This window comes from Bos indicus, chromosome 6 (genome assembly GCF_029378745.1).
Source record: "Bos indicus isolate NIAB-ARS_2022 breed Sahiwal x Tharparkar chromosome 6, NIAB-ARS_B.indTharparkar_mat_pri_1.0, whole genome shotgun sequence".
Lineage (NCBI taxonomy): Eukaryota > Metazoa > Chordata > Mammalia > Artiodactyla > Bovidae > Bos > Bos indicus.
The window spans coordinates 21,636,061-21,780,239 of record NC_091765.1 but is presented as its reverse complement, the minus strand read 5'-3'; positions in this window follow the sequence as shown (position 1 = coordinate 21,780,239).

Sequence of the window (144,179 nt, the reverse complement as noted above, 5' to 3'; positions counted from 1 at the left end):
ACACCTTCAGACGCAGAAGTGCATGCAGAACACCAGCTGGGAACGGACAGGAGTACCTGACCAGAGGAAAAGAATATATGCTACTGCTAAGTCTCTTCAGTCGTGTCTGACTCTGTGTGACCCCATAGACGGCAGCCCACCAGGCTCCACCATCCCTGGGATTCTCCAGGCAAGAACACTGGAGTGGGTTGCCATTTCCTTCTCCAATGAATGAAAGTGAAAAGTGAAAGGAAGTTGCTCAGTAAGTGTCCGACTCTTCGTGACCCCATGGACTGCAGCCTACCAGGCTCCTCTGTCCATGGGATTTTCCAGGCAAGAGTACTGGAGTGGGTTGCCATCGCCTTCTCCAAAAGAATATATAGAACTATGTAAAACTCAGTAAGATGAAGGAACTAGGGGGGAAAACAGGAGTGTTAGTAGGAATGGACCTGCCCTCTGTGGGTGGGGGAACTGAAGCAGGGATCCAATCCCCACATCAGGGCAACTGTCTAAGTCAAAGGAGAAACATTTAAGGCTTGGAGTGAAACAGCTGATCTGTGGCAGCCTAAATGGAACAAGAATCAGACAGTCCTTGCCGCAGCCATACATACCCCAGACAGAGACAGGGTCCCCTGGAAGGCACAGTGGCTGGGAGCTGGAGTCTGGGGAGTGTGGAGTGATCCCAAGGCAAGGGCTGCTGTTGATTGTGGAGAGATGGGTCAAGGGGAGGTGAGGGAGGAGACTGAGTGGCAAATACCTGTGGAGGAAAGCTGGCAGCCATGGAAGCAAGGTGATATTGCTGAGTCATGCTTAGGGGCTGGAGCCATCATCACCATAGCCTGTCTCTCTCCACAGGCCAGCATTGGGAACTGAATAATAGAGAGGCTGGCCCATCAAACACACCTGAGGCACTGAACTACACAGCAGGACCCCACCCAGGGTGCCCCTGTAAGTGCCTGATGCACCAATCTACAGAGTAGGACACCAGCCAGGGGGCCCCTCTATGTGCCTGATGCTCCAAACAACAGAGAAGGACCCCAGGCAAGGAAGCCCTCTAAGTGTCTGAAGGGGTGGAGCTACAGAGAAAGGCTGGCCAAAGAGGCCTTCTGATCGCCAGCTACAAGAGGCTCGTAAAAAGACTCTGATGGGGCCATAATTCCTGCGGTAGAGGCAGACCGTGTTCCTGCACACTTGGTGCCACCAGGGTACCTGCAAGCCTGGCAGCTGTGCCACCTTCATATTCAACTCTCACTGGGGTAGAGCTGCCACAGGCAAAAAAATCTTGTGTCTATGCATGCAGGGTCACTTTGGTCGTGTCTGACTTTTTGCGACCCTGTGGACTGTGGCCTGCCAGGTTTCTCTGTCAGGGAGGGGGGTTCTCCAGGCAAGAATACTGGAGTGTATTGGCCAATACTGGTTGCTATATCCTTCTAGAGCACTGTATTTCCTGCTGCCCTCGCTGCCAACTGAGTACCTGCTGTTGTCAGAACCCCTGCGACCCAAGCAGCTGCACCACCTCCACACCTGGCCCTCACAAGGGCAAACCCAAGCCCTCCAGGGCAGCCTCAGGAGCAAACCCCAGTGGACAAACCACATGCAGAGGTGGAAATAAAACCACAATAGAAACCCAGGGGCAGTGTGGCTAAGGAAGAAGACCCAAAACCTTCCCACCAGCTGTACAAGCTGCAGATTAAATCCACACAATCAACTAGGCAGACTCTGTGTCTGTGGAATATATTAAAGAGCTCCCACAAAAGAAAAAACACTAGTTCTGATAGCTGTGGACATTGAAGGCAAAGACACACAGGAGTAGGACCAGATGAGAATCTGAGCTGCCCCCACAGCAGGTCCAGAGATCAGCACAATGTTGGAGGGCATCCTAGGGAGGTGAGCTGGACTGTGACTCCCAGTGAGGGAAAGGACTCTGACGGCAGAGACTCAAGAAAAACTTTTATTGTTCTTATATTTTGAATTGCTCTGTAGATTCTTTTAGATTTTTAAAATCTTTTTCCCCTTCCCTCCCCCCTCTATTGTAGTTGTCGATTTTATTGGCACTATGACATCTAATTAAGCTTTTGAGCTATTTTTTTTCTTAGTCGCATTTTTAATTGCATTTATAAACCTCTGCCTCTATGTGGGGATTTGCAGTTCTATGGAGATTTCCTTTTTTGTTTTTCCTTTCCTCTTACAGTTAATCTTTAATGTATATAAATCTTCTTTATCTACCTCTATTTAACTTTGCATAACTATTCTTTCTTAATTTTCTTTCTTTCCTTTCCTCTCAACATATTCGCTAGTTATATTTTCATTGCTCTATTCCCCAATTGGCATCTTGCTCCAGTTTTGTTTTCCAGTTTGTGCTTTAGTTAGTTTTGTCCTAGTAGATATAATTTTTGGTTTCCTTTGTTCGTTGGGTCACTCTACTGTACATAATTTTTATTGGACTGTTTTGATATTGCTTATGGGTGTATATGTATATGAGTGTATTCAGTCACACTTTTTATTGCTTTTATAAACCTCTGCCTGTACCTTGTGTTTTTACAGTTCTATAGAGTTTTTCTTTTCTCCCCCTTTTTTTCCTTCTTCTGTTTTTTTTTCTTTTTTTTTAAATAATTTTGAGTTTTAATTTTTTTAAGCCTAGTATATTTTATCTGCATTTATTCCTTTGTTTGCCTTTCCTACTGTTTTTTCCCCTTGCAGTTAATCCCTAATGTATATATATATCTTCACTGTCTACCTCTATTTAACTTTGCATATCCAGTCTTTATTAATTTTCTTTCTTTCCTTTCCTCTCAACAATTTGTTAGTTTCATTTTCATTGCTTTATTCCCCAATTGGCACCTTGCTTAAAGTTTTGTTTTCTGCTGCTAAACTGCTAAGTCGTTTCAGTCGTGTCTGACTCTGTGCGACCCCATAGACAGCAACCCACCAGGCTCCCCTGTCCCTGGGATTCTCCCGGCATGAACACTGGAGTGGGTTGCCATTTCCTTCTCCAATGCATGAAAGTAAAAAGTGAAAGTGAAGTCACTCAGTCGTGTCCAACTCTTCACGATCCCGTGGAATGCAGCCTACCAGGCTCCTCCGCCCATGGATTTTCCAGGCAAGAGTACTGGAGTGGGGTGCCTTTGCCTTCTCATGGGTGTATATGTGTATATTCCATTATTTTAATTATTACTTGCCTGATTTTTTAACTGCCATTTGTCTGGGGTTTATCTTTGCTTTCTCATTTCTGGATATTTGTTTTAATGCCATAACAAACCATTTAACACCATAACAAACCCCTTAATACCATAAGAAACCATATGTGGAATCTTTGTTCCAGACCAGAGATCAAGCCCTGAGCCTTTGGAACGGGAGCACTGGCTCCAAGACCCGAGAGTACCAAAGAACTAACCCTAGGGAGTATCAAATAGTGAGAACTCACACAAAGGAAACCACTTGAATACAAAACCCGGCATCACCCGACCACCAGTGGCACCCTGTGCAGGACACCTTATCAAATCAACAAACAAAACAAAAATAAAATCCCAATCATCATCAGACAGGATGACCACCTCACTCAGCCTTGTCCATCAGAGGAAAAGCAAACAAACAAAAACTCAGCACAAATCTCACCCTATATGAAGCTTACACAAACCACTGGACTAACCTTAGGAGGGCAGAAACCAAAAGGAGGAAAGAACTCAACCTTGAAGCCTGGGAAAAGGAGCCCTCAAACACAATAAGCTAAAAAAAAAAATAATGAAAAGGCTGAGAAATACTACACAAATGAAGGAACAAATTATAAACACAGAGTCCAAATAAATGAAGAGAAAATAGGCAAACTACCAGAAAAAGAATTCAGAATAATAATAGTAAATATGACCCAAAACCTTGAAAACAAAGTGGAGAAAATGCAAGAATCATTTAACAAAGACCTAGAAGAATTAAAGAATAAACATACAGAGACAATCAACACAGTTACTGAAATTAAAAATACTCTAGAAGGAATCAATAGCAGAATATCTGAAGCAGAAGAACAAATTAGTGAGCTGGAAGATAAATTGGTGGAAATAACTACTGAAGAGCAGAATCAAGTAAAAAGAATGAAAAGAACTGAGGATAGTCCCAGAGACCTCTGTGACAATATCAAATGCATTGAATTATAGTGGTCCCAGAAGAAGAGAAAAAGAAAAGGTATAAGACAATTTTTGAAGAGATTATAGTTGAAAATTTCCCCAACATGAAAAAGGAAATAGTCAATCAAGTCCAAGAGGAGCAAAGAGTCCCACATAGGATAAACCCAAGGGAAAACACACCAAGACACACACTAATCAAACTAACAAAGATTAAAGACAAGAAAAAAATATTAAAAGCAGCAATGGAGAAGCAACAAGTAGCATACAAGGGAAACCCCATGTGTTTCACAGCTGATCTTTCAGCAGAAACTCTTCAGGCCAGAAGGGAATGGCAGGATATATTTAAAGTATTGAAAGGGAAAAATCTACAACCAAGATTACAGTATCCAGCAAGGATCTCATTCAAAATTGATGGAGAAATAAAAAGCTTTTCAGACAAGCAAAAGTTAAGAGAATTCAGTAAGCCAGCCAGCTTTACAACAAATGTTAAAGGGAATTATACAGTCATGAAATACAACAGAAGAAAAAAGATCTACAAAATCAACCCCAAACAATTAAGGAAATGGCAATAGGAACATATATATCAATAATTACTTTAAATGTAAATGGATTAAATGCTCCAACCAAAAGACACAAATTGGCTGAATGGATACAAAAACAAGACCCATATATATTCTGTCTACAAGAAACCCACTTCAGACCTAAAGACACATATAGACTGAAGTGAGAGGATGGAAAAATAGATTCCATGCCAGTGGGAAGCAAAAGAAAGCTGGAGTAGCAATCTTCATATCAGACAAAATAGACCTTAAAATAAAGAAGATTACAAGAGATAAGGAAGGACACTACATAATGATCAAGGATCAATCCAAGACGTAACAATTGTAAATATCTATGCACCCAACCTAGGAGCAAGTCAATACATAAGACAAACACAAAAGACATAAAAGGAGAAATTGACAGTAACACAATAATAGTAGGAGACTTTAACACCCCAGTTACACCAATGGACAGATCATCAAAACAGAAAATAAGGAAACACAAGTCTTAAATAATACATTAGATGAGATGTATCTCATTGATATATTCAGGACATTCCATTCAAATAATACACCTTCTTCAGTGCACATGGAACATTCTCCAGGATAGACCACATCTTGGGTCACAAATCAAACCTCAGTAAATTTAAGAAAATTGAAATCATATCAAGTATCTTCTCTGACCACAATGCTCTGAGACTAGGTATCAACAAGAAAAAAACTGTAAGAAACACAAACACATGGAGATTAAACCACACACTTCTAAATAATCAACAGGTTATGTTGAAATCAAAAGGGAAATTGAAAAAATTTGTAGAAACAAATGACAGTGAAAACATAACTCAAAACCTATGGGATGCAGCAAAAGCAGTTCTAAGATGGAAGTTTATAGCAATACAATCCTACCTCAAGAAACAAGAAAAATATCAAACAGACAACCTAACTTTACACCTAAAACAACTGGAAAAAGAAGAAACCCCCCCCCCAAAAAAAACACCCAAAATTAGTAGAAGGAAAGAAATCATAAAAATCTGAGCAGAAATAAATGAAAAAAAAAATGAAAGAAACAATGGTAAAGATTAATAAAATTAAAAGCTGATTCTTTGAGAAGATAAAATTGACAAACCTTTGGCCAGGTTCATCAAGAAAAAAAGAGAGTAGAATAAAATCAACAAAATTAGAAATGAAAAAGGAGAGGTTACAACAGACAATGCAGAAGTACAAAAGATTATAACAACTATATGGCAATAAAATGGATAACCTGGAAGAAATGGACAGATTCTTAGAAAAGTTCAAATTCCAAGACTGAACCAGGAAGAGATATAAATTATGAACAACCCAATAACAAGCACTGAAATTGTAGGTGTAATCAAAATTCTCCCCAAAAACAAAAACCCAGGACCAGATGGCTTCACAAGAGAATTCTATCAAACATTTAGAGAAGAGCTAATACCTATCCTTCTAAAACTCTTTCAAAAAATTGCAAAGGAAGGAACACTTCCAAACTCATTCTGAGGCCACCATCACCCTGATACCCAAACCAGACAAAGACCATACAAAAAAAGAAAACTACAGGCAAATTTCACTGATGAACATAGATAAAAAAAAAATCCTCAACAAAATTTTAGCAAACAGAATTCAACAACACATCAAAAATCTCATTCACTATGATCAAGTTGGATTTATTCCAGGGATGCAAGGATTCTTCAATATATGCAAATCAATCAATGTGATACACCACATTAACAAATTGAAAGATAAAAAGCACATGATAATCTCAATAGATGCAAAAAAAAAAGCCTTTGACAAAATTCAGCATCCATTTATGATTAAAATGCTTCAAAAATTGGGCAAAGACGGAACCTACCTCAACATAGTAAAAGCCATATATGATAAGCCTATAGCAAACATTATTCTCAATGGTGAAAAACCGAAAGCATTCTCCTGAAGATCAGGAACAAGACTAGGGTGTCCTCTTTCATCACTATTATTTAACATAGTTCTGAAAGTCCTAGCTACAGCAATCAGGGAAGAAAAAGAAATAAAAGGAATCCAGATCAGAAAAGAAGTAAAGCTCTCACTGTTTGCAGATGACATGACACTGTACATAGAAAACCCTAAAGATTGTATCAGAAAATTACGACAGATAATCAGTGAATTTAGCAAAGTTGCAGGATACAAAATCAATACACAGAAATCACTTGCATTTCTACATACTAAAAATGAAAAATCAGAAAAAGAAATTAAGGAATCAATCTCATTCACCATTGCAACAAAAAGAATTAAAGATATAAATATCTAGGAATAAACTTAGCTAAGGAGACAAAAGAACTGTACACAGAAAAGTATAAGACACTGATGAAAGAAATCAAAGATGACATAAACAGATGGAGAGAGATTTCATGTTCCTGCATAGGAAGAACAATATTGTGAAAATGACTATATTATCAAATGCAATATACAGATTCAATGTGATCACTATCAAATTACCAATGGCATTTTTCACAGAACTAGAACAAAAAATTTCACAATTCATATGGAAACACAAAAGACCCCGAATAGCCAAAGCAGTCCCAAGATAGAAGAAAGGAGCTGTAGAAATCAACCTTCCTGACTTCAGATTATACTACAAAGATACAGTCATCAAGACAGTATGGTACTGACACAAAAACAGAAATATAGACCAATGCAACAAGATAGAAGGCTCAGAAATAAACCCATACACCTATGGGTCCCTTATTTTTGACAAAGGAGGCAAGAATATACAGTGGGGCAAAGACAGCCTCTTCAATAAATGGTTCTGGGAAAACTGGACAGCTACATGTAAAAGAATGAAATTAGAACACTTCCTAACACCATACACAAAGGTAAACTCAAAATGGATTAAAGACCTAAATGTAAGACCAGAAACTATAAAACTCTTAGAGGAAAACATAGGCAGAACACTCAATGACATAAATCAAAGCAAGATCCTCTCGGACCCACCTACTAGAGTAATGGAAATAAAAACAAAAGTAAACAAGTGGGACCCGATTAAACTTAAAAGCTTTTGCACAGCAGAGGAAACTATAAACAAGGTGAAAAGACAACCCTCAGAATGGGAGAAAATAATAGCAAATGAAACAAGTGACAAAGGATTAATTTCCAGAATATACAAGCGGCTCATAGAACTCAATGCCAGAAAAACAAACAACCCAATCAAAAAGTGAGAAACAAGCTTAAACAGACATTTCTTCAAAGAAGCCATACAGATGGCTAACAAACACGTGAAAAGATGCTCAACATCACTCATTATTGGAGAAATGCAAATTGAAACCTCAATTAGATATTACCTCACATGGGTCAGAATGGCCATCATCAAATAGTCTACAAACAATAAATGCTGGAGAGGGTGTGGAGAAAAGGGAACACTCTTGTACTTTTGGTGGGAATGTAAATTGATACAGCCTCTATGGAGGCTGTATGGAGATCCCTTTAAAAACTAGGAATAAAAGCACCGCATGACCCAGCAATCCCACTCCTAGGCATGTACCCTGAGGAAACCAAAATTGAAAAAGACACATGTATCACATTGTTCACTGCAGCACTATTTACAATAGCTAGCACATGGAAGCAACCTGGATGTCCATCAACAGATGAATGGATAAAGAAGTTGTGGTACATATACACAATGGACTATTGCTGCTGCTGCTGCTAAGTCACTTCAGTCGTGTCCGACTCTGTGCGACCCCATAGATGGCAGCCCATCAGGCTCCCCCATCCCTGGGATTCTCCAGGCAAGAATACGGGAGTGGGTTGCCATTTCCTTCTCCAATGCATGAAAGTGAAAAGTGAAAGTGAAGTCGTTCAGTCGTGTCTGACTCTTTGCGACCCCATGGACGGCAGCCTACCAGGCTTCTCCATCCATGGGATTTTCCAGGCAAGAGTACTGCAGTGGGGTGCCATTGCCTTCTCCAGAAACTTTCATTACCATATGTAAACTAGATAGCCAATGGGAATTTGCTGTAAGGCTCAGAAAACTCAAACAGGGGCTCTGTATCAACCTAGAGGGGTGGGATGGGGATGGAGATAGGAGGGAGGTTCAAAAGGGAGGGGATATATGTATACCTGTGATGATTCATGTTGAGGTTTAACAGAAAAGAACAAAATTCTGTAAAGCAATTATCCTCAAATAAAATAAATAAAAGGAAGTCCTCTTTATCCCCTTCATAAAATCTGTGACATCTGCAGATATACTTATTTGATGAGGAAGTCACCCCCTCAAGGTCTTCTAAGCTTGTTTTTAAAAAGATAAAACAGACAACCTTTACCTAGACTTTAATAAATAAAATCAGAAATGAAAAGAGGACAATTGATACCACAGAAATAAAAAGGATCATAAGACACTATTATGAAAAATCATAATCCAGCAAATCAGATAACTTAGAACGGATAAATTCCTAGAAACATACAATCAACCAATAATGAATCATGAAGAAACAGAAAATCAGAATAGGCCAATAATAAATAAGGAGATTGAATCAATAATTGACAATCTCTCGACAAAGAAAATCCCAGGAGCAGATGGTTTTACTGATGAGTTCTACCAAACATTTAAAGAAGCATTAATGTCAATCATTCTCAAACCATTCTAAAATTTCAAAAGTCTGGAACACTACTAAACTAATTTATTGAGGCCAATATTACACAGATAGCAAAGCTAGATAAGTCACTAAAAGAAAATAAAGCCATAGATCAATATCCCTGCTAAATATAGATGCAAAAATTCTCACAAATATCAGCAAACCGGTTCAACAGCACAGTAAAAGAATCATACACCATAATCATATGGGATTCACTCCTGGAATGCAAAGTTCGCACAATATATGCAAAGTAATAAATGTGATACATCACATTAACAGAAGGAAAGACAAAATCATATGACCATTTTGATAGTTGTGGATAAAGTTTTTGATTTAATACAATTTCATTCACCAAGTTTCATAGAAACTCACCAATTTAGGTATACAAAGTACACACCTCAACATAATTAAAGACCACAAATGAGAAGATCATAGCAAATATCATACTGAATGGGGAAATATTGAAAGCTTTTCTTTTAAAATCAGGAATAAGACAAGGGTGACCATTTCACCACACCTCTCTCTAACATAATACTGGAAATTCTAGCCAGATAAATCAGGAAGGAAGAGAGAGGGAGAGCGACCATCCAAATTGGAGAGAAAAAAGCAAAATTGTCATTGTTTGCAGAAGGCGTGATATTACATATGGAAAAGGTTAAAGATTCTACTAAAAAAACTGAAAGAACTAATGAAAATTTAACAATGTTGCAGGATATAAGAACAACATACAGAAATCAGTTGTGTTTTTATACACTAGTAACAAATCATCTGAAAATGAAATAAAGAAAACAATTCCATTTACTATTTCAACAAAAACAGTAATATACCTAGGAATAAATTTAACCAAGGAAGTGAAAGAGCAGAACACTGAAAACTATAAAACACTGATAAAGGAAATGAAAGAGGAAATAAATAATAGAAAGATTCCCTGTGTTCATGGACTGAAAGAATTAACATTTTCCCAAACTCTATATTTCTGAGATTCAAGGCAATATCTACCAAGAGTCTAATGATACCTTTCACAGAAACAGAAAAAAACGACCCTAAAATTGGTATGAAACCACAAAAGACCCAAATAGCCCAAGCTTTCCTGAGAAAGAAAAAGAAAGCTGGAGGCATCATACTTCCTGATGTTAAACTGTTACAAAACTATAAGACTCAAAACAATATGGTCAGTCAGTCAGTCAGTTCAGTCGCTCAGTCGTGTCCGACTCTTTGCGACCCCATGAATTGCAGCACGCCAGGCCTCCCTGTCCATCACCAACTCCCAGAGTTCACTCAAACTCACGTCCATTGAGTCAGTGATGCTATCCAGCCATCTCATTCTCTGTTGTCCCCTTCTCCTCCTGCCCCCAATCCCTCCCAGCATCAGAGTCTTTTCCAATGAGTCAACTCTTCACATGAGGTGGCCAAAGTACTGGAGTTTCAGCTTTAGCATCATTCCTTCCAAAGAATACCCAGGACTGATCTCCTTTAGAATGGACTGGTTGGATCTCCTTGCAGTCCAAGGGACTCTCAAGAGTCTTTTCCAACACCACAGTTCAAAAGCATCAATTCTTCGGCACTCAGCTTTCTTCACAGTCCAACTCTCACATCCATACATTACTACTGGAAAAACCATAGCCTTGAATAGATGGACCTTTGTTGGCAAAGTAATGTCTCTGCTTTTGAATATGCTATCTAGGTTGGTGATAACTTTCCTTCCAAGGAGTAAGTGTCTTTTAATTTCATGGCTGCAATCACCATCTGCAGTGATTTTGGAGCCCCAAAGTATAAAGTCTGGCATTGTTTCCTACTGTTCCCCCATCTATTTGCCATGAAGTGATGGGACCAGATGCCATCATCTTAGTTTTCTGAATGTTGAGCTTTAAGCCAACTTTTTCACTCTCCTCTTTCACTTTCATCAAGAGGCTTTTGAGTTCCTCTTCACTTTCTGCCATAAGGGTGGTGTCATCTGCATTTCTGAGGCTATTGATATTTCTCCTGGCAATCCTGAATCCAGCTTGTGCTTCTTCCAGCCCATTACTGGCCTAAAAAGAAACATATAGAACTGAGAGCTCATGAATATAAATTATATCATGGCTATAAATCCATTATAAAGGGGTCAACCAATATTTGACAAGGGTGCCAAGAATACTCAATGGAGAAAATACAGTCTCATTTATAAATAGTATTGGGAGATAAGATATTAATATGCAAAATGACGAAACTCTATCTTATACCAATCACAAAAATTAACTTACAATGATTTACAGACCTAAATGTAAGATCTGAAACTATAAAACTCCTAAAAGTAAGCATAATGAAAAAGCTGTTTAACATTAGTCTTAGCAATGATTTTATGAATATGTCACCAAAAGCACAAGCAACAAAAACAAAAATAGACAAGTGAGATTACATCAAACCAAGAACCTTCTGCAAGACAAGAGAAATGGTCAACAAAATGAAAAGGCTACGAACATAATGGGAGAAAATATTTCCAAACCACATAATAATAGGAGTTTATATAAAAGAAATATATCTATAAAAAATGCATATAACTCAATAGCAAAAAAAAAAAAAAAAAGATTAAGAAATAGTCAAAGGAACAGAATAGACTTTTTTTCCAAAATGGCAAGCAGGTACATAAAGAGGTACTTAATCATTAGGGAGATGTAAATCAAAATCACAATGAGATATTGTCTCACATCTGTTAGAATGGCTGTCATCAAAAGGACAAGACATAACAAATGCTGGCAAGGATGTGGGGAAAAGAGAACCCTTGTGTATTGCTGATGGGAATGTAAATTGTTACAGCTATTACAGAAAGCAGTATGGAAAATTTTTAAAATTAAAAATAGAACTACCATATGATCCAGTAATCCCACTCCTAGTTATACATCCAAAGAAAACAAAATCAGGTTTTTTCCTTGGAAGTGATATCTACACTCCCATGTTCGCTGTAGCCAAGACATGGAAACAACCTGTGTCCGTTGATGAATGAATAGATAAAGAGTGTATATACATACAATGATATATATAATTCAGCCATAAAAAAGAAATCCTGTCATTTGCAACAGCATGCACAAACCTTGAGGGCCCCATGCTAAGTGAAATAAGTCAAACAGAGAAAGACAAAACTTAGAGGTCATTTACATATGAAATCTGAAAAAACAAATTCGTAGAAAGAGAGAGTGGGGGCTAGGGAAGTGTGGGGGAAATGGTTGAAGGTAGTCTGACAGAAGATGAGCAAGACCAGTACATTGAAAACCCCAACATTGCTGAAAGAAATTTTTAATGAATTTTTTAAAATAACAAAATCTGGGTACTTCTGTTACTTAATTTTAAGACTCTGTGTAACTGTTGCAAATGTACATATACATGTATTGGGGAAAAAATATAAATAGACACAAATATTTATGGTTAACTGATTTTTGACAAAATTACCAAGAAAATTCAATGATAATTTCTATTCAAATAAACTGCCCAGACGATGGTGCTGGAACAACCTATCAGCCTTTTCCAAAGATAGCTCTTTGGAAAAATCAAGAACTGAAAATCCTTTCTAATACACAAAAATTAACTGAAATATTATAGACTAAAATATAAAAAAAAAATAAAATACAGATGAAAAAATCATGTATTTGAAGGAGGCAATTTTTCTTAGGAAATAAAAGTACAACTCATAAAACAATAATATAAGTGAATTTTAAAAATTCACTTCTTCAAAAGCCATATTGAGAACATGAAAAATCAAGACATAGTCTGGGATGAGATATTAATATATTATCAAAGTATGTCCAAAATATATAATGACAAGACAAGTAACCAAATTTGAAAAGAAACAAAAGGCAAACAATTTGAAGAAAGGCTTCATAAAATAAGATATATAAATGGCACACAAAAAGTTTTTCTCAACATCACTAGTCATTAGGGAAATAAAAATTAATAACAGAATATGATACTATTTCACATTCACTGACTAAAATTTTAAAACTCCAAGTTTTGGAGGGAATGGTAAGAAAGTTGAACTCTTACACATTGCTAGCTAGAATTTAAACCTGTACAACCACCTTCAAAAAGAGTTGAGCAGTTTCTTAGAAAATTAATTACCTAACTCCCACACAAAAACAAATTCTAGATATTTATAAATATCTATTATTATAAACATCTAGATATTTATAAATATGCTTCTAGATATTTATAAAAGAAGTGAAAGCATGTTGACACAAAGCCACACATGATTGTTCATAGTTGCTTTAATTTTAATAGTTAAAAACTGGAAGCAGCCTGATGTCTATCAACAGATGAATAAATAACCAAATTGTGGTATATCTATATTGTGGAATGTTATTCAGAAATTAAAAGAATCAAAATACTTTTTGTTCTTTTTAAGTTGATATGTATTTGACATATCTCTGTCCATGGAATTTTTCAGGCAAGAATATTGGAGCAGGTTGCCATTTCCTTCTCCAGGGGATCTTCCTGACCCAGGGATAGCATCCTGGTCGCCAGCACTGCAGCAGATTCTTTACTGAATAAGCCACCAGGGAAGACCCTATTTGATATGTAACATTCTGTAAATTTGAAAGGTACCAATGCTGGGAATAACCTTGGTGGATCTGAAAAGATTATACTGAGTGAAAGAAACCAGATATAAAATAAGTTCTAGGAGAAGCTGATCTACTCTTCAGTGATCGAAAGCAGAGCAGGAGTTGGAGGTACCTAGGTTTGCATTTGTAGAGGGTGTAAACCAAGAAGTGGTATAAAGGAATTTGGGGGGAGTGATGAAATTCTTTTATAGTTTGATTGCAATGATGCTTTTACTGGTGTATGCTCTTCTCAAATACAATAGATGGGCACATTCTTTGTTAATTATTTTTCAGTTAATGATACAAGGTTGGTAGTAACAATTTTATCTCAATTTAATTCAAAAGCTTTACCCCTGCAAAAGCCAGAGCATCCTGAAGAATGAAAATATTGCAAACTTAACCAAGCATTAGCTCCAGCTGCAGTCATTACACCACTCCTAGAGCAGACAATTAAGTTTCAGGTACATGTTATATGATCATTTGTTTGGTGAATGCACCTTTTCTATTCCTATATAATCTAAAAAGGATTAGAAACAGCTCACATATGGAATGAACAATAGTATATACTCACAATAGCCCTCTCACCAAGTCTACGTTAATACTCCTACTATCTGTCATAATATAGCATGAGTGATCTGAGCCATTTGGATCACTTGCATACATCATATTGATATAAATGAGCTAATCAGATTAAAGAACAATAAATGGTTAGTATGTTAGCAGCTTTGGTAAGCCATAGGTGCTTCAGAGGGGTGGAATAAACTCTTCAAAGTTTCAGGAGGGTGGCATGTCAGTAAACTCTTTAAAGGTCTAGTTATCTAGGGCATGCTGGGATATCACATCTGAAATAAAAAGACAAACTATTGCATCTTCATCTTTCATCACAAAATAGGAAACAACACCTCATCGGCTTCAAGTTTTTGAAACAGCAAATTGTATACCTGACGATATGACTCCAAGCCATATACTGGTAACATGAAAATTTCCAGCTTTGAATGGGACTTGAAGTATGAGAACACTCGGAAGTATACTCTGGCTGTAGGGCAAGTAATACTAAGCAAATGCTAAGGTACTGGAGATAGTAGTGAGAAAAAATACCCTGTGAAATTTATGACTGCTGGGGGAATCACAGCATCCAGGAATTTGGGTGCTGTGTGGCATGCCATCTGTGGTTCATCATTAGAAACCATTTAAAGGCAACTCCTGACTTGCTACTGGGAACTGGTAGAAATGGAGTGCCTTACATGGGGCAAGTGAGAAGCATAAGCTGAGCTAGAAGCGTAAGCTAAGCTAGAAGCGTAAGCTAAGCTAGAAGCATAAGCTACGTTCTGTCAAATACACCAGGTTAGAAGGTCAGAGGGCTCAGCAACAATGTATTTTGGATGAAATGGCTCCAAGGGGAGGCGAGGACAAATAGAACTAGAGGCCATATGCAAACCCCCAGAACAGGAAGCTGAAGCTGCTATAATTACATCAGTGACTAACCTTTAACCAACATGTTGGTGATATTGGGGATAATTTACAACCAGCTAACAGAAGAAGTTCTCACTTGCTCCATTGAGCATCCCTTGAGGATAACAGCGGGTCGCTTGGTCACACATCACATTGTGCTTCTTCCTCTCTGGAAGGACTGGCAATTTATTCAGATAAGAATAGGCTCTATTCCATGAATAAGTTTCTTTCTATTCCAGGAATGGTCTTTCTTTTGTCTTTCTTTCTTCTTCACTTGCAAGGTCTCAACCAGCCTATTGTATCAGGGCTTACAAAATTTTTGATCTCTTAGCATGTGATCTTATATAATCAGGGTCACCACTATTCAACAAAGAATTTACACAATTGGAACCATGATTGCAAGATCTACAGGTTGTATCAATGCTAAAATAATCAGAAATTTCACTTTGTGGAGTGTTGAGATGCCTCAATAATGGTGCAACTGAAATACCAGTTCAGATGCAATACTGGGCAAGAAAGAGAAAACCATCTCCCAGAATGCAGTTTACGTTTACAATCAAAGCTCTGTGTCTATGCTGGGTCCCCAGTAAGAAGACACCATAGTCTGAGAATCTAGTAGCAGAATAAAGAGCATCTTTGCTAACCTTCACTCTCAGACACCCACACAGGGCTTCCTGTGCCTTATCCCTGAGTTCTGCATGTTTGAAGATCCTGGTTCCAAAAGAGTAATCTTCCACTAAGAGAGGATCAGAGAAAAGGGCATTGAATTATAAGTTAAAATTGCCATCTGGGAACTCTGGGTTTATTGGACCAAGAGATGAGCAGGCAGAGAGAAAAGTCACCATCTTTGTAGAAGCAGTTGACTGTGCTCATCAGAATGATTTAGGCTTGATGCTCCATCATGGGAGCAAGGAAGAATATGTTTGGCTTCTAGACAACCCACTTGGACACTTTTTACTCATTTGTTCAATTACAGAGTCAAGAGACAAGTATAGCAACTGACTTGGAAAAGGCAGTGACCAGGGGCTCAGACTCCCCAAGGATGAAGGTCAGGAAAAACACTCAGGCTAACAGAGGGATGAAGGTTAAGGGCACTTAGAAAAGGACAGTGAAAAGAGAACATGATCAAAGCTCTTGAGTACTACTTTAGAGCTGCAGCAGTCATGGCTCTGGTTCATCTCATTAACCTTGCTATTTTAAATTTCCCTCAAAACTATTTCAAAAAATAGTTTTAAGATACAAATGAAGAAATGAATCCAAGTAGCACAAGGTGGCTGTGGTAGGGCTGGTTGATGTGAAACCTAGGTTCTCCTTCAAAGAAGGACATAAACATTTACGTGAGTTTTTTTTTCACTCAGCAGATAGTGGTTGAGCACTTTTATGCAATAGGTACTGATCTATGAGCTGGGGATATAATTATGACAAAGCAAGATTCCCTTTACTTGTTAAGTTTACCCTGCAATTGATTTCAAATCCTAAGGATATGTCCCATATACAAATTAATACAAGTTACAACATTAAGTAAAGGCTGTAGAAGTGAGGAAAAATTCCATTTAAACTGTTTCACAGGGAATTTAAATTGTTTACAAAGAAACCAAATTAAACCTTGTTTTCTACTATTATTTCCATTTCAAACTGAATGTTTATTTAATGTCTATCTACCCAATAATTCAACATCTATGAAAGAATAAACAGTAATTTTTCTACTTTACTGCTATAACCCCAGGACTCCTCATAACCTGAGGACTCATTGAAGTGCTCAACACCAAGTAGTCACTCAATAAATAATGTATTAATTGAGTGAATGAATGAACGCCATTCTTACTTAGATTCCAATAAAGGAAATATTCATAAAATTCATAGTACCAAAATATCTACCAATACCTTCACAGAAGCACCCAGAATAATTTTAGATTGAATGATTGGGGAAGATGCATATATATATATATGGATATATATATAGCTATATATGCTATATATGGTATATAGCATATATAGCTATATATATATGTATATATATAGCTTTAAAATGGCAACTGCTTCCTGTGTGGCCCACTATAACCTGAAATATGTGTAGGCCACCCTGACCTGAAAAGGGGATTTGGGGAGAGTGTAGTTCAGCTCAGACAAGTTGACATATCACAAATCCAATACATTCATACATAATTGGAATGAGTTCATTGATTTATATTCTGGAAATCCAATAGAAAAATCCTGGGAACATCAAATGGCAACATTTATGCTTTTAACCAATATTCTAATTACTCATTTCCACCCTAGTTGTCCTCTACAAACTTTAATGAAATTGGATTATGGGATTATATTTTGTAATCTATGCTAAATTATTTTCTTCAGGTCAGAATTTCTCCAGCTGAAGGTTCTTGCTAAGGGGATTTGTACTTTATTTAGCATGTCTGATTCCAAAATTGGCACTCCAAGCTACAATGCTGCTTCTTTCTTTTCTTTTTTCTTTTTCAGGAGCTGAGTATCCAATTATAAAGGCTAATTATATTCTCTGAGCAATTTTATTCAAGTTCCAAGTGGACAGGATCTCACAGGTGGTTCTGGGGCCTTAATATGATGATACCACATTCCCTGGAGGTTTGTCTCCATCATACCAGTGACCTTTAGTTATTTTCTGTTCCCCAATTCCCTTACTTACATTTGGACTGACCATTAGATCTATACTGTATTTATATTGCTATTTTTTAAAAAGAGAGAGCTCTTTTTTATAGCCCATAGCTTACTTTATTTATGAGGCCACATTTCTTAGTTGTGAATTTGAGCAGAGACCAGAAGAAAGAAAGAAACAAGCCACTGGACAGATTGGGTGGTGGTTCTCAGGAGAAATCTGCCTCTCGGGGCTGTTTTTGTTTGTAGCACTAGTGGAATCCAGCACACAGAGGCCTGGCATTGTGGTCACTCTGCCATGTGTGGGCAGCTTGTGCAATGAGGAATTGTGTCGCATTCCTTATGTCCTTTAAATCGCCCCACAGGACATACCTGTAAATAAAATACCTGCTCATAATTATCTGAGCCTAGAAGTAAACATGAGCCAAGTACTTAATATTTTACAAATGAGCTAAAAATATCTTTGGTATGGATTTAACATTTATGAAAATTTTACAGAAATGACACTGCCTTATAAATCAAGACGGTGAAGGCAATGGCACCCCACTCCAGTACTATTGCCTGGAAAATCCCATGGATCGAGGAGCCTGGTAGGCTGCAGTCCATGGGGTCGCTAAGAGTTGGACATGACTGAACGACTTCACTTTTACTTTTCACTTTCATGCATTGGAGAAGGAAATGGCAACCCACTCCAGTGTTCTTGCCTGGAGAATCCCAGGGACGGGGGAGCCTGGTGGGCTGCCGTCTGTGGGGTTGCACAGAGTTGGACACGACTGAAGCGACTTAGCAGTATAAATCAAGAAAAGTTTTTTTTTTCTTTTTGAGGAATATCACTAGCAACTATTTTGAAAAAGCACATCACTGTTAAGAAAGTCCTGGGACTTCCCTGGTGGTCCAGTGGTTAAGACTATTCATTCCCAAGTCAGGGGATGGGGAATTCAATCCCTGATCAGGGAACTAACATCCTGCATGCTGCTTGGTGTGGCCTAAAAAAAGAAAAAAAAAAAAAATCCTAATAAACTGCTTCCAAATTCTGTTAAAAAAGAAAGGTCTTTCTTTGCTTTGTCAGTGGTTTGCATACTGTTAGACTCAATACTACCTTTTCATAATCTGCGGTTTTTAACAATTTCATTATGAAATAAAATTCACAGGTAATACAACATGCACATATCTAATTTAGTATCACACCTACACAGAAAGGCTTTGAGTTTGGAACAAATTTGGTGTGTTTGAAATTAACAACAACAAAAAGCCAGTGTGACTGAACAGTAGTACAAAGAGAGAGAGAGGTGTATGAGTGTGTGTTTGGGGGTGGGGGAGAGAGAGGGAGAATAATTTTGGAAAAAAGAAGCAGGTATTAGATTATTTAGAACATTCTGCACCATGATTTTAATTTTGAAAATGATATGAAACTGTTGGAAGGTTATAAGCAGGAAAGTATCAATATTCATTTATTAAAAATAGTAAGCAACAACCATGTACCATATTTAGATCTGTGTGTGCATGCTGTATGCTCAGTCATGTCCAACTCTCTGTGACCATTTGAACTGTAGCCCACCAGGCTCCTCTGTCCATAGGATTCTCCAGGCAAGAATACTGGAGTGGGTTGCCATTTCCTCCTCCAGGGGGTCTTCCTGACCCAGGGATGGAACCTGTATCTCCTGTGGCTCCTGCATGGCAGGCAGATTCTTTACACGCTGAGCCATTGGGGAAGCCCATGCTTAGATCTAGTAGAAAAAAAAAAAGTCTTCTTTGTGAATCTTACATATTCAGATGAAGATAAACAGTCAATAATAATTATGCCTTTCTCTGCTAGAATGTACATTTTAGGAGGGAAGACATTTCCTTCTTTTTAAGATAACATGTATTTGTTAGGGAACTTCATGCACTACTCAGATCAACTCATGCTGGACCTAAAAACCACTTTAATATTGACACTTCAAGTGAAGGCTAGTTGAGTTATCTGAGAAAAGAGAAAGACTTATGACAGGAAGGTTGTTAGGTAAGTTATACTTTTTATTATGGCAACGGGTCTTAGGCCATAATTGACATTTATCACACCTGCATCTCTCTGCTCCACCACCAACTCATAACCATGCAATCAGATTTCCTAAACACTTGGCCAGCTCTTCAGCTGGTCTACGTTGCTTTCATGGCTGAAAGAATCAGATTTCATTCATGAAAGTGTGAGCTTTTGATTGTCTTGACCTTCTCAGGCCACACTTGCTTTAACTGGCCTTCTTATGTTAATCACTAAGCATGGAAGCAGAAAGAGGCTCCTGTGAATTCCCACAGTCCAAGACATACTCCTCTCTATCATCATTCTCTAGCAGCAATCCTAGATTCATATGAAGTGAGATTCAAACACTTTTTCTGAGTAGTCCAAGTCAGGTTCAGTTCAGTCGCTCAGTCGTGTCCAACTCCTTGTGACTCAATGAATCGCAGCATGCCAGGCCTGTCTGTCCATCACCAACTGGACAGAGTAAACCCGGAGTTCACTCAAACTCATGTGCATTGAGTCGGTGATGCCATCCAGCCATCTCATCCTCTGGCGTCCCCTTCTCCTCCTGCTCCCAATCCCTCCCAGCATCAGAGTCTTTTACAAGGAGTCAACTCTTCGCATGAGGTGGCCAAAGTACTGGAGTTTCAGCTTTAGCATCATTCTTTCCAAAGAAATCCCAGGGCTGATCTCCTTCAGAATGGACAGGTTGGATCTCCTTGCAGTCCAAGGGACTCTCAAGAGTCTTCTCCAACACCACAGTTCAAAAGTATCAATTCTTCAGTGCTCAGCCTTCTTCACAGTCCAACTCTCACATCCATACATGACCACTGGAAAAACCATAGCCTTGACTAGATGGACCTTTCTTGGCAAAGTAGAGTAGTCCAAAGACCAGGAAATATGTGGAATCTTACATTCAGTGGAACTCTATTATGACTTCCAGGATTACTGACCTGGTGAGTACATCCTTTCTATTCCCATCAAAGTGAGAGGTCACACTCGTATGGAATGGACAAAAGTACACCTTCACCATCCCCTCTAACAAAGTCTATGTTAATATCCCATTTTCTTCAAAAACCAGTGGAGACTTGAAGGAAAATCATCCTAATTACCAAATCAATTATTATAAAATATGCCTTGATCTTGACCTCTAAGTCTCTTCTGTGAAATAATTTTAATTTTCATGAAAAATAAGCTCTGTAGGATTGTCCAAATTATAATATATGATTGCACTAGTATTTTATTGCATCCTGTGTTAAGTATTTCTTGAATAATATAAGGTGTTAACTATAGCTCTACTAAAATACTCTTTTTATTAGCATATATTATATCATTTTTATGTTCTTCAAAGATATTAATATATAAAGGTCTATTATTATCCATTTACAAGGGTAGTTTTAGAGCTTACCAACACTAATCTAAACTTCTAATCGTTTTGTTTTTAATAGTGTCATTTTTTTTGTTTTTTTTCTTTTTTAAAATTTTATTTTATTTTATTTTTTAACTTTACAATATTGTATTGGTTTTGCCATATATCAAAATGAATCCACCACAGGTATACATGTGTTCCCCATCCTGAACCCTCCTCCCTCCTCCCTCCCCATACCATCCCTCTGTCCTTAGATATTTAAAAATATTAATCCATTTTTACATTGATTAGAATAATATTGTACATATCAAAATCATAATCATTCATTCATTTTTTTCCAAAATAGGTACATTCATCACACATTGTATCTGTTATAAATTAGGCATTGGTAATATAAACACAAATTAAACATAATTAAGATATGATGAAGGTCAGTCAGGTCAGTCACTCAGTCGTGTCCGACTCTTTGCGACCCCATGAATCGCAGCACACCAGGCCTCCCTGTCCATCACCAACTCCCAGAGTTCACTCAGACTCATGTCCATCAGGTCAGTGATGCCATCCAGCCATCTCATCCTCTGTCGTCCCCTTCTCCTCCTGCCCCCAATCCCTCCCAGCATCAGAGTCTTTTCCAATGAGTCAACTCTTCACATGAGGTGGCCAAAGTACTGGAGTTTCAGCTTTAGCATCATTCCTTCCAAAGAAATCCCAGGGCTGATCTTCAGAATGGACTGGTTGGATGATGAAGGTATTCGTTTCTGAATTTCCCATGGAAGAATATATAAAATTTAGAGGACTTAAATATGTTTTTTAAATGAGAAGATGCCAAGGTATGTCAGAATAGACATTTTTCAGCATAAATGAGTAATGATTGAAGCTATACAAAATTTTGGTAATGATTGCTAAGAACTGGCTCCTTTCCATTTTATTAGGAATCCGAATTTAGCTTCTGTTCACTTAGAAGTTCATTACCTTTTCAGACAAATCTAATCTACATTTTTAGGTCATTCTCTATCTTTTCCATTCACTCTCATGAAGATCTAATGGAATATCAGCTCTGGAAAATGCCATTTTCCTATTCTTATGCAATTAACATCATTGATTGAGCACACAGGTTATAGGCTTAAAGGTTTTAAGATAGAAGAATGTATTGAGCATGCACTTTCAGTTTCCACTGTTGTGAGGGTAAGAAGTTTAAAGTTTGGGAAAATATGTGTATTTAATACTTATAACTTTGTCAACAAAAAATGAGGAAACAATAATATCTTGTTATTCCCCTTTGTTAATCCCTTCTCTTAAGGGATTCTTTTAAGGAGTTTACTCTCTAGAGTTTGCAACAAGATATTGCACATAATTTCTATTTTTTATACTTTGAAAATGTTGGGAAATGCTGCTGCTGCTGCTGCTAAGTCTCTTCAGTTGTGTCCCACTCTGTGCAACCCCATAGATGGCAGCCCACCAGGCTCCCCCGTCCCTGGGATTCTCTAGGCAAGAACAATGGAGTGGGTTGTCATTTTCTTCTCCAATGGGAAATTCTAGTCAACAGTTATCAACTTGAAAACCCTTCTCACTGTCCCTAACAGCACTTCAGGTTCAATGTAGTGCCCATGGCTCCTCTCTGAATAATTCTAGCACCTTAATAGAATAAGAACCTATAGACATCTGTTCCTGCACTGCCTATTACCTATGTGAAAAAAATTCCTGCTTAATCTACACTTTAAGGCCAATTTCAATTTTCATCTCCTCCAAGCAGAAAATTATTCTAAATTTTGATGTAAGGTAAACTTTCTTCAAATCACTTTGATGTAAAAAGGAAATCTGCTACTAAAATCCTTATGAAGTCTTTAGTGTACAGGGTACTCTCATTTTTTCTTTATTTTAAAAATAAAATCTTACTTATTGACAACAGCTTCACTTGAAAATTGTTCAATCAAAAACAGTGTTGGATGGTTACAGAGTCTCCATTATGGAAATTTGAATAAAGAGAAAGGGAGAGAGAAGAAAAGACATTTAATGTGAATTTAGTTACTATTCATTTTATTCTTGAGATATGGCTTGAAATCATGATACTTTGATACATTTTTTTAAAAAGGTGAAATAAATGATACACTGAATGATCAAGTTTCAGGAATCACAAATATACACCTACAGGATAAATGCTCAAAAACTATGAGAATGGATACCTGTGACTTGACATCATCATGCAAAATGCTGGGCTGGATGAAGCACAATGCGGAAGCAAGATTGCTGGGAGAAATATTAATAACCTCAGATATGCAGATAACACCATCTTTATGGCAGAAAGCAAAGAGAAACTAAAGAGCCTCTTGATGAAGGTGAAAGGGGAGAGTGAAGAAGCTGGCTTAAAACTCAATATTCAAAAAACTAAGATCTCAGCATCAGGTCCCACCACTTAATGGCAAATAGATTGGGAAACAATGAAAAAAGTGACAGACTTTATTTTCTTGGGCTCCAAAATCACTGTGGACAGTGATTGCAGCCATGAAATTAAAAGACACTTGCTCCTTAGAAGAAAAGCAATGACAAGCACAGACGGTGTATTAAAAAGCAGAGACATTACTTTGCCAATAAAGGTCTGTATTGTCAAAGCTATGGTTTTTATGGTTGTCATGTACGGATGTCAGAGCTGGACAATAAAAAAGGCTGAGCACTGAAGAACTGATGCCTTTGACCTGTGGTGCTGGAAAAGACTCTTGAGAGTCCTTGGATTGCAATGAGATCAAGCCATTCAATACTAAAGGAAATCCACCCTGAATATTAGCTGGAAGAACTGATGCCGAAGCTGAAGCTCCAATACTTTGGCCACCTGATGTGAAGAGCCGATTCATTGGAAAAGACCCTGATGCTGGGAAAGACTGAAGGCAGGAGGAGAAGGGGATGATAGAGGAGGAGATGGTTGGATATTATCACTGACTCAATGGACATGAGTTTGAGCAAACTCCGGGAAATAGTGACAGACAGAAAATCCTGGCATGCTTCAGTGTATGGGGTCACAAAGAGTAGGACACGAATGAATGACTGAACAACAACAAAAGAGTAGTTTCCAGCAACCAAAGTACAAACAAATTCAAAGAGCATCCAAGCAAATAGAAGCAAGGCAAAGTGTTGCAGATAATATATCACTAACATGGCTTTGGTAATTAAAAATACATTAATGTCAAAGATAACTTGTAAAGAGGTAAATAAACTTGTTTTGTAAATATAAAAGAGGAAAAAAGTAACACTGTATTTGTCAGTAAAGATATAATTTTTGTAATTTGTGAGTCTTAAAGTCTCCCTCCATGTGAATAGCCCTAAAAAGCTGATAAACTTAAATTGTCTCTTAAAAAATCGTGTTTGGATTTTCTCAGTGGAACATAAAGGTAAACTGCCTTCTTGAGATTCAAAATTTATTGTTCTATTATAAATCCATAACTGTTTTTACTTTTGATGGGTATTCAGAGAATTATAGTTGAGTATATAGTCACAGATCTCTTGCTTTCTCCTACCTACCCCACCAAGATTATGAATTTCTTGAAATCAGAGGCCATTATGACATATCAGTATATAACAGTGCCTGAGGAAAAAGAAATGTTCCCTGAATGATAGAATAGTAATATTCAAGCTACTTCAAAAGATACATAATTCAAATAAATCAAGTCCCATTAAAAATATATCATTAAATGACATAGAATCTGGGGCAATGAATGTTAGACTTTGAAAAAGAAAAATAGTCTTTAATAAAATTTGACCATGGCATTTTCTTCTAAATAAATAAAGCCCTAGATCAATAGTACACTAAAGTCTAGAACCTGTGGTCCATTTTAAAATGGCATCTTTAGGATCTCCAGGTCCAGAAAGTAGATCTTTACTCATGCCTGGTTACTGGCTTCCCTGGTGGCTCAGATAGTAAAGAATCTGCCTGCAATGTGGGAGACCTGGGTTTGATCCCTGCATTGGGAATATCCTCTGGAGAAGGGAACAGCTACCCACTCCAGTATTCTTGCCTGAAGAATTCCATGGACAGAGGAGCCTGGCAGGCTACAGTCCATGGGGTTGCAAAGAGTTGGACAAGACTGAGCCACTTTAATTTTCCAATAACCAGCAATCATCTTACTGCTCAAAGTTCTGATTAAAGATGATACAATGCTTGACCTGTCAAATTAGAGAAGATTCATAGTGATATTATATAATCCTGGCAAGGGTACTCTTCATGATTGGCATTTTCTTTCCTACTAGTAGCTGTATAAATTTGCACAGAGATTTTGGAAAGCAATTTGGCAGTATATGTTAACTTTTAAAATCTTCATCTATTTTGACTCACAAATTCCAATTTTAGGAAAAATTTACTAAATTAGTATTTAGAGATATAGTACAAATTGGCTTTACATTTGTGTTATACCTATAGTTGCAAAACTTGATTTCATGTCCAAATATAGTAGAATATGTAAACACATTCCAGTAAATCCATTTGAATATTGTACAGATATTAAAAATATATTTTTAGAGAATATTTAAACACGTAAAATTTTCATTGCATAATGTGAAGTGAAAATATCCAGGGTATAAGCCTAAGAATGGCGTGAATGCTCAAAATTTCTACTACAAACACTAGTTCAGGAAAGAGTGAAGAAACAATTTAAGTAGTTTTGTGATGTCATCTTTGCTAGATACAACTCCAATTTTTAAAGATAGAATTCATACTTTTTATTCAATTTATCCCTTAAATGCAATAGCAGCAAGCCACAAATTTAACTCACACAGTTACTCAGATGTTCACAGAAAATATAACAATTTTATTTTTTGTCAATAACTAATCTGGCCTTCCTTCCAATCTCCCATCTCACTGGTTAGCAGGGGAGATAATTAAGTGTCTCATCTGTAGCCAATGATTTAAACAAGTCTTTATTATTGTTTTTGACTTTTAAAAATAAATATTTCCTACTTTATTTTCTTCTTTTATTTAAGTATAGCTGATTTATAATGTATGTTAGTTTCAGGTGTGCAGCATTAGTGATTCAGATATATGTGTGTGTGTGCTTGAGTATGGTTTTATATACATATATGTATTCTTTTTTAGAGTCTTTTCCATTATAAATTATTTTAAAGTATTGAGAATATTTCCTTATGCTATACAGTAAGCCCTTGTTGGTTATCTATTTTATACAGAGTAGTGTGTATCTGTTAATTCCAACCTCCTAATTTATCCCTCTCACCATCCTCCTTACCGCTTTGGGGACCATACATTTGTCTTTGTTATGTTAGCCTTGCTGGCTAGTAGGATCTTGCTGTCTTGAAGGTCAGTCCCCTGACCAGGGATTAAACCCAGGCCATGGAAGTCAAAGTCCAGAATCCTAACCACTAGACCACCCGGAAATTCCCCATAAGTTTGTTTTCTGTTAAACAAGCCTTTAGACAGTGTCTCAGATGAGTATCGTTTTGTCTATTTCTTCCCTGAAATGACACTTGGGTGATCAGAAGGAGAGAAATACTTAGGTGGGTTTGAAGCACGAAGTAGGAGCATCCACTTCCCAGTCCCCACGCTCTTCTCTGGTGTGTGTTGGCTACAGTATCTGCTCTTCTCAAGGACAAATGGCTCCTGCTCACAGGGGCCAGTCTGCTCTAATGCCACTTGTTGTTGAACTCTGTGACTCTACAACTGTGTTTTTGTTTTCTTGGCTTGAATGTCTTCCCTAGTGCTCCTTAGCTCTTCAGGCTTCACGTTGGCTCCAGGTAGCACAATAGATCCCCTTAGGTCAAGTATCATTCCCATTTTTATCCTGGCTTTGGCAATCCTTGTACCCATTTGTATAGACATACTCTACTCCATTATCTTATATTTAACAAGCCACCCAAATGGAGCTATTTCTGGATCCTGTATATAACATGTAGTCATATATTACAGTAGATTAGGAGGATAATTTCAGTGCTTTCATCTTTTTGGCTTCAGTCATGCACAACATTTCTTTCAATGTGCTACATCTCAGGTTGATATTGCCCCTGGACCATTAACAGTAGAAGGGCTTTTCTTTTACTTGTTTACAGTTTATCTCTTTCCCTTCTGATTCAACATTGCTGTAACAATCCTCAAATCCAGCTTGTTGCTGATATGCTAATAAGGATGCTTAAAGGAAATTTAAAGCAACTGTGATAACAGCAGTGGCTTCTGATGATGGTGGTGTTTGGAAAATTTCAGAAAGGAAATTTTTAATAGAAATTTTTAATATGTATATTACATAGTTTGTCCAGGTGATTGTTACAGAGTCTATATGTTTGTCAAAACTCAGCAAGCTGTAACCATAATAAAAAATACATAGAAGAAAAAGAGAATTAAAAATTATATGAAAGGGACTTTCTTCACCGTCCAGTGGTGAAGAATCTGTGCTTCTACTGCAGGGGGCATGGGTTTGATCCCTGGTTATACCAGACCATCTGACCTGCCTCTTGAGAAATCTATGTGCAGGTCAGGAAGCAACAGTTAGAACTGGACATGGGACAACAGACTGGCTCCAAATAGGAAAAGGAGTACATCAAGGCTGTATATTGTCACCCTGCTTATTTAACTTCTATGCAGAGTACATCATGAGAAATGCTGGACTGGAAGAAGCACAAGCTAGAATCAAGATTGCCGGGAGAAATATCAATAACATCAGATATGCAGATGACACCACCCTTATGGCAGAAAGTGAAGAGGAACTCAAAAGCCTCTTGATGAAAATGAAAGAGGAGAGTGAAAAAGTTGGCTTAAAACTCAACATTCAGACCCACCCTGAAGATGGCGGAGGAGTAGGACGAGGAGAACACTTTCTCCCCCACAAATTCATCAAAAGAACATTTAAACGCCGAGTAAATTCCACAAAACAACTTCTGAATGCCGGCAGAGGACATCAGGCACCCAGAAAAGCAATCCAAGTCTTCGAAAGGAGGTAGGAAAAAATATAAAAGACAAAAAAAGGGACAAAAGAGGGAGGGACGGAGTTCCGTCCCGGGAAGGGAGTCTTAAAAAGAGAGAAGTTTCCAAACACCAGGAAACCTCACTGCCGAATCTGTGCCGAGCCTTGGAAGCACAGAGGGCAACATAACAGGGAGGAAAAATAAATAAACAATTAAAACCCCCACATTGCGAGCCCTACTGTAACTCCCCCAGCAGAGAAGCAGCGCAGATGCCTGCATCCGCCATTAGCAAGCGGGGGCTGGGCAGGGAGGCGCGGCGCGGGCTGCATCACAAGGATCTGGCCTGAATACCCCGAGCACTATCTGAGCGAAATAATTTGGGCTAGCAAACCAGACTGTGGGCTATCTACCACGCGAAAAGCCAGCCCTAACCTAAGACACCACCAGGCCCGCACACAGAACAAAGGACTGAACAGAGATAGCCAGCGGCAGACCATCCCCCTCCGGTGATAGGCAGTCAGAGCCAGAAGGCGACAATTGCAGCCCCAGAGAGACATTATCTATAAAACTGTAAGCAGGCTTCTTTGCTAACTAAAACTTCTTGGGGGTCTGGATGGTCAACATCTGCCTGAAAAGGTGTGCCAGTGCACACCTAGAAAACCGAGTGGCAGGGAGGCGATAAGTGGCAGCAATCGCACGTGCCAAACACCTCATCACCTGAGCTGCTCGGATCTGGGAAGGGCACAAAACGCAGGCCCAACCGAGAGTCTGCACCTCTGAGGACCACCTGAGTGCCTGAACCTGAGCGGCTTGGACCTGGGAAGTACAGGCAGCCCAGGGCCGGCCATGGATGGTTCCTGGCGGAGCAACCTAGAGCCTGAGCAGCGTGGACAGAGAGGCTACACGCGCCGTGAACGGGGGGCAGACCCAGTGTGGCTGAGGCACTGCGAGCACATGCCAGTGCTATTTGTTTGCAGCATCTCTCCCTACCTCCCCTCAGCAGGACTGAACAAGTGAGCCTAAAAAAAAAAAATAAAAAAAGTGTCCTCCACCGTCCCCTTTGTGTCAGGGTGGAAACCAGACACTGAAGAGACCAGCAAACAGAAGAAGCTATAACAGAGGGAACCGCCTTGGAAGCTACAGGCAATAGATTAAAACCCTGTGATTAGTACCAACTACATAGGAAGGGGCCTATAGATCTTGAGAAATATAAGTCGGACCAAGGAACTAGCCAAAAATGAACTGAACCCACAATACTCACAACAAAACTGGACAAAGTCCTAGATATATTTTTACTATTTGTACGATCATTCTTTCTTTTTTTTAATTAAAAAAATTTTTTTAAGTCCTCTATTATTCCTTTAATTTCCACTTTTATAACCGATTACTTTGCAAAAAAAAAAAAAAAAAAAAGACCCTATTTTTTTTAAAGCAAACTTCATATATATATATTTTTTTTTTTTATAATTTTTGACCTTTTTTTTCCTTCTTTTCTTTAACATTGTATTTTTGAAATTCCAAACTCTACTCTAGATTTTTAATTTTAGCTTTTTGATATTTGTTACCAATTTTGTACCTATAGTTTTAATTTTTTTAATATAATTTCTGTGACCCTTTTTTCTTTTTTCTTTTTCTCTGTTTCTTTCTCTTCTCCTTTTAAATTACATTGTATATCTGAAATTCCAAACTCTACTCTAGATTTTTAATTTTTGCTTTTATGTATTTGTTACCAATTTTGTACCTTTAAGAACCCAATCTTCAGTACCCATTTTTCAATAGGGAGCGAGATTACTGGCTTAACTGCTCTCTCTCCCTTTGGACTCTCCTTTTTCTCCGCCAGGTCGCCTGTGTTTCCTCCCTAACCCCTCTCTACTCTACCCAACTCTGTGAATTTCTGTGTGTTCCAGACAGTGGAGAACACTTAGGGAACTGGTTACTGGCCGGATCTGTCTCCCTCCTTTTCATTCCCCCCATTTATCCTCCTGGCCACCTCTGCCACCCTTCTCCTTCTTCTCTTCTCTGTATAACTCTGTGAACAACTCTGAGTGGTCCAGTTGTGGAGTGCACATAAGGAAGAGATTACTGAATAGCCCACTCTCTCCTCTATTGACTCCACCTCATCTCATTCGGGTCACCTCTAACTCCCTCTTCACTCTTCTCTTCTCCATATAACGCTGTAAACCTCTCTGGGTGAAACAAGTTTCAGGGCAAGACATACCAAGCAAATTCTCCAGCAGCAACGAACACAGCCCTGAGCTCCAAGATACAGGCAGCCCAAACTCACCCCAAAACCATAGACATCCCATAACTCATTACTGGACATTTCATTGCACTCCAGAAAGAAGAAATACAGCTCCACCCACCAGAACACCGACACAAGCTTCCGTAACCAAGAAACCTTGACAAGCCACCTGTACAAACCCACACAGAGCGAGGAAATGCCACAATAAAGAGAACTCCACAAACTGCCAGAATACGGAAAGGACACCACAAACTCAGCAATTTAAACAAGATGAAGAGACAGAGGAATACCCAGCAGATAAAGGAACAGGATAAATGCCCACCAAACCAAGCAAAAGAGGAAGAGATAGGGAATCTACCTGATAAAGAATTCCGAATAATGATAGTGAAATTGATCCAAAATCTTGAAATCAAAATGGAATCACAGATAAATAGCTTGGAGACAAAGATTGAGAAGATGCAAGAAAGGTTTAACAGGGACCTAGAAGAAATAAAAGAGAGTCAATATATAATGAATAATGCAATAAATGAAATTAAAAGCACTCTGGAGGCAACAAATAGTAGAATAACAGAGGCAGAAGATAGGATTAGTGAATTAGAAGATAGAGTGGTAGAAATAAATGAATCAGAGAGGATAAAAGAAAAACGAATTAAAAGAAATGAGGACAATCTCAGAGACCTCCAGGACAATATTAAACGCTACAACATTCGAATCATAGGGGTCCCAGAAGAAGAAGACAGAAAGAAAGACCATGAGAAAATACTTGAAGAGATAATAGTTGAAAACTTCCCTAAAATGGAGTAGGAAATAATCACCCAAGTCCAAGAAACCCAGAGAGTCCCAAACAGGATAAACCCAAGGAGAAACACCCCAAGACACATATTAATCAAATTAACAAAGATCAAACACAAAGAACAAATATTAAAAGCAGCAAGGGAAAAACAACAAATAACACACAAGGGAATTCCCATAAGGATAACAGCTGACCTTTCAATAGAAACTTTTCAAGCCAGGAGGGAATGGCAAGACATACTTAAAGTGATTAAAGAAAATAACCTACAGCCCAGATTATTGTACCCAGCAAGGATTTCATTCAAATATGAAGGAGAAATCAAAAGCTTCTCAGACAAGCAAAAGCTGAAAGAATTCAGCACCACCAAACCAGCTCTCCAACAAATACTAAAGGATATTCTGTAGACAGGAAACACAAAAACGGTGTATAAACTCAAACCCAAAACAATAAAGTAAATGGCAACAGGATCATACTTATCAGTAATTACCTTAACCATAAATGGGTTGAATGCCCCAACCAAAAGACAAAGACTGGCTGAATGGATACAAAAACAAGACCCCTACATATGTTGTCTACAAGAGACCCACCTCAAAACAGGGGATACATACAGACTGAAAGTGAAGGGCTGGAAAAAGATTTTCCATGCAAATAGGGACCAAAAGAAAGCAGGAGTAGCAATACTTATATCAGATAAAATAGACTTTAAAACAAAGGCTGTGAAAAGAGACAAAGATGGTCACTACCTAATGATCAAAGGATCAATCCAAAAAGAAAATATAACAATTATAAATATATATGCACCCAACACGGGAGCGCCGCAATATGTAAGACAAATGCTAACAAGTATGAAAGGAGAAATTAACAATAACACAATAATAGTGGGAGACTTTAATACCTCACTCACACCTATGGATAGATCAACTAAACAGAAAATTAACAAGGAAACACAAATGTTAAACGATACAATAGACCAGTTAGACCTAATTGATATCTATAGGACATTTCATCCCAAAACAATGAATTTCACCTTTTTCTCAAGCGCACATGGAACCTTCTCCAGGATAGATCACAGCCTGGGCCATAAATCTAGCCTTGGTAAATTCAAAAAAATAGAAATCATTCCAAGCATCTTTTCTGACCACAATGCAGTAAGATTAGATCTCAATTACAGGAGAAAAACTATTAAAAATTCCAACATATGGAGGCTGAACAACACGCTGCTGAATAACCAACAAATCACAGAAGAAATCAAAACAGAAATCAAAATTTGCATAGAAACTAATGAAAATGAAAACACAACAACCCAAAACCTGTGGGACACTTTAAAAGCAGTCCTAAGGGGAAAGTTCATAGCAATACAGGCATACCTCAAGAAACAAGAACAAAGTCAAATAAATAACCTAACCCTACACCTAAAGCAACTAGAAAAGGAAGAAATGAAGAACCCCAGGGTTAGTAGAAGGAAAGAATCTTAAAAATTAGGGCAGAAATAAATGCAAAAGAAACAAAAGAGACCATAGCAAAAATTACCAAAGCCAAAAGCTGGTTCTTTGAAAGGATAAATAAAATTGACAAACCATTGACCAGAGTCATCAAGAAACAAAGGGAGAAAAATCAAATCAATAAAATTAGAAATGAAAATGGAGAGATCACAACAGACAACACAGAAATACAAAGGATCATAAGAGACTACTATCAACAATTATATGCCAATAAAATGGACAACGTGGAAGAAATGGACAAATTCTTAGAAAAGTACAACTTTCCAAAACTGGACCAGGAAGAAATAGAAAATCTTAACAGACCCATCACAAGCACAGAAATTGAAACTGTAATCAAAAATCTCCCAGCAAACAAAAGCCCCGGTCCAGACGGCTTCACAGCTGAATTCTACCAAAAATTTAGAGAAGAGCTAACACCTATCCTGCTCAAACTCTTCCAGAAAATTGCAGAGGAAGGTAAACTTCCAAACTCATTCTATGAGGCCACCATCACCCTAATACCAAAACCTGACAAAGATCCCACAAAAAAAGAAAACTACAGGCCAATATCCCTGATGAACATAGATGGAAAAATCCTTAACAAAATTCTAGCAATCAGAATCCAACAACACATTAAAAAGATCATACACCACGACCAAGTGGGCTTTATCCCAGGGATGAAAGGATTCTTCAATATCTGCAAATCAATCAATGTAATACACCACATTAACACATTGAAAAATAAAAACCATATGATTATCTCAATAGATGCAGAGAAAGCCTTTGACAAAATTCAACATCCATTTATGATAAGAACTCTCGAGAAAGCAGGAATAGAAGGAACATACCTCAACATAATAAAAGCTATATATGACAAACCCACAGCAAACATTATCCTCAATGGTGAAAAATTGAAAGCATTTCCTCTAAAGTCAGGAACAAGACAAGGGTGCCCACTTTCACCATTACTATTCAACATAGTTTGGAAGTTTTGGCCACAGCAATCAGAGCAGAAAAAGAAATAAAAGGAATCCAAATTGGAAAAGAAGAAGTAGAACTCTCACTATTTGCAGATGACATGATCCTCTACATAGAAAACCCTAAAGACTCCACCAGAAAATTACTAGAACTAATCAATGATTATAGTAAAGTTGCAGGATATAAAATCAACACACAGAAATCCCTTGCATTCCTATACACTAATAATGAGAAAACTGAAAGAGAAATTAAGGATACAATTCCATTCACCATTGCAATGGAAAGAATAAAATACTTAGGAATATACCTACCAAAAGAAACTAAAGACCTATATATAGAAAACTATAAAACACTGGTGAAAGAAATCAAAGAGGACACTAATAGATGGAGAAATATACCATGTTCATGGATTGGAAGAATCAATATAGTGAAAATGAGTATACTACCCAAAGCAATTTATAGATTCAATGCAAACCCTATCAAGCTACCAACGGTATTCTTCACAGAGCTAGAACAAATAATTTCACAATTTGTATGGAAATACAAAAAACCTCAAATAGCCAAAGCTATCTTGAGAAAGAAGAATGGAACTGGAGGAATCAACCTACCTGACTTCAGGCTCTATTACAAAGCCACAGTCATCAAGACAGTATGGTACTGGCACAAAGACAGAAATATAGATCAATGGAACAAAATAGAAAGCCCAGAGATAAATCCACGCACATATGGGCACCTTATCTTTGACAAAGGAGGCAAGAATATACAATGGATTAAAGACAATCTCTTTAACAAGTGGTGCTGGGAAAACTGGTCAACCACTTGTAAAAGAATGAAACTAGAACACTTTCTAACACCATACACAAAAATAAACTCAAAATGGATTAAAGATCTCAATGTAAGACCAGAAACTATAAAACTCCTAGAGGAGAACATAGGCAAAACACTCTCCGACATACCTCACAGCAGGATCCTCTATGACCCACCTCCCAGAATATTGGAAATAAAAGCAAAAATAAACAAATGGGACCTAATTAAACTTAAAAGCTTCTGCACAACAAAGGAAACTATTAGCAAGGTGAAAAGGCAGCCTTCAGAATGGGAGAAAATAATAGCAAATGAAGCAACGGACAAACAACTAATCTCAAAAACATACAAGCAACTCCTACAGCTCAACTCCAGAAAAATAAATGACCCAATCAAAAAATGGGCCAAAGAACTAAATAGACATTTCTCCAAAGAAGACATACAGATGGCTAACAAACACATGAAAAGATGCTCAACATCACTCATTATCAGAGAAATGCAAATCAAAACCACTATGAGGTACCATTTCATGCCAGTCAGAATGGCTGCTTTCCAAAAGTCTACAAGCAATAAATGCTGGAGAGGGAGTGGAGAAAAGGGAACCCTCTTACACTGTTGGTGGGAATGCAAACTAGTACAGCCACTGTGGAGAACAGTGTGGAGATTCCTTAAAAAACTGGAAATAGAACTGCCTTATGATCCAGCAATCCCACTGCTGGGCATACACACTGAGGAAACCAGAAGGGAAAGAGACACGTGTACCCCAATGTTCATCACAGCCCTGTTTATAATAGCCAGGACATGGAAGCAACCTAGATGCCCATCAGCAGATGAATGGATAAGAAAGCAGTGGTACATATACACAATGGAGTATTACTCAGCCATTAAAAAGAATACATTGGAATCAGTTCTAATGAGGTGGATGAAACTGGAACCTATTATACAGAGTGAAGTAAGCCAGAAAGAAAAACACCAATACAGTATACTAACGCATATATATGGAATTTAGAAAGATGGTAACAATAACCCTGTGTATGAGACAGCAAAAGAGACACTGATGTATAGATCAGTCTTATGGACTCTGTGGGAGAGGGAGAGGGTGGGGAGATTTGGGAGAATGGCATTGAAACATGTATAATATCATGTATGAAATAATTCATCAGTCCAGGTTCGATGCAGGATACAGGATGCTTGGGGCTGGTGCACTGGGACGACCCAGAGGGAGGGTATGGGGAGGGAGGAGGGAAGAGGGTTCAGGATGGGGAACGCGGGTATACCTGTGGCGGATTCATTTCGATATTTGGCAAAGTAATACAATATTGTAAAGTTTAAAAATAAAATTAAAAAAAAAAAAACCCTCAACATTCAGAAAATAAAGATCATGGCATCTGGTCCCATCACTTTATGGCAAATAGATGGGGAAACAGTGGAAACAGTGTCAGACTTTATTTTGAGGGGCTCCAAAATCACTGCAGATGGTGACTGCAGCCATGAAATTAAAAGATGCTTACTCCTTGGAAGGAAAGTTATGACCAACCTAGATAGCATATTGAAAAGCAGAGACATTACTTTGCCAACAAAGGTTCATCTAGTCAAGGTTATGGTTTTTCCAGTGGTCATGTATGGATGTGAGAGTTGGACAGTGAAGAAAGCTGAGTGCTCGGAACAGATGTGGACACAGTGGGGAAGGAGAGGGTGGGACAAAAAAGAAAAAAAAAAAAAAAAAGAAAGCTGAGTGCTGAAGAATTGATGCTTTTGAAGTTGGTGTTGGAGAAGACTCTCGAGAGTCCCTTGGACTGAAAGGAGATCCAACCAGTCCATTTTAAAAGAGATCAGCCCTGGGATTTCTTTGGAAGGAATGATACTAAAGCTGAAACTCCAGTACTTTTGCCACCTCATGAGAAGAGTTGACTCATTGTAAAAGACTCTCATGCTGGAAGGGTTTGGGGGCAGGAGGAGAAGGGGATGACAGAGGGTGAGATTGCTCTATGGCATCACCGACTCGATGGACGTGAGTTTGAGTGAACTCCGGGAGTTGGTGATGAACAGAGAGGCCTGGCGTGCTGCGATTCATGGGGTCGCAAAGAGTCGGACACGACTGAGTGACTGAACTTGTTAGGAGCTAAGATCCTGCATGCTGAATGGTGTGGCCAAAAAAAAAAAAAAATCCTAAGGAGAACATTATCTTTCCTTATACTCAGTTCGGTTCAGTTCAGTTGCTCAGTCGTGTCCGACTCTGTGACCTCATGGGCTGCTTATATTACTATCTTGCCAAATACTAATAGATATGCATGTTGGAGGCTGAGCTGTACCTATCGTGGACTTTTTAAACAACTTAAAACATTTTTCTTTTGGTTAAATGTACATAACACAAAACTTGCTATTTTAACCATTTTTAAGTATACAGTATAGTGGCATTAGTTATATTCATGATGTTGTATGACCATCATCATTGTCTATTTTCAAAATTTTCCATCACTGCAAACAGAATCTCTGTATACCTTAAATGATAACTTTCCATTCCTTTCTCTCCTCAGTCCCTGGTAAACTCTAATCTACTTTCTGTCACTATGAATTTGTTTATTCTATATATTTTATGCAAGCAGAATCATATAATATTTGTCCTCTTGTCTGTTTTTATTCCCTCACTATAGTGTTTTCAGGTTTCATTCATGCTGTAGCAGATAGCATATTTTCTTCTCTTTTCAACAGACCTTACTTTTTTAGAGCAGGTTTAGGTTTGCAACAAAATTGAATGGAAAGTACAGAGATTTTCCATACACCCACTGCCCTGACACATGCACAGCCTCCCCCATTATCACCATCCCACAACACAGTGATAAATTTGTTATAATTGATGAACCCACATTAACATGTCATTATCACCCAAAGCCCATAGTTCGTGTTATGGTTCACTCTTGGTGGTATACATTCTTTGGGTTTGGACAAATGTGAAATAACATATATTCACAATTATAATAATGTTGACTTAAATAACAAAGATGGGCTTATTGGGGATCAGCAGAGAATTGCAATTCAGGGTCTGCAACCAGGTGGCAAGTTCCCCCACTGCAAGAGAATAACAACTTTTAGAGACACAAAGAAGTGGGGATAGAACTAGTAAACAGAGCCCATGGCTTTCTTTGGCCAAGCCCTTGCAAGGAAAGTACAGGAGTATTTATTCTTCCTGTTGGGATCTGCTGTACTTGCAGGGCATGCCATCTATTCTTCTGGCCTCTCAACTCTATTTAATTGAAGTTCCTGTTTATTAAATTTTTTACAGTATCATACAGAATAGTTTCACTGTTATAAAAATCTTCTGTCCAACTATCCATCTCCCCCTCCTCTCTAACCCATTACAAACACTGCATTCTTTACTGTCTCTATTGTTTTTGTCTTTCCCGGAGTGTTGTATGGTTGGAAGCACATAGTTAGTAGCCTTTTCAGATTGACTTATTCCACTGAGTAATACTCATCTGTGTTTTCTCCATGTGCTTTCATGGCTTAACAGTTCATTTCTTTTAAGCTTTAGTAATATTCCACTGTCAGGATTACCATAGATATATATAAAATAAATACACAATAGGTATATGCAGTAAACACATCCACTCACCTATGGAAAGACATCTTGGATGTTTCCAAATATTGACAATTATGAATAAAACCACTCTAAACATCCATTTGATAGTTTTTCTTTGAACATACATTCTCAATTTACTTGGGTAATACTGATGCTGAAAGTTCAATCACTGTGTGTGCATATTCAGTTGTTCAGCTGTGTCTGATTCTTTGCAATTCTATGAACTGTAGCCCACCAGTCTCCTCTGTCCTTGGGATTCTCCAGGCAAGAATACTGGAGTGGGTTGTCATGTCCACCTCCAGGGCATCTTCTCAACCCAGGAATCAAACCCACACGTCTTTTGCATCTTCTCCATTGGCAGGTGGGTTATTTTACCACTACCACCACCTAGGAAGCCCCACTGTGCACTGGTGCTGAGTTGAATCTCAGAAACAGAGTTTTAGGTGATGTAGGAAAGAATAGTTTTATTGCTTTACCAGGAAAGGGGAGACAGATTGGACTCCTGCCCTTGAAACCTGTGTCTCAGCTGGGAGGATTTGATGAGGAATTTTATAGCAAAGACTTAAAGGTGGGGTTGCAAAAGATTAGGGTGTGTGCAGGGCCTGCAGTCCTTTAATCTGGTCTCAGGTAATCTCTTGATGAGCTTCTCTGGTTCCTTTAATATAGCCGCAGGTGGTCTTTCTCTGGTGTGAAGAATGCTGACATCCTAAAGAGTTTAAAGAAGGCTGAGTATTGAAGAATTGATGCTTTTGAACTGTGGTGTTGGAGAAGACTCTCGAGAGTCCCTTGGCTTTAAGGAGATCAAACCAGTCAATCCTAAAGGAACTCAACCCTGAATATTTATTAAAAGGACTGATGCTGAAGTTGAAGCTCCAATGCTTTGGCCACCTGATGAGAAGAGCCAACTCATTAGAAAAGACCTTGATGCTAATGCTGGGAAAAATTGCAGGCAGGAGGAGAAGGGGACAACAGAGGATGAGATGATTGGATGGCATTACTGATTCAATTGACATGAGTTTGAGCCAACTCCAGGAGACAGTGAAGGATAGGGAAGCCTGACGTGCTGCAGGCCATGGAGTCACAGAGTCGGACACGACTGAGTGACTGAAGAACAACAAAGAGTTTAAAGACATTGTTATGTGCGTACGTTGAGATGGAACCCAAGGCTGCATTATTGTTTCTGGTTGTCCCTTCCTTGTCTTTGCACCCCTTCCCTTCTCAAAATAATAACTGTTAGAATCTGTCCTTTGGAACTCAAAGAAAATCATGGAAGCTAGAATCAGGAAATGGGGAACAGAAAGGCTTCCATGTTCAGGAGCCCCACAGGGTTCTGTTCAGTTTCATTACCAAGGAGTGTGATGCCTGGATTGCATTGTAAGAAAAAGTTTAGTTTTGCAAGAAAATGCTAAGCTATCTTCTAAAATGGTTGTACTATTGTGCACTCCTACCAGTAATTAATGAGAGTTCCTGTTGTTCCACATCCTTGCCTGCATACATCATTGTCAGTGCTTTGGATTTTGGTCATTCTAATAAGTATGAAGTTGTATCTCATTATTAGTTTAATTTGTAATTCTCTAATGCAAGGAGATCCAACAAGTCCATTCTAAAGGAGATCAACCCTGGGTGTTCTTTGGAAGGAGTGATACTAAAGCTGAAGCTCCAGTACTTTGGCCACCTCATGTGAAGAGTTGACTCATTGGAAAAGACTCTGATGCTGGGAGGGTTTGGGGGCAGGAGGAGAAGGGGACGACAGAGGATGAGATGGCTGGATGGCATCGATGACTCAATGGACGTGAGTTTGAGTGAACTCCAGGAGATGGTGATGGACAGGGAGGCCTGGCGTGCTGCGATTCATTGGGCTGCAAAGAGTCAGACACAACTGAGCGACTGAACTGAACTGAACTGAACTGAATGACAAATGATGTTGAGTGTCTTTTCACATTCACTTATAGTTTGTATAGTTTGTACTATACAGTCCACGGAATTCTCCAGGCCAGAATACTGGAGTGGGTTCCTTCCCCTTTTCCAGGGGACCTTCCCAACCCAGGGATCGAACCTAGGTTTCCCACATTGCAGGCGGATTCTTTACCAGCTGAGCCACAAGGGAAGCCCAAGAATACTGGAGTGGGTAGCCTATCCCTTCTCCAGGGAATCTTCCTGACCCAGGAATCAAACTGGGGTCTCCAGCATTGCAGGTGGATTCTTTACCAACTGAGCTATCAGGGAAGACCTTTATTTACTTAATTCCTAAAATTTCTACGGTGAGCCTATAATACTTATATAATGAGGAAAATAAAAACAATAACAATTGTTTGGCAAATGCAATTTCACCTAACTTTCACTCAAAATAGAATGATAGGAAAATTAAAAAAAAAAAAAAAAAAAAACCCTGAAAACTAAAGCCCATTTATTTTCAGAATATTGGAGAAATTTCCTTTTGATTTATGATAGATATAAGGAGAAAGGGATTAGAATGAAATTGGCTCTCCCCAGTTCATAGTACTGAAATCAAAGAAAACTGCAATTCAAATTTGTTCTGGCCTCACAAGGAGTTATATTATGAGTAATAACTCAAAATAATGCTCAAAATTCTCCAAGCCAGGCTTCAACAGTATGTGAACCGTGAACTACCAGATGTTCAAGCTGGATTTAGAAAAGGCAGAGGAACAAGAGATCAAATTGCCAACATCCATTGGATCATCGAAAGCAAGAGAGTTCCAGAGAAACATCTACTTCTGCTTTATTGACTACACCAAAGCCTTTGACTGTGTGGATCACAACAAACTGTGGGAAATTCTGAAAGCGATGGGAATACCAGACCACCTTACCTGCCTCCTAAGAAATCTGTATGCAGGTCAAGAAGCAACAGTCTGAACTGGACATGGAACAACAGACTGGTTCCAAATCGGGAAAGGAATACGTCAAAGCTGTATATTGTCACCCTGCTTATTTAACTTATATGCAGAGTACATTGTGCGAAATGCCAGGCTGGTTGAAGCACAAACTAGAATCAAGATTGCCAGGAGAAATATCAATAACCTCAGATATGCAGATGACACCACACTTATTGCAGAAAGCAAAGAACTAAAGAGCCTCTTGATGAAGGTGAAGGAGGAGAGTGAAAAAGTTGGCTTAAAACTCAGCATTCAGAAAACTAAAATCATGGCTTCTGGTCCCATCACTCCATGGCAAATAGATGGGGGAAACAGTGGAAATAGTGAGAAACTTTATTTTCTTGGGCTCTATAATCACTGCAGATGGTGACTGCAGCCAAGAAATTAAAAGACACTTGCTCCTTGGAAGAAAAACTATGATCAACCTACACAGCATATTAAAAGCAGAGACATTACTTTGCCAACAAAGGTCTGTCAAGTCAAAGCAATGGTTTTTCCAGTAGTCATGTATGGATGTGAGAGTTGGACTCTAAAGAAACCCGAGCACTGAAGAATTGACACTTTTTTTTTTTTTAGTATTCTTTTTTGTTGTTGTTTTTTTTTTAATTTTATTTTATTTTTAAACTTTACATAATTGTATTAGTTTTGCCAAATATCAAAATGAATCTGCCACAGGTATACATGTGCTCCCCATCCACTTTTGAACTGTGGTGTTGGAGAAGACTTTTAAGAGTACGTTGGACTGCAAGGAGATCCAACCAGTCCATCCTAAAGGAAATCAGTCCTGAATATTCACTGGAAGGACTGATGCTGAAGTTGAAACTCCAATACTTTGGCCACCTAGTTCGAAGAACTGACTCATTGAAAAAGACCCTGATGCTGTGAAATATTGAAGGCAGGAGTAGAAGGGGACGACAGAGGATGAGATGGTTTGATGGCATCACCGACTTGATGGACATGAGTTTGAGTAAGCTCTGGGAGTTGGTGATGGACAGGGAGGCCTGGCATACTCAGTCCTTGGGGTGGCAAAGAGTGAGACATGACTGAGCAATTGAACCAAGTAACTAATGATTCAAGCAAAGTTTGTTTTCTTCTATGTACTCAGTTATTCCAATTCTTTCAAATTACTTTCGAATTATGAAGTGAGTGTTTTGAAAGCATCACACATCTGCTCAGGATTAAGTCCATGTACCATGTCAAATCTACTTTCCACATAGACTAGGGTGGCCTGTGCACAATACTGCCCCTACTTTCTGGGTCTCTACAGTCACTTTATCTCCCCATTGCCTGGAATTGCAGCTGCAGATACTAAGTCTGCCTTAGAGTTTGCCATCCAGTTGCCACAGCACTTTGGAATAGCCTTGGGGTTTGATGTTGCTCAATACCACTGATCCAGCAAAAATGACCCTTAGAGTGTTGAAGCTGTGAGGGAGTCTGTGATAAAGAAGAAGAATTGTCATGTTTGTGTATTGAATTTATTAGTTTTTAATATTTATTTATAATAAATATTTATTCACTAGTTTTGACTAAGCTCCTGAGGTGAACAATTAAGGTAATATTTATGTGAACATCTTAATTCCAGTTTATGCCTCTGTGAAATTTATGTATTTTAGAAGAGAGATAAGTCGACTGGGGAAGCTTACAGCAGTAAATACCCTAAGCTGTGAGGCTGGAGAAGGGTTTCCTGTAAGCAAAGAGGAGTAATCAAACCTCTACCCAAAGAGGAGGTTGTGGGTACCTCTCATCTACAGCCAGTTGGTCACAAGGGTAGGTAACAACCTTCACTTGTGATTGGTATCTGAATTCCAAGATGAGGGGATGGGGCAAATTGTTGCAACCTTCAGTCTATAGTCAGTTGGTCAGAAGCACAGGTGATAGTCTGGGTTAGTGACTATTCTCTGAAGTTGGAGGGAGGGTAGTCTTATAGGAATGAATCCCTAATCAGTGGAATCTGAAGAAAAGGCAGAGGAAGGGGGGCAAATATACTTTAGTAAGGTTTTTACTTTGGCCACCTGATGCAAAGAGCTGACTAACTCATTGGAAAAGACCCTGATGCTGGGAAAGATTGAGGGCAGGAGGAGAAGGGGACGACAGAGGATGAGATGGTTGGGTGGCATCACCGACCCAATGGACATGAATTTGAGCAAACTCTAGGAGATAGTGAAGGATGTAGAAGCCTGTTGTGCTGCAGTCCATGGGGTCACAAGGACTCAGACACGACTTAGTGACTGAACAACAACAAGGCTTTTACTATCAGTTTGCTGCTAGACGTACACGGCAATGGTTAAAATCAGTTGGCGTGTAGTATCAATCCGTGGTTCAGAATAAATGTCCATTACCTACATTTTTATTAAAATAATTATAAAAACATTTAGTTCCTCATGATATATTCTTAATTCAGGTAGAATTGTAACTAACACAAATTATGGCCATGTTTCCTTTACTGCTTGAGGGCTGAGATACTAAGGGACTCACTGTGGTAATCCTTTCTCTTTCCCATTCTCACCCTTGCATTAGATGTATTTTGACATGTAATCAGGTGTTTATATTCATAGAAACAAATGGGGAGATAGTAAAGGGATGCTGGTAGGGAGGTGGTTTCTGTGTGTGTGAGAGAGAGAGAGAGAGAGAGAAAGGAGAAGAAGAAAGAGAGGGAGAGAGAGACATCTATTGGCCCCATTTGATTCTGGAAAATAGTGTTCTGTATATAATATATCAAGGATAAGTGTATGAGCAGCTGCTTACTTGCATGTATTACTCCTTCTGGTAAAAGCACCTGGTTTCCCTTGGGACCCAAAGTAATTCATTCTCAGTCCAAGAATTTTGATGTATCTTATCTTAAGTACATACTTTTCCAGCCAATTGAAGCACTACCTCTCTTTGCCATAGTAATTGTTTCAGAGATGGGTACAAAACTTAAACCAGAGCAATCAGAGCCTGAGACTTAATTCTAAGATATTTGTTGGAGTTAACAGGAGGAAGCATTCTTTTTATTTTACTGAACATGCTGAGAAGTACAATATAAAGCTAGAGCTGATGGCAACTATTTTGTCACCATGAGAAAGAGGCTGCTTGAGAATAGAGCCACCGCATAAGAAAGTGAAGTTGAGACAGTGCTAGGGAGCAGACTTGATGATGAAATTTAAACCTTTGGATCTCTGTATGTAGGCTTATGGAAACAAATTCTTCAGTGTTTTCAATATATTCCCTAAATGTTGACTTTTATTTCATGACTAGAAAAAATATACATTACAGAAAATATACATTCCTGAATTCTGTCATATGTCAGTGGTGAAACATGCCTTATTTCATCTTGACAATGATTAGGAGCTCATTTTATGGAAAAGTAACAAAGAAAATAATTCATGGATATATTACTTTATACCATGGCTTTATGCATCTAAAGAGTCTCCAGAAACCAATATTTTCTACAGGTAGTGATCTAAAGATTTAAGAATAAAAGTAAAACTTCTACTACCATTTTTCTCGGCACATTTTTATCATTAATGAACTATCTCAGTATAGGACTTGCTGTGTGATTAGAGATAGGAAAAATACAAGTCAGTGAGAAATTACCCTAAGCTGTCTTATAGCACGTGATAATCCTATTCACACATGACTCGCTCTCCCTTTTTCTTTAGGTCTCCATTCAAACCTTAGCTGAAATAAGGTTTTTCCTCACACATTTCCATCTACATTCATCCATCTACCTCTGTTTTGATTTATTCCTTGGTGTGTATTATCATCTAGAATAATATGTAATTATATTTAATTGTTTTTCTTCCTAATAGTAAGTTTCATAAAATCAGAAGATTTTGTTTTATTTTGTTTCTCTATTCACAATGCCTTAATAATGCCAGGCATATAATAGATGAAAAATAACTATGTGTTGAGTGAATGAGTAAACAAATATTGGAGTTAGTAAAGAAACTTCCCAGGACTCTTCAACTGTGCCTACTTTATTTTTTATTATCCCCTGGCCTATAGTTGTCATAAAGTATGTATTTATTGAATAATAGATACAGTATTTGCTAAAACATCTTCCCAGTCTCCTCTTTGAGTCTTCTTTGGGAATAAGAGTCCATGCAGTCCAAAAAGTTCAAGGACACTACTTGAAACTGATCTGTAGCTCTTGAGTCATTTTCCACTAGATTTCATCTTCATCTTAGTCACTTTGTTAGAGTGATGAATACATACATGACTATGCTGTCCTTTGTGAGCTCTGTCTCCTGAAGACACTACTACTAGAGAATCAACCATTTGACTATCTATGAGGTCATGTGTTAGGTTTGAGTCAAACTTTTCTAGCCATCTTCAATACCCACATCTGGCTGGTTACATTGCCCTCTTCAGTGTTCCTCCAACCCTAACAATGAACTGTCCAAGTACTGAACTTCTCATAATATAGCTTATGCCAAATATAAGCTCGTCTCTTTGGTCTAGGGAAGTAGTTCACATGCGTCCTTACCAATATGCTAATAAAATGTGTGCTTGCAAGCGTACAGCTCTTTGAGTCTCACATTATCATCTGGGTCATCATGTGTCCATATCATTTGTTCTGCCCTTCGTTTGTAACGTCTTGTAGTTGTGAAAGGAGAATTGTGAGAGACCAAGCTGATGCCCATTCCAATGACCATCTTCACTAAAGATGGTTATTGTAACAACTGTGCACAATTGTCTTCTTCTGAAAAAGGAAATTTTGAGTAAGTAGAAGAAAGGACAACCTTTTCTGGACTGCATGGACTCTTATTCCCAAAGAAGACTCAAAGAGGAGACTGGGAAGATGTTTTAGCAAATACTGTAATTATTATTAAAGAAATACATATTTTATGACAACTATAGGCCAGGGAATAATAAAAAATGAAAACACTCAATAGTAGATAACAGCTGTCTATGAATTTATATTCTAGAATGACTCACAAGATGGTGGTGAGAGAGTTAAAATGAAGAATAAAGAGATTACAAAAAAAAAAAAAAAAAAAGGCAACTGAAGATAGTAAGAGGACAGAGCGTGATGGGATTGGGATAGAAGTCTCTTTTAGATAGTATGGTCCAGGACAACCTCTCTGATAATCTGATGACAATTTGGTAGAAATATGAAGGTAGTGAGGAGGGGTAACCAAACAACTGAGTACTGAAAGGAAGACAGTATAGATCTAGGAACTCAAATGTTTAGAGGTCTGATAGATATGGGGAAGCAATGAAAGAGACCAAAAAAGAGTGGCCATTAAGGTAAGAAGTAAACCAAGAAAGAGGTAAGACAAACAAAAGCCAAACACAGAAAGTATTTCAAGAAAGTGAGATTGTGTCATGTTAAATATAGCTTACACAAAATGAGGGTTGAAATTTGACCATTGAATTTGCTATTGTGGAGGTCATTGACTCTGATAAGAACATTTTTCATGAAGCTATAAAGTTAGAAACTTGAATTGGGACAGTTTCAAGACAGAATGAAAAAAGGGGAATTGAAGACTGACTGATGACTACTATTAACAATTCTCTTAACAATTTGCTGCAAAGGACCTGAGTACCTGAAATGGCATGTGGGGTTCAGGGACTTAGTTTTAGGATGGGAAATACACACACACACACACACAAAGAAACATCTGTTCACTAAAGGGGCGCACTTAACACGAAGGAAAGAAAAATGTATTCTGTTCTGTTGTGCTTAAGAAGCTTTAAAAAAAATCCTGACAACACCAAGTGTTGGCAAGAATGTGGAGCAACAGGAACTCTCATTCATTACTGATGGGAGTGTAAAGTGGTATGACACTTTGAAAGATAGTTTGGCAGTTTCTTGCAAGACTAAACATAGTCTTACCATATGATCCAGAAGTCATGCTCTGTGGTATTTACCCAAATGAGTTGAAAACTTATGTTCACACAAAAACCTGCACACAGATATTTATAACAGTTTCACTTATAATTGACAAAACTTTGTAGTCCGTCTATTCAAGGCCATGGCTTTTCCCGTGGTCATGTATGGATGTGAGAGTTGGACTGTGAAGAAAGCTGAGTTATGAAGAATTGATGCTTTTGAACTGTGGTGTTGGAGAAGACTCTTGAGAGTCCCTTGGACTGCAAGGAGATCCAACCAGTCCATTCTAAAGGAGATCAGTCCTGGGTGTTCATAGGAAGGACTGATGCTAAAGCTGAAATTCCAATACTTTGGTCACCTGACGTGAAGAGTTGACTCATTGGAAAAGACTCTGTTGCTGGGAGGGATTGGGGGCAGGAGGAGAAGGGGACGACAGAGGATGAGAGGGTTGGATGGCATCACCGACTTGATGGACACGAGTTTGAGTGAACTCCAGGAGTTTGTGATGGACAGGGAGGCCTGGTGTGCTGTGATTCATGGGGTCGCAAAGAGTCAGACACGACTGAGCGACTGAACTGAACTGCACTGAAGCAATCAAGATGTCTCTAGGTAGGTGAATGGATGAGTAAACTGGTACATCCAGACAATAGAATTCAGTTCTAAAATGAAATAAGCTAACAAGTCACAAAAAGACATAGAGGAATCTTAAATACATATTGCTAAGTAAAAGCAACATGTCTGAAAAGGCTACTGATTGTACAATTCCAACTATAAGATGTTCTGGAAAAAAAGGCAAAATAATGGATTCAGTAAAAAAGTTCAATGGTTGCCAGAGTTTAGGGATGAGGGAGTGAAGAAAAGGCCAAGCACAGAAGAGTTTTAGGGCAGTGAAATTATGCTCTAGGATACTGTAATGATGGATAGATGTCATGAAATATTTGTTCAAACACAGAATGTACGATGCCAACAGTGAACCACAATGGAACTCAGACTATACGTAATAATGATGTGGTAATGTAGGTTTAACAGTTACAAAAAGTGTACCACTCTAGGTGGGGGGTGTTGATAGTGGGGAAGTTGTGCATGTGGGGAACAGGAGTGTGTGGGGATTGTGTGTGTGTGTGTGTGTGTGTATGTGTGTGTGTGTGTGCACGTGTGTGCTTAGTCACTCAGTTGTGTCTGACCCTTTGCACCACCATGGACTGTAGCCTGCCAAGCTCCTCTGTTCATGGAATTCTTCAGACAAGAATACTGGAGTGGGTTGCCATGCCCTCCTCCAGGGGATCTTACAACCCAGGGATCAAACACAGGTCTCCCACATTGCAGGCAGATTCTTTACCATCTGAGTCACCAGGGAACTTTCCTTCAAACATGCTGTTAACCTAAAACTACTCTAAAAATTAATATCCATTAAAGACACGTATGGGGTCTCACAGAGTCAGACACGACTGAAGCGACTTAGCAGCAGCAGCAGCAAAGACACATATATCCCTTCCATGAAAGTATCTTCCTACTTGGCCTTCTATGTTATGTGCAAATTATTAAATATTATTTATCTAAGTTAAAGCATAGCTATTTCAGAAGCTCTCAAATGAAAGTAAGTGACCATAGAGAGGTAAAAGTATGGTATATAATATAATCACAAGCAGACAATTTTATGTGGATAAGATTACATACATAGTCAGTTACATAGGTCAAGTCTCAATACCACCCCTCCTGTTTTTAGTCTATGGAAGTTGCTTGGATTCTTCCAGTTCCTTACACTGTTACTTATGTTTTGTTCACTGTGGCTAGATAACAGGATGCTCTTTTAATTCCAGCCTCTTCCAGGTTCATTTTTTTTAGCCCTTTTTCCATTCCTCCAAAAGATTGGAAGGGCTCAGAAGGCATTTTGAGAGGGAATCCAAACTTCACACTGTACTAACCTACAAGTGGTTCAAAAAACCTGTTTTTCCCCCATGGCTTTATTATTATTATTTTCACTCAAAACAAAATTATCTTTCCCCTGACCACTGTATGAATATTTTCTATCGATGTTTTAAGTCACAAGAATGGTACAGGATATGAAATGAGAAAAGTTCATCTTGCTGACTTGAAAGGCAATGCGTAGCAAAGGTAACCTACCCTTTCAAGGAAACCAAATAGACTTACTTTTTTTTTTTAACCCAAGAAACAAAGAAGAAAGAAATTTACCTCAGAAAATGTCTTATTTTTATTCTTTTTTAGATTTCCTCTCTACTTAAAGAGCAGAGAAAAAAAAAAAAGAAAGAGTAAAAGAAGAAAGGCAATCATCTGGTGAGAATAAATGTGAGTTTAAAAAAAATGATGATCAGAAAAAAAAATTAGTAAGGGCATCCAGGGGACATATAAAACAGCAAAGCTATAACAGTTTACCATTAGCAAAGGATATAAAGGGAAGCACACTGAGAGATTAGAAGTGATTACGAAGTCAAAGCACATGGTTGGAAGAGTGGGCTCATACTTTTCAGGGACGGGAGAAAAAGCAGAATGTGTCAAGGTGAGGGCTGAGTTTCTTAATAGCTACTTTACCTCACTCATCGACAACAATTACAGGAGGAACAGGATGCTCAGGGCAATAAGAGTTAATGAGAAAAACATGTAACTGGGCAAAATTTGAATCCTACTTAGTTGAAAAAATATCTCAGTAACTTGGAAAGTATTCAAATTCGCAGAGTATAGGATATCCACGATAGAATACTAATTTTTGAAGAAGGTAAACCTAACAATTAGAATCATTAAAACACCTACTAGAACATTACAGTTAATTTTTACAAACTTTTTTTCCTTTTAAATTATAAAGCCCTTACAGGAGCCTTTTTAAAGTCTAGTAAAAAATTAAAAAATTTCTTCATTTTTCAACTTTGTTCAGATCTTTTCATTCCCTGAACAATTCCATGGTCTAATCCTCCAGTAACCATTACTGAAAATTTAGAATACTTCTAGACTTTTTTTCCTTTTGAAGTCTTAGACACAGACTAAAAATACACACACATATCAGATATAAATCTTCATTCATAAATTTAGGTGTAAAAGAAAAATAACTTATTTTCTAAAATTGGATAAAATTATATAAGGTGCCCCAGTTAGGAACCTAATTTCTATTGGTTTTAAATTCCTCATCCCTTCATCTGGGGCTATGTCATAGGTCTAGGGAATCTGTGTACTATCAAGGTATCAAGAGTGGACCTGAGTGCTGTCATCTGAGCCAGCCTGTGTCCACAAAGAAGCCTTCATTTCACTGAGATCTTTCCCAGACAATCCCTCATTTTCATTTTCAAGTTCTCTCCACTTCTACCTGTTTTCTATGTCATATCCCTTCTGGTTTGGGGTACATATCTCACCTAAATAAATGCAATGATCTCAGCCATTCTCCTTCTAACTTCCTTTTCCCTACAGTCTGTTTTACTCAATATTGAGGGTAATTGTTAAAGTAGGAGCCAAATCATGTGAATTCTCTGGTTAAATCCTTCCAAAAGATTCCTCCCCTCATCCTGAAAAGTGAAAGAAAGTGAAAGTGAAGTCGCTCAGTTGTATTCAACTCTTTGCGACCCCATGGACTGTAACCCACCAGGCTCCTCCATCCAGCCAGGCAAGAGTACTGGAGTGGGTTGCCATTTCATTCTGCAGGGAATCTTCCTGACCCAGGGATTGAACCTGGGTCTTCCACATTGTAGGCAGATGCTTTACTGTCTGAGCCACCAGGGAAATCCCCATACCCTGATTTCAGCTTAATCTCTTGTGTGATCCACAAAGCCCTTGTGATCTGGTCTCTCTACCCACTTGGCTCACCCTCTTCCACTCTCCACTCGATCACACTGCTCCAGACACACTAGTCTCTTTCTGGTTCAGTGAACCCACCAGGTGAGCCTCCACCTTAAGGCCTTTCTATAATCTCTTAATTTTTTCTGCTCACAATGCTCCTCACACAGATATCCTTAAAGCATTCATTCAAGGGTCACCTTTTCCACGGAGGTGCTCCATAGCTGCTAGACCTAAAAATGTGTTCTTCTACAGCTAATTCTTCATACATCCCTTAGAAGTTCTTACTAATATAATGCTTTTTATTTTCTACTGTGCTTATTATATGTTTCCAACTCTACAATGTAAAATGTGAGGCAAGTAATCTCATTCATTACTATATTCTAAGGCTTTAGTAATGTGCCTGAAATATGGAGGGCTTCCCAGGTTCAATTCAGTTCAGTTCAGTCGCTCAGTTGTCTGACTCTCTGCGACCCCATGGACTGCAGCACTCCAGGCCTCCCTGTCCATTGCTCCCAGAGTTTACTCAAACTCATGCCCATTGAGTTGGTGATGCCATCCAACCATCTCATCCTCTGTCATCCCCTTCTCCTCCTGCCTTCAATCTTTCCCAGCATCAGGGTCTTTTCAAATCAATCAGTTCTTCCCATCAGGTGGCCAAAGTATTGGAGTTTCACTTCAGCATTAGTCCTTCCAATGAATATTCAGGACTGATTTCTTTTAGGATGGACTGGTTGGATCTCCTTGCAGTCCAAGGGACTCTCAAGAGTCTTCTCCAACACCACAGTTCAAAAGCACCAATTCTTCGGCACTCAGCTTTCTTTAGAGTCCAACTCTCACATCCATACATGACTACTGGAAAAACCATAGCCTAGACCAGACGGACCTTTGTTGGCAAAATAATATCTCTGCTTTTCAATATGCTATCTAGGTTGGTCATAACTTTCCTTCCAAGGAGAAAGTGTCTTTTAATTTCATGGCTGCAATCACCATCTGCAGTGATTTTGGAGCCCAGAAAAATAAAGTCTGACACTGTTTCCACTGTTTCCCCATCTATTTCCCATAAAGTGATAGAACCAGATGCCATGATCTTAGTTTTCTGAATGTTGAGTTTTAAGCCAACTTTTCACTCTCCTCCTTCACTTTCATCAAGAGGCTCTTTAGTTCTTTGCTTTCTGTCATAAGGATGGTGTCATCTGCATATCTGAGGTTATTGATATTTCTCCCAGCAATCTTGATTCCAGCTTGTGCTTCATCTAGCCCAGTGCTTCTCATGATGTACTCTGCATATAAGTTAAATAAGCAGGGTGACAGTATACAGCTTTGAAGTACTCCTTTCCCCATTTGGAACCACTCTGTTGTTCCATGTCTGGTTCTAACTGTGGCTTCCTGACCTGCATACAGATTTCTCAGGAGGTAGGTCAGGTGGTCTGGTATTCCCATCTCTAAGAATTTTCCACAGTTTACTGTGATCCACACAGTCAAAGGTTTTGATATAGTCAATAAAACGGCAGTAGATGTTTTTCTGGTACTCTCTTGCTTTTTCAATGATCCAACAATGTTGGCAATTTGATCTCTGGTTCCTCTCCCTTTTCTAAATCCAGCTTGAACATATGGAATTTAATGGTTCATGAACTGTTGAAGCTTGGCTTGGAGAATTTTGATCATTACTTTACTAGTGTGTGAAATGAGTACAATTGTGCGGTAGTTTGAGCATTATTTGGTATTACCTTTCTTTGGGATGGGAATGAAAACTGACCTTTTCCAGTCCTGTGGCCACTGTTGAGTTTTCCAGGTTTACTTTCCATGTGGCTCAGTGCTAAAGAATCTGCCAGCCTATGCAGGAGATGTAAGAGACTCAGATTGGGAAGATGCCCTGGAGGAGGAAATGGCAACCCACTCCAGTATTCTTGCCTGGAAAATTACCATGGACAGAGAAGCCTGGTGGGCTACAATCCATGGGGTTGCAAAGAGTTGGACATGACTGAGCAACTGAGCATGCACTGGCATATGGAATGACTTCAGTAATGCCTTTGAAATAACAAATGAATGATGGGAAACTTATTACTGCTCTTACCCTATGCAGTGGTTCTAGAAAATGCTCCAAAGTTGTCTCAGATTTGTTTTGTTTGTTTTACTACATAATTATTTTCATTACTGTAATATTTACACTTACTATGTAAGTATTTTCATTACTTTCATACTATATTGAGTAGAAGTCAGTTAAGATCTTGTTTTTAGTGGGAACTTCCCTGGAAATGACTAAACATCACTTTTATCCTAAGACTCACTAAACATGTCTGATAGTTACATCATTTTGAAAAAGATGAAACCATAGAGCTCTATTTCAGGAGACTTTTACTGTTCAAATTCTCCTAACTTTCAATGCTTTCCCAACTCCTAGAATATTTTCAGAGATGGGGGATGGTGAAAGTCTGAGTTCTTTTGGTCATGAGAGTGTAGGACTCAGGCTTTTCAAATTCAAAAGCCAAGATTGACTCATTTACTCAGAAAAACTCTGTTATGTGGAGCATTTTGAGTGAATGAAGAAGCACAAGTTCCTGGCCACCATTAAGGGAAGAATTAAACAAGACTGATTGATATGGCACAAAATGACAGAAACAACAAAACCTACCAGGTAATATATCAAAGCATTATTATATTTTCTAGTTAGGTCTGATATATAGTATTTTAATATAACTGAAATTAAACCAATCCTCACTTGCTTTTTTTCCTCACCAACAATGTACCTTGAAAAGTGTTCTTTAACAGAATCAAAGAACTTTGCTTACTCTTTTGAACAACACCATGGTACTTAGTCCTGGAGAAGGGCATGGCAACCCACTCCAGTGTTCTTGCCTGGAGAATCCCATGAACAGAAGAACCTGGTGGGCTGCAGTCAATGGGGTTACAGAGAGTCGGACACAACTGAAGTGACTTGGCATGCATGCATGGTACTTAGTATAATTGTACTAAATTCTCATTATAGCTGCAACATGAAAAAAAATGACACAAATGAATGATGATAATTTGAGAAGGGCTTAATAAAGGGTCTATTTACAAGTCTAGCTGAAGTGTAAGGAAACCAGAAAAGCAACACAGAAATCTGAAGGGGAGAGGTGGCAGTTCCTGAAACTCAGGGAACCTGAGCTGAGGAATAACCCTGGGAACACAGAATTTGAATTCACTCTCCTTCATTTCTTAGATCCCCAACCAGGATCCCCTTTGATCAAATTCAATAAAAAGCCAAAGGGCAAGGAAGCTCATTGATTTAATCTATTCTGACCAGCCTCCTAGGGGAGAGAGAAAAATAAAGAAGAGGAGAAAAAGCAGATTATGATATATCCTTCCAGAAAAATAGCAATGAAACATACCATACACATATACACCTTCACACTTATATCTACACCATGATATTTTTGTATCTAGAAATCTTTCTATATCAGGATAAATAGACTTTCCCTTCCAATATCAACCTAAATGCAGCTGTACCATGAAATAGTCAACGTAATTCATTCTTTGTAGATGTTTTAGATTGTTTCCAATCATTTTTTATTAACAAAAATGCTGCAATGCTTGTATATACATTTTCCACTCTTGTGAAAATCTATAGACTAAATTACCAGACCCAGGAATTGAACACATGTCTCTTACATCACCTGCACTGGCAGATGGATTCTTTACCACTAGTGCCACCTGGGAAGCCCATGTACAACTCTAAGCTGACATTTATTTAATCAATACTCATATCAATAAAGAGAAAACTGCTAGGACTCAAGAAGCATTCCTTGACCCTTCTGCAATCCCCATAAAGGCTAACTGCTGTCTCCATTTTTGTGATAGCTATTTTTTACAGTTACTGATAATTGTATTTATATATGTTTTAACTTCATATAAATGTAATCATAGTTTTGTTGTCTTTTTAAATGTTCCCTTTTACTCAACTTGTGGGTGAGAATCTTCCATGTTGTACATTTAGTTATGACTCAGTCATTTTTGTTGTATAGCATTTTCTGTGCCATAATTGATGTAGTCATCCTACTGTTGGTGAATATGTGGGCTTTTTACAGTTTTCTTTTTTCTGTTCTAAAACATGCTAATGTGAATAACATTGCATATGTAAACAAAAGAACAGGGACCAGATTTTTTCCGAGTCATTTCTCTGGGAGAAGTATGCAGATTTTCAATTGATTATGTGATGACAAGCCATTTTTCTAAGACTTCTATAATTTATGTTCTTCCATCAATGTTGACGTATTTCTATTTTTCTGTTCTTACTGGTACCTGATGATGTTAGATGTTGGCTTGTTCAGAGTTTAGCTAATTTTACTCCATAATATCGCTGGTCTGAAATCCTTTTTGTGTGGAAGTTAGCTTCCTCCCTAAATGAAAGATACTCATGGAAGTGGGCCAGGGGTTGTTCTGTGTTGCACAGGTCCAACATGCCAAGGCACTAATTCCATGCTCTCAGGGTCCAGGAGCCAGCCTTAATGATCCTGCCATCATCATACTAGTGGAGGCTGTTCCCAATCCCAGTGAGGCCAACTGGGACACCCTGGATAGGGAAATGGCCACTTACAAGTCCAGCCACTGGGGACATCCACTGCAGAGCTTTCCACTGACAATTCTTAAAGTCAAATAAGTGGGGGATAACAGACAATTAGAAACTGATCCAAGGGTGGGGGGGGGGCGGGGAGAAAGAAACTGAAACTTAAAACCTTGTGAGTTTCAAGAGTTGAGATATTTCTAAAGATTTTATGGAGCAGAAGGGAGAAAAAGGTGTTGACTGGCTGTTGAGAGTGTTTAATACTGGCTCTGAGCTACTGCTGACTGCCACAGGAATAAGATAAGTTGCCAGCACGTCCAAGGACCCCCAAATGGATAACCTGTTAAAAGACCCCCAGAGCATTACCCCAGGGATTGACAGCTTCCTAGAGCTTATACCACCTTCCAAGGACAATTACACATTTACCACCCTGGAGGTTCAGTGAGTCAAAAGTAATAACCAGATATTTCTGGCTCTTTTGGACAAAAGAGGCCAAGTCATGGTACTTTCAGATAACTCCACTGAGTTCCCCCAGAGGAACCTCATACCGCTGACAAGGTAAAGCAGGTAAAAATTTAAAGGAAGTACAAATGAAGCCACAATATGTCTATTGGTACCATATTTCTAAAGCATATCTGATATGGGCCAGTAAAATCTATATAATGCTGCTTGCTAAGCTGTTTGATAAGGGTTTGTCCCCTTGCACCCTCTATTATTGCACAACCTGCTCTCAGGTTGCAACTGCGTGGAAGATGGTGAGACCATCAAAAAATCAAGATGGTAGAGGGATCATTTATCTGGTGAGCAGATGTGAATGGTGTTCTCTAATATCAAAGGAGCGGGGATTCACAGGATTAACGGGAGAATCTTTGGAGAAGACCACTAGTCAGTGTGTGGGGGTTGGAGAACTGGGGACCAGTGAATTAAGCAGTCTTACAGCCTGGGGTAAAACTTCTGCTCATTTAGGGGACCTTCTACTGCTTCAAAGCTTGAGGAATGTGTCTTTGCATAAGCCATTGTGCCTCTCTATAAATCCAACTGCTTGGGGCAAGTAAACCAGACAGAAATTCCACAAGATCTCATGTTCTAGAGCCCAAGATTGAATAGTTTGGGAGGTGAAATTGGTACTTTGATTTGAATCTATAATGGCTGGTAGGCCAAAGGGGAGGAGGACATACCTGGTTAAGAGAAGGATTACATGATGGCCAACAGCATTACTGGAAGGAGCTACCAGCAGGAAGCAGGAAAAGCATGATGGTGGTTGTATATACCTATCAGCTCCAGCAGAGGATGGCAGTGGCCACGTGAAACCATCGCTAATGCTTTCATGCTTGCCATCGCTGATATGGTCTGTCTCCCTGGGACACATGTCCTATATCCCCACAGGGAGCCTTCCAGAATTTTGTTGAGGCACAAAGGAGGCAGTTATTTAGTAAAGCTGGGATGAGGGGATGCTGCATCTCTATGCCCAGTCAGGGAGTGCCATCACTTCCCCCAGGACCTGATGTAACATGGGCCAACTCTGCTAGTGGGTACTGCAGATACCCAGACTGCCATCTCCCCTCCTCCCCACAGCGTACTTATAATCCCTACTGTACATCATAACCCTGCCTCACACTCTGCAGTCCTTGATTTGTTCCCATGGCTCTTACCATCTGCCAGGGAGAAATGACTGAGAGGTATTCAAACAGTAGAGTCTTTTCATCAGAGGCATTATCCTTATTGCTTTGATTAAATGTGCTTTAAACTGGTTTTGAAAAACAATACCTGTGTCCTTTAACATACTCGCTACACAAGTGATTGCTATTTTTGACAATAAGTCATCACAGGATGAACTGTTAAGAGTTTAGCTAAACTATTCCCCTTTGTGTGGCCAGGAAGCTGACAGGGTTCTTGAGTTTACAGTAGCCCCTGCCCTGAGCACATACCCTAGAAAACAGCCTGCAGAATCATAAATAAATATAAATTCCTGATATGACACCATCGCCCGCCCCAACCATCCTTGTGGTAAGCTCTCTCCCCTACCTCCCAGGGTTTTTCTTTGTGTGCCCCTTAGGTAGGACCCCTGTGAAGCTTATCAAAATCTCACTCTATCTGGCTTGAATTCACCAGATTGGCCTTAGCCAGGAGCCCCAAAGTGCTGTCACAGACCCTAATGAAGGCCTGTGCCCCAGGTCCTGTCTTTCTCTTTACACTCTGCCTTGACCTCACCACATGGCCCCTCGAGTTGTGTGGCTATATATGCCATCTTCATAAATGTGAAATAAATTCTACTATGACTTTAATAGGCATTGCCTGGATTTCTGATAAGATTGAGTACTTACCTTTTCACATGTTTATGAAGCATTTGAATTTCTTCTATATATATCTTCTGGAATATTTTGCTGAATTTTTCAATGAGTTGTCTTTTTCCACAGATTTGTAGGTGCTAGTCTTGTATGTGTCTCAAATATTTTCTAATTGTAGCTTGCCTTTTATCTCTCAATATGCATATAAAAAATCTTAATTTGGGACTTTTGCATGTTCACTTTTTTAATTAAATATACAAATGCAGTGGTCATTAAGATATTATTCCATATTATTTTCTAAAAGTTAACTAGTTTTGACTTTCATATTAGGACTATAATTTACCTGGTCTTGGTTTTTTTATGTATGGTAGATGCAAGATTTCAATCTCATTATTTTGCATACAGGTATTCATTTTTGTCAGCAGTATTAATTGAAGAGTCCCCTCTTTCTGACTGATCTTGCAATTCATTGTCATAAATGAAGTTTCCATACATGTATAAGAGAGTTTTATAGTTGATATTTAATTTCATGGACCTAGTTCCAAATATTATACTGTTTTCATAACTAGTTCATATTATGCCCTGTCTTGATACATGCTAAGATCTTTTCCTATTTCATCAATAGTATCTTACCTTTTGAACATCTACATATATTTTAGAAATGCAAATATGAATTTGGGGAAAGCTGATATCTTTACAGTATTTAATGTTTCAGTCTATGGTTATGGTATACATATTAATTCATTTAGCTTTTCTTAAATTTCATTCAATAAAATTTTATGATTTTATAACATTCTAAGAATGATGTAGTAACTTGAGAAGTCCAATGTCCTCACTGAGAACAATTTAAAAAGTGGTTGAAATAAGTTAAAAATATTTTGAAGACATCGGAGTGCTACCAAGAAACCAAGGATTAAGGGAACAAATTTTAAAAAAGAAGAACTGTGAGTTTGAGTTGAGCCAACATTTTATGAGAAATCCAGGAAGACAGCTAATAAAAAATAACAAAGAAATGAGCAGTAGACAGTAAGTCTCGTGAAACCAGAATGGTGGGAAATTCAGACACAAAACATGAGAAGTTCTGGGAACTTGATTCCAGTTATTGAGAAAGTTTACCTTAATTCATTTATTATATTCTGAAGCTTAGCACACAAGGTGTATAAAATGCTAAGCCAAACACCTCTGACACTCACAGCGGTATAGTGAGGGCTTTTTTGCACTCTTACAGGTAATGACCTGGAGAGCACAAAGGGCTTCGTTTTGGAGGCTGATCTTCAAGCTGGGAGTGGGGGAGTGGGGTGGGGGAGGGGAATCATCCAGAAATAGGAAAGACACCAGACCGAGAAGGCAAGAGAGATTCTTTACAAAAGTGAATCGGATGCTTTTCTGTCCATGTGTTCCATAATCAGACTATCATGGAAATCCAGCCAGCCAGCCAGCCAGCCACCATTGTTTCGCTCCTTTTCTGTTCTCTACATTTTTAACGGCGACGTTCAGAGTTATCCCTAACTCCCCCTGCCAAGTGAGGCCTGTATGTCGCTGTGTGCTGGAGGACACCGTGCTATCCACATCTTGATCTTGGACTGAACAAAACTGGGAGTGTGTTCGTTGCTTGGCTTCATTACCGGTGCACTAAGCACGGCCGAGAGGAGCTACCCCACGTCCGAGGTCAAGGGCAGCGGCCAAGAGTGCCAGGCTGCAACAGCGCAGGAACGGCAGAGAAGAGCTACCGAAGTCTGAGGTCAGGGGCGGCGGCTGGGAGGAGGTACCCCACGCCCCCACGCTGGAGGCCAGGGGCAGCAGCCGGGAGGAGCTACCCAACACCGGAGGCCAGGGGCGGCTGCCGGGAGGACCAACCCCACGTCCAAGGGGTGGTGGCTGCGCAGGCGCAGGAGGGCCTAGAGCAGCTACCCAACGTTGAAGGTCAGGAAGGGCGCTGGTGAGGAGATACCCCTCATCCAAGGTAAGGAGCAGCGGCTGCTGCGCTTTGCTGGAGCAGCTGTGAAGAAATACCCCACGTCCAAGGTAAGAGAAACCCAAGTAAGATGGTAGGTGTTGCAATAGGGCATTAGAGGGCAGACACACTGAAACCATAGTCAGAGAAAACTAGTCAATCTAATCACACTAGGACACGGCCTTGTCTAACTCAATGAAACTAAGCCATGCCCGTGGGCAACCCAAGACGGGTGGGTCATGGTGGAGAGATCTGACAGAATGTGGTCCACTGGAGAGGGGAATGGCAAACCACTTCAGTATTCTTGCCTTGAGAACTCCATGAACAGTATGAAAAGGCAAAATGATAGGATACTGAAAGAGGAACTCCCCAAGTCAGTAGGTGCCCAATATGCTACTGGAGATCACTGGAGAAATAACTCCAGAAACAATGAAGGGATGGAGCCAAAGCAAAAAGAATACCCAGCTGCGGATGTGACTGGTGATAGAAGCAAGGTCCGATGCTGTAAAGAGCAATATTGCATAGGAACCTGGAATGTTAGGTCCATGAATCAAGGCAAATTGGAAGTGGTCAAACAAGAGATGGCAAGAGTGAATGTCGATATTCTAGGAATCAGTGAACTGAAATGGACTGGAATGGGTGAATTTAACTCAGATGACCATTATATCTACTACTGCGGGCAGGAATCCCTCAGAAGAAATGGAGTAGCCATCATGGTCAACAAAAGAGTCTGAAATGCAATACTTGGATGCAATCTCAAAAACGACAGAATGATCTCTGTTTGTTTCCAAGGCAAACCATTCAATATCACAGTAATCCAAGTCTATGCCCCAACCAGTAACACTGAAGAAGCTGAAGTTGAATGGTTCTGTGAAGACCTACAAGACCTTTTAGAACTAACACCCAAGAAAGATGTCCTTTTCATTATAGGGGACTGGAATGTAAAAGTAGGAAGTCAAGAAACACCTGGAGCAACAGGCAAATTTGGCCTTGGAATACGGAACGAAGCAGGGCAAAGACTAATAGAGTTTTGCCAAGAAAGTGCACTGGTCATAGCAAACACCCTCTTTCAACAACACAAGAGAAAACTCTACACATGGACATCACCAGATGGTCAACACCGAAATCAGATTGATTATGTTCTTTGTAGCCAAAGATGGAGAAGCTCTATACCGTCAACAAAAACAAGACCGGGAGCTAACTGTGGCTCAGATCATAAACTCCTTATTACCAAATTCAGACTTAAATTGAAGAAAGTAGGGAAAATCACTAGACCGTTCAGGTATGACCTAAATCAAATCCCTTATGATTATACAGTGGAAGTGAGAAATAGATTTAAGGGCTTAGATTTGATAGATAGAGTGCCTGATGAACTATGGAATGAGGTTCGTGACATTGTACAAGAGACAGGGATCAAGATATCCCCATGGAAAAGAAATGCAGAAAAGCAAAATGGCTGTCTGGGGAGGCCTTACAAATAGCTGTGAAAATAAGAGAAGTGAAAAGCAAAGGAGAAAAGGAAAAATATAAGCATCTGAATGCAGATCTCCAAAGAATGACAAGAAGAGATAGGAAAGCCTTCCTCAGTGATCAATGCAAAGAAATAGAGGAAAACAACAGAATGGGAAAGACTAGAGATCTCTTCAAGAAAACCAGAGGTACCAAAGGAACATTTCATGCAAAGATGGGCTCGATAAAGGACAGAAATGGTATGGACCTAACAGAAGCAGAAGATATTAAGAAGAGGTGGCAGGAATACACAGAAAAACTGTACAAAATAGAGCTTCCCAACCCAGATAATCACGATGGTATGATCACTCACCTAGAGCCAGACATCCTGGAATGTGAAGTCAAGTGGGCCTTAGAAAGCATCACTACAAACAAAGCTAGTGGAGGTGATGGAATTCCAGTTGAGCTATTTCAAATCCTGAAAGATGATGCTGTGAAAGTGCTGCACTCAGTATGCCAGCAAATTTGGAAAACTCAGCAGTGGCCACAGGACTGGAAAAGGTCAGTTTTCATTCCAATTCCAAAGAAAGGCAATGCCAAAGAATGCTCAAACTACTGCACAATTGCACTCATCTCACACGCTAGTAAAGTAATGCTCAAAATTCTCCAAGCCAGGCTTCAGCAATACATCAACCACGAACTTCCTGATGTTCAAGCTGGATTTAGAAAAGGCAGAGGAACCAGATATCAAATTGCCAACATCCACTGGATCATCAAAAAAGCAAGAGAGTTCCAGAAAAACATCTACTTCTGCTTTATTGACTATGCCAAAGCCTTTGACTGTGTGGATCACAATAAACTGTGGAAAATTCTTCAAGAGATGGGAATACCAGACCACCTGATCTGCCTCTTGAGAAATCTGTATGCAGGTCAGGAAGCAACAGTTAGAACTGGACATGGAACAACACACTGGTTCCAAATAGGAAAAGGAGTACGTCAATGCTGTATATTGTCACCCTGCTTATTTAACTTCTATGCAGAGGACATCATGAGAAACGCTGGACTGGAAGAAACACAAGCTGGAATCAAGATTGCCAGGAGAAATATCAATAACCTCAGAGATGCAAATGACACCACCCTTATGGCAGAAAGTGAAGAGGAACTAAAAAGCCTCTTGATGAAAGTGAAAGTGGAGAGTGAAAAAGTTGGCTTAAAGCTCAACATTCAGAAAACGAAGATCATGGCATCCGGTCCCATCACTTCATGGGAAATAGATGGGGAAACAGTGGAAACAGTGTCAGACTTTATTTTTTTGGGCTCCAGAATCACTGCAGATGGTGACTGCAGCCATGAAATTAAAAGACGCTTACTCCTTGGAAAGAAAGTTATGTCCAACCTAGAAAGCAGAGACATTATTTTGCCAACAAAGGTTCGTCTAGTCAAGGCTATGGTTTTTCCTGTGGTCATGTATGGATGTGAGAGTTGGACTGTGAAGAAAGCTGAGCGCCGAAGAATTGATGCTTTTGAACTGTGGTGTTGGAGAAGACTCTTGAGAGTCCCTTGGACTGCAAGGAGATCCAACCAGTCCATTCTGAAGGAGGTCAGCCCTGGGATTTCTTGGGAGGGAATGATGCTGAAGCTGAAACTCCAGTACTTTGGCCACCTCATGCGAAGAGCTGACTCATTGGAAAAGACTCTGATGCTGGGAGGGATTGGGGGCAGGAGGAGAAGGGGACGCCAGAGGATGAGATGGCTGGATGGCATCACTGACTCGATGGACGTGAGTCTGAGTGAACTCCGGGAGTTGGTGATGGACAGGGAGGCCTGGCGCGCTGTGATTCATGGGGTTGCAAAGAGTCGGACACAACTGAGCGACTGAACTGAACTGAACAGGTAATGACAAATATTAAAGTTCTTCAGAATTTAAAATTAGTCTTCCACTGATTTCTGGCCTTTACAAGTCGAATGAGGACTTTTCATTTATTTGAATCATTGTCTCCTTGTGAACAGTGTGTCATTTTTCTCTGGATGCCTTCAAGTGTATGCTTTATTATTGACCATCCGGAGATTGATATGATATGCCCAGGCAATATTTAATTTGAGTTTTGTACGGACTCTGGATTTTATAGTAATTTTCAGTATGCATTGATATTTTTATCTTCAGTTCAGTCCCTCAGTCGTGTTTGACTCTTTGCAACCCCATGGCCAGGCATCTTTGTCCATCACCAACTCTTAAAGCCTGCTCTAACTCATGTCTATTGAGTCGGTGATGCCATCCAACCATCTCATCCTCTGTCATCCCCTTCTCCTCCTGCCTTCAGTCTTTCATAGCATCAGGGTCTTTTCCAAGAAATCAATTCTTTGCATCATGTGGCCAAAGTATTGGAGCTTCAGCATCAGTCCTTCCAATGAACATTCAGGACTTATCTCCTTTAGGATGGACTGCTTGGTCTCCTTTCTGTCCAAAGGACTCTCAAGAGTCTTCTCCAACACCACAGTTCAAAAGCATCAATTCTTCGGCACTCAGCTTTCTTTATAGTCCAACTCTCACATCCATACATGACCACTGGAAAAACCATAGCCTTGACTAGACGGACCTTTGTTGGCAAAGTAATGTCTCTGCTTTTCAATATGCTGTCTAGGTTGGTCATAGCTTTTCTTCCTAGGAGCAAGCATCTTTTAATTTCATGGCTGCAGTCACCATCTGCAATGAGTCTGTCACTGTTTCCATTGTTTCCCCATATATTTCCCATGAAGTGATGTGACTGGATGCCATGATCTTAGTTTTTTGAATGCTGAGTTTTAAGCCAGCTTTTTCAATCTTCTTTTTCAACTTAATCAAGAGGCTCTTTAGTTTCTCTTCACTTTCTGCCATAAGGGTGATGTCATCTGCATATCTGAGGTTATTGATATTTCTCCCAGCAATCTTGATTCCAGCTTGTGCTTCATCTAGCCCAGCATTTCACATGATGTATTCTGCATAAAAATTCTATAAGCAGGGTGACAATATACACCCTTGACATACTCCTTTGACAATTTTGAGCCAGTCCATTGTTCCATGTCCAGTTCTAACTGTTGCTTCTTGACCTGCATATGGGTTTCTCAGGAGGCAGGTCAGGTGGTCTGGTATTCCCATTTCTTTAAGAATGTTTACAGTTTGTTGTGATCCACACAATCAAAGGCTTTGGCATAGTCAGTAAAGCAGAAGTAGATGTTTTTCTGGAATTCTCTTGCTTTCTATGATCCAACAGATATTGGAAATTTGATCTCTGATTCCTCTGCCTCCTCTAAATCCAGCTTAAACATCTGAAAGCTCTCAGTTCACATTCTGTTGCAGCCTAGCTTGGAGAATTTTGAGCATTACTTTGCTAGCATGTGAGATGAGTGCAATTGTGCAGCAGTTTGAGCATTCTTTGGTATTGCCTTTCTTTGGGACTGGAATGAAAACTGACCTTTTCCAGTCCTGTGGCCACTGCTGAGTTTTCCAAATTTGCTGGCATACTGAGTACAGAACTTTCATAGCATCATCTGTTAGGATTTGAAATAGGTCAGCTGGAATTCCATCACCTCTACTAGCTTTGTTTGTAGTGATGCTTCCTAATGCCCACTTGACTTCGCATTCCAGGATGTCTGGTTCTAGGTGAGTGATCACACCATTGTGGTTATCTGGGTCATTAAGGTCTTAGCATGCAATTAATTTGTCTATGCTTGAACTTCGTGGTCTGTCATGCTTCTCACTGGTTCATATGTCTATTAAGAATGCTTCAGTCTGTAGCACTCTGTTTCAGGAGTCAGTCTGAGACATGAACATTGTTTATACACAGAATTAGAACTTCTCTTTTTTGGCTTTCTCCATTCCCTATGTTCACCCAATATCTGACATTTTTCCATAAATCTTTCACTTAGAAATAAATTGACTTCTCGGCTTCCCTCTGTCCTCACCACAATTGTAGGGCCACAGAAACAAATAACTCATGATGTACTTCTTACTTACTCCATTTTCAACTCTTTTCCAAAGTCTGCATGCCTTGATCACTTTCCAGAGCTCTTCAGTAATTGACATTATTGTTTTGCCAGAGTTACTATTGTTATCTATGGAAGGGTCAATATTTTTTAAGCAGATCATCATCCTAAGACAAAAACAGGACTATCTTTCTCCACTTGTGCCATGGTTTCTATTTATCTGTTAGAATTCCTCATCAATTCAGACACATTGCCCAATTTTCCACAAGATCCTTTAATATATATGTCTTAGTTTATAGTAAAGTGTTAGTCACTCAGTCACATCTGACTCTTTGTGACCCCATGGATCGTAACCTGCCAGGCTCCTCTGTCCATGGAATTCTCCAGGCAAGACTACTAGAGTGGTTTGCCATTCCCTTCTCCAGGGGATCTTCCTGACCCAGGGATCAAATCTGGGTCTCCTGCATTGCAGGCAGATTCTTTACCCTCTGAGCCACCAGGCAAGACCTAGTCATAGTAGAAGCTTTGTCGGTTTATCTTAATGCCTGCAGATCTCTGGGTCTCTTTCTATTAATTCTTTCTTCTCTGTTATTTACATGTTATATATTCTTTCTTCTTTGCATGCATTATAACTCGATATTATGTATTCAGTTCTGTTCAGTTCTGTTCAGTTGCTCAGTTGTGTCCGACTCTTTGCGACCCCATGAATCACAGCATGCCAGGCCTCCCTGTCCATCACCAACTCCTGAAGTTCACTCAGACTCACGTCCATTGACTCAGTGATGCCATCCAGCCATCTCATCCTCTGTCACCCCCTTCTCCTCCTGCCTCCAATCCCTCCCAGCATCAGAGTCTTTTCCAATGAGTCAGCTCTTCGCATGAGGTGGCCAAAGTACTGGAGTTTCAGCTTTAGCATCAGTCTTTCCATAGAAATCCCAGGGCTGATCTCTTTCAGAATGGACTGGTTGGATCTCCTTGCAGTCCAGGGGACTCTCAAGAGTCTTCTCCAACACCACAGTTCAAAAGCATCAATTTTTCGGCGCTCAGCTTTCTTCACAGTCCAATTCTCACATCCATACATGACCACTGGAAAAACTATAGCCTTGAATAGCTGGACCTCTGTTGGCAAAGTAATGTCTCTGCTTTTGAATGTGCTACCTAGGTTGGTCATAACTTTCCTTCCAAGTATTATGTATTATATTGTATTAACTTGATATTATATTCTATTAAATTGATGTTATATATATAATAGTATATTGTATATATATATTATGTATATAATATTATTGTATTATAACTTGATATTATGCTGAGCTGTATCTGTAAAAAAATGGCAGAAGAAAATAATATACACTCCAGAAAAGGACATGCCATGTTCCTGATTGGCTAGTACCAAAGGCCAAGCCAGTCTAAGCTGCTGCTGAACTGGGTCTGAGCCCTATTACATCCATTGTTAGACTCACTTCACCACATGCTTCAGATATTTGATGGTAGGATCAGGGTTTTATTTTCAGTAGAGCTTTGAGTCTCAGCACTTATGAGACTTTGCATATCTCTTTATAATTGACAGCTCAGCAGCTAACTTTCCAACTTGTGGGAGACCTTTCTCTACATTACAGCCTATCCATTAGCTTTCTTCCCCCCGCCCTCTACCAGGGAATTATCTTTGTTTGCTAGACTTCCTCTGGGCTTTTTTTTTTTTTTTTTAGGAGAACTCTCTTCACCCTGCTGCCCTGCTCCTAGCCTTTGTTGGGCCATTTTTATGTCCTTGGTGAGGTCTTGGTGGCCTCAGAGGAATTGCTTTCAGCACTCCTGATCAGTACCTAGCCTTCTGAGGTATGCTATATTTTACTCAGTGCTGTGTGCCTAGAGAGATTTCCTTCATCTTCTGACCTGTCCTGTGTACAGACATGGGGAAATACATCGAAGGGAAGGAATTTATTTCAGCTCTCTTGCCTTCTTGCAGGTTTAAATTCACTAAACTCTGTTCATCCAGTGAAGGCCTGTGGGAAGCTATGGATGCAGACATCATTACTTGGGCTCCTTTAGAGGCTAATCCCTGAAGACATGCCACATGTTGACACTAAGCTCTGGACACAGAGCTAAAAGGGTGGCTGGTTTTTCCACGGGCTTCCCTAGTGACTCAGTCGGTAAACAATCCACCTACAATGTAGGAAACCTGGGTTCAATCCCTGGGTCGGGGAGATCTCCTGGAGAAGGAAATGGCAACCCACTCGAGTATCCTTGCCTGGGAAATCTCTTCCTTACCCCATTTTAAGGTAATCCTTCCTATATCTGCCTGAAAGCAGTTATGGATATCTTTTCCTCTAGGAAAGACAACTTTCTGCATCTTCCGAAAGGTAGTTATTTTAGACTCTGCTTATTCTGCTCAGTAATGATTTGAAAAAAAAAAAAAAAGCTAAATGATTTTTGTCTTCAGTTTGTTCTCATTGTTAGGATGAGCACAAGTGGAACAACAGTTCCATTTGATTTTTTAAAAATTCTAACTCAGAGCAGAATCGTGTCCATGGTTTTTTTGTTTGTTTGTTTTCTTATATAGTTGTTTTGCCTAGTTTTATTAGAATATATAAAGACATTAAAAATCTAGTCTTGTACTACCACCATCTTCCCTAAATTCCTGCTTGTTTTATATACTTAATTTATTATAAGAAATGTTTATGTGCTGGAAAAAAATCTGTTGTTTCTCATATTTATTACAAATTTTTGAACAAACATCAAGCTGAATTGAAAAGAACATGCATGATTTCCCAACTTTACATGTGGAAAATTGATTTCTTAATTTTTATATTTAATGTTATAGATATTTTAGAGAAATTATATTCTATATTAATTGGAAAGTATCTCAGTGGTAGATAATCTGTGTGCAATTCAGGAAACACAGGAGATGTGGATTTGATCCCTGGGTGGGGAGGATGCCCTGGAGGAGGAAAAGGCAACCCACTCTAGTATTCTTGCCTGGAAAATCCCATGGATAAAGGGGCCTCATTGGCTACAGCCCATGGGTGGAGTTGAAAAGAGTTGGATACAACTGGGTGACTAAGCATTCACTCACTCATTTCCATTTAGATCTAATTTAAATAATTTATGATATGTATTTCAATCCCTTTATATTTAAGAAAACATTTTAAAACATGACAAATCAAAACATGCAAAGAGAAAAGAAAATTAAAGGAGATAAACTAAAGCTAGAAGTAACATAAAACTAATATAATATAAAAGCTATATTAATATATATGATATATATATAATATATATAATGCATATATAAGTTAAAAGCTAGAAGTAAGGCACATTTAAAACAAAAACCCACAAAATACTTTATTAATAAAATTATATTAGATTTATAGCAATATCTAATATTGCTTAATTGTTCTAAGATTTCTGCCTTTCATTATTCTTCTATCTTTTTTATACCTTTAAGAAATAGCAAAAAGGGACAGATTGGGAGAGTAAGTGTTTAAATGATGTATCAGAGGACTTTCCTGGTGTCCAGTGGTATGACTTTACTTTCCAATGCAGGGAGTGTAGGGTCGATCCCTAGTTGAAGAGCTAAGATCCCACATGCCTCGCATCCAAACAGAAGCAATGTTGTACAAGTTCAATACAGACTTCATAAATGATCCCCATTAAAAAATTCTTATAAAAAGTAAAGAGCAAATGATTTGTTACCACTCCATTTTCTTAGTTCCAGATACACACTTAATTGTCTGCCTGTGATACTGGAATAGTTCTCCCTCGCCAGCTAGCATGACGTTAAGCTTCACCATTAGTGGGCACTCTGATGTGTGATATTCTTGGCAGGCTTCCCCACCTCCCTGTGGGCAGCTTCCTCTGTCACGGAGAGGGTGGGTCCCCAGTAAGCTTCACTCCTAAATGGTATTGCCCCATGGATGGTTGTTTGGCACCTGCTTAGGTGGCTTAACAATGAGTTCTGAAGTGTGACACTTCCCCAGGGGCAGCTTTCCAGCAAGTACTGAAGATGTAGCACTTCACTAACTTCTCCACCTTCCAGGAGGCCACAGCTCTGCCCTCTACAAGGAGGTCTGATTCTCAGCTCTGGGGTCCTGCCACTTTCAGATGTATTTCTAGTTTGGGTGTTTGCATCAGTGCTAGGGCTAGTGACTACTTCATGGAGCCGCTGTTCCTGTATTCTGTAGGATATGCTTTGTAGCTAATCCAAAGCTCCAGTCCCTTGTTTTAAATTAAGGCATAAATTCTGTCTCCTAATAGGACCCTGAGTAATTCAGATGGGAGCACCACTAGTGAAGTGGGACAAGCTCTAGGAAGAGGGCTGTCCATTCTGGTTTACAGAACTCAGAAGGAAGAAGACTATGTTAATAAGCAACATGATTAGAAAATTCTAGGATGGCAATTTTAAGAAGTTGTAAGAATTGAGAAATAAAGCAAACTTAACCTATAAATTCAGATTCTAAAACTTTATATTCAGAGACAAAAGGAAACTTCAGAGAAGTTTTTTATTGGAGATTAGGGATCAAATAACTGGATTAAATACAGAGCTATTCTGAATCACTGAGAATAGGCAGTGTTTCCATTCTTCACATGACTGGAGAATAAGGCAAGTTATCAGGAAACACTGAAGCACAAGGGGAAAGTTCCAGGTACAACTGCTAGAATTACCAGAAATATTTGGTTTCTATACATACATTTGTATATTTTTCATATTTTACATCTTTGGCAGCCAAAGATGGAGAAGCTCTATACAGTCAGCAAATACAAGACCAGGAGCTGACTGTGGCTCAGATCAGGAATTCCTTATTGCCAAATTCAGACTTAAATTGAAGAAAGTAGGGGAAACCACTAGACCATTCAAGTATGACCTAAATCAAATCCCTTAACGATTATACAGTGGAAGTGAGAAATATTTTTAAGGTACTAGATCTGATAAACAGAGTGCCTGATGAACTATGGACAGAGGCTTGTGACACTGTACAGGAGACAGGGATCAAGACTATTACCAAGAAAAAGAAATGCAAAAAAGCAAAATGGCTGTCTGAGGAGGCCTTACAAATAGCTCTGAAAAGAAGAGGACCAAAAAGCAAAGAAGAAAAGAAAACATATACCCAACTGAATGCAGAGATCCAAAGAATAACAAGGAGAGATAAGAAAGCCTTCCTCAGTGATCAGTGCAAAGAAATAGAGGAAAACAATAGAATGGGAAAGACTAGAGATCTCTTCAAGAATATTAGAGATACCAAGGGAGCATTTCCTGCAAAGATAGGTTCAATAAATGACAGGAAAGGTATGGACCTGACAGAAGCAGAAGATATTAAGAAGAGGTGGCAAGAAGACACAGAAGAACTGTAAAAAACAAAGATCTTCATGACCCAGGTAATCTCAATGGTGTGATCACTAACCTAGAGCCAGACATCCTGGAATGTGAAGTCAAGTGGGCCTTAGAAAGCATCACTATGAACAAAGCAAGTGGAGGTGATGGAATTCCAGTTGAGCTATTTCAAATCCTAAAGGATTTGAAAGTGCTGCACTCAATATGCCAGCAAATTTGGAAAACTCAGCAGTGGCCACAGAACTGGAAAAGGTCAGTTTTCATTCCAATCCCAAAGAAAGGCAATGCCAAAGAATGCTCAAACTACCACACAATTGCATTCATCTCACACACTAGTAAAGTAATGTTCAAAATTCTCCAAGCCAGGCTTCAGCAATACATAAACCGTGAACTTCCAGATGTTCAAGCTGGTTTTAGAAAAGGCAGAGGAACCAGAAATCAAATTGCAAACATCCATTGGATCATCGAAAAAGCAAGAGAGTTCCAGAAAAACATCTATTTCTGCTTTATTGACTATGCCAAAGCCTTTGATCGTGTGGATCACAGTAAACTGTGGAAAATTCTTAAAGAGATGGGAATACCAGACCACCTGACCTACCTCCTGAGAAATCTGTGTGCAGATCAGGAAGCAATAGTTAGAACTGGACATGGAACTAATTAGACTCGTTCTAAATAGGAAAAGGAGTACATCAAGGTTATGTATTGCCACCCAGCTTATTTAACTTATATGCAGAGTACATCATGAGAAACGCTGGGCTGGATGAAGCACAAGCTGGAATCAAGATTGCCGGGAGAAATATCAATAACCTCAGATATGAAGATGACACCACCCTTATGGCAGAAAGTGAAGAGGAAGTAAAGAGCCTCTTGATGAAAGTGAAAGAGGAGCGTGAAAAAGTTGGCTTAAACTCAACATTCAGGAAACAAAGATCATGGCATCTGGTCCCATCACTTCCATGCAAATAGATGGAAAAACAGTGGAAACAGTGTCAGACTTTATTTTTTTGGGCTCCAAAATCACTGCAGATGGTGATTGTAGCCATGAAATTAAAAGACGCTTATTCCTTGGAAGGAAAGTTATGACCAACCTAGACAGCATATTGAAAAGTAGAGACATTACTTTGCCAACAAAGGTCCATCTAGACAAGCCTATGGTTTTTCCAGTAGTCATGTATTGATGTGAGAGTTGGACTATAAAGAAAGCTGAACGCCAAAGAATTAATGCTTTTGAACTGTGGTGTTGGAGAAGACTCTTAAGAGTCCCAGACCCTGGTGCTGGAAAAGATGGAAGGTGGGAGAAGAAGGGGACGATAGAGGATGAGATGGTTGGATGGCACCACAGACTCAATTGGCATGAGTTTGAGTAAACTCCAGGAGTTGGCCATGGACAGGGAGATCTGGTGTGCTGCAGTCCATAGGGTCACAAAGAGTCAGACATGACTGAGTGACTGAATTGATCTGTATTTTACATAATTAACATATATGTACAGTGGAAACAGTGTCAGACTTTATTTTGGGGGGCTCCAAAATTACTACAGATGGTGATTGCAGCCATGAAATTAAAAGACACTTACTCCTTGGAAGGAAAGTTATGACCAACCTAGATAGCATATTGAAAAGCAGAGACATTACTTTGCCAACAAAGGTCCATCTAGCCAAGGCTATGGTTTTTCCAGTGCTCATGTATGGATGTGAGAGTTGGACTGTGAAGAAGGCTGAGTGCCGAAGAATTGATGCTTTTGAACTGTGGTGTTGGAGAAGACTCTTGAGAGTCCCTTGGACTGCAAGGAGATCCAACCAGTCCATTCTGAAGGAGATCAGCCCTGGGATTTCTTTAGAGGGAATGATGCTAAAGCTGAAACTCCAGTACTTTGGCCACCTCATGCGAAGAGTTGACTCACTGGAAAAGACTCTGATGCTGGGAGGGATTGGGAGCAGGAGGAGAAGGGGACGCCACAGGATGAGATGGCTGGATGGCATCACTGACTCGACGGACGTGAGTTTGGGTGAACTCCAGGAGTTGGTGATGGACAGGGAGGCCTGGCGTGCTGCTATTCATGGGGTTGCAAAGAGTCGGACATGACTGAGCGACTGAACTGAACTGATGAATGTGAATTTAAGAAAATGTTTGAACAAATGCTCTGAGGTACAAAAAATTAAATTATGTTTCAAAGCAAGGCAAAAACAGAATCATTAGGACTGATGATTCATAGCTGTTGTGTGAAAACAGCAAGAATGCCTTAGTGCTAACAGTAATGGTGTTAATTTTGATAACGAACGTATTTTCTACCCAAGTTTCGAATGGGATCAGATTAAGCTGGTAGGTGGAGATTCAATCGTCTCCAGAGTAGTGGTGGAGGGCTGGACACTGTGGAGGCTGAAAAACAACTGGGTGCCACACGAGACGGTTTCCTCCTCATGAAAAGTTCTTATGACAGTCTGCTAAAAATAATGAGAAAAGAAGTAAATGTGCCAAAATGGCTTCTTGATGTCTGTGATGAATCTAAGAATATGAATCAAGGCTTCTTATACCTAATGTTGGAATTGGAAAAAAAAAAAAAGCCGTTTGTCCAGTTGCCCAGTATGCCAACTGGGTTTTGTTCTTTGCAACTTTTGCAATGTTGGCCTAGAAATCCTGGATCTACTTTCTTTGGTACCTAAATATTCTGGACTTACTATATTCAAACAGAACCACAAATGCCTTCTGTGGCAAGCCTGAACCTTTTAGTTGGCAATAAAATTGACAAGAGAGATTGTGTTGTAATTAATAATCTTTTCGACAATTACTTATTTTGTATATCTGGATGCATTAGGACCACGACACTGTATTAAACAAGGAAGACATGGACCTGCTTCTTAGGGTGTATGATCTTTGGGAGATGAGTCTCAAATATATGAAGTTCAATCCAGGCTTAAAAACTATTCTTGGGTGTTTAGGAAGAAATTTCAGGATTACTAAAGTATGCTTATTGCATAGAATTTGATTATGTCTAGAAAACTATTTCATGATTATTAATTTTAAAAACTGTCTAACAGAGCCCATGAAATGAGCAGTAGGCATTAGAGATTCTTGTCTATCATTTAGTTACTTAGCTCTTTTGCAAATGTTTCTGTACACCAACGATGGGGTATATAAGGAGACGGCCAGGATTCCATCTTCCTAGTTGTACAAAGCCCTTGGTCATTGTAAAGTCAAACGCACTCTCTTTAAAATTCCAATGATTTCCCATCATAAAAAGATATTCTCCAAAGTAACTTCAAATCTCCACTGAACAAATTAAATAGCAGTTTCCATTACTAAAACTAAAATAAATCTCTTACTCAATAGATATCTTATCATTATACAGGATGAATTATTATACAGGATGAGTAAGTGGGTGATTGAGAAAAAATGAAGCATTTTAGGAAGTCTTTTTTGGTGAACTTTATCCAGTCTTTACATGAATATCTTGCTCCAGAGAACAGCACATTCCATTGTGTCAGAGGCTACTGAGTGAGTAGTAATCTAATTTAACTAAACAACTTGTAAATTTAGAAAGACACCCTGGAAACTGAGCAAAATTATCATTATATTAATATTTTTGACTCAATTAGGTGATTTTGTTGACTATATTGATCAAATTAATTGCCTAGCTTTTAGTTTTGTTTTTTCATCCTGTGAAAACATCCAGAATAACCAATGGCATAAAATCATGAAGTGATTTTCACATGGAGGAAACCAATAAAATTAAAAGTGACAAGGACAAGAATTGCAAGACATGTGGTTTAGAAATTAACACATTTAAATTGTAAATCAATGAATAGCCTCTATGTGGGATATATTAAAATGACCATAATGATGTCGTAAGAAGCCAATAATTAAATTAGACAAATACTGCTGTGCCTTGCTTATTGTCCTTGGGTAATGAAAGGATATTTAGCTATTTTAATTTTCTCTTAAGGCAGATATAGTAAAGTCACATTTTACTTATCCTGCGTATTTTGCTACTTTTTGAAATAGCATATTTAAACAAGAGAAGATATCACATGACCACCTTTGAATGGTGTGGGAAGGTTCTGTGTCCTTAGGTGCTTTTTCTCAGGGCATTGATATTTTCACTGGTTGAAATCCTGCCAAGCTAACACAGATCTTAATTCCTTTAGAACCTTTATATTTTAACTGTGGCCTAAGGACAAGCAGCACTGTTATGACCTAGAATCTTTTCAGAACTGTGGAATTTTAGGTCCCATCCCAGATGTACTCAACCATCACCTTCATTTTAACAAGATCCCTGGAAGCTGTGTATATACAATAAAAGTTATAGTATGGATTTTCCTTCTCATTCCTGCTTCATTTAAATAAATATAGAGCTTTCTAATGAAACAAATGATCATTGAGCATAAACTATATAGCATACACTGGGCAATGGAGACGTGAGCCAAATCACATTGTTCTAAATACACAGCCCTAAGTCTATGGGAAGACTCGACTATGTTCCCTAAAATGAAATTTTGTCTTCCTGTCACACTGGAAGTGCCTGATCATTGACAACTCTTCAAGTCCTACTAGCTTTTTCAATTGATCCTTTTCAGACAGAATTGAGGATGTCTTTATTTGGAAGTTGAGCTTTGACACTCCAATACTCTAGGATTTTGAAAAGAATGGAAAGCGGGCTTTTGTCACATAAAATAAAAGATGAGCTTCAAGAGACATGGTTTCTGGACCTGCAACCTCAACTACTTAGCATAAGACATACTTCATATTTGACTTTATATTTCACATGCTAAGATCCTTGACTGGCACTTAATAAGTATACAATTATACTTTTGTTTAAAAAAATAATTAATGAATCAACCTTAAGAGTGGATCTTAAGCAATCATTTAGTCTCATTGGGTTTTAGGTTTTATTAAACTTAATATTTTTAAAACATCTTCCAGATCTAGGATTCTGTGAGTTCTGCTATTGTTGAATGCAGTGACGTTGGGGAGAGGAAAGTACCACTGTTTTACACTGCAAATTGTTTATAAGTTTCCATTTAAATAATACATAAAAAGGAAAACTTAAAACTATTTTGTCTTTTAAAAAATACATATATATTTTGCCCATTTCCTTGCATGGCTTCTTTTTTGATTCTTTTATCATGTGTAGACAAAGGCAGAAGTAATAAATAGGCTAAAAGTTAATGGTAATTAAGACTTTAACTTGTTGAATATTTTATTTTGTTTCTTTTGCTTGTTGCTGATGTTGGCAGTGGAGGTCAGTCAGACATTGAAAAGAATCCAAGTTCAGAGAATCTCAAGGATGCTTCTTCCGTGGAATAACACATTTGCAATCAGTGACCTCTTCAAAGGACCATACAAGCAAATTCAAAATGTGTTTGCCGCTACCTTAACTTATGCATTTAGTAGGACTTGGATGAGATCCTACTTATGTATACTGCATTTCTACTAGATCTACTGAATGGCAGTAAAGCAGTTAATATAAATTGTCATACTCAACAAAAAGCTACTATTCCACTGTCTCTCTGTTGTTTTGGCCTCCAGTGAAACACTGCAATTAGGTTGTAGCATCACATTTCAAAAGAGATATAGAATAGAGAGTCCAGAGGAGAGCTACAAAGATGATAAAGGGTTTGGAAAATAAGACCCATGTGAAAGGTTCAGGGAAGTGGGCATGTTCTGTGTGGAGAGGAGACTGGAGGGAAACATACTGTCTGCAGATTCGTTTAGGGATGTTATAAAGAGGACTGGGACCAATTCTCATTAGTCAATGAGGACAGAACAAGAAGTAATAGGCTTCAATTCCGCAAGGGAAAATTTAGGTTAAATATAAGTACTAACTTTATAACAATATGAATAGTTGGGAATGGCACCAGCTGCCAGGGGAGGCTGTGGAATCACCATCATTGGAGAGATTCAAGGCTGAAACCCCATATCCATTGATCAAAAATGACTTAGTAATAATAAAATCAATCCCACTGTGATTCACTGGGATAGATTAGTGCCCCAGCATAGGTCCTTCCAACTCAAATGATTATATGATTAAGATACCAGCACTCAAGGGGAATTGATCTGTGTATAAGGAAGGGAAGAGAAACTTTACAAGCCACAGCTGTAAATCTGAAAATTAAGTAATCCAAGATGTTTAACTAAGGGAGAAACTGAAGCTGTTTAGGAGATGTGCAGGGAGACTAAATTAAAGAGTGTAGCCTTTACCCTAAAACATTAATCTGACTTTTGTCAGTGTTCCAAATGGAAACACTGAGACCTATGGCATTATTAATTTTCCTGGTTGGTATTTAACTGGTATGCTGCAACAATATTTTAATTTATCAATCAGAATTTAGAATTTTCTCATGATCAGAAAGAAAACTGAAAGTAGAATAATTCTTAAGAAAATAATTTTTCCACATCATATTTAGGGTCTTTTATTTATTAAAAAAAAAACATTTAAATACTATTTTTGCTTCACATACACCTGAGAGTTTTACTCGATGGGTATACAACTCTAAGATTCACGATCCACGTAATTCAATCCCAGCGTGGGCCCAAAATTACCAATTCAATTTTTTAATCTTAAAATTGATTTCCCCATCTGTGATTCCCAGAGTGACTTTCAGTATTAGCCACAGCATTCTATTTCTCCATGCTCTCTGCCTTATCACATTGCCTCTTGCCAACACTGCAGTAGTAATTTTGAATCTTTGAAAAGGCAGTATTTAATTTTTTAGTTCGATTTCCCCCTCTCCACCTTTCCAGTTTACCTTTAAGAAAAAAACACACTGCCGTTGGCTCCCCTGAGTAGACTGTGTTATTACTACCATCCACATCATCAGAGTTACCGCGCCTGCTGTAGTAGATCATCTCTGCGCTGTCATGGTGATGATATATGATGGAAAAAGCCATCCATCTCAAGATTCGAGGCACAAAGCCTGGAGCAATAATGAGGGAGCCCAGCACAGGCCTGGCATGCACAGCAGTGGACATTCCCCCCCAAATAAAAGTGGACTACTCTGTAAACTGAGAATCTTTAGATGGAAAGGAAAAGCCCTGGAAGAATTTTTTTTTTTTCTTTGCTTAGAGACCTTTTATATCTCCCAAAACATTAAAAAATAATAGGTTCCTGAATTAAAAACCTTTCAAAGCTCCTCACTGCCATTCTCTCCTTTTTTTTTTTTTTTTGTTCTATCTCTTGTATATATTTTCCTCTTTTTATTCCTCTGCTGCTACCCCAAACTCAGGCTCTGAGTATCTTTCTCTGGTCTATTGAAGTGTTCGCTTCACCCTGTTTCTCTCTAATATACCTTTCTTACCACAGCTAAACAAATCCTGGTAAATGCTATGCTCCTCACAACACTCTTCTAATCAGAGAGTATAAACTCTTCTTCATGCTTTATCAGATAGAGTTCACATTCCTGTGCTTGATATTCAAGGCCCTGTAAAATTTAGCTTAAGCTTGATTTTCTAGCTGTAAGGTCCCCTACATTGCCAAATAGGACTCTTGGTCTTCCAGGATTTGCTTTCCTATCCATATGCTCCCTTGACGAGCAGGACACCTGGTATTTCAGAATATGTTTTGACTTTTTATGTCTTTATTCCTTGCTAGACTCTTCACCTGAGATGCAAGGTAAATAATAAGGCAAGCTTTATTGCAAACTGTGCCTGAATTCAAATGTACTGGTTATGACCTAGGACAAATAACTTTGTCTCTCCGCCCTTAGTTTCTTCACCAGTAAAATGGGAATAACAATGTTAATTCAAAAATCCTTGTGAGGAATGAATGAAAAAATGTGTATAAAGCATTTAGTACATGGCAGTCAACAAAGGCAGCTTCTGTTGTACTGTCTTGATATTATTATTAATATTTGAGTTCATTCTTTAATGGAATTCAAATGCTACCTTCTCTGTGAGGCTTTTTGATCTCATTTTCCATTTCAATTTAGTGTTCCTTCTTCTATCATAATATAGCATTTTTACATGACATCTGTTATATCCTGCCATCTCTTATACTTTACATGTAGGAAAGCAAAGTTCTCCCAAAATGTCTTGGTGGTAGAAACTGTATCTCTTATCTGTCTTCCATATCAACAATAAATGATCAATACATGATTGGGTATTCAACATATTTTCTGAGTGAATCATTGCTTTTAAATGTTCCTTGTCTTAGTGCCAGCATAGAGAGCTTTCGGATTTTCCTGGAACAATATCTAACTATGATGGATTAAAACTCAAGCACATGTTGGTTGGCAGGACAGACTAGGGCAATCGGCTGTTGAGCTCTTAGGATGAAAGTCAAGTTAAAGCTAGTTTGTGGTAAGACTCACATTCTACCTTCATCTTTTAAATATAATTTTATGGAAAAAAATACAAAACTCTTAAAGTCTACTGGTGTATACTAATTTAAGTAATTGCATTTCTTCGAGCTGCTCTGTACTTAGTGGTGCTATTTCTAAACCCAAGCAACTGGCATTCTGGTAAGCTTGTCCTCATTTCAGGTTTTAGTCCTTTAATTTTAATCTACTTGGCTATAAGAAATCTATCTACAACTCTACAACATGAAAAGTGCATCCTTTTGAAGGTTTCTTAAGTACTTTCTATAAATTAATTCCCCCCAAAACATATTTATCAACTAAGTTTATTTTTTCTTATCCAAGTTAAACATTGATTACCAGTAAAATGGAAGTGGGGCTAGAAGGAAAATAATTTTTTCTTTAATTAGTCAATCAATTATTAACAATATAGCACTTATGCTTTTAAGATCACTGTGGTCAGCAGGGCTGTTTAAGTCAAAGATTAACCCCTTTTCTACTTTTGCATTACTGGTCACTCTATGTCACTACTGTATGATGCTGCCTGTCTGCCAGTCTCGTCCACCAGCACTTTCTCCCATTTTCTGCTTCAGCAGGTTGACCTCTGCGACTTCCTGCCAGGCTTCATAGACTTTGCCTGTGCTCTTTCCTTTCTGCACTTAAAACACTTACCCTCCATCGCTGTTGCTGTCATTTAGTAGCTCAGTCATGGCCGACTCATTTGCAGCTCCATGAACTGGAGCCCACCAGGCTCCTCTGTCCATTGGATTTCCCAGGCAAGAATCCTAGGATGGGTTGCCATTTCCTTCTCAGGGGACCTTCCCAACCCAGGGATTGAACTCGTAACTCCTGCATGAGCAGGCGGATTCTTTACCATTTGAGCTCCCAGGGACGCCCCTGCATCCCATTACTTTCTTCCTCAGAAAAGCCTTGCCTAACTTATATTACTCCCCACTCCACTGATCAGCCTAGATTAATTTCCAGTGCTGAAAACATGCTGTCCTTCTCCTTTAAGATATGTAATACAATTGAAATAAAAATAATTTGTTTACACACTTGCTTAAGATATATTCCTGGGTAAAACCTAAACTCAATGAGTGAAGAGAATATATTTGCCTTACTTACATTTGTATCCCCAAGGCCTAGCAAAGAAAAAGCCCTCAATAAAATTTTCTTGAGTGAATGGAGACAGTGTATCATTAAACTGATTATTTCCCAGTGAAAAGTCAGGCAATGGACCATCCATTCCTCCTATCATCTGCTGATATTTAAACAAACAAACAAAAATCCCTCTTATTTCTGCAAAGACAACATAAAAATCTTGCAGAGACTTTTATTTACTATCTTAAAATGAACAAGATAAACGAGGCAAAAAAGAAAAATAATCACCCCAAAAAAAGCAAGCAAAAAAAACAAACAAAAAAAACCTTTGTTTGCTTAGATTCAAAATGGGGGAATTATCACTTAAATGGCACTAACATTCTGTAGGTAACTTAACATAATTTTGAGCCAGGAAATACACTAAGAATAATTTTTCTTACTTATGGGGGGACACTTATGTCTGTAAAGCTCTTCCTGATTGGTAAGATTTTTTTTTATTTGAAGTATAGCTAATTTAGGATTTTAAATAGCTTAGCAGGAATTCTGTGACCTCCACTAGCTTTGTTCATAGTAATGTTTCCTAAAGTCACTTGACTTCATACTCCAGGATGTCTGACTCTACGTGAGTGACCAGACTATCATGATTATCCAGGTCATTAAGACCTTTCCTATATTGTTCTTCTGTGTATTCTTGCCACCTCTTCTTAATCTCTTCTGCTTCTGTTAGGTCCTTACTGTTTTTGTCCTTTATTATGCCCATTCTTGCATGAAATGTTCCCTTAATATCTTCAGTCTTCTTGAAGAGATTTCTAGTTATTTGTCTAATGATTATAAATTTCACCATCTAAATGAGAGCTTTCATATCTCTGATTATCAGAAAAAAAGTGTTTATCTGATGTGTGAGCTTCAAATATCTGGCCGACACAACTCTTCTGTGTTGCTTTAATTGTCTGAATGTAACTGCTTTTATTTCTTCAGTGTTAGGGTGGATGGGGGTTGGGGAGCAGATAACAAATGGGGCTGTGCATCCTTGGGTGGGCTCCATTCCTAGGAACAAATTTTTCCCACCTCTACTTTTTGTATAGAGATTTTTAACATAGGCTTCTCAAGCTTGAATATGCAATAAAGAATATTTGCCTGAGTCACCTCGAATAACTAAATCATTAAACTTACTGTATGGAGAGTATTGTCAATAATGAAATTCTACATGAGTTTATTGTTGTCCCTCCTGACATTCAAACTAAGAGCTTTTTGGAAAAAGATTGTTATAAGTGAGTAATGACAAGCAGGAAATAATGCATGTTCCTTGGTTAGAGGTAGATAAGGCCCTGGCTAAGTCTTGCTGTCATGACACATTTCATGCTATTGTCTTCTGTTTCCCTCCTCTTACTGTGTATATAGTGAAGTTTCTGCCTATTAGTTACAAATATGGTCTGTGCCAGATTCAGTTCTGGGCAATCTCTTTTCAAGAAGTTTGGCGTTGAGCAAATTACCACTGTGTATGTTGTCTGCCTTATTTGATCACTAAGAGGCCTCCCTGGTGGCTCAGATGTAAAGAATCTGCTTGCAATGCAGGAGACTTGTGTATGATCCTTGGGTCTGGAAGATCCCCTGGAGAAGGGAATGGCTAACCACTTCAGTATTCTTGCCTGGAGAACTCCATGGATAGAGGAGCCTGGTGGGCTACGGTCATGGTGTCACAAAGAGTCGGACACGACTCTTTCACTTTTCCAGTACCTACTTCACAGAACAAAAGAAGGTCATCAATGAAATCTTCGGGAGAAGGCAATGGCAACCCACTCCAGTACTGTTGCCTGGAAAATCCCATGGACGGAGGAGCCTGGTGGGCTGCAGTCCATGGGGTCGCTAAGAGTCAGACACGACCGAGCGACTTCACTTTCACTTTCCACTTTCATGCATTGGAGAAGGAAATGGCAACCCACTCCAGTGCTCTTGCCTGGAAAATCCCATGGATGGAGGAGCCTGGTTGGCTACAGTCCATGGGGTCGCTAAAAGTCAGACACGACTGAGCGACTTCACTCTCACTTTTCACTTTCCTGCGTTGGAGAAGGAAATGGCAACCCACTCCAGTGTTCTTGCCTGGAGAATCCCATGAACGGAGAAGCCTGGCGGGCTGCCGTCTATGGGGTCGCAGGGAGTCGGACACGACTGAAGCGACTTTGCAGCAGCAGCAGCAGCATCGTGTGAAATCTTCAGCATAGTGCCTTACAGGTATTAAGTGCTAAGTATTAGCTATGCTTATTGCACATGCTGTGGATTTTAGTTTTATGTCCTCGCCACAAAATTTTATGCAGTCATCTCTTTTCCTTACACTCATTATTTTAAAAATTCTTTTGCAATTTCTCTCTCCAGTTATCTCACTCTTTTAGGTCAGTCTAGGCACGGCTGCTGCTATTCTTTGCACAAACAGACTTTTGGGCATCTCTCATTTCATGGAGTTTCTTCATTACAATGCTGCATGTAGGTTCACTGTTCTCATTGTGATCCCCTCTTTCCCTCTTCCCTCAAGACTGTGTGTTCTACAGCCACCAAAGGCCTTTCCATAGTCTGACTCCCAGAGTCTGCTTTCCTGGCTCTGCATGGCTCCCATGCCTAAATTGACTACTCCAAAAATCTCTCTCTTTCTAACCAACAGTGAGAAGAACTATATAATTACTACAGAAAAATCCCATAGTCTGACAGTGCTGAAGGGAAGGTAATTACTCCTTGGAAAAAATATATATGTACAGATATTAGTAAAACTATCAGATCCAATAACAGTGTTTAGTCTCCAAGTGCTTTTTAGGTTCTGATTTTAAATCATCCCAACATAACTATGCTGCAGAATCAAGAAGTTGTTTTCTTGTTTCTCCTCTACTACTGTTTGAAAGACAAGATTGAAATGGAGCAGGACCCTATGATCCTGCCTATTGTCTATGGACAAATTTTAGCCAAAGAATAAATGTAATCAGAGAAGTGAGAAAATGCAGAAACAAAGGAAAATAGTCAAAGGAGACAGAATAATAATATCTTAGTCATTAAGCAATATCAAAGACTTTTAGTTCCTTCTCAAGGGCTATAGATAATATTTGGAGCCATATCCTATGAGCTGTCTTATAGATGCTGAAATCCCCACGAGATGGAAGAATTACATGATAAACAGTCTGTAGCCTTGACATAAGCAACCACAATTCCAAGAACTGACCTCAAAGAAATGGAAACAAATCAACCCCAGATTGATAACTGTACTTAAAAAATCAAGATGATGCTGGTCAGACAACTGAAGATCAATTTCAAGATGACTGTCAGAGCTGACTGTGCTGTTGCTGCATGTAGCTCCCTCCCTCTGCCTATAAAGTCTCTTGCCCACTGATTGTCAGTGGGAGGGAGTCTGCCATTGGACAGGCATCCACACTCCCTATTGCCTCCCACCTACCCCTTGTTCAGTTCAATTCAGTTCAGTCTCTTGGACATGTCTGACTCTTTGTGACCCCATGGACTGCAGCACACCAGGCTTCTCTGTCTATCACCAACTCCCGGAGTTTGTTCAAACTCTTGTCCACTGAGTCAGTGATGCCATCCAACCATCTCATTCCTCTGTCATCCCCTTCTCCTTCCGTCTTCAATCTTTCCCAGCATCAAGGTCTTTTCAAATGAGTCAGCTCTTCATATCAGGTGGCCCAAGTATTGGAGTTTCAACTTCAGCATCAGTCCTTCCAATGAATATTCAGGACCGATTTCTTTTAGGATGGGTTGGTTGGATCTCCTTGCAGTCCAAAGGACTCTCAAGAGTCTTCTCCAACACCACAGTTCAAGAGCATCAATTCTTTGGCACTCAGCTTTCTTTGTAGTCCAAATCTTACATCCATACATGACTACTGGAAAAACTGTAGTCTTGACTTGACAGACTTTTGTTGGCAAAGTAATGTCTCTGCATTTCCATATGCTGTCTAGGTTGGTCATAACTTTCCTTCCAAGGAGCAAGAGTCTTTTAATTCATGGCTGCAATCATCATCTGCAGTGACTTTGCAGCCCAAGAAAATAAAGTCTGTCACTGTTTCCATTGTTTCCCCATCTATTTGCCATAAAGTGATGGGACTGGATGCTATGATCTTAGTTTTCTGAATGTTGAGTTTTAAGCCAACTTTTTCACTTACCTCTTTCACTTTCATCAAGAGGCTCTTTAGTTCCTCTTCACTTTCTGCCATAAGGGTGGTGTCATCTGCATCTCTAAGGTTATTGATATTTCTCCTGGCAATCTTGATTCCCACTTGTGCTTCTTCCAGCCCAGCATTTTTCATGATGTACTCTGCATATAAGTTCAATAAGCAGGATGACAATATACAGCTTTGACATACTCCTTTTCTGATTTGGAACCAGTCTGTTGTTCCATGTCCAGTTCTAATTGTTGCTTCCTGATCTACATACAGATTTCTCAAGAGGCAGGTCAGATGATCTGGTATTCCCATCTCTTGAAGAATTTCCCACAGTTTATTGTGATCCACACAGTCAAAGGCTTTGGCATAGTCAATAAAGCAGAAATAGATGTTTTCCTGGAACTCTTTTGCTTTCAGTGATCCAATGGATGTTGGCAGTTTGATCTCTGGTTCCTCTGCCTTTTCTAAATCCAGCTTGAACATCTGGAAGTTCACAGTTCATGTACTGTTGAAGCCTAGCTTTGAGAATTTTGAGCACTGCTTTGCTAGAGTGTGAGATGAGTGCAATTGTGCAGTAGTTTGAACATGCTTTGGCATTGCCTTTCTTTGGGGTTGGAGTGAAAACTGACCTTTTTCAGTCCTATCCTTTGTTGCCAGCAACCAAAATAAAGGAAAATTTCCTTTCACCAACTTGGCCTCTTTAATGGCTTTTGAGCGGCAAGCAGCCAGATCCTACTTCCAGTTAGAAATTGAGTCTATTTTCATTTTTAATTGTATATTGTTCACTGCTTGTTTATTAAATATGCAGGATCCACATGGCTACAGTCTACGTATCCTTTCAACTATTCTTAGATATATTAGTACCTATACATGGGGGTCCTGTGATGATGAATTGAGTTAACACTTGAATAGTAATCATCACAGTACCTGGAACACAGCATGCACTCAAAGAGCATGTTGTCACTCAAGCTTAGTGTGTAATTTTCACCTTAACATGAAAATTAACTTTTCCTTCAGGAGAAACAAGTTCAAGTTTTTATAATGTAACATACGTCAGAAAATTGATAAAATACAGAGCTGTGGTTTAGTCACTAAGTCATATCTGACTCTTTTGTGACCCCATGGACTGTAGTCTGCCAGGCTCCACTATCCATGTGATTCTCCAGGCAAGAATACTGGAGTGGGTTGCCATTTCCTTCTCCAGGGGATCTTCCTGACCCAGGGATCAAACTTGCATCACCTGCATTGGCAAGCAGATTCTTTACCACTGAGCCTGGGTTCTTCCACCCCCCCACCCCAATGCCCACAGTGAAGATTACCAAGAAACTGGAAACTGGATCCTTGAAAGAGACTCATATTAGATACAGTTCAACTAAATTATTTCGTAGTTCTACCACAGTTCCTCATGATAACTCTCTGGAAAATTTCTACAGAAGAGAACAGAAGCTAACTTATTATTGTTCTAGGAAATTCAAGGAAATTTTGGGTAGAACTGATAAAGTGACTTTCAAGGTGACTAGTACAATCTTATTTAAAGAGGGGCAGAAACAAAATGACATCCAATTTTGCCTTGGACAGTCCAACCCTAAGATAATAGTTATATTAACTTTATTTCTTATTTACACCTTTATGTGTAAATGATTAATATCTACTGAGCAACAGTAGTTTTCCTCATATTGAGAACAAAACCTGCCTGCCAGTGCAGGAGACATTAGAGACATGGGTTCCATCTGTGAGTCAGGAAGATCCCCTGGAGAACAGCATGGCAGCCCTCTCCAGTATTCTTGCCTGGAGAATCCCATGGATAGAGAAGCCTGGCAGGGTACAGTCCATTGGGTAACAAAGAGTCAAGACACAACTGAAGTTACTTAGCATGCACACATGCTGCAGACAGGGAGGAAAGGGCCTTCCATTCTCTCCTCCCATTCTCTTACCAAGGTAGATAATTCCATTTCTGCCAGAGAAGCAGTGTCTTTAAAACACCAGCTCGGGGCTGGTGCACTGAAATGACCCAGAGGGATGGGATGGGGAGGGAGGTGGGAGGGGAGTTCAGAATGGAGAACACATGTACACCCGTGGCGGATCCATGTCAATGTATGGCAAAACCACTACAATATTGTAAAGTAACTAGCCTCCAATTAAAATAAATAAATTTATATTTAAAAAAAAACAAATTTACTTTGCACATCCAAATAAAAGTTCCCAAATGAACGTCTCTCAAAGGTAAAAGGTTCCTTGAAGAATGGTGTATGGAATTCAGTCTTTGCATACCCACACGTTATTGAAGTTCTCAGACCTACACACTGATGGTCGTGTTAAAGGCTAGAAGTCCCGTGAATTGTGGGGAAACATAGCTAAGTTCCCATCATGTGTTTTTATGATCTGGCTCCTTTTGACTCTAGAAAATGAGTATGAAATTCATAAAGTACCATAAAATCTGACATAAGATAGTAGAACCTGTGCTCATTGATCTAAATCTTTGTCCATTTCTTGAAGAAAATCTATCAGCATTTTAATACAAAAGTCACAATACTATGAAAATTGAATTTAAATCTGCTCAAAGTCCTCCAGTAAGTTAAGAAAGAACTAAAGCAATACATTTTCGTTTATGAAGCAATTTGGAATAAAACTCTTTTCCTCAGACTTAAATAACTGTTAAATATTAGAATATTTTAGAAACAAAACCCAACATTTGGAGATGATGCTTAACGTGGTTAGACTTGACAAATAAATAAGTAAATACAAAAAAGAAAATGTGGAAGAAAAAAAGAAATAATTTAAACTGAAAGAATTTGGGGAAAAAAAGGAAGAAAAAAGAAAGCAATTTATGTTCAAAACGGAATTTAAAAATATATAATTAATTGGACCATAAAATATACCTTAACAAATTTAAAAGGCTAGAAATCATATAATGTAGGCTGTCAGACTTGAATGGAACTAAAATAGAAATCAGTAATAGCTGGAAAACCTTAAAATATATGGAGATTAAGCAATATATGTCTAAATAAAACAGAGGTTAAAGCAGAAATCTCAAGAGAAATTCTAAATATCTTGAACTAAATTAAAATGAAAATAAAACTATCAAAATGTGTGAAGTGCAGTGAAAGCAGTACTTAGAAGAAAATATTAACATATATTAGAATAGAAAATATTGATTAGAACAATATATTAACATATATTAGAAAGAAGAAAGACCTAAAACCAATAATCTAAATTTCCATCTTAGAAAACTAGGAAAAAAGAAGAGTGAATGAAATTCAAAGCAGAAGAAAATAAATATTAAAATTAGAGCAGAAATCAATGAAATTGTAGAAAATAGAGAAAAACAACAAAACCAAAATCAAGATGTTCTCTATATACTACCAATATCTAGTTAGAAAATATTGTCAAAAGAATATTTTATTCATAGTAGATGAAAAAATATAATTTTTTAGTACTAAACCTATAAAAATGTACTTAAAAATGATACAGCTACATAATTTACTAAATTTTATAAGATAAAAGCTGTCAATGTGTACACTTAGAAATTAGCATGATGACATTTTAAGGAACATTAAAATAAAATGTTTATGTTTATTTATTAATTCTTCAAAATAAAATCATTTACTACATCATCAGAAAATAAAAAGATTAATGCAAGCATTTTAGGGAAAAATTAGATAATTTTATTCTTAAATATATTTAAATATAGAATAAAATTAAATTATGAGAAGTTCTGGAATAATTATTAAAATCAATAGAAACCTCATAATTGATTTAACTATTTACATTAATTTTATATACAATGAAGATATGACTTTTAAATCAGTGGGCAAAAAAGTAATACTTTATTAATTGACCTGGAACTATTGAAGGAAAATATATAGCATGCTCTTAATTTTGTATAACCTATTAGAAAAAAATATATAAATGATTATATGTTTGCAAAGGTATAGTTGTATACAAATAGTAATGATTACTCTGGATTTAAAAATTGTAGATGGTTTATGTTTTGCTTTCTGTCCAAGTTTTCTGCTTTGGAAAAAATTGATTCAAACAGTAAAACTTGAATTTTGACCTCAAATAAATAAAAATTAATAAGCATGCAACACTGATTAAAGATGAGGTAGCACAATACAATTAACAGTATTTCTAAAGAGGAACACATTTTAAAACTCAATGGCTGCTGTTTAAAAAATTACAGCACATGTAGAATGCAGTGTTAAAGGGGTGGTAATTTACTAATACTACTTTACAAAATGTATGCATAATGGTACCATCAAGTTTTATTCCTCTAAAATGCAATGATTTTCAACTTTCAAACTATTTTAAGTAGATAAGTTCAAGAATCATGAGAGCAATATTCTAAGGCGCCTTCTAAAATCATTGATTATCTTGACTATCACTACGGAGCATGCTATTTCCCAAACTAGATTTCATTGTTGCTGTGTTACAGAGGCAGATACTTTAGATGAAGGTGAAAGAATACACAGCCCATCTATAAACTTCAGCTTAAAAGTGCTGAATAACAAGACCAATGTCCATCGTTGTACCTCCCAGAAGGTATCCAGAGGACAAAAGGAAGGCATGGAATTGGACAACCCCCGTTGGTAACTTACATCCCAAAACAAGAGATTTGATTACCCTTATCATTATCTCTGCTTGCTGAGCAGAGCTCCCAAAGCTATTAGTGGTCATAAAATTACCCAGCTGTTTTTTAAATTCAACCATAGTATTTGACTCAGTGACCTTTGCGGTCAATGAATTTCACAGGTTGACTATACACGTTTATAAGGCATTATTTACCTCAATTTGTTCTGAATTTACTGCCTCTTATTTTTTTCAAGTATCTCCTTGTCCTCATTTTATTATGGAACAAGGTTAAAAAAAGGATGTCCTTTGTAATTTTGAATGCTTCAATCAAGGACTTTTCTAAAATATACCAGATTTTAGAATATTTTATTAGGAAAATGAAAAATCTAGCTATATTTCATCTAGTCTCTATTAATATTTTATTCTCACCATGACTTTTTATTACTTGAATGTGAGTTCAATGCCTGTTACACCTCATCATTCTATTTCTTTCATATTATTAACTGCACAAAAATGACAATCGTGAATAAACATCTTTTTCCCATAAGAAAAATCAAGTTTGTAATGTGAAATGATTAAACTCTTACTAAATACCATGTTTTTCTACTAATTGAAATATTTGTCTTGGTAAAACCAATACAGTCAAAACACTTAAATGTCAAGCTAACTGAACCAGAGCCTTAAAAAGTTACCTTCAATAAGGTATTTTGGACATTATCTTATTTAGAGCAGATTCTTTTTGCTAGATTGTTCTGGAGTGATTAATCATAGAAATTGCCATATTGAATGCCAGAGATGAGAGTATGATTTTCAGCTTTATGTTCTCCAAATCAAAGCATCAAAGAAATCATTCTGTTGTTAAACAGTGGCTGCTTTGAAAGTTAAAAAAAAAAAAAAAAAAAAACACGCGAGTGTCATTACTTTCCAGCCATAATATTAGTAACTGCTTTTGGATCTTGAGTTTAAAATTATTCATTTTGTCCCAAATATACCAAGGGTCTCACTTTAACATTTTGTGGTGGTCCTTCACTGTAGTATTCTTATATTAAAAAAAAAATACAGTTATCATACCTAGGCACTTTATTTTCAACTAACAGTTCCTCTGCAGATATATAGCCTTAATTCTTGAGCTGGTAAAGACAATTACAGATTTGAAAAGAAAACAAAAAAAAACCACAAGATTTTGGAAGAAAAGTACTTTGATTTTCTTTTTCTTTTTTTTTAGTACTTTGATTTTCATGCTACTTCTTTCAAGCCCTTTTCTTTCTTGCATCTATTTCTTTCAGGTCTTTACAAGTCACTTCTTCACTTATCTTTTTAATTGTTCAATCCAAGACTGGTTTTATAAGTTCTTATGAAAAAACAGTTGAGTGTAGTCCTATTACAGGGGCAACGTTATACAATGAACCAAGCAAAATCACAGATGATTTAAGGAGCTTGTCCCAAGCCATATGACAAAATTTTTTCAAAAGAAGCAGTTACCAAAGGAGCGTATTTGGATTCTGTTTTCCCTGGAGAAGGAAATGGCAATCCACTCCAGTACTATTGCCTGGAAAATCCCATGGACAGAGGAGCCTGGTAGGCTACAGTCTATGGGGTCTCAAAGAGTCAGACACGACTGAGCAACTTCACTTTCACTTTTCAAAACCTTCCAAAACACGACTTGGAGTCAGCAGAGTAGCCTGTGGCTGTGGACTTCAGCACAACTACATATATACATAAAATAATAAATAAATGTGTATTGTTGTTATTTAGTCCTATCTGACTCTGCGACTCCATGGACAGTAGCCTGCCAGGCTCCTCTGTCTACAGGATTCTCCAAGCAAGAACACTGGAGTGAGTTGCCATGCCCTTCCTCCAGGGAATCCTCCCTGACCCCTGGGATTGAGCCCTTGTCTGTCTCTTATATTTCCTTAATTGGCAGGTGGGTTCTTTACCACTGGCATCACATGGGAAGTCCCATGTGTGCGTGCGTGTGTGTGTGTGTGTGTGTGTGTGTGTGTGTGTTAGTTGCACAGCCGTGTCCAACTCTCCGTGACCCCACAGACTGTAGCCCTCCAGGCTCCTCTGTTCTCGGAATTCTCTAGGCAGTAATACTGGAGTGGGTAGCCATTCCTTTCTCCAGGGGATCTTCCTGACTCAGGGATGGAACCGGGGTCTTCTGCATTGCAGTCATTCTTTACTGTCTGGGCTTCGCTAATAGCTCAGTAGGTAAAGAATCCGCTTCAATTCCTGGGTTCAATTCCTGGGTCGGGAAGATCTTCTGAAGAAGGGATAGGCTACCCACTCCAGTATTAGCGGGCTTCCTTTGTGGCTCAGCTGGTATAGAATCGCCTGCAATTTGAGAAACCTGGGTTCGATCCCTGGGTTGGGAAGATCCCCTGGACACGAGAATGGCTAACCCACTCCTGTATTCTGGCCTGGAGAATTCCATGGACTGTGTAGTCCCTGGGGTCGCAGAGTCAGACATGACTGAGCGACTTTCACTTTCACATTCTTTACTGTCTGAGCTACTAGGGAAGCCCCTGAGTGTGTTACATAAAAGCTACATATGTAACTTGCATCTTTCTCCTGTGTAAAACCCCTTAGCACAGATTGTGATTCTTATGTACTATTTTTCCTCATTGTCCAAGATTAATTTTATTGATGGTTTCTCTTGTAAATAAGATTTAAACTGTACCTTTTCACTTATGTTAGGGCAATAATTTAGGCTTGTGTCCTACTAAACCATGTATGTAAGAAGAGGAACCCTGTGTGGTGACTATGTCTTCACTGGTACTTCACAGTTAATTCATGTAACAATGAAATAGTAAAATTGGCAGCAGTGACAGGCTCCCTAGAGATGATGCGTGTCCATCTGCCCCTGCAGAGATGTAGTCATGAGGCTGTAGGAACCAGAGAATGCTCCCCCTTATAAAATAGCTAATATATGCACATACACACATATATGTATGGTGAGTAGTGTGGCTATATTTCAGCAAAGATTCTCTACCTCGATCTTGTGAAGCACTGACTGCATTAGTGTGGAAATGAGCTTCCCGTGGTCCAGAGACAGTTGCAATTGCTTTGTTTCTCAGGAGGCCTTAGACCCCACTGGAGTAAATGTACATTCACTCTCCTAGGCTTCAATCTGGGAGGCTGTGCTAGAGTCTTCCCCTGATAGCTAAAAAGTTCCTCTAATTCATTGAGATCTAACTGCACACAGGATATTTAAATCCCAGAACAAGAAAGGTTTGTGAAGGAGTATATAAAATTGAAAATAGGAAATATGGCCTTGGCTTTGAGAGGATACAGAAAAGGAAACCTAAGCCACTGATTTGATTTTAAATTGTTAAAATTCCTGTGAGAAGAATAAAGTGAGTAGTATGGTGGGGACCAGACCAGAGCCTTCTGCCTTTGTCGCTAGAAAATGTTAAAACGACAACATTTAGAAAGGCTTCAGAAAACAGATTGTTTAAATTCTTGCAAGAAAAAGTATCCAAGAAGTGGGAAAAAAATGGAAAGGGAATAAAAGTATGTGGGAGAGAGAGAGAGAGAAAGAGGGAGAGAGCGCGAGGGAGAAGATTATAGATCATGGGGATGCTTAGAAAATTAAAACAAACCAGTATTTCCCAAATGATAGAAAAAAAGGCAGAGGACCTTTGAAACTTTCCATTTCTTAAATGACCAAATAAACTTCATTATAAGATGAAGAAAAAAGATACAGACTTAGGTGTACAAAAGAAACTGAGGATTAAATAATATACAATTTATTTAAACTTGTAGTTCAGTGCTAAAGAATCTGCCTGCAATGCAGGAGACACAGGAGATGTGGGTTTGATCCCTGGGTTGGGAGGAGCCCCTAAAATGGCAACCCACTTCAGTATTCTTGTCGGGAAAATCCCATGGATGGAGGAGCCTGGTGCACTATAGTCCACAGGGTGGCAAAAGAGTCAGACACGACTTAGCCACTGAGCATGTGTGATTTTATTGATGCTCTTGTTTGAAAAATGAGGCATTTTTCTCATATTGGTTGGCTTTGTTTTTATTTTGAAAATATTATGCTTAACTGGGCACCATTCATTCATCAAAAGTACCAAGTTTTTTCAATTAATTCTATAAATCTTTTTCCATGATTAGAAAACAGTCTACTCATTATTTTCTGAAGAGTTCCATAAACACAGAGGGATTGTTATTTGCTTGCTGTGTTTCAGATACCATTTTAACTGTATGAAAATATTAACATGCTTTGGCCTTGTAGTAATCCTATGAAATAGCTAGTGTAATTACATGTGGTGTAGATTGACTTATACCTGTGCAAATCACCTGACTAGGAGCAAACCTAGCTTCCAAGCCCGTAACTCTGACTCCAGAGTCTTCTGAGCTATGAATCATTACATTAGACCAACCAGAGAAAACAAGGAAAGAAACCCAATATTTTTTTTCTAACATTATTTCAACTTTATCTGAACTTGAAAGCAATCACAAACAAATAAAACAAAATAACAAACAAATTTTGATGTCATAGCTAGTACACCAAACAAATAATCAAACAGGTGATCTCACAATGATTCAGTTCAGTTCAGTTCAGTAGCTCAGTTGTGTCCGACTCTTTGCGACCCCATGAATCGCAGCACACCAGGCCTCCCTGTCCATCCAACTCCCAGAGTTCACTCAGACTCACGTCCATTGAGTCAGTGATGCCATCCAGCCATCTCATCCTCTGTTGTCCCCTTCTCCTCCTGCCCCCAATCCCTCCCAGCATCAGAGTCTTTTGCAATGAGTCAACTCTTCGAATGAGGTGGCCAAAGTACTGGAGTTTCAGTTAGCATTCAGGACCCATTTCTTTTAGGATGGACTGGTTGGATCTCCTTTCAGTCCAAGGGACTCTCAAGGGTCTTCTCCAACACCACAGTTCAAAAGCATCAATTCTTCGGCGCTTAGCTTTCTTCACAGTCCAACTCTCACATCCATACATGACCATTGGAAAAACAATGATTATGCCAGTTCAAATGACCTAAATTTTACACAAATGCTCTAAAACAAGCATGATCTAGGTTAGCACTGGAATTCTTTAAAGCTAGAGCTGTTATGTTCACAGTTTGTAAATGGCCAGAGGGCCTCCCATCTTTATTTCATGAAAAGTGGAAGGGATTATATATATTATCTGAAAGGATTATATTCATTTTCTGTTACTGATTTCATTGTATTTTGATGTATCAAAGACATAGATTTAATTAAGACCAGTTAATTTCTGACTCAGACCTAGAATTAGTTACTCCTCCTACCTCTTAAATTTCCAAAAAAAGAGAGAGAGAGAGAAGGATTTTAGAAGTGTACATAACTGTTTAACTTTGAACATTTCAGCGGTAAAGAACATCACCCCTCCACAAGGTCAAAAATCCATGTATAACTTATAGTTGGCTCTCTGTATAAATAGTTCCTCCTGCCACATCTTCAGGTCTTCATTCATGGATCATATTTACTATTATATACTGTATATTCAGAGAAGGTGATGGCACCCCACTCCAGTACTCTTGCCTGGCAAATCCCATGGACGGAGGAGCCAGGTAGGCTGTAGTCCATGGGATCGTGAAGAGTCGAACACAACTGAGCGACTTCACTTTCACTTTTCACTTTCATGCATTGGAGAAGGAAATGGCAACCCACTCCAGTGTTCTTGCCTGGAGAATCCCAGGGACGGGGGAGCCTGGTGGGCTGCCGTCTGTGGGGTCGCAGAGAGTCAGACACGACTGATGCGACTTAGCAGCAGCAGCAGCAGCATACTATATATTACTACTAAATACTATAGTATTTACTATTGAAAAAAAAAAAAAAACCTGATTATAATGGACCTGTGTAGTTAAGCCTATGTTATTCAAGTTTCAGTGGAATATTATACATATCCATTAAATATATTATAACCCTAAAACATGTTTGAAGGCTAGGAAAGCAAAGGAAATAAAACATAGAAAAGAGTATTCTGTCAATTTTTTCAAACCACTCAGATTGGGATAATATTAAAGGCCCTTTGAGGAAGAAGGCCAGGAATGCTTTTCTTCTCATTTTAAGACCTACAATTACATAATCTATTCCTTTGAGATCTTGATGTCCAATCCTTTAATCATCTTCAAGATCCTCCTATTTATTTTCCCATATACTCTGCTTAATTTTTGCAGGTTGAAGCCTTGTTGCTTTCTTGTTGGAAGCCTTTTTTGATTTCATATTCAAACTATGTTTTTAAAAAATCTACTCTTGCAGTAAAAGCTTTCCATGAATAACTTCTTACATTTTTCATTCAGAATTTTTGCTGCAATCCATAGTTGATATCTATTTTACTAATAAAGACTCAATGTTTCCTTGTAGTTTCTTCAATCTTAGCTTTCTTATATATTGATTAGTTCTATAACATATGCCTGAAAATGCCACCATTTATTTGCAACAAGTTTCAGTTAAAAAATATCAAAAATTAATAAACATTCAAAAAGTCAATAACTATTAGGTACATTTTTCACGAGGTTTTTATTACTGCTGTTTTTATTAAGTCTGTATGTAAAGTTTAGCCTAATACAAAACACAATAATCTGTTTTCTTTTACTAATTTAACACATCTCTATCGTGAGCCTTCTATATGGCCTACGTTGATTAAGGCTCTGAGAATAGAGTCGGAAACAAAACAGGCTTTAACTTGGGAAAAGCGGTAGCCAACTAGGAAAACAAACAGAGCTAGCTCATTGCTTCAGTTTTCACTGCCTCCTCAGCCTCCCTAAACTAGAGCTAGTCAACATTTTAAATGTAAGAAACAAAAACATAAAGGTGTTCAAAAAATGATATTTGAATTAAAAATGTAATCTTCGTGTGTGTTAGTCGCTCAGTCGTGTCCGTCTCTTTGTGACCCCAGTGAACTATATAGCCCACCAGGTTCCTCTGTCCGTGGGATTCTCCAGGCAAGAATACTAGAATATTGGGAGTTGGCTGCCATTTCCTTCTCCAGGGGATTTTCCTGACCCAGGGATTAAATCCCGATCTCCTGTATTGTAGGCAGATTCTTTTATCATCTGAGCCACCAGGGAAGCCCTAATCTTATGGTAGACAAAATTATAATGGCTATAATATACAGAGATACGTTAGAATTACATAAGAAAAATCAATTCAAAATAAGCATAGCATATAAGCAGAAATTTTAAGAAATATACAAAACAAAGATACATTTCAAAATGTGCATTGAAAACAGGAAAAGGGAATTTAGGCCTCAGCAAAATACTAGTAAACCAAATTCTCAATATATAACAAGGATTGTATACTATGACCAGCTGAGATCTACCCCAGGAATTCCAGGTTGTTTTCACATTTGCAAATCAATTAATAGAATATACTATATCAATAGAATAAAGAATAACATAACACGTAATCTTCTCAATAGATGCAAAATAGCATTTTAAAACATATAGCTTCCTGTTATGTTAAAAACCTTCAGCATACTGGGAACAGAAGAGAACTGCCTCAGTCTAATAAATGGCATCTACCAAAAATAAATAAATAAAACAATAGCAGCTATCATACTTAATAATGGAAGACTGAACATTATTTCCTGAAAGTCAGGAGGAAGGCAAAGATGCCCACTCTAGCTACTTTCATTTAACATTGAAGGATCTAGAAGGGAGAATTGAAAGAAAGAAAATAAAGAAAGGAGAGAAAAGGAAAGGAAAGAAAGAAGGAGGAGGGAGGGAAGGAAGGAAGAGAGAAGGCTTTGAGATTGGAAAGAAAGTAGTAAAACTATTTATATTTTAGATAACATGATTTATATATAGAAAGCCATAGAGATCCACACAAAAATGAATTTGAGTGAATAAGCATGTTCTGCCATATTTCAGGGTATAAGATCAACATACAAGACCAAATGTGTTTCCATATACCAGTAACTAATAGTTTCAAATAAAATTCAGAAAATAATTCCATTTAAAATAGCGTAGGCAGATGAAAACTTAGGAATAAGTTAAAAGAAGTCCAAAACTCATACTCTGAAACTACAAAATGTTGAAAATAATTAAATAAGATGTAAATAAATGGAAAGATACTCCCATGTTCATGGGTTGGAAGACTTACTATTTTAGATGGTAATATTCCCCAAATTTATCAGATTAAATGCGAACACAAATTCTCAGCTGGGTTTTTGAAATTGACTGAAAAATGCAAGTGCCAGCAAGAACCAATACAAATCTTGAAAAACTTGAAAGACACACACTTCTCAATTTCAAAACTTAACACAAAGCTAAAGTAAGCAAGACAATGTAGTAGTATCATGAGGATAGATATATAGATCAATGGAATAGAGTTGAGAGTTTAGAAATAAACTCTTACATTTACAGTCAAATGATTTTTAATGAGTGCCAAAACAATTCATGTGAAAAGAATAGTCTTTTCAACAAATGGTACTGGGACAACCGGCTAGCCACACATGAAAGAATTAATTTGGACCTCTTTACATCCTAAACAAAATATAACTCAAAGTGGATCATAAATCTAAATATAAATTCCTTGAATAGAATGGCTTTTTCTATCTTTACTGCTGCAGTGAATTTGCCTGGCACCACATGAAATTACAAAACAAACTAACAAACAGAGTCTAATGGAAAGAGACAAAAACCCATTAACAAAAGTCTAATGGAAATAAGATTTACTCGCAAGTGAGATTAGGTTGCACAATAACAGTATGTAAAGTATGCTATATCTAGAAAGGTGACTGTATATATATGTGGAATATTTCTGGAGTAATACCTAAGGAAATATTATGACTATTTACCATGTGTAAGTGTGGCTACAAGTAAATGAGTTGAAAGTCATTTTAAATTACAGTGATGAAAATCTAAGCTAAACTGTTAATTGAAGGGAGGAGTGTGATTTTTTCAATGTATAAACTTATCAGAATAAAAGGCAAATGTACTGGCCTGAGGGTATTAGAAATTGTAGATTCAAAGGAACCCAGAATTTTTCTGTCTGACTTTTTAAAAAATCTGAAACTTTCTCTTATATTAGCATAATTATATCAAATCAACTTCATCCTCAAGGCAAGCTAAGATTATCCTCCAAACCTGGGTTTACTCCCTTATGAACTTATGACCACTGGCTAAAGTCATACAAATGCAAAGTTGAGGAATATGTGCTAGCCTCAGAAAGAGTCATTTGATCAAGGAAGTTAAAGCATTATATTTGATTTTGTTTGGGTGATACTCCTACAAATATGGCCCTGGAGGAGAGGTCTGCTACCAGAAGATAGAGAGAAGGAATGTTGAGTGGAAAAATACATCAAATCTAAAGATGGTTGACACAGAGAAAAATGTAAGCCCTTTTGTGTTATTTTTTGTTCTTCATGCCTATATATCACCTTAATCAAAAAATAAAAAACAATCTATAATGAAAAAATATAAAAAACTATCTCTCTACCTATATCTGAATCACTTTGCTGTGTACCTAAAACTGACATAATGTTGTAGATCAACTATATTTCAATAAAAATTAAAAAAGAAAGAACTGCAGGTAAGTAGGAATATATAAATATTTGCCATGCTCAATTGGCAAGATATAGATCCAATCCCTTGAGGCCCTGTTTCAAGATCTGCTTTCTTTGATCCCTTTTACTTTCTCGTTCTCATATCCCCCACCTCCTTAATGGTAGACACCTTGAGGTTTCATGCTTGAAAGAAAACACATATCCGTCATTGGATCTTTGTTTTGAATCAACCGAGAAAGCCTATTGCATCTTTATTGATGAAATACTCTTTTATCTCTTTAAAAAAACATATTTTCCAGTTGGTCAAGCCTCTGAAAGACTTTCTCTGTTTCTTTCTAGTTCTGCTGACAAGTTGTTTAATTCTTCTTTAGTGATGTTTCTCTATTTTTAATACTTTGCCCAGCACAGTGAACAGTAGTCAACATTTACAAAGCAGAGTGCCTCCCTCGTTGCACCAGGCAGTCGTTCTATTGTTGCGCCTGGGCATAAAATGGGTTGCCACCTTTTGAGCTTCTAATTGGTTTCTCCACTGCTTTTGCCAACTGCTACACCAATGCCACGTATTTATAAAAAGTACAGCAGCATTTAACTTCAAGTTAGCAAGGACAGGATAGGCTTACTACAAGAACAAATAAGCCTTATAAACATGGTAGCTTAAAACTTAAAACAAGATTTGTTTTCCTCTCTCTTCTCATGATCTAGTGTGAGTCACTATGTGAGTCCATCTTATGTTGATGCAGTCTGGACCACGATGGCTCCGAGTTCACCACAGCAGAGAGCGAGATGAAGGAAGTATGTGCATTTTTCACTTCCTCTGTGTAAAAATGCCCTTTTTCACTTCTGTTCACATTTTTCTTGCCAGAACGAGTCGAATGGCCCTTATAAATAAATATAAGGATATTCTATGATTACAAACAATTTTTTCGTGTCTCTAATGATAATAAATTTTCTAGAAAAGTCCTGTTTCTTCCCAAGCATTTTTATATTCTCTTTTTAATTTTACAGAGTGATTTCTATTCTCAATGCTCTTGTACAATATTCCCTGTCTAACCATAACCCCATACTCAGTGGTTTCTTTTTATGTTAGTTTTGGGAAGATAGAAATCAAATAGGAAATTGCTACTGACTTCCCCTTCTGCACCAACTACATTTTCTCTAGAGAGACTAGTTATGCCTAAAGCAGTCCTCTCTGGAATCTTGACTCTTTCCATTGCATTTCTATCCATTTATGTGTTGTTCTCAATAAATCTTCAAGGAGGCATCTGTAAGGAAAGACTGTGAGACTTGATTTGAGTAGCATCTTAACATGTGTCTCACTAGATCTGTTAACACTGAACAAATCATTCGATTCTCTAAGTTTTGAAAGTCATTTTTCTTAGAATGAGACTAATTAATTTAATAATAAATTAATTAGGATATTATGGGTGTAAGAAAGATAATATATATAAAAGTGCTATAGATTCTATAAAACACTATATAAGGGTTTAACTTTTAAATTGTTAAACAATAGTGTTAAATATGTGTGGTTTAGTTGGCTAATTAAAGACAATATTAAAATCATTGCCTGCATTCCCCAAATATACCACACTGATTTTTACAACAGTTCTAGTGAGATAAAATTTGCATATTATAAAACTAATCCCTTTTTTAAGAGTACAGTTTAGTTGTTCTGTTTTTAATATATCCACAAAATTGTACAACCATCACCACTGTCTACTTTTAGAACATTTTCATCTTCCCCCCCCAAAAAAAGCTATATTCTCCTTAGCAATCATTTCTCATTGTCCACTGGACATTTCATATAAATGGAATCATACAATATTTGCTCTTTTGTGACTAGCTTCTTTCACTTGGCATTATTGTTAAGAATCTGTCAAAGTCATAATTGTTACGTAGAGCACAGTGTGCCTGATGGTGAAGGGAACACTGGTCACCACTACGTGGTCCACAGCAGACCACAGGAGAATTGAAATGGAAAATGTGTTACTCCTAGATCCGGAGGAAGTACCCACCGTGCCTCATGGGTCCACCTAGGGGGGTGGAGGCAGAGTGGAGACAGAATAGGACCTGGGTACATGTTTTTATTAGGCTCCATGGGTGTAGTGTTTGGGTTCTTGGGCTGAGGTCAAATTGGTCATTTCAAGCCAAAAGAACCCCCAATGGTCTTATCTAAAGTGAATAAGGTAAAGGCTCTGGAGGCAGGGGAGACTTAATTACCAGGAATGCTGGGGGAGTCACATTAGGAACTTAGACTTGCCTGTGACTGTGGGCTGCTACCGGAGCATGTACTATGGCCTGAGAGGCTAGTAGCAGTTTAAGGTCTTCATAAGTTACACAAAATGGCTGCCAGGGCACCGATACCCTGGAGTAGTTTAGCTAAGCTTTCAGCAGTTATGTTTTCAAGGTTCACCTGTGTTGAAGCATGTTTGAATACTGCTGGAGGAAAGTGCCAGAAGTTAGAGCAGATCAGTCTATAAATTAAACACATAAAATTTCTCTTTAGGCTACGTAGCTTGTTCTATGTCTTTTGAATAATTTCATTTCTCAAATTTATTCTATTATACTTTAGGTTCTTAAATTGTTATTTGTGTGGAATTGGAAGTGGGCCGACTGCTAACTGCCATGTAATCACAGGCCAGGTTCGAAAGCAGCTGACACATTTTGACATCTCTCAGGCTGGACTCAGAAGAAAATTTCGGTTTCCATTCCTCATTCCAAGATGTTTAACTTGTGATCAAATACATTTGAGTTGTTTGTTATAACTTTAGGAGTCATGAGGAGGGAACAAATATTTTCCTCTTGTAAATCTAGGAAATAAAATAACAAATAGTTACACAAGTAGGATGCTAAGAATTTATAGGAGCTTGCATATTTAAAATTTTAATTTCCTAAGTCTTAAAAATAAAAACTGTTTTATTTTCTCTGATAGCTTGCTAACCATGTCTATTAACCTACTCATTGAGAAGATGAATTTGTCTTTTCTGATTCAATATGATTTACTACCAAAAGCCCAGAGATGGAATCTGTGGGGTTCAGTCTTAAAAAAAAAAGAAATATGGCCTATTTTCTATGAAATTCTGATTCTTTGTAGTAATGAATTGATTCTTCTTTCAAAAATATCTGGAAAGTCCTCATTTTTCTCCTTTTTAGCCATGACTCTCATTGTTTAAATTTTACCATTCTCTTATGTGACTCCCTGCTTTTGTTAACTTAGTATACAATATACAATAGATGTAATATATTATATATATCTTAAGGATTTTAAAATGTAAAAGAAAGTTATTAGTATGTGACAGTATACAAAGAAAATTTTACTTTAATAAAATGTCACATATGTAGTTTGTAAGTTTTGACAGATACAAAAATGGCAGGATGTGTGCTATTCTTGTATTTGGATGAATGCCTCCCAAAAGCCCAGAACATATCAGATCAGCTTCACATAAAATAAAATACACACATCAGGCAAGGATACATCAAATTCTTTTCTTTTTGTAACTATCCAAAAGCTAGTTAGATTCCCTAGTGGCTCAGATGATAAAAAATCCGCCTGCAATGTGGGAGACCTGGGTTCGATCCCTGGGTTGGGAAGATCCCCTGGAGGAGTGCATGGCAACCCACTCCAGTATTCTTGCCTGTAGCTCCTTATGGACAGAGGAGTGTGGCGGGCTGCCATCCATGGTGTTGCAAAGAGTCAGACACGACTGAGAGACTGCTGCTGCTGCTAAGTCGCTTCAGTCGTGTCCAACTCTTTGCGACCCCATAGACGGCAGCCCACCAGGCTACCCTGTCCTTGGGATTCTCCAGGCAAGAACACTGGAGTGGGTTGCCATTTCCTTCTCCAATGCATAAAAGTGAAAAGTGAAAGTGAAGTCGCTCAGTCGTGTCCGACTCCTAGCGACCCCATGGACTGCAGCCCACGAGGCTCCTCCGTCCATGGGATTCTCCAGGCAAGAGTACTGGAGTGGGGTGCCATCACCTTCTCCAGACTGAGAGACTAAGCGCACACAAAAACCAGTTTAGCTCACAGAAAAGCCATATCCAAACTTGAACTAGATATAACCTTTTCAAAGACCTGGAGAGCTTTTCCCCTTCACTATATACAGGTATAGCCATGCATCTTGGTTTCAGTAAGAGACACAACTGGGAATAATTTGAAACTCCATGAGTAAGGCAGTTTCTGAGATATTTATAACTTAAACCCAAACCTGGAAGTACTAAAACTCCTATGGGAAAAGTATGATCTTTTACAATTTTCTCCAGAATGAAATACAGAATTATTCCAATTTAAATCATTTTGGAAGGGGTACTATGCTTTTCCCCTAACTTTCAAGTGTGGTTTTTATATTTTAATGCCTAAAATAATCAATTGCTGATAAAAGACCTTGCTGACTAAGCATTTAACTTAAGTTCTCAAAGTTTAAGTTCAGCATGCAGTCCCTGTGGTGTCATTTGACTGTAATAAGGTTAACAGAAGGTTTGAATGCAACTATCTGAATTCATTATGAAATGAACTCACTATTTCTTCTATCAGATGAATACTAAAGAGAAGCAGATAACATCCAACCAGAATAACACATCAATAATAAATGCCTTAGAGAATTTATAAGATCCTGTTTTATTAAGTTAGATTTGGAGGGATTTGTTTGTTTGTAACCACTGGTAAATGCTGCAGCTAGAATATGGGTGGAATCAATCATTTTAGCATGTTCAGAGCTCAGTTTTGTGTTGTTTTTCCCTGTTTCATGCAACATTGAGGGATATCTATTTAACGTATATTCATTAAAAGTTACTAAGTTTAAGCACTCTGAACAGATATTTTTCCAGAACACAGTGAAAAGTAAGGCAAAATAAAGCAATATGATAAATCCATCCACCCAGTACATGCTAGAACTGCTAAAGTAATTCACAACAGAGAGCTTCCTTTTGGCTGGATAGTCGCGTTTTTGGAAGACTTCTGGAAGAAGTAAAATGATGACTAAGGCCTTAAATTTCTGTGGCTACTATTTCTATGAATGAAACTAACACAAAAGTGTTTTTAAGGAAAATATTGAGTGCCTGAGATATTAAAATATGAAGTATGGGTTTTAAATGTGGCCAAATAGTCAATTAAAAGGAAATGGTTTTAAGGACCATGAGCCATTTTGAGTAGAACCATTAGAGATCAAATTGCCAACATCCATTGGATCATTGAAAAGGCAAGAGAGTTCCAGAAAAACATCTACTTCTGCTTTATTGACTACACCAAAGTCTTTGATTGTGTGGATCACAACAAACTGGGGAAAGTTCTTAAAGAGATGGGAATACCAGACCACCTGACCTGCCTCCTGAGAAACCTATATGCAGGTCAGGAAGCAACAGTTAGAACTGGACATGGAACAATAGACTGGTTCCAAATAGGAAAAGGAGTACATCAAGGCTGTATATTGTCACCCTCCTTATTTAACATATGCAGAATACCTCATGCGAAATGCTAGGCTGGGTGAAAGACAAGCTAGAATCAAGATTGCCAGGAGAAACATCGATAACCTCAGATATGCAGATGACACCACACTTTTGGCAGAAAGTGAAAAGGACCTAAAGAACCTCTTGATGAAAGTGAAAGAAGAGAGTGGGAAAGTTGGCTTAAAACTCAACATTCAGAAAACAAAGATCATGGCATCTGGTCCCATCACTTCATGGAGAATAGATGGAGAAACAGTGGAAACAGTGACAGACTTTATTTTGGGGGCCCCAAAATCACTGCAGCCAAGAAATTAAAAGACACTTTCTCCTTGGAAGAAAAGCTATGACCAACCTAGACAGCATATTCAAAAGCAGAGATATTACTTTGCCAACAAAGGTCTGTCTAGTCAAAGCTATGGCTTTCCAGTTGTCATGTATGGATGTGAGAGTTGAACTGTGAAGAAAGCTGAGCACTGAAGAATTAATGCTTTTGAACTGTGGTGTTGGAGAAGACTCTTGAGAGTCCCTTGGACTGCAAGAAGATCCAACCAATCCATCCTAAAGGAAATCAGTTCTGAATATTCATTGGAAGGACTGATGCTGAAGCTGAAACTCCAATACTTTGGCCACCTGATGCAAAGAGCTGACTCATTTGAAAAAACCCTGATGCTGGGAAAGATGGAAGGCGGGAGGAGAAGGGGACAACACAGGATGAGATATTTGGATGGCATCACCGACTCAATGGACATGAGTTTGAACGAACTCTGGGAGTTGGTGATGGACAGAGAAGCCTGGCATGCTGTAGTCCATGGGGTTGCAAAGTGTTGGACACGACTGAGCGACTGAAGTAAATTAACAGCTCCTGACAAGGGTTTTGGGAAAGTAATATTTTTAGTATAAGAAGAATTGCAATCTAAGAAAATGCTAAATTATAATTCTTAGACGCCAGATACCATCTATATCTTTTATAGCTAATAGGTCTTCTTTATGCTTGTAACTCCCAAATCTAAACTTACAAATCTGACTCCTCTCTAGATAGCATCTCAGTGTCTTCTACTTTGTAGGTCTTGAATAAACTTTTATTGGAATTAATTAGTAAATAAACAAGTGACAAAAGAGTGAATAAATATACCTGAAATGGAAAGTAATTTATGTGTTGTGTTTTAGAATGAGATGGGAGAAAGAAATTTAATATGAAAATCATTCACTTTGTGTTACTGGAGAGTTAATTCATTGACAAGGAAAACACCTAAGTATAATTCCTACTCCATTCTGATGCCTCCGTTTACAGCAAAATTTGTTAGAATGATTGCCATGAAATCACTGCTTATACTTCTGGTTTCTGAGTCCAACCTCAACTCCCATCTATTGGGTTCTCACTGGCCTCACTTCGTTGAGAGTTTGCCAAGATCTCTGTACGGCCAAATGTAATGTTTTTAACTCATCTTGTTATCCTTTCAAAAGCATCTGAGGCCTGTTCTTCTAGAAACACTTTGTCCTTTCATCTGGTTCTATCATATCGTGTCACTCTGATTTGTCTCCCAGACCACTCTTCCTAGGTTCTTTATTTTCTTGTCTTTCACCCTTACCTTTTTCAGTGTCCCATTGCTACATCCCACAGTTTTTTTTCTTTTAATGCTTGAATGTAGACCTGCAGCTTTAAAGTGGTTCTCCATAATTATGATTTCCAAATCAAAACCTACAAATCTGAGCTTTCCCCAGAAATTAAAAAATGTATTTATCCAACTCACTACTTGACACAACCACCGAGATATAAACTAGCATTATGGTCTCAAAATTCTTCATTTACCCCATCAAAAGCATTTGCCCGGTGCTTCTCTAATTCTTGGGTGTTAATCACAATCAGCTCAGTCGTACAAGGTTAATACTTATGCATTTCCCTTGATAGTTATTTTTATTTCACTCCCTAAATCCAACTAATGACCACTTCCATCAATTATCATTCTAAAAACTACCCCAAATTCATTCACTTCTTTTCATATCTACCATTAATACTCTTGTCCAATCTACCAGCATTTTTCATTTAAATTACTGTAGTTAACTCATGAATGACTTCCTCGATTTTGTGATTCTTGCACTGCAATCCACTATTCATACAGTAACCACAAAGAGTTTTAAAATCACAGGTAGTTATTGCAATCCTTTTGCTTGCCAACCCTCAATGTTTTATCAATTAGTTTGTATTTCTGTTATAATAAATTATCACAAATTCAGTGGATTAAAGCAAGACAAATATATCATCTTACAGTTTTGGGTGGGACATCTTAAGACAAGACTCCCTGGACTAAATTCAAAATATTGGCAAGTCTCCCTTCTTCTGTGGAGGCTCTGAAGGAGATTCGTTTCCATGGCCTTTGTAGCTTCTAAAGACCACCCACATTCCTTGGTTCATGGTCTCTTCCTCCATCCTCAGAGCCAACAGCATTTTGTCTGCTTGTGCCTTTTTTCACAGCCATATCTTCCTCTGACTCTCTCCTTCTGCCTTGCTCTTCTTGGCAAGGATGCTCCTGATTATACCAAAAATGCAGGGTTATCTCCTTATCTTGGAGTCAGCTGATTAGCAACCCTAACTCCATCTGCAACCTCATTTCCCTTTGCCATGTATGTAGCATATTCAGTTTCCACAGATTAGGATGTGGAACTCTTCAAAAGCCTCTTATTCTGGCCCACACAGCATCACATTAAAACAAAATATCAAGTTTTTACTCTAGCTTCTAAAGTGTTAGCTGCTCAGCACGTCCAACTCTTTGTGACCCCATGGACTATAGCCCTCCAGGCGCCTCTGTCCATGGAAGTCTCCAGGCAAGAATACTGGAATGGATTGCCATTCCCTTCTCCTACTTTATTTAGGCTTTTCTTACTATGTCCAAATTACTCCCTTTATACCACTGTCCCAGTCACATTGTCTTTCTTTCTATTCTTCAGGGAGAACAAACAAAATCCACACTAGCCCCTCCACCTTCCAAACTAGCTGTTTCTCTGTATGCCCTACTCTATCTTCATATAGCCAACTCCTTATTGTTTACATCTCACCTTCAATTTTGCTTTTTCAGAGATGGTTTACTATACCAATATATATAAGGAAACTGTCCATATATTATCAAACAATTAAATATAAATTCTCTATCAATCTCTGCTTTTTTCTTGTTTATAAATTTATTTTTGTGTTGATTAACTTCTCTCAAGCACACACAACACACACACAGTTCTATGCTCTAGTACAGGTGCTGGTAAACGCCTTTGCTTATTCAGAATTCCTCAGTGACACTCCACTGCTAAGAATAGATTCCCAAGACCCAGCATACAGGAATGATTTGTCCCTTGCCTGGCTCTCCAACACACTTTTACTTTTCTTCTATTAATAAGCTCCACAAGCACTAAGCTCTTTGTAATTTCCTAAACGTATTATCCAACCCTCTTCCTAAAGGGTTGGATAAATCTTTTATCTTTTTATCTCAACTTCTTTGCCTGTTAACTTCTTAACTTTAGTACTGAGTTGAGAGGTAATCTTATTCATGGAGCCTTCTCTGACTGTTCAGCAATCCCTTGTGTATATTTTAGTCATCACCTTTCAATGGCATTACAATTTTCTGATCAAAGGATTAATACCATAATAGTAGACAAACACATTGAGATCATGAATAATACCTTATTTATTTTTGTGTCTCTGGCATCTAATCTATTTCTCACCCATAATAGATATTCAATAAATGTCTATTGAACAACTGTGGGCTTGTTCTCTGAGCTTTGTTTCCTTGACTCTTCTCTGTGGAGGCTGATCATGCACTGGTGTTGTTAGGACAAGAAGTTGTATCAACCATGTCTTCTAGGTCCTCTTTTGCTTCTATTCAACTCACATCTATAAACAGAAATGGAAATATAAGCATAAATAATAAAAATATAAATATGTACCATTTAACCATCCTCATTGTAGTCACCTGCTAACTTTTGCTTTATCTGCTGCTTCTACCTTCCCGGGACTTACTGGGTGGCTCAGATAGTAAAACATCTGCCTACAATGCAGGAGACCCGGGTTCAATCCCTGGGTCAGGAAGATCCTCTGGAGAAGGAAATGGCAACCCACTCCAGTATTCTTGCCTGGAAAATCCCATGAACAGAGGAGCATGGTAGGCTGCAGTTCATGGGGTCGCAAAGAGTCGGACACGACTGAGCGACTTCACTTTCACTTTCTACCTTCCCACTCAGGGCATCATTGTGAGGAACTTCAGCATTTGTATAAATATCAAAATGTAGGGAGGAAAAGTAGAATCCTAAGATAAGTATTTGAGTTTAAAATAGCAAGTTAGACAAAGAAGAGAATGGAATTACTAAAGGAAATATTTACAAGCTAGCTACCCTTGAATACTGAAACTTAATTCCACTGGAGGAATTCTATGAACTAGGACAAAACACACACAGAGCACTTTACCATCCAAGGGGTGAGGGATCTAGTCCCTCACTGGTTGAGAGCTTTAGGGAGAAGTGTTAGTTGCTTAGTCATGTCTAACTCTTTGTGACCCCATGGAGTATATGGTCTGTCCATGGAATTCTCCAGGCAAGAATACTGGAGTGGGTTGCCATTCCTTTCTCCAGGGGATCTTCCCAACCCAGGGATTGAACCCAGGTCTCCCACATTGCAGGCAGATTCTTAACCATCTGAGCCCCCAGGGAAGCCCATGGGAGAAGGGAGGTATTAATTTCCCAGCACTTCCATCCTACCTCACACATGGCAAAGCAGGCTCCCAAAGATAGGGATAGCCTCAAGCTAAAATAAAGGTGCAGGCATTGGCTGTTATAATACGTAAGGCCGGCAATCGTTCCTGCAGAAGGAGTGGGGCAGGGCCTTGCAGGGTCAGTTACAGTAGACAGCAGTTATACCATGTTAGCCTCACATTTGCTGACATCATGAGTTCTGTTTACATTCACTTGCATTTTACAGCATACACCAATGATTGTGGCTACAATTTTGTCCTTGGCATTGCCCAGAACTTCTCTGCTTTTGAAGTATAAATTCTAGTAGCTTATTTCTGAATACAATTTCTTATCCTTCTGGTTTTCTTACTCATTTCCATAAGACCAATGCCTAACTTTACAATGCCCATTTTAGCAGCTCCCTTGTAGCTTGGATTCCATTACTGTAACACTGGCCATTTATGGGACATCACTCCTATTTTAATGTATTGGCAACACCCTCATTCCTTTACCTCATTGCTCTTTGATTTCACATCCTCTCCAAATACCCAATCATGGATAATTTTCAACATCTAATTTCTCAGCACCTATACCTTCCTGATGAATATTGCAAAAAGAAATCTAACAGTGCAGATTGAGCCATTAGAGATTTGTGATTTACTCATAGCTGAGCCCTTCATACTATTCTGCAATCTTATTACATGTACTTAATGATCAACACCTATTTCTCTCAAAAGCTATGTGAAAGTTGTATTTCCTTAACCTCTAAATTCTTCCATTCTGTCTCCTCAAATATTAGACTTATTTTTTATTTCACACAGAAAAATCAAGACTAATTTTTCGAAGGTTTAAGCTTCTTATCTGCCCACAATGTATGTCTATTTACTTCTACCAGTACCTTCTTCTGATAGTTTCTGATGAAAATGGGTCTCTGCCACTCTCTGATGTTAAATCTTCTCCAGTTATTTCCCCTATTCTTTGACTTTGCTCACCATTTCTCCCAAGTTTTTCTTGGATATTCTATTTATTCTTACATATTGATCCCCTCTAAACATTTAAACATACATGGGCTTTCCATTTCACAGAAACTCAAGCAAGATAAATACCAAACAAACCATGATGCAGCACACCCTATAACAGCTCTCCAGTGGTCTTTTCTGTTTGTTTGTTGTTGTTGTTGTTGTTTTTAAGTCATTACAACCTCATCATTTTCACTTTTCAAACTTTGGCCCACTATTAAACACATCACCTTCTGATTTTCACCTTCACTGCTTTAGTTTGATAAGGTGATTCATGACTTAACTATAAGTTTATGAGCACTTTGCAAGAATTAACTTCATTGGCGATCTTGGTGGCATTTACCACTGTTGCTTACTTCTTTACTTTTTAAACCCTTTCACCCATGATTCTTATGAAAATATCATTTTCAGAATTGTTTCATTTTGGCTATCCCTCAGACATCTTTGTATAGAATCTAATTTCATTTGTTAGCTTTTTAAAAGTTGTCCTTTTTTACTTGTGTCCTTGATAATCTCTACCTATAACCTTGGTTCTCTATTCACTCAGCTGCCCCAAAGCTGTGACTTTAAATACCACTGCTATGCTACTCTTGCCTGGAAAATCCCATGGACGGAGGAGCCTGTTAGGCTGCAGTCCATGGGGTCGCTAGAGTCGGACACGACTGAGCGACTTCACTTTGACTTTTCACTTTCATGCATTGGAGAAGGAAATTGCAACCCACTCCAGTGTTCTTGCCTAGAGAATCCCAGGGATGGGGGAGCCTGATGTGCTGCTGTCTCTGGGGTCACACAGAGTCGGACACGACTGAAGCGACTTAGCAGCAGCAGCAGCAGCAGCAGCAGCTATGCTATTACTTTCAAGATTTATATCTCTAGTCCAGAACCTACCAAACACACTAGCTATCTCATGAAAAACTCTAATTATGTACAGCATGAAGATTATACCTTTTTCTCTTGTGGACAGTTTGTAAGTGAATGACTAAATCAATACCCCAGTTTATACCTAACGGCTCTTGTAGGTATATGTTTGACTTGTAATCACTAATTATTTATTCCTTTTTGTAATCACTCATTTACTTTCCAATAAATTTTTATTTAGCTCCCACTGTATACTGAGGAACTTCTAGATGCTGATTGTCTAGATGCTGATGGTCAAAGACCCCACTCTCTAAGAAGAGGAATTGACAACTAATGCTCATGGACAAAAACTACCTCACAGCCTGCTTTGGTTATTAAAAATTTATCAAAAACAGCCACTCATTTGTTTATATATCATTTATGCCTGGTTTATACTGCAAACATGCATGCATGCATGCTAATTCGCTTCAGTCGTGTGTGACTATTTGCAACCCTATGGAGGGTAGCCAGGGAGAAGGCAATGGCACCCCACTCCAGTACTCTTGCCTGGAAAATCCATGGATGTAGGAGCCTGGTAGGCTGCAGTCTATGGGGTCGCTAAGATTCGGACACGACTGAGTGACTTCACTTTCACTTTTCACTTTCATGCATTGGAGGAGGAAATGGCAACCCGCTCCAGTGTTCTTGCCTGGAGAATCCCAGGGATGGCGGGGCCTGGTGGGCTGCCGTCTATGGGGTCGCACAGAGTCGGACACGACTGAAGCGATTTAGCAGCAGCAGCAGTAGCATTGAGGGTAGCCCACCAGTCTCCTCTGTCCATGGGATTCTCCAGGCAAGAATACTGGAGGGGCTTGCCATGCCCTCCTCCAGGGGATCTTCCAGACCCAGGGATGGAACCTGTGTCTCTTATGTCTCCTGCATTGGCAGGTAAGTTCTTTACCACTAGCGCCACCTGGGAAGCCCATTGCAATGATAGATTTTAGTAGCTGTAAGAGAGACTGCACATCCCAAAGCCTAAAATAATTACTATCCATCCATGAAAAGATAATACAATGAGGTTGGAGTACAGATGTACCATTCTGAATGGAGAATATATTGAAGATTTGGTTAAGACTTTTTGAGGAAGAAAAGTTAAGGTCAGGTGAAAGATGGTGAGGGCCTCAACTATTGTAGTGAGAATACAAGTGAAAAATACACATATTCCAGGAATATTTCATAAGCAAAGTTAACAGGATTTAGTCATCTGGTTTTAGTGGTGATGTTAGGAGAGGTAGGAATTAAGTAGACTTCTTGGGTTTCTTATATTGGTGGAGAGTGACACCATTAACAAGGAAAGCAAAACAACAAGTACAGTCAGGTTTAGAAAAAGTGAAAATCTGAATAGGGAGGAGATGCTGCAGCATCATTTATCCTAGTTTTAGTCGTAGGGACACTGAGCAAAACTCCTCCTAAAAGCACCAATGGAGTTTTTGAGTATACAAGGGTTTCTTTAGCTTTTCAATTAATGAAACTTTTAGTTATTTAGCATGTCAATCATACTCACTGAATTGTTTTATATTAATATTTCTTTACATGACAGATTTCAACTCACCCTGTGTGACGGATAGAAATATACTATGTAATTATAATCATGACAAATAATGAAGAAACACAAAAGCACTGTGTGAAAGAAAGGAAAATAGACTTAAATAATAAAACCTAGAGTTAATTTTAGGCTTTGACACTCATTTGATAAGTGCCCTCTGGCATGAAACTGGATCTCAGTTTCCTTACATGAAAAGAGGGATTATAACAATAATACCAGTGGAGAAACAATATATGAAAAGTGCTTTGAAAAATCATACAAAACTATATAAATGCAAATTATGATTATTGTAACAAGTTTAATTTATACAGAATATGACTTAAACATATCAAAACTGCTGATCTTAATAACACATTTGCACATATATATGAAAATACATACACATATAGGTGCAAAACTTGAAATATAAAATTTTCTATCCCCATGAATATATTTGAATTCTAGTGTATATGTGCATGTTTATTTTCCTTTCTTCATTTATTCATTTATTTCACAAATATTTATTATTAACTTCTAAAAGTCCACTATTTTTGGTGCTATGGATAATGTAGTAAAATAATCATTAAAGTTGTTTTTCTCCCTTCATGGAGCTTACACTCTATTTCAAGAAGACAGATACTGAGGGAGGAGCTAAGATGGCGGAGGAGTAGGATGGGGAGAACACTTTCTCCCCCACAAATTCATCAAAAGAACATTTAAATGCCGAGTAAATTCCACAAAACAACGTCTGAAAGCCGGCAAGAGGACAATCAGGCACCCAGGAAAGCAACCCAAGTCTTCGAAAGGAGGTAGGGAAAAATATAAAAGACAAAAAAAGGGACAAAAGAGGGAGGGATGGAGTTCTGTCCCTGGAAGGGAGTCTTAAAAAGAGAGAAGTTTCCAAACACCAGGAAACCTTCTCACTGCTGAATCTGCGCCGAGCCTTGGAAGCACAGAGGGCAACATAACAGGGAGGAAAAATAAATAATTAAAACCCGCACGTTGCGAGCCCTACAGTAACTCCCCCAGCGGAGAAGCAGCGCAGATGCCTGCATACGCCATTAGCAAGCGGGGGCTGGGCAGGGAGGTGCGGCGCGGGCTGCATCACAAGGATCTGGCCTGAATACCCCGAGCACTATCTGAGCGAAAGAATTTGGGCTAGCAAACCAGACTGTGGGATATCTACCACGCGAAAAGCCAGCCCTAACCTAAGACACCACCAGGTCCGCACACAGAACAAAGGACTGAACAGAGATAGCCGGCGGCAGACCATCCCCCTCCGGTGATAGGCAGCCAGAGCCGGAAGGGGATAATCGCAGCCCCAGAGAGACATTATCTATAAAACTGTAAGCAGGCTTCTTTGCTAACTAAAACTTCTTGGGGGTCTGGACGGTCAACATCTGCCTGAGAAGGTGTGCCGGTACACAACTAGATAACCGAGCAGTGGGGAGGCGATAAGTCGCAGCAATCCCGCGCTCAAAACACCACATCACCTGAGCTGCTCGGATCTGGGAACGGCACAAAACGCAGGCCCAACTGAGAGTCTGCGCCTCTGAGGACTACCCGAGTGCCTGAACCTGAGCGGCTTGGACCTGGGAAGTACAGGCAGCCCAGGGTGGGCCGCGGATGGTTCGCGGCGGAGCAACCTAGAGCCTGAGCAGCGTGGGCAGAGAGCCTACACGCGCAGTGAACTGGGGGCAGACCCAGTGTGACTGCGGCACTGTGAGCACACGCCAGTGTTATTTGTTGCAGCATCCCTCCCTACCTCCCCTCAGTGCGACTGAACAAGTGAGCCTATAAAAAAAAAAAAAAATTTAAGTCCTCTATTATTCCTTTAATTTCCACTTTTATAACCAATTACTTTGCAAAAAAAAAGAAGACCCTATTTTTTTTAAAGCAAACTTCATATATATTTTTTTAATAATTTTTTTGACCTTTTTTTCTTTTTCATTCTTTTCTTTAACATTGTATTTTTGAAATTCCAAACTCTACTCTAGATTTTTAATTTTAGCTTTTTAGTATTTGTTATCAATTTTGTACCTATAGTTTTGTTTTTGTTTTTGTTTGTATATAATTTCTGTGACCCTTTTTTATTTGTTCTTTTTCTCTGTTTCTTTCTCTTCTTCTTTTAAATAACATTGTATATCTGAAATTCCAAACTCTATTCTAGATTTTTAATTTATGCTTTTTGGTATTAGTTATCAATTTTGTACCTGTATTTTTTTATATATATATAATTTATGCGACTTTGTTCTTGTTTGTTTTTTTTTTTCCTCTCTCTTTCTATTTCTTCTTCTTTTTTTAACATTGTATTTTTGAAATTCCAAACTCTACTCTAGATTTTTAACTTTTGCTTTTTGGTATTAGTTATCAATTTTGTACCTATATTTTCTTTATAATTTTTGCGACCTTGTTTGTTTTTGTTTGTTCGTTTTTTCTCTCTTTCTTTTCCTTCTTCTTTTCTTTAACATCGTATTTTTGAAATTCCAAACTCTACTCTAGATTTAAAATTTTTGCTTTTATGTATTTGTTACCAATTTTGTACCTTTAAGAACCCAATCTTCAGTACCCATTTTTCACTAGGGAGCGAGATTACTGGCTTAACTGCTCTCTCTCCCTTTGGACTCTCCTTTTTCTCCACTAGGTCGCCTGTGTCTGCTCCCTAACCCCTCTCTACTCTTCCCAACTCTGTGGATTTCTGTGTGTTCCAGACGATGGAGAACACTTAGGGAACTGATTACTGGCTGGATCTGTCTCCCTCCTTTTCATTCCCCCCATTTATCCTCCTGGCCACCTATGCCACCTTCTTCCTTCTTCTCTTCTCTGTATAACTCTGCGAACAACTCTGAGTGGTCCAGTTGTGGAGTGCACATAAGGAAGAGATTACTGAATAGCCCACTCTCTCCTCTATTGACTCCACCTCATCTCATTCGGGTCACCTCTAACTCCCTCCTCACTCTTCTCTTCTCCATATAACGCTGTAAATCTCTCTGGGTGAAACAAGTTTCAGGGCACGACATACCAAGCAAATTCTCCAGCAGCAAGGAACACAGCCCTGAGCTCCAAGATACAAGCAGCCCAAAGTCTCCCCAAAACCATAGACATCCCATAACTCATTACTGGACATTTCATTGCACTCCAGAGAGAAGAAATACAGCTCCAGTCACCAGAACACCGACACAAGCTTCCGTAACCAAGAAACCTTGACAAGCCACCTGTACAAACCCACACAGAGCGAGGAAACGCCACAATAAAGAGAACTCCACAAACTGCCAGAATACGGAAAGGACACCCCAAACTCAGCAATTTAAACAAGATGAAGAGACAGAGGAATACCCAGCAGATAAAGGAACAGGATAAAACCCCACCAAACCAAACTAAAGAGGAAGAGATAGGGAATCTACCTGATAAAGAATTCCGAATAATGATAGTGAAATTGATCCAAAATCTTGAAATCAAAATGGAATCACAGATAAATAGCTTGGAGACTAAGATCGAGAAGATGCAAGAAATGGTTTAACAAGGACCTAGAAGAAATAAAAGAAAGCCAATATATAATGAATAATGCAATAAATGAAATTAAAAACACTCTGGAGGCAACAAATAGTAGAATAACAGAGGCAGAAGATAGGATTAGTGAATTAGAAGATAGAATGGTAGAAATAAATGAATCAGAGAGGATAAAAGAAAAACGAATTAAAAGAAATGAGGACAATCTCAGAGACCTCCAGGACAATATTAAATGCTACAACATTCGAATCATAGGGGTCCCAGAAGAAGAAGACAAAAAGAAATACCATGAGAAAATACTTGAGGAGATAATAGTTGAAAACTTCCCTAAAATGGGGAAGGAAATAATCACCCAAGTCCAAGAAACCCAGAGAGTCCCAAACAGGATAAACCCAAGGCGAAACACCCCAAGACACATATTAATCAAATTAACAAAGATCAAACACAAAGAACAAATATTAAAAGCAGCAAGGGAAAAACAACAAATAATACACAAGGGAATTCCCATTAGGATAACAGCTGATCTTTCCATAGAAACTCTTCAAGCCAGGAGGGAATGGCAAGACATACTTAAAGTGATTAAAGAAAATAACCTACAGCCCAGATTATTGTACCCAGCAAGGATCTCATTCAAATATGAAGGAGAAATCAAAAGCTTCTCAGACAAGCAAAAGTTAAGAGAATTCAGTACCACCAAACCAGCTCTCCAACAAATACTAAAGGATATTCTCTAGACAGGAAACACAAAAATGGTGTATAAATTCGAACCCCAAACAATAAAGTAAATGGCAAAGGGATCATACTTATCAGTAATTACCTTAAATGTAAATGGGTTGAATGCCCCAACCAAAAGACAAAGACTGGCTGAATGGATACAAAAACAAGACTCCTACTTATGTTGTCTACAAGAGACCCACCTCAAAACAGGGGACACATACAGACTGAAAGTGAAGGGCTGGAAAAAGATTTTCCATGCAAATAGGGACCAAAAGAAAGCAGGAGTAGCAATACTTATATCAGATAAAATAGACTTTAAAACAAAGGCTGTGAAAAGAGACAAAGATGGTCACTACCTAATGATCAAAGGATCAATCCAAGAAGAAGATATAACAATTATAAATATATATGCACCCAACACGGGAGCACCGCAGTATGTAAGACAAATGCTAACAAGTATGAAAGGAGAAATTAACAATAACACAATAATAGTGGGAGACTTTAATACCCCACTCACACCTATGGATAGATCAACTAAACAGAAAATTAACAAGGAAACACAAATGTTAAACGATACAATAGACCAGTTAGACCTAATTGATATCTATAGGACATTTCATCCCAAAACAATGAATTACACCTTTTTCTCAAGCTCACATGGAACCTTCTCCAGGATAGATCACATCCTGGGCCATAAATCTAGCCTTGGTAAATTAAAAAAAATAGAAATCATTCCAAGCATCTTTTCTGACCACAATGCAGTAAGATTAGATCTCAATTACAGGAGAAAAACTATTAAAAATTCCAACATATGGAGGCTGAACAACACGCTGCTGAATAACCAACAAATCACAGAAGAAATCAAAACAGAAATCAAAATTTGCATAGAAACTAATGAAAATGAAAACGCAACAACTCAAAACCTCTGGGACACTTTAAAAGCAGTCCTAAGGGGAAAGTTCATAGCAATACAGGCATACCTAAAGAAACAAGAAAAAAGTCAAATAAATAACCTAACCCTACACCTAAAGCAACTAGAAAAGGAAGAAATGAAGAACCCCAGGGTTAGTAGAAGGAAAGAAATCTTAAAAATTAGGGCAGAAATAAATGCAAAAGAAACAAAAGAGACCATAGCAAAAATCACCAAAGCCAAAAGCTGGTTCTTTGAAAGGATAAATAAAATTGACAAACCATTAGCCAGACTCATCAAGAAACAAAGGGAGAAAAATCAAATCAATAAAATGAGAAATGAAAATGGAGAGATCACAACAGACAACACAGAAATACAAAGGATCATAAGAGACTACTATCAACAATTATATGCCAATAAAATGGACAACGTGGAAGAAATGGACAAATTCTTAGAAAAGTACAACTTTCCAAAACTGGACCAGGAAGAAATAGAAAATCTTAACAGACCCATCACAAGCACGGAAATTGAAACTGTAATCAAAAATCTCCCAGCAAACAAAAGCCCAGGTCCAGACGGCTTCACAGCTGAATTCTACCAAAAATTTAGAGAAGAGCTAACACCTATCCTGCTCAAACTCTTCCAGAAAATTGCAGAGGAAGGTAAACTTCCAAACTCATTCTATGAGGCCACCATCACCCTAATACCAAAACCTGACAAAGATCCCACAAAAAAAGAAAACTACAGGCCAATATCACTGATGAACATAGATGCAAAAATCCTTAACAAAATTCTAGCAATCAGAATCCAACAACACATTAAAAAGATCATACACCATGACCAAGTGGGCTTTATCCCAGGGATGCAAGGATTCTTCAATATCCGCAAATCAATCAATGTTATACACCACATTAACAAATTGAAAAACAAAAACCATATGATTATCTCAATAGATGCAGAGAAAGTCTTTGACAAAATTCAACATCCATTTATGATAAGAACTCTCCAGAAAGCAGGAATAGAAGGAACATACCTCAACATAATAAAAGCTATATATGACAAACCCACAGCAAACATTAACCTCAATGGTGAAAAATTGAAGCATTTCCTCTAAAGTCAGGAACAAGACAAGGGTGCCCACTTTCACCATTACTATTCAACATAGTTTTGGAAGTTTTGGCCACAGCAATCAGAGCAGAAAAAGAAATAAAAGGAATCCAAATTGGAAAAGAAGAAGTAAAACTCTCACTGTTTGCAGATGACATGATCCTTTACATAGAAAACCCTAAAGACTCCACCAGAAAATTACTAGAACTAATCAATGATTATAGTAAAGTTGCAGGATATAAAATCAACACACAGAAATCTCTTGCATTCCTATACACTAATAATGAGAAAACTGAAAGAGAAATTAAGGAAACAATTCCATTCACCATTGCAACAGAAAGAATAAAATACTTAGGAATATATCTACCTAAAGAAACTAAAGACCTATATATAGAAAACTATAAAACACTGGTGAAAGAAATCAAAGAGGACACTAATAGATGGAGAAATATACCATGTTCATGGATTGGAAGAATCAATATAGTGAAAATGAGTATACTACCCAAAGCAATTTATAGATTCAATGCAATCCCTATCAAGCTACCAACGGTATTCTTCACAGAGCTAGAACAAATAATTTCACAATTTGTATGGAAATACAAAAAACCTCGAATAACCAAAGCTATCTTGAGAAAGAAGAATGGAACTGGAGGAATCAACCTACCTGACTTCAGGCTCTACTACAAAGCCACAGTCATCAAGACAGTATGGTACTGGCACAAAAACAGAAATATTGATCAATGGAACAAAATAGAAAGCCCAGAGATAAATCCACGCACATATGGGCACCTTATCTTTGACAAAGGAGGCAAGAATATACAATGGATTAAAGACAATCTCTTTAACAAGTGGTGCTGGGAAAACTGGTCAACCACTTGTAAAAGAATGCAACTAGAACACTTTGTAACACCATACAGAAAAATAAACTCAAAATGGATTAAAGATCTAAACGTAAGACCAGAAACTATAAAACTCCTAGAGGAGGACATAGGCAAAACACTCTCCGACATAGATCACAGCAGGATCCTCTATGACCCACCCCCCAGAATATTGGAAATAAAAGCAAAAATAAACAAATGGGACCTAATTAAACTTAAAAGCTTCTGCACAACAAAGGAAACTATTAGCAAGGTGAAAAGGCAGCCTTCAGAATGGGAGAAAATAATAACAAATGAAGCAACGGACAAACAACTAATCTCAAAAACATACAAGCAACTCCTACAGCTCAACTCCAGAAAAATAAATGACCCAATCAAAAAATGGGCCAAAGAACTAAATAGACATTTCTCCAAAGAAGACATACAGATGGCTAACAAACACATGAAAAGATGCTCAACATCACTCATTATCAGAGAAATGCAAATCAAAACCACTATGAGGTACCATTTCACTCAGTCAGAATGGATGCGATCCAAAAGTCTACAAGCAATAAATGCTGGAGAGGGTGTGGAGAAAAGGGAACCCTCTTACACTGTTGGTGGGAATGCAAACTAGTACAGCCACTATGGAGAACAGTGAGGAGATTCCTTAAAAAACTGGAAATAGAACTGCCTTATGATCCAGCAATCCCACTGCTGGGCATACACACTGAGGAAACCAGAAGGGAAAGAGACACGTGTACCCCAATGTTCATTGCAGCACTGTTTATAATAGCCAGGACATGGAAGCAACCTAGATGCCCATCAGCAGATGAATGGATAAGAAAGCAGTGGTACATATACACAATGGAGTATTACTCAGCCATTAAAAAGAATACATTGGAATCAGTTCTAATGAGGTGGATGAAACTGGAACCTATTATACAGAGTGAAGTAAGCCAGAAAGAAAAACACCAATACAGTATACTAATGCATATATATGGAATTTAGAAAGATGGTAACAATAACCCTGTGTACGAGACTGCAAAAGAGACACCAATGTATAGATTAGTCTTATGGACTCTGTGGGAGAGGGAGAGGGTGGGGAGATTTGAGAGAATAGCATTGAAACATGTATAATATCATGTATGAAACGAGTCACCAGTCCAGGTTCGATGCACGGTACTGGATGCTTGGGGCTGGTGCACTGGGACGACCCAGAGGGAGGGTAGGGGAGGGAGGCGGGAGGAGGGTTCAGGATGGGGAATGCGGGTATACCTGTGGCAGATTCATTTCGATATTTGCAAAACTAATACAATATTGTAAAGTTTAAAAATAAAATAAAATTTAAAAAAAATTTAGAATAAAAAAAAAATAAAGAAGACAGATACAGAGGAGGGGATGGAGGCTCAAGAGGGAGGTGATATATGTATGCTGCTGCTGCATCGCTGAATTGCATTGTTGTACATCAGAAACAAAGGTCTGTCTAGTCAAGGCTATGGTTTTTCCAGTGGTCGTGTATGGATGTGAGAGTTGGACTATGAAGAAAGCTGAGCGCCGAAGAATTGATGCTTTTGAATTGTGGTGTTGGAGAAGACTCTTGAGAGTCCCTTGGACTGCAAGGAGATCCAACCAGTCCTTTCTGAAGGAGATTAGCCCTGGGATTTCTTTGGAAGGAATGATGCTAAAGCTGAAACTACAGTACTTTGGCCACCTCATGAGAAGAGTTGACTCATTGGAAAAGACTCTGATGCTGGGAGGGATTGGAGGCAGGAGGAGAAGGGGACAACAGAGGATGAGATGGCTGGATGGCATCACTGACTCGATGGACGTGAGTCTCGGTGAACTCCGGGAGTTGGTGATGGACAGGGAGGCCTAGCATGCTGCGATTCATGGGGTCGCAAAGAGTCGGACACGACTGAGCGACTGATCTGAACTGAACTGAACAGCAGAAACCAGTACAACGTTGTAAAGCAACTTTCCTCCAATTAAAGAATAAATTAAAAAATGAAAAAAGACAGATACTAAATGAAACAAAATATATATTATTTATATATTTAAATTGTTGTAAGGAAAAATTAAAAGAGAAAGATGGAAAGTTCTGGGGGCTGTGAAGCCTTGACAGCTTTAAATAGTTTAGAGTGCAATCCTCAAAGAGGAAGAAAGAAAAAGGGACATTTGAACAAGGAAGTAGCCATCCAGATGGATAACAAGTAAGCTCAAAGTGTTTGAAGGACGAAAATGGGATTTTTAGAAACACCAAAAGAGGCAATATGGCTGACTATAATGGATAAGGATATGAGATTAGAGTTTTAAAGGGGTGAGGCTGAGGAATTCAGGCAGAGTTTTTAACCCAGTTCTTAAGAAGATGGCTATTAGAATTTACTATTGCCATCTTGTTAATTGTATTCTGGTACAATTACCAAGATGGGATACAGAATAAGAAGAAAATCTAAATGTATTGCCAATGTATTAAACACCTTCAAAAAGGGTGTAAGGCAATCAAGTTCTGATCCAAGTAACTTTGAAAAAGTGTAATCTGTAACAGCAAAGTCAAAAGAAACTGTATATAAATACTACAGTTTAAAAACCCCTATATGCAAGACAGCAAAAGAGACACAGATGTATAGAACAGTCTTTTGGACTCTGTGGGAGAGGGCGAGGGTGGGATGATTTGGGAGAATGGCACTGAAGCATGTGTATTATCATATGTGAAATGAATCGCCAGTCCAGGTTAGATGCATGATACAGGGTGCTCGGGGCTGGTGCACTGGGATGACCCAGAGGGGTGGGATGGGGAGGGAAGAGGGAGGGGGGTTCAGGATGGGGGACACACGTACACCCGTGGCAGATTCATGTGCATGTATGACAAAACCAATACAATATTGTAAAGTAATTAGCCTCCAATTAAAATAAATAAATTTATTTTTTAAAAAGTTGTTGCTCATGGAAGTGTGGGTTAACAGTTCTGAAAACATACATGTATACTTTAATTGAACAATTTAGTAAATTTGTGGTGGGTGGTGAAAGCCAGATTTGTCACTGCTGGAGTTGGAGGTTACAGTTGAGCAAGGGAAGAAGGCTAGAATGTTCTAGGTGATAAGGATGAGCGTCGGATACATCAGAATACACTCATTTTTATTTACTACAGATAGAGATGGTAATGAGTAGAAATATTTATGGACATATGTATATACATAGGTTACTATATATATGTATCACTGCCTTGCTCTTTTAGTTGAGAGGGCTTCAGAGCAATAATCTTTGAGTATAATCAAGCATACCTAGCACTCGGAACTCGATTTCTAATGCCATTTCTCAATAATATGAACCAAGATTCCTTGGAGAAATGCTAATTCTAGGACCATGAAACCTGGAACATTTTATAATGCCAGAAAATACTTTTTAAAAAATCTAAAAAGTCTACAATAAAGAGTATGTCAAAAGAATACATGACCAAATTGAGAGAATCCCAATGCCTAAAGCAGGAAAAATGTGAGCAATAAGATAAATTGGATCATGGCTCAAAGTAAAAACCATATGTTCATGAATCCACAGGAATAGGAAGAAATGATTGCATAAATAAATGTGGGAATTGACGAATGTCTCACGAAAAATTCCAAATAATTTGTGTCGATATTCCACCCTTGAAGCATAGCTTTCTCTGTGTATGTTGAGCTGTATATAGTGATTTTCTTCCAAAGCGTACAGTATGGAAAGGAGGGGAAAAAAAAGATTAACTGAACAGTGCAGAAACCTGACAAACACAACCTCAAGCTACATAATCAAAGTCAACATCAACAGTGATAGAGAAAGTTTATAGTATGTACCTTGAAATGATGTGATGAGACTGGCAAGTCAACTCTGTGGTCTTCCTTCCGAAACCACATAACCCTCATTTAATCATGAGAAAAACATCAGACAAATCTCAGTGGAGAGAATTTCTACAAAATATCTGTCCTGTACTCCTGAAAACTGTCAAGGTCATCAAAAGCAAGGAAAGTCTGAGAAACTGTCTTGGGAAAGAAGAAACCAAGAAGACATACAACTAAATGCAATGTGGTATCTTAGATGGGATCCTGAAACAGAAAAGAACATTAGGAAAAAGCTACAGAATTCTGAATACAATATAAACTTTAGTTAATGATGATGTATAAATATGGGCTCATTTCTAATAAATATATTCTATTAATATAAAATATTAATAGATAAAACTGGTTGTATGGTTCACATACAACCTCACATACAACAATTCTTTATATTACCTTCACAATTTTCAGGTAAACATAAAATTAAACTTTTATTTTTGAAATTAATTTATTTTTTAATTGAAGGATAATTGCTTTACATAATTTTGCTGTTTTCTGTCAAATCACAACATGAATTGAGTATAGGAATACCCAATTAGTATCTCCTCCCTTTTGAACCTCCCTCGCATCTCCATCATCCCACCGCTCTAGGCTGATACAAAGACTGTGTTTGAGTTTCCTGAGACATAGAGCAAATGCCCATTGACTATCATTTTACATAAGGTAATGTAAGTTTCCATATTACTCTCTCCATATACCTCACTCCCTCCTGTTGGATATCTATTTTACATATGGAAGTGTAAGTTTCCATGTTACTCTTTCCATACATCTCACCCTCTTCTCTCCTCTCTCCATGTCCATAAGTCTATTCTCTATAACTGTTTCTTCATTGCTCCCCTTCTATATATATGCATTAGTACACAATATTTATCTTTCTCTTTCTGACATAGATAACTCTGTATAATAGGCTCTGGGTTCATCCAGCTCATTAGAATGGACTCAAAGGCATTTCTTTTTATGACTGAGTAATATTCCATTGTGTATATGTACCACAACTTTATCCATTCATCTGTCAATGGACGTCTAAGTTGCTTCCATGTTATAGCTACTGTAAATAGTGCTGCAATGAACAATGGGATACATGTGTCTTTTTCAACTTTGGTTTTGTCAGGGTATATGCCTAGGAGTGGGATTGCTGGGTCATATGGTGCTTTTATTTCTAGTTTTTTAAGGAAACTCCATACCGTCTTCCATAGTGGCTGGATCAGTTTACATTCCCACCAACAGTGCAAGCTGCTACTGCTGCTGCTAAGTCGCTTCAGTCGTGTCCGACTCTGTGCGACCCCATAGACGGCAGCCCACTAGGCTCCTCTGTCCCTGGGATTCTCCAGGCAAGAACACTGGAGCGGGTTGCGGTTTCCTTCTCCAATGCATGAAAGTGAAAAGTGAAAGTGAAGTCGCTCAGCCGTGACCGACTTTTAGCGACCCCATGGACTGCAGCCTTCCAGGCTCCTCCATCCATGGGATTTTCCAGGCAAGAGGACTGGAGTGGGTTGCCATTGCCTTGTGTTCCCTTTTCTCCACATCGTCTCCATCATTTATTGTTTGTAGACTTTGATGATAGCCATTCTGACTGGTATGAGGTGATATCCCATTGAGGTTTTGATTTGCATTTCTCTAATAATGAGCAATGTTGAGCATCTTTTCATGTGTTTGTTAGCCATCTGCATGGCTTCTTTGGAGAAATGTCTCTTTAGGTCTTTTTCCCACTTTTTGATTGGGTTGTTTGTTTTTCTGGTATTAAGTTGTATGAGGTACTTGCATATTTTGGAAAGTAATCCTCTGCCAGTTGTTTCATTTGCTATTATTTTCTCCCATTCTGAGGGTTGTCTTTTCACCTTGCTTAGAGTTTCCTTTGCTGTGCAAAAGCTTTCAAGTTTAATCAAGTTCCACTTGTTTACTTTTGGTTTTGTTTCCATTACTTTAGGAGATGGATCAGAGAGGATCTTGCTTTGATTTATGTCTTTGAGTGTTCTGCCTATGTTTTCCTCTAAGAGTTTTACAGTTTCTGGTCTTACATTTAGGTCTTTAATCCATTTTAAGTTTACCTTTGTGTATGGTGTTAGGAAGTGTTCTAATTTCATTCTTTTACACGTAGCTGTCCAGTTTTCCCAGAACCATTTGTTGAAGAGGCTGTCTTTGCCCCACTGTATATTCTTGCCTCCTTTGTCAAAAATAAGGGACCCATAGGTGCATGGGTTTATTTCTGGGCTTTCTATCTTGTTCCATTGGTCTATATTTCTGTTTTTGTGCCAGTCCCATACTGTCTTGATGACTGTAGCTTTGTAGTATAACCTGAAGTCAGGAAGGTTGATTCCTACAGCTCCATTCTTCTTTCTTGGGACTGCTTTGGCTATTCAGGGTCTTTTGTGTTTCCATATGAATTGTGAAATTTTTTGTTCTAGTTCTGTGAAAAATGCCATCAGCAATTTGATAGAGATTGCATTGAATCTGTAGATTGCATTTGGTAGTGTGGTCATTTTCACAATATTGTCTTCCTACCCAGGAACATGGAATATCTCGCCATCTGTTTGTATCATCTTTTGTTTCTTTCATCAATGTCTTATAATTTTCTGTGTACAGTTCTTTTGTCTCCTTAGCTAAGTTTATTCCTAGATATTTAATTCTTTTTGTTGCAATGGTGAATGGGATTGATTTCTTAATTTCTCTTTCTGATTGTTCATTGTTAGTATATAGAAATGCAAGTGATTTCTGTTATTGATTTTGTATCCTGCAACTTTGCTGAATTCACTGATTAGTTCTAATAATTCTCTGATACTATCTTTAAGGTTTTCTATGTACAGTATCAAATCATCTGGAAACAATGAGAGCTTTACTTCTTCTTTTCTGATCTGGATTCCTTTTGTTCATTTTTCTTCTCTGATTGCTGTAGCTAGGACTTCCAGAACTATGTTAAATAATAGTGTCAAAAGTGGACACCCTTGTCTTATTCCTGATCTTAGGGGGGATGCTTTCAGGTTTTCACCATTGAGAATAATGTTTGCTGTAGGCTTATCATATGGCCTTTACTATGTTGAGGTAGTTTCCTTCTATGCCCATTTTTTGAAGAGTTTTAATCATAAATGGGTGCCGAACTTTGTCAAAGGCTTTTTCTGCATCTATTATCAGATGGTTTTTATCTTTCAATTTGTTAATATGGTGTATCGTATTGATTGATTTGCATATATTGAAGAATCCTTGCATCCCTGGAATAAACCCAACTTGATCATGGTGTATGAGCTTTTTGATGTGTTGCTGAATTCTGTTTGCTAAAATTTTGTTGAGGATTTTTGCATCTATGTTCATCAGTGATATTGGTCTATAGTTTTCTTTTTTTGTGTTGTCTTTGTCTGGTTTTGGTATCAGGGTGATGGTGGCCTCGTAGAATGAGTTTGGAAGTGTTCCTTCCTCTGCAATTTTTTGAAAGAGTTTTAGAAGGATAGGCATTAGCTCCTCTCTAAATGTTTGATAGAATTCTCCTGTGAAACTATCTGGTCCTGGACTTTTGTTTTTTGAGAGATTTTTTATCACAGCTTCAATTTTAGTGCTTGTAATTGGGTTGTTCATAATTTCTATTTCTTCCAGGTTCAGTCTTGGATGATTGAACTTTTCTAAGAATCTGTGCATTTATTCCAGGTTATCCATTTTATTGCCATATAGTTGTTTATAATAGTCTTTTATAAGCCTTTGTATTTCTGCATTGTCTATTACAACCTCTCCATTTTAATTTCTAGTTTTATTGATTTGATTTTTCTCTCTCTTTTTCTTGATGAGTCTGGCCAAAGGTTTCTCAATTTTGTTTATCTTCTCAAAGAACCAACCTTTAGTTTTATTAATCTTTACCATTGTTTCATTTCATATTCACTTATTTCTACTCTGATCTTTATGATTTCTTTCCTTCTTCTGATATTGGGAGTTTTTTGTTCTTATTCCAGTTGTTTGAGGTGTAAAGTTAGCTTGTCTATTTGATGTTTTTCTTGTTTCTTGAGGTAGGATTGTATTGCTATAAACTTCCCTCTTAGAACTGCTTTTGCTGCATCCCACAGGTTTTGAGTTGTCGTGTTTCCATTGTCATTTGTCTGTAGAAATCTTTTGATTTCCTTTTCAATTTCTTCAGTAATCTGTTGGTTAATTAGAAATGTATTGCTTAATCTCCATGTGTTTGTGTTTCTTACAGGTTTTTTCTTGTAATTGATATCTAGTCTCATAGTGTTGTGGTCAGAAAAGATGTTTGATATGATTTCAATTTTCTTAAATTTACTGAGGTTTGATTTGTGACCCAAGATGTGGTCTATCCTGGAGAATGTTCCATGTGCACTTGAGAAGAAGGTGTATGCCTCTGCATTTGGATACAATGTCCTGAAGATATCAATGAGATCCATCTCATCTCATGTATCATTTAAGACTTGTGTTTTCTTATTAATTTTCTGTTTTGATGATCTGTCCATTGGTGTGAATGGGGTGTTAAATTTCCTACTATTATTGTGCTACTATCAATTTCTCCTTTTATGTCTGTTAGTGTTTATCTTATGTATTGAGGTGCTCCTGTGTTGGATGCATAGATATTATAATTGTTATGTCTTCCGCTTGGATTGATCCCTTGATCATTATGCAGTGTCCTTCTTTATCTCTTGTAATCTTCTTTATTCTAAGGTTTATTTGTCTGATATGAGGATTGCTACCCCAGCTTTCTTTTGCTTCCCATTGGCATGGAACATATTTTTCCATTCTCTCACTTTCAGTCTGTGTGTGTCTTTAGGTCTGAAGTGGGTTTCTTGTAGCCCACATATATATGGGTCTTGTTTTTGTATCCATTCAGCCAGTCTGTGTCTTTTGGTTGAAGCATTTAATATGTTTACATTTAAAGTAATTATAGATATATATTTTCCTCTTGCCATTTTCTTAATTGTTTGGGGTTTGATTTTGTAGATCTTCTTCTTCTCTTGTATTTCTTGACTATATAAGTCCCTTTAATATTTGTTGTAAAGCTGGTTTGGTGGTACTGAATTCTCTTAACTTTTGTTTGCTGAAATGCTTTTGATTTCTCCATCAATTTTGAATGAGATCCTTGCCAGGTAGGGTAATCTTGGTTATAGATTTTTTTTCCTTTCAGTACTTTAAATATATCCTGCCATTCCCTTCTGGCCTGCAGAGTTTCTGCTTAAAATTCAGCTGTGAAATGTATGGGGTTTCCCTTGTATGTTACTTCTTGCTTTTCCCTTGCTGTTTTTAATATTCTTTCTTTGTGTTTTGTCTTTGTCAGTTTGATTAGTATGTGTCTTGGCCTGTTTCCCTTTGGTTTTATCCTATATTGGACTCTTTGCACCTCTTGGACTTGATTGACTATTTCCTTTTCCATGTTGGGGAAATTTTTAACTATAATTTCTTCAAAAATTTTCTCATACTCTCTTTTTCTCTTCTTCTTCTGGGACCCCTATAATTTGAACGTTGATGTGTTTGACATTGTCCCAGATGTCTCTGAGACTATTCTCAGTTCTTTACATTCTCTTTATTCTGTTCTTCAGAAGTTATTTCCAGCATTTTATCTTCCAGCTCTCTAATTCATTCTTCTGCTTCAGATATTCTGCTATTGATTCCTTCTAGAGTATTTTTAATTTCAGTAATTGTGTTGTTTGTCTCTGTATGTTTACACTTTAATTCTTCTAGCTCTTTGTTAATTGATTCTTGCATTTTCTCCATTCTGCTTTCAAGGTTTTTGATCATTTTTACTATCATTATTCTGAATTCTTTTTCAGGTAGTTTGCCTGCTTCATTTTCATTTATTTGGACTTCTGTGTTTCTAGTTTGTTCCTTCATTTGTGCAATATTTCTCTTCATTTTCATTACTGTTTTAAAAAACTTATTGTGTTTGAGGTCTCATTTTCCCAAGCTTCAAGGTTGAATTCTTTCTTCCTTTTGGTTTCTGCCTTCTTGAGGTTTGTCCTGTGGTTAGTGTAAGTTTTGTATAGGGTGAGATTTTTGCTGAGTTTTTTGTTTGTTTGTTTGTTTCTCTTCTGATGGGCAAGGTTGAGTGAGGTGGTAGTCCTGTCCGCTGATGATTTGGTTTGTATTTTTGTTTTGTTTGCTGTTTAGATGAGGCATCCTCCACAGGGTGCTACTGGTTTGGGTGATTCTGCATCTTGTATTCAAGTGGCTTCCTTTGTGGGTGTTCTCACTACTTGATACCCCCTAGAGTCATCTCTCTGGTAGTCTAGGGTCTTGGAGTCAGTGCTCCCACTCCAAAGGCTCAGGGCTTGATTTCTGGTCAGGAATGAAGATTCCACAAGTGGTTTATTATGGAATTAATTGAAATTAAAACTAATTCCCCAAAATGAGAAACCAAAGATGAACCTCAAACAAATGGCTGTTACAAAACCAGGCAAATAACAATTAAAATAATGGAATATACACATATAATGTACACCCATAAGCAAAAGCAAAACAGTCCAACAAAAATAAAGTACAGTAGACTGACCTGGTGAACAAAGGAAACCAGAAATTATATCTACTAGTTAAGAACAAAACTAACTAAAGCACAAACTGGAAAACAAAACTAAAGCGAGGTGTCAAGTGGGGAATAAAGCAATGAAAACAAAAGGAAGAAATATGTTGAGGGAAAAGGGAAGAAAGAAAAGAAAGAAAGAATAGATGTGCAAAGTTAAATAGAGGCAGATAAAGAAGATTTATATACATTAAAGATTAACTGCAAGGGGGAAAGAATAGTAGGAAAAGCAAAAGAATAAATGTAGAAAAAATAATAATAGGTTTTTTAAAAAGCTAAAAGTTAAAATTAAAAAAAAAAGATAAAAGTACAAAAAAGAAAAAAAAAATGAAAACTCCACAGAACTGCAGAAGCCCAACATAGAGGCAGAGATTTATAACAGCAATAAAAAATGTGACTGAGGGAAAAAAAAGCTCAAAAGCTTAATTAGATTGTATAGTGCCAAAAAAATTGACAACTACAATGGTAGGGGAGGGGGGTAATGAAGAGAAAAAAAAAATCCAAAAAAATGTGCAGAACAAGTCAAAACAAAAGAATAATAAATGTTTTTCTTGAGTCACTGCTGTCAGAATCCTTTCCCTCGCTGGGAGTCACAGTCCACCTCACCTCCCTAGGATGCCCTCCAACACTCTGTTGGTCTCTGGACCTGCTGTTGGGGCAGCTCAGATTCTAACCTGGTCCTGCTCCTGTATGTTCTTGCCTTCAATGTCCACAGCTATTAGAACTAGTGTGTTTTCTTTTGTGGGAGCTATCAATGTCCTTTTATATATTCTATAGTCACAGAGTCTGCCTAGTTGATCATGTGGGTTTAATCTTGTAAGGATGGTGGGAAGGTTTTAGGTCTTCTTCCTTAGCTACACTGCCCCTGAATTTCAGTTGTGGTTTCATTTCCACCTCTTCTTTCATGTGGGTTGTCCACTTGAATTTGCTCCTGAGGGTGCCCTGGAGGACATGGGTCTGCTCCAGTGAGGGCCAAGTGTGGAGGTGGTGCTTGGGTCGCAGGGGTTCTGGCAGCACCAGGTACTCAGGGGGAGTTGGCGGCTAGGGCAGCAGGAAATAAAGTGCTCTAGAAGGGAATGGCAGCCAGTACTGGCCAATACACTCCAGTATTCTTGTGTGGAGAACCCCCCTGGCAGAGAAGCCTGGCAGGCCACAGTCCACAGGGTCACAAAGAGTTGGACACGACCAGAGTGATCCTGTATGCATAGACACAAGATTTGCCAATGGTAAGCTCTGCCCCAATGAGGGTTGAGTGTGAAGGTGGTGCAGCTGCTTTGGTTGTGGGGACTCTGGTGGTGCCAAGTGTTCAGACACATGGACTGCCTCTGCCACAGGACTTATGGGCATATCAGAGTCTTTTTTCTAGCCTCTGGTAGCTGGCCAGAGAAGGCCTCTTTGGCTAGTCCTTCTCCATAGCTCTGCCCATTCAGGCACTTAGAGGGCTCCCTTGACTGGAGTCCTTCTCTGTTGTTCCACATCAGGCACATGGAGGGGGCCCCCTGGTTGGGGTCCTACTCTGTAGATCAGTGTATCAGTCACTTAAAGGAGCACCCTGGGTGGGGTCCTACTCTGTAGTTCTGTGGGTCAGGCGCTTAATGGGTCAGTCTCTCTATTGTTCAGCTGCCAATGCTAGCATGTGGGGAGAGAGGTTATGGTGATGGCTCCACCCGCTATGCGTGACTCATCAGTATCGCCTTACTTCCATGGCTTGCTGGCTTTCCTCCACAGGCATTTCCCACCACAGTCTCCTCCCTCACATCTCCTCAGTCTGTCTCTCCACAGTCAACAGCAGCCCTTGCCCCGGGATTGCTCCACAATCCCTAAACTCCAGCTCCCAGCCACTGCACCTTCTGGGGGACCTGCATCCCTGTCCAGCATATGTAAGGCTGTGGGAAGGGCTGTCTGATCCTCATTCCATTTAGGCTGCCACAGATTAGCTGTTTCACTCTTGGCATTAATGTTTCTCCTCTGACTCAGACAATTGCCCCGATGTGGGGATTAGATGCCTGTTTCAGTTGTCCCACTCACTGAGGGCAGGTCCATTCCTACCAACACTCCTGTTTTTCCCCCTAGTTCCTTCATCCTACCGAGTTTTGCTTGGTTCTCTATATTATTTTCCACTGGTCAGGTACTCCTGTCCACCCTCAGCTGGTGTTCTGCATGCACTTCTGTGTCTGAAGGTGTATTCCTGATGTATCCGTGGAGAGAGACGCACTCCACATCCACCTACTCCTCCACCATCTTATTCTCCTCTCCAAATTAAACTTTTGTTTTTGAAATAACATTTTATTTTTGTTGTTGGAGTTTCTGGTGCATATTTACTTGCCCAAACTGGTGGTCCCTTGGCCCACTTGCAACAGTTTGCTGACCCCTTAATTAGATTATGACAATGAAATTTTTAAATTTGGTAAATATTCTATCTCAACATTCAGAAAACGAAGATCATGGCATCCGGTCCCATCACTTCATGGAAAATAGATGGGGAAACAGTGGAAACAATGCCAGACTTTATTTTTTGGGGCTCCAAAATCACTGCAGATGGTGACTGCAGCCATGAAATTAAAAGATGCTTACTCCTTGGAAGGAAAGGTATGTCCAACCTAGATAGCATATTCAAAAGCAGAGACATTACTTTGCCAACAAGGGTCCGGCTAGTCAAGGCTATGGTTTTTCCTGTGGTCATGTATGGATGTGAGAGTTGGACTGTGAAGAAAGCTGAGCACCAAAGAATTGATGCTTTTGAAGTGTGGTGTTGGAGAAGACTCTTGAGAGTCCCTTGGACTGCAAGGAGATCCAACCAGTCCATTCTGAAGGAGATCAGCCCTGGGATTTCTTTGGAAGGAATGATGCTAACTGAAACTCCAGTACTTTAGCCACCTCATGCAAAGAGTTGACTCATTGGAAAAGACTCTGAAGCTGGGAGGGATTGGGGACAAGAGGAGAAGGGGACGCCAGAGGATGAGATGGCTGGATGGCATCACTGACTTGATGGATGTGAGTCTGAGTGAACTCCGGGAGTTGGTGATGGACAGGGCGGCCTGGCATGCTGCGATTCATGGGGTCGCAAAGAGTCGGACACGACTGAGCGACTGAACTGAACTGAATTGAAATATTCTATCTGGTCCCTGTCATGAAATCTAGTCAGAAAACAGAGTCAGAAAAATACAAATAGAATTTTAATTGTCAGCCAAATATTCCATGGTGACTCAGAGGTTAAGAATCTGCCTACCAATGCAGGAGACTCCGTTTTTATCCCTAGGTTGGGAAGATCCCCTGGAAATGAAAATGGCTACCTACTCCAGTATTCTTGCCTAGGAAATCCCATGGACAGAGGAGCCTTATGGTTACAGTCCTTGGGTTGCAAGAGCCAGACACAACTTAGCTACTAAACAACAACAAGAACAGATACTCAGTGGCTATAAGACATATTAATTATTCATCTATGGAAAAAACCCTACTATTCCTACTTAAAGACCCTGAATTCATTTATACATTCAACAAGGATTTTTTGAAAACCTACCAGGTACCAAATATTACATTGGCTACTGGTTACACAGAGAGCATACAATCCAATAAAGCAAATAAATTTAAATCTTGATCAACTGTTTATTCTAGAATATCTAGTAATAAAACTGTTATGTTCATCTTCAAAGTATATTGTCTTACTATGTCTGTAAGAGTTTAGAACTTTGTTTTTAATTTTTCATAACTATATGATGGGTATTAACTTATTATAGCAACCATATCACAATTTATGCAAGTCAAGTCATTATGCTATAACCTTAAATTTTTATACTGTTGTATGTCAATTATATCTCAATAAAACTGAAAGAAAAAATAAAAACTTTTTGTACTTGAAACTTTGCTTTTACACTTTGAAATTTTGTCTCCCATTAAAATATCAGTGTTTCACATTGAATTTTTTTAAACCTGCTAAGGAGAAAGTGTACTTACGTGAACAAGATGGAAGACTCTGATTCAATAAATGAAACAGAATTGTAAAGTCTTTCAGTAATAAATAAGCAATTGAAATTCAATTTTTCATGTGCATACATTTAACACTCCTCCATCTTTTAGAGGAGAAGGCAATGGCACCCCACTCCAGTACTCTTGCCTGGAAAATCCCATGGACGGAGGAGCCAGGTAGGCTGCAGTCCATGGGGTTGCTAGGAGTCAGACACGACTGAGCGACTTCCTTTTCACTTTTCACTTTCATGCATTGGAGAAGGCAATGGCAACCCACTCCAGTGTTCTTGCCTGGAGAATCCCAGGGACGGGGGAGCCTGGTGGGCTGCCATCTATGGGGTTGCACAGAGTCGGACACGACTGAAGCGACTTAGCAGCAACAGCAGCAGCATCTTTTAGAGTTGCTTTAGTTTCCCTATTGTCAATTGTGTCTCTAGTTTGTTATCAAGTTATCAGAGGCTCAGACACACTGGGAGACTAGAAGGCCATGCGTGGTCTTCCAGATTCTGTCTTCATTTGGTTACCTAGGTTTTGCATGCACAATTTTAGTAAAAAAGTGGAACTTTACATTCCATTAGTCTATTTAAACAACAGATAACATGTGATTACATAGTAAAATTTTTTTTAACAAATTCTATTTCTACTTTAAACTATGAATTAATGGGAATGATGGCTATTTCAAAATTGTACATATAAAACAAAAGTACAGAAATAATTTTAATGCTAAGGCTGAAATAAGCCTATCACTGTCACCCATAAGCTCCTATTTCAAATGTTTCTATTAATCAAAATATCTTTATGCTTTTCATCAATTGCCTGCAGGATGAAAAAATGATATGGACTATAAAAATAAAATTATGCTAACAAATAGATTCTCCTGTTTTATTTTATTTTAAGGTATGGCATAAGACTTTATTTGGAGAAATAAACAGGAATTTCACTGCAAACTTTGAATCCATAACTCTAAAAAATTAAATCTTATGTTGTGGCTAGTTGCTTAACAGGAGGTGAAAGAAGACAGAAATAAGATGACTTGCTGTATCAGTAATCACTGAGGAATTTTGGAATAAATTTATAAAACACAGATACAGGTAGTTCTCCCCTATTTAAAAAAAAAAAAAAAAGCAAAGAAGGTAGATAACATGAAATTCAACCTAGAAAGATTTTATTTAAAAAATGGATATTATTTGTAAGAAGTTAGGAAAATAATTGGAGAAGGCAATGGCACCCCACTCCAGTACTCTTGCCTGGAAAATCCCATGGATGGAGGAGCCTGGTAGGCTGTAGTCCATGGGGTTGCTAAGAGTCGGGCACGTCTGAGCGACTTCACTTTCACTTTTCACTTTCATGCATTGGAGAAGGAAATGGTAACCCACTCCAGTGTTCTTGCCTGGAGAATCCCAGGGACGGGGGAGCCTGGTGGGCTGCCGTCTATGGGGTCGCACAGAGTCGGACACGACTGAAGTAACTTAGCAGCAGCAGAAGCAGCAGGAAAATAATCAGTAATGATCAGAAGTAAGGATGTGGGTAGAAAGTGCAAGCTATCACAAACTAAATTTATTTCCTTCAGTTTTTTTTTAATTTTAGAATTTGAATTCAAGTCTTGTTTTATGTCCTATTCCTCAGATTCTGCATGTGGAAATTTTGGGGAAGTAATCATATCCATGAAAGCATGAGAAACGCTTAACAATCCCACAGATTTTTCAGGTGTAGTGAACTTTCAGAGTCACCCTGAACCATCACAGGTCCTGGAAAAAGGGTCAAGTCTTTGTTCCTTCTTATTAACCAGTCATTAGATATGAACTGCTCCCACAGAGGTATAATCTTGGGAAAGGCATCTTCCCTCAGCTGAGAGAAATTCCAAGGGAGAGATTTATCCAGGAACCATCTGCAGTCAACATGCCTAGCAGCTGGGAAATAAGTGTCATGATACTGATGAGTGCATTTGTGTAACAAACTGCAGATTAACTACAAATATAGTACACATTTCTGGAGTACATAAATCAGACATCACCAAAAATTGTGGAGTAGGTAGCTCCAACTGTCCAGTTTAACTCACAAAGATTTTTAAAATCCTGTATAAACTGTTAGAATCAACTAAGTCAGAATTCTGAAAAAGTCAAAAGTTTATAACAACACAGGGGATGCTTAATCAAGAAAAAGGCAGTTTAAAAAATTAGGAAAGTTCTGTGACATTTTTACTTGCCCTTGCCCCACCTCCCCCGTGGTATACCTGTGGCAATCTTGAAGGTGGCAGCCTGTATTCCCAGTGTGTAACGCTGATTCTTGATTCCAGAAGTACAGAACTTGTTCTCAAAAAATCATACTTATATTTATCTGTTCTGGTATGAACAATGGTTCCCTGAAGGACTGATGCAAAGAACTTACCAGCTTTTTTGTTTGTTTGTTTGTTTGTTTTTGCTGCTTTTTTTGTTTTGTTTTTGCCTAATTCAGAACTCCCTAAGAAAAGTCAGTGCTGGAAAAGCAGTGGCATTCCTTAAACACAATGTAAGGCAAAGAAATATTCAGCAGCTTCTCAAGGCAAAAGATTACAATTGTGGCAAAGAACAGAATGATGAAATCCTGGGAGGAAAACTGGAGAGAGACTTTCTTTGGAAAGTTAGGCCACTGAGGAGTGCCTGCACAGATTTAGGAATTTACAAAGCGACACACGTGTTCTGGGCAGGATGAACGTTCAGAACAGCCTGAAGCTTTCCCTTTGGCTTATCTTTAGGCTCACAGCAAACAGGAAGTGAAGGCTAAAGCAATGTTGTAAACAGTCTGGCTAAGCATTAAAGAAATGACCAAGCACAGAGCCAATCTACAAAGACTGGGAGAATTTTCCTTCTTTCTTGTTTTCCTTTGTTTTCCCTTTCTCTCTCTCTCTCTCTCTCTCTCTCTCTCTAGAGGCCAAATCTGTGTGCAAAAAAACCTAGCCGAACACAAGCTAAAGAAACAGGCTTTTTAGAGACCATACATGAAAACAATTTGGGTCTCACAAGAGTAGTTTAGAAAACACTAAACAAGCAGCTGTAGCGTGTAATAACCATATGTGTACTCAGTCATCTGACTCTTTGCGACCCTATGGACTGTAGCCCACCAGGCTCCACGCCATGAGATTTTCCAGGCAAGAATAATGAAGCTGTTTGCCATTTCCTCCTCCAGGGGATCTTCCTGACCCAAGGATTGAACCCACGTCTCCTGTATCTCCTCCATTGGCAGATAGATTCTTTACTACTGAGCCAAGTGGGAAGCCAGCACATAGTAGTCAACAAAAACAAATTCTAGGGAGGTGCAGACAATCAGTTACCCCTGTTATAACCTCAAAGAGGTTTCGTTTTCAAAAACAAACAAATAAATAAAAACATAAACCATGCAAAGAAAAGAAAATGTGGATTATAAAAAAGAGAAAGAAATTAAATAGAATTCTGTTGAAAGTTACAAGAAGTGAAATGAAAAGTTCACTAGAGGATTTAAATAGATTTGAGCAGGCAGAAAAACAAATTAGAAAACTTAAAGATAGATCAACTAAAATAATTATTCACTCTGTGGACCAGAAAGATAAAAGAATGAAGAGAAATGAACAGTGACTGAGACTTGTGGGCCATATATGCATAATAGGGATCTCAGGAGGAGTAGAAAGACTATTTAAAGAAATAATGGAAAAAATATTTCCAATTTTGATAAAAAACACAAATATGCATATCCAGTGAACTCAACAAACTCCAAAAAAATATAAACACTAAGAGCTCCACATCAAGACATAGTCAGTGTCAAGGGACAAATACAAAGAATCTCGAGAGCACCAAGATAGAAGTGACTTGTCATATGCAAAGTATTCTTGATGAGAAAACTGAGGATTACTCATTATAAACAATGGAGGTCAGATAGAATGGGGTGATATTTTTAAACTGCAGAAAGGAAACCAGATACATCAGGAATTCTGTACCGGACAAAGCTATTCAAAAATAAGAGAGAAATGAGACATTTTCAGATAAACAAATCTGAGGGAGTTTGTTGTTAGTAACTCTGCCTGACAAAAAATGCTAAAAGGAGTTCTTCAGGTTGAAATATCAGGACAAACTTGAAGCTGCATGAAGAAATAGAGAACTCCAGTAATGGTAAAAATAGATAAATAGAAAAGCCAGGATTATGGTATTTTTGGTTTGTAACTTTTTTTTTTATTTTTTATAATTAAAAGATAAATGCAAAAGAAGCTATAAATCTATATTAATCTGCAAACTCTATAAACATAATTTGTGATAACAACATAAAGTAGGCACGAGAGACTTGTACAGTGGCACAGTTTTTAAATGACAGTTCAGCTAAATTGTATCAATTTAAACTAGACCATCAGAAATTTAAGATATTAGTTGCAATCATTATTTTAACAAGTAAGGAAATACCTTTAAAAAATACACAAAAGGAAATGATAAGGCCATCAAAGTTGTATACTGCAAAAATAAATTAAGATATCCACGTTCATAGCCCCACCATTCACACTAGTCAGGAAGTAGAAGCAAATCGTATAGCCATTGACAGATGAATGGATAAAGAACACATATATACATGCAATGGAATATTATTCAGCCTTAAAAGGGAATGAAATCTTGTCAAATGCCACAACATAGTCTCCAACTATTATGATCATCTCAACTTATGCAGCAAATCCAATACATACTCATAATACAAAATATTCCAAACATTAGAGTAGAAGGGAGTTTCCTCAAAATTGTAAATGACTTTTATAAAAAGCCTACAGCTAAGCCATACTAAAAGGTGAAAGAATGAAAGCCTTCCTTTAAATTTTGGAACAAGACAAAGATGCCTGCATTCACTATGTGCTATTCTACAATGTACTGGAATTTCTAATCAGAGTACTTAAACAAGAAAAAGAAATAAAAGGCATCTCAATTTCAAATGAAGTAAAACTGCCTCTTCACAGATGACATAACTCTGTACATAGAAAATCTTAAATAATTCACACAAAAAAGCTAATAGAACTGATAAAAGTTTAACAAAGTTGCAGAATACAAGATTAAGGCACAAAAATCTGTTGTTTCTATCCACCAGCAATGAAATCTGAAAAGAAAATTTAAAGAAACAATTTCACTTACAATAATATCTAAAATAATCAATGGTATCTAAAAATAATAGAATATCTAAGAATGAATTTAACCAGGGAGGTGAAAGACTGACTACTATACTGAAAACTCCAAAATACTGCTTAAGGTAATTAAAGAAAACTTAAGTAAATGGAAGGACATCCCATGTCTTTTTGACAGAAATAGAAAATCTAGTCCTCAAACTCACGTATGTGTGCTAAGTCACTTCAGCCGTGTCCGACTCTGCGACCATATAGACTGCAGCCGGTCAGGCTCCTCTGTCCCTGGGATTCTCCAGGCAACAATACTGGAATGGGTGGGGTGCCCTCCTCCAGGGGATCTTCCCAACCCAGGGATTGAACCCAGGTCTTCCGCGTTGCAAGCAGATTCTTCACCAGCTGAGCCACAGGGAAACCCACAATTACCATATGACCTAGCAATTCTAGGAAAAGGCAATGGCACCTCACTCCAGTACTCTTGCCTGGAAAATCCCAGGGACAGAGGAGCCCTGTAGGCTGCAGTCCATGGGGTTACTAAGAGTTGGACATGACTGAGCGTCTTCACTTTCACTTTTCACTTTCATGCATTGGAGGAGGAAATGGCAACCCACTCCAGTGTTCTTGCCTGGAGAATCCCAGGGATGGGGGAGCCTGGTGGGCTGCCATCTGTGGGGTCGCACAGACTCGGACACGACAGAAGCAATTTGGCAGCAGTAGCAGCTAGCAATTCTACTCCTGAATATATATCCAAAAGAATTAAAAATAGAAATTCAAAAGGTTCTTATGGTCAATGTCCATTGCAGCATTATTCACAACAGCCAAGAGGTGAAAAGAGCCCAAGAGTCCATCAGCATATGAATGGATAAACACAATGTGGTATCTACATACAATAGAATCTTTTCAACCGTACAAAGAAATGAAGTTCTGCTACAATGTAGATGAACCTTGAGAACATTATGCAAAGTGAAATTAGCCATATATAAAAAAAATATTAATTCCACTTCAATGAAATGTTTAGAATAGACAAATTCATAGAGATAGGTGATGGATTAGAGGTTACTGGGATGTAGAGGGGAAAATGAGGAGTAAATGTTTAATTGTTGCAAAGTTTCTGATTAGGGTAATAGAAAGTTTTGGAAATAGTGATATTGGCACAATATTGGAAACGTGATTAATGCCACTAAATTGTATACTTGAGAACAGTTAAAATGGCAAATTTTATGTTATATGTATTTTGCCATGGTAAAATTCTTCACAAAAAAATAATTAAGGAAGTAAAATGTGTGTGTGCTTAGTCACTCAGTCATGTCTGGCTCTTTGTGACCCCATGGACTATAGGCTGCCAGGCTCTTCTGTCTATAGGATTCTCCAGGCAAGAACACTAGAGTGGGTTGCCATGCCCTCCTCTAGTGGGTCTTCCAACCCAGGGATCAAACCCAGGTCTCCTGCATTTCAGGGCAGAATCTTTACCGTCTGAGCCACCAGAGAAGTAAAATAATACTTAATCCAAAGAAAAGAATGGTTATATAGGCTGTTTAAATATTTAGAAGGTCTTTTTGTGTGAATTTGGGGTAAGGAAGAATTTCCAATACTGAAAGTTATACAGAATAAATTTAAACTTTAAATTCCAACTTTAATTTTAAAATTATAAATGAAAAGGAGCACATACATGCATACTACACACACACACACACACACACACAAACATATATGCACAGCTTGTATTATCTTCAAAATGGTAACTTGGGAAATTTATGAAATTATTTCTTCCTTTATCTTTTGAATATTGATATTTGGGGAATGGGGAAATAGCAAAACTATTTGCAATCAAGCTTGGTAAATAAAGGAAGATAATTGAATTGGGTAACATAATTCTTGGTTAAAAAGCTAGATGTGATAGTGATATTTTGTAACTCAAGGAGTTGCTCTAAGATCAGCTCCATGGAAGGATCTTCCCAGAATTGAGTATAATTGGATGACTAAAAAAGTAGGTGTTCATTTATGGTTTTATCAATATCCCTAAGGATATAGTTCAAGGCAGGAAATTTTACTAAATACATTTCAGAAAAAATTTTATCAATGTGGGTATCATTATTTCCTAATTGAAACCAGACATGGAATTTTACACACAAGTGATTTAAAATAGAAATTTGATTACCCAGGTGTCAGATGGTGGAAAAGCCATAAATGGATGCTGAAGAAACTCAGAGATGAGTTACTGTCGAAAGAAATTACCACTCCAAGGATTAAGGAAACCAATGGGAAAAGGGGCTCTGTGGTACTATGAATAGACCTCTAGACCTCTGAAAAAAAGCTTCACAAAGACCATGTTTAGCCAAAAGACACCCTTTTAAGGGGTCAAAATATCCTCCTTCATATCTGAGCTTAAGCATAATAAATATTAAAAATTTCATTGTAGTAAAAATAACAACAACAACATCAATTTGGTAGTGAGGTATAATTAATTTTAATACAAAGGCATACCAAATGAAGGCATTTACCCCTCAAAATCAGAAGACAAAACTCCTAATAGTCACTCTGTGATATTAACACATTTTAGTTTAATCATAACCCAATGTTTATATTGTATAGTGAAAAAAAAAAAAAAAAAAACCTAACTTTTAAAGTTGTTTAGCTCCAGAAAACAATATAGGATAGAAAAAGAAAGGGTTGAGATCATGGTTAATATAAACATGTGTACATAATAATACAAAAAGAAAATGTCCATTGCAGCTATTATTTCTGGAACTGGTTATGATGACACAGTTGTTTTTTAAAAACCCTTATTTCCACCATATGCTTTGCCTGCAGTCATACCTCAAGCTGGGTGGCACTTTTTTTAACCTGTTAATGAATCCCAAAACCTACATCCTTGGAAGATCTGCCATTATATGTTTCTATTGTACAATGAAAATCCTAGAGTTGCCTTAAATATAATCCTAGATTCTGAAAGATGAACAGACTTCTCCATAGTCATATCAAGTAGTAGCAATCATATCTCACCTTGGCAATTAAGAAAACCTTCCCCAAACAGTAGAGCATTCCTTTTTCTGCTAGATGTTTTGATATCTTGAGGGATTCCCAATGGCCAATTTTCAACCTCAAGTTTCAATTCAGTAGGAGTACTATTTATGAACTTTTTATTATATATTATTGAAGTTTTACAAAATAAATGTGTTGCTTATAGTTGAAAGCTTTCATTCCAAAGACAGATTGGAATGAGATGCCTAATAACTTCAAAAAGTGTGAAATACGTTATTCAAAGCTTTTAGGGAAGAAATCATTGGGCATGTAAGTCAGAGGAATATGTAGAAATATATATATATATATGTATAGCTTTGTCAAATTAGTCTTATTCTGCTAGTTTGTGAGGTTTTGTTTGTGCAAACTTCACTTATAGGTTTTCATTACAGTGTGGGGTTATAGAGTATTTCCCTCATGGCTCAGATGGTAAAGAATCTGCCTGCAAGGTGGGAGACCCGGGTTTGATCCCTGGGTTGGGAAGATCACCTGGAGGAGGGCATGGCAACGCACGCCAGGATTCTTGCCTGGAGAATCTCCATGGACAGAGGAGCCTGGCGGGCTATAGTCCATGGGGTCGCAAAGAGTCGGACACGACTGAGCGACTAAGCACAGCATGTAGAGTATTCCTGTCACACTATGGTCAAATGTGTGTGCCTGCCTGCTAGTCTATGGCAATTCGGTATAGGAACATGATTTTTGTATTTCACTGGACTGAAAAAGAAAAGCCAACCCTATGAAAACAGAATGAGTAGAAAAGAGAGTGTTTTTTTTCTAACATGTTAATAAAATGGGAATCCGTAGTTTTGTTAGTTCAGTGATGTGAAAAATAGAAAATCTGTACTATCTGACCTCATAGGTCTTCTTTACATGTGAAGAACCATAAGTAAAAGGCATTTCTGAAATTGAAAGCTCATGCTGGTAGGAATGGAGGGATCTGTTTGTATTTTGTTTGCTCTTTTCAAAATTCATTTCTATTCTTGTTTGCTTGGTTTCTTTTTTGAAAATTGTATTTTCAGCATAAATACTGAAAAAAAAAAAAGCAGGAAACACTACATAAGAAACCTAACAGAGACAACATGACATTAAATGTGAAGGAACAAACAGGAATTTTTCCTGGAGTGGCACTTCCTTAAAAGAAAAGCATTTAATAATGTGAAATGGGAGCTTCTTTTTTCACGAAATTTTCCTGACACCCAACCTGATAACTGGTATATCATGGAATTTTATTCCTCCAAAACTACAGGTTGAGGTTGAATTCTTAGGCTTATAGCTACAGTGAACTGAACAATTCTTTGTTCTGATCACTGAAAAGACCAAGAGAAATGATCAAGTCATAGTACCACGTAACCTTCGTGCCCAAGTGGCAGGGGTTATTGATAAAGATGATTGGCTGGCATTGATAATATTAGGCACTTAGTCATATCTGTGGCCCTGTGGACTGTAGCTCTCCGGGCTCCTCTGCCCATGGGATTCTCCAGGCAAGAGTACTGGAGTGCGTTGTCATTTCCTTCTCCAGAGGATCTTCTGACCCAGGGATCAAACAGGGGTCTCCTGCACTGCAGGCAGATTCTTGACCATCAGAGCCACCAGCATTGATAATATGTATATTGAATGATCCACACACTCTGTTTGCTTTTACATATATTTCAAAATTCCAAAGTAAAACACTAAGGAAGAGTGAATGATCTTAACATATGGGTCAAACATGAGGCAACAAGAGCAGAAAGAGGCTGATGTTACCTAAGAGTCACAGACAAAAAGATGTGAAAAATAGAAAACATATATACATAAAATACAATATTATATTTAAAATGCAGTATTATATATATAATGTGATATTATATATAATGCAATATTATATATATAATGCAATATTCAGTTCAGTTCATTTCAGTCACTCAGTCCTGTCCGACTCTTTGTGACCCCATGAACCACAGCACGCCAGGCCGCCCTGTCCATCACCAACTTCTGGAGTCTACCCAAACCCATGTCCACTGAGTCGGTGATGCCATTCAACCATCTCATCCTCTGTCATCCCCTTCTCCTCCTGCGCTCAATCTTTCCCAGCGTCAGGGTCTTTTTAAATGAGTCAGTTCTTCGCATCAGGTGGCCAAAGTATTCGAGTTTCAACATCAGTGCTTCCAGTGAACACCCAGGACTGATCTCCTTTAGGACGGACTGGTTGGATCTCCTTGCAGTCCAAGGGACTCTCAAGAGTCTTCTCCAACACCACAGTTCAAAAGCATCAATTCTTCGGCATTCAGCTTTCTTCACAGTCCAACTCTCACATGCATATATGACTACTGGAAAAACCATAGCCTGGACCAGACGGACTTTTGTTGACAAAGTAATGTCTCTGCTTTTTAATATGCTTTCTAGGTTGGTCATAACTTTCCTTCCAAGGAGTAAGAGTCTTTTAATTTCATGGCTGCAATCACCATCTGCAGTGATTTTGGAGCCCTGAAAAATAAAGTCTGACACTGTTTCCCCATCTATTTCCCATGAAGTGATGGGACCAGATGCCATGATCTTAGTTTTCTGAATGTTGAATTTTAAGCCAACTTTTTTACTCTCCACTTTCACTTTCATCAAGAGGCTCTTTAGTTCTTCTTCACTTTCTGCCGTAAGGGTGTGTCATCTGCATATCTGAGGTTATTGATATTTCTCCCGGCAATCTTGATTCCAGCTTGTGCTTTCCAGCCCAGCGTTTCTCATGATGTACTCTGCATATAAGTTAAATAAGCTGGGTGACAATACACAGCCTTGACGTACTCCTTTTCCTATTTGGAACCAGTCTGTTGTTCCATGTCCAGTTCTAACTATTGCTTCCTGACCTGCACACGGGTTTCTCAAGAGGCAGGTCAGGTGGTCTGGTATGCCCATCTCTTTCAGAATTTTCAGTTTATTTGACTGTGATCCACATTGTCAAAGGCTTTGGCATAGTCAATAAAGCAGAAATAGATATTTTTCTGGAACTCTCTTGCTTTTTCCATGATCCAGCAGATGTTGGCAATTTGATCTTTGGTTCCTCTGCCTTTTCTAAAACCAACTTGAACATCTGGAAATTCATGGTTAACTATTGCTGAAGCCTGGCTTGGAGAATTTTGAGCATTACTTTACTAGCGTGTGAGATGAGTACAATTGTGCGGTAGTTTGAGCATTCTTTGGCATTGCCTTTCTTTGGGACCGGAATGAAAACTGACCTTTTCCAGTCCCGAGGCCACTGCTGAGTTTTCCAAATTTACTGACATATTGAGTGCAGCACTTTCACAGCATCATCTTTCAGGATTTGAAATAGCTTAACTGGACTTCCCTCACCTCCACTAGCTTTATTCATA